The sequence below is a fragment of the Rattus norvegicus genome, chromosome 6, assembly GCF_036323735.1.
Source record: "Rattus norvegicus strain BN/NHsdMcwi chromosome 6, GRCr8, whole genome shotgun sequence".
NCBI lineage: Eukaryota > Metazoa > Chordata > Mammalia > Rodentia > Muridae > Rattus > Rattus norvegicus.
The window spans coordinates 37,448,143-37,581,423 of record NC_086024.1 but is presented as its reverse complement, the minus strand read 5'-3'; the positions used below and the strand labels follow the sequence as shown (position 1 = coordinate 37,581,423).

At 43.3% G+C, this 133,281-nt stretch overlaps 4 protein-coding genes and 1 long non-coding RNA gene across 8 annotated transcripts in view; 1 reads left to right on the top strand and 4 right to left on the bottom strand.

Annotated features, from left to right (window-relative positions):
- Positions 1-21,196: 21,196 nt before the first annotated feature.
- Ttc32 (tetratricopeptide repeat domain 32) lies at positions 21,197-27,796 on the bottom strand. The gene is made up of 3 exons (NM_001398690.1): positions 27,580-27,796; positions 22,777-22,943; positions 21,197-21,991 (listed from the first exon to the last, which is right to left on the bottom strand). Exons 1-3 carry the CDS (start codon positions 27,717-27,719, stop codon positions 21,852-21,854), a joined length of 447 nt encoding a protein of 148 aa, NP_001385619.1. The 5' UTR covers positions 27,720-27,796; the 3' UTR covers positions 21,197-21,851.
- Positions 27,797-31,032: 3,236 nt separating this feature from the next.
- Wdr35 (WD repeat domain 35) lies at positions 31,033-90,867 on the bottom strand. Of its 4 annotated transcripts, XM_006239885.5 has the most exons (28): positions 90,726-90,867; positions 89,938-90,055; positions 87,546-87,617; positions 86,274-86,366; positions 84,033-84,161; positions 82,177-82,310; positions 79,110-79,275; positions 78,836-78,981; positions 77,963-78,088; positions 74,245-74,430; positions 70,741-70,773; positions 70,290-70,350; positions 55,640-55,784; positions 54,488-54,557; positions 53,510-53,563; positions 52,076-52,185; positions 51,275-51,485; positions 46,613-46,693; positions 42,148-42,284; positions 41,623-41,826; positions 40,049-40,195; positions 38,946-39,078; positions 37,160-37,270; positions 36,115-36,279; positions 35,081-35,221; positions 34,380-34,536; positions 32,214-32,454; positions 31,033-31,920 (listed from the first exon to the last, which is right to left on the bottom strand). In XM_006239885.5, exons 1-28 carry the CDS (start codon positions 90,747-90,749, stop codon positions 31,770-31,772), a joined length of 3,546 nt encoding a protein of 1,181 aa, XP_006239947.1. In that variant the 5' UTR covers positions 90,750-90,867; the 3' UTR covers positions 31,033-31,769. The 4 variants fall into 4 exon arrangements, with proteins under 4 accessions (XP_006239947.1, XP_038968693.1, XP_063118417.1 ...); XM_039112765.2 differs by lacking the exon at positions 86,274-86,366; NM_001099340.1 differs by lacking the exon at positions 70,741-70,773 and having other exon boundaries at positions 31,193-31,920; positions 90,726-90,853.
- LOC120103509 (uncharacterized) lies at positions 90,836-91,309 on the top strand. The gene is made up of 2 exons (XR_005505794.2): positions 90,836-90,973; positions 91,045-91,309. It is a non-coding gene; the product is annotated as an uncharacterized LOC120103509 (long non-coding RNA).
- A 2,338-nt stretch (positions 91,310-93,647) lies between these two features.
- Positions 93,648-113,695, bottom strand: Matn3 (matrilin 3). Its single transcript, NM_001395570.1, has 8 exons — positions 113,418-113,695; positions 108,538-109,104; positions 105,581-105,706; positions 102,546-102,671; positions 100,689-100,814; positions 98,466-98,591; positions 96,328-96,438; positions 93,648-94,611 (listed from the first exon to the last, which is right to left on the bottom strand). Exons 1-8 carry the CDS (start codon positions 113,623-113,625, stop codon positions 94,556-94,558), a joined length of 1,446 nt encoding a protein of 481 aa, NP_001382499.1. The 5' UTR covers positions 113,626-113,695; the 3' UTR covers positions 93,648-94,555.
- An 11,490-nt stretch (positions 113,696-125,185) lies between these two features.
- Positions 125,186-133,281, bottom strand: part of Laptm4a (lysosomal protein transmembrane 4 alpha) — a 17,736-nt gene continuing 9,640 nt past the window's right edge. Inside the window, exons 2-7 of the mRNA NM_199384.3 lie at positions 131,669-131,789; positions 128,906-128,982; positions 128,697-128,819; positions 127,481-127,576; positions 126,978-127,076; positions 125,186-125,776 (exon numbers count right to left, since the gene is read on the bottom strand). Coding sequence (NP_955416.1) covers positions 125,702-125,776; positions 126,978-127,076; positions 127,481-127,576; positions 128,697-128,819; positions 128,906-128,982; positions 131,669-131,789 — 591 coding nt within the window. The 3' untranslated portion in view covers positions 125,186-125,701. The remainder of the gene's footprint in view (positions 125,777-126,977; positions 127,077-127,480; positions 127,577-128,696; positions 128,820-128,905; positions 128,983-131,668; positions 131,790-133,281) is intronic.

Here is a 133,281-nt window from a genome sequence, read left to right as displayed (position 1 = left end):
GCCAGAAGAGCCTGATGGGGCATTTCAGATAAATTGCTTTTTCTCCTCCTTGCAGAGTACATCCAGCGAAGCTGTATACAGTATTAAAGGAAATAAGGGGAGGTTTACTATTAATGTTGGAGCATCACATCAAGAGATGGGATCAAACTCCTGTTCTCTCATAAACAGGATTGTAAAAGCCCTGTAGGAGTTATTCTCCAACATCTCTGGCCAGGAGCGGGTACCTTCCCACCCAGCTGCCAGGCACACAAGCAGTGTCTCCACAACCTAGAAGAAGGAAAAGGGAAAGAGAGCCACCAGGACCTGGGTGACCACAGAACCCACACACCGTTTGAAACAAGTTCAACATCTAGCCCACCTGAAGTCCCAGAATGCCCTAGGGTTGGGTCTTCTTTACTCCACAAAGACCAGGAAGTGCCCAAGTGACCTTTGATGAGGGCTTAGTATACACTCGTCACAGATGAGGAGTCTATGGCAGGAATTTTCACGGGGTGTAAGAGGCAGATAGAAGTTGAGCCCATTTCCTCTTCCACCTCTGATGGTTTTACCTCTCATTGACCACAAAGATGACACACACACACACACATGCACTTACTCTCTGCAGACACATGTACACATGTACACACACACACACACACACACACAGAGGGGGAGGAGTCTGCCTGCATGGCAACCCCTTGCGTACCCTGGCAGCTGGTTGCCCACAGCCCCAGCTTCCAGAAGAAACATTACCCCCTGTGTTTTTCCAGAAGGGAGCATAAGGGCATGGCTTGCAATATAAACAATAGAAGGGATGGATCCCACACTCAGATCTTCCTGTTTCGATGTAACCACAGTGCTGTGACCCTTCATTACTCTCTCATATTATATGACCACTCTTGTCATATAATATATGAACTATGCATAAACAGCTCTGGGTTATGATGTGTTTCTAAAACTAAGAGGACTTCAGCCATAACACTGACATTTTGTTTCTGGAAATGAATGCCTGGGGACAGCGAAAACAGCGTCCGTCAATTTATGAATCGTATTTCCGTGCATACTTCAATTCCCAGCGCTTGTGGTGAAACAGGATGAGGATTTGTTTCTGGTGGTGCTGTTGTCCCTGAACCGGTGGGCCTGACCGCTTCAACCGAAGCTTCATAGCAGGAAGCCAGGCTCTCCAAATAAGGTCCTTAAGAACAGCCTGAGTAGCTATTGCCTCAAGGAGCAACAGGCGTGAGAGAGCCACCACAAGACAGATGTACCCATTACTCTTAGGAAACAGGCATCCTGTCCCTGCCCATCCTGGCAAGAAGGTCACCTTGGAGACCCTGAGCCAAGGACACTCAGGCTTCTCGAGTGGCTAGCATAGGTCTCATTCTGAACCTTGCCTGTCCCAGACTCCTTGCTGACTGAGGTGCGATTCTCCAGCAAGCTGGAGGCTCAGCCAGTCTGTTGATAGGTGAGGAGAGGAGTTTTAGGGCTGGTAGTTTAAGAGACACAGATGGAAACTCTGCATTTCAAAGGGCAGGTAGAGAGAGCACCCTGAGGTGATGGTGGAATTTCAGATACCTGGGCCAGCACTGGCAGGAAGAATAGCAGGTGTGGAGACCTCCCACCAGCCATGAACAAAGCCAAGAGAAGTCTTGAAGCTTTCGAAGTGAGAAGTCCACGCATAGCTCCAATGAAAAGAGAAAGGCTGGTTGTGGTATATCCCACTGCTGTTAGAGCAGCTTTCCTCCACCTGGAGCTGCTCCAGGATACCCTATCCAGCCTACTCAAACTTCACGTCCTCTAGGAAGCACCACAGGGTTACCATAGCAGACTTCCTCCACTATCCACTGCGCAGTCTCTGCTGCTCCTACCTGGCCAGGTTGGCTGGGGGCCACTTGGACAGAGGCACAGCCTCATGATTCAGTCGAGTGCCAGAGGGACACTGGAAGCAGAACCAGGCATTCCTCTGTGAGTTTCACCCAGGCTCAGGCATTTCAGGACCTGCAGAGAGACCTCCTGGACCTCATGGGGACAGGCTATGGAGAGGGACAGCCCAACCAGTCTACCCTATGCCCAATCCACCCTTTACCCATTTCACAGCCAAACAGGCCTCCGTACAGGATTGGTGTGGGAGCTCCAGATGCCAGCCCTGGATAAAGTCCAGGCATCTTGTTTAGATGACAACCCTGCCCAAGTCCCTCTGGAGCCCCCTTAGCAGCCCTCCACAACTTAAGGTCACAGGTCATGGCTCATTAGAACCAGACGTGAGCCCTGCCCTGGGCCAACTCTTTCTGGGCACCGTCACTTCCAGCCAGCACTGCTCCCAGGAGGCCAACTGGGCCGTGCAGCCAGCACCATCCATCCCTGGGGGCAACCTGTCTGGTCAGAGAGGCTGAAAGGAAGCCAATCGGAGCCAGCAGTCACCCTTTTACAAGGCCAGTGTGGAGCCGTGTGGAGCCAGGGAAGAGACTGGGAACTGGCCAGGGCTCCCTGAGAGGAGCAGTGGGAGCCTGGCCTAGACTCTGCTGGTTTGGAGGCAGGGTAGGCCTTACAGAGGGCCCTCACCTAGAAAGAAGCCTGACCTAGTCTGTGCCTCTCGTCCAGTCCAGACACAGGACTCCAGGGCCCTAGCCCTCGTTTGGAGAATCAGTTGAGATGCCTAACAGATTACTTAGGAGATAAACGTTCACACTACAAAACTCTTCCTCCTTCAACGAAAGGTTGGCACTAATAAACTCCTTTGGAACAGGTACGTGCCCTGTGGGAGAGTCACAGGGGATCTTCCCTACGGTCATGACTCCTGGGTATTAGTTGCTCACCCTTCGTGGTAAAACGGTTTAATCGGTTTAATCGGCTTGACTACCGGCTGGTAGAATTCAGATTTCTGAAAGAGTGGATTCTGTTTGAATCGGATGCAGGGTAGGGCAGAGAGTATAGTACGAGGCTCAGAAGAAGGGGAAATAAAGAGGAATTGTTCAGCCAGAGGGCCAAATAAGGAGACCAAGAAGAACTGGCTGATCACATCTGAGGTCCAGAAGGGAGGGAGGACCTCAGAACTGGCCACTGGCCTTGCTCGCCAGACTGACACATAGAGAGCCATTAGCCAAGTGCACTAGACAGCACAGACTGCAGTCTCAGCCTGGGACCTAGAAGGCTTCTTTCGAGGTGTCTCCAGATGCTTCCCTCTGACCCAGCCTCTCTGGCTGCTGGTGGCCCAGATCCCTCTCTGGGATCACCTATCAGGCTTAGTCTTCACTAGGCATCCCCTGGGATTAAGCTGTCTGTAAATGTCCCATGGGATAGGGACACCTGCCACTAGGTCAGGGGCCTGCACTGAGCAATATGATTTCCTCTTCCCTTTATATGAAATGATTTTTGTTTCTAAATAAGATTTCATTTGGGGGACGGGGTCAGAACTCAATACATATGAACCGAGAAGGAGGTGGTTCTGCCTTCTGCGAAGGGTGCTACGCCAGATGAATTGAGCACAACAGATCTCAGCCCCGACCAGATGAGCCGCTTTTAAAATAGCAGTCACGGAGGTAGTTTTCTTCAGGAAAGAGCACACCAAACGGCCGTCCACTGCCAAACAGTCAGCCCTGAAAGCAGCCATACAAGTAGTGGTATATGGACCAAGCAGATTGTATTTAGAAATATATATTTATAAGCATATATGTTAAACATACACTGTTTATGTTACAATGTATACGTTACTACATTGAGGGGAAAGGCCATGAATTTGAATGAAGAGAGTTAGGGGCAGAGGAGATACCTCAGGGCTTGGAGGGAGGGAAGGGGAAAGAGAAATGTTGTGATTATATTATAATTTCAAAAACAAAACAAATATATCACTCCCATATCATCCCAACCTACCGGTAGATGGTTGGAATGGGGTGTAGCGGGTAAGGGCTCTTTTGTACTTGCCTCCCTATGCACTGGCAGATCTAGAGGCCAGACCCATATAGGGTCAGGCAGCTCATTTTTCCAAAGGTGTCGGACATATCAAGATCTCAGAGCCTCAGAGATTTACATAACGAGTAAGATCGTGGTTACTGGCCCTCTGGTTCCTAGGGGGGCTGAGCCTGGGCATTTCGGGACACAAGAAAGTGGTAAGCCTTGAGGATGTCCATGGAAAAATATACTATTGAAAGTTCAAGTTATAAGCATCAGCAGCACAGTAACCCATTAAGGCGGACGCACTGCCTTCAGAGCACACACCTGTCCCAGGCCCTGCCTATGTGTCTCTTAGACGGGACTAAAAGGCCCACTCATGGTGTGATGATGACACCTAGTGGTCATATGGCAAATGGCATGCCTAAAGCAACAGGCAGGTCTATGAAACAGCAGCCTTCTTCACTCATGTGTCCACAGCTATGCTAGATGCTAAGTACCACATCCTGTGCTCTCTCCAGACCCTAGGAAGACAGCAAGGTCTCCTCCCTTTAGAGATCTCCAGTCACATGCACAGCTATTTCAAGAGCACATCTTGCAGGGCTGGAGAGATGACCCAGCAAAGGACCCAGACTCAATACCCAGCACCCACATGGTGACTCACAGCGGTCTGAAACTCCTGTTCTGAAGGAATCTGAACCCTCTTCTGGTCTTTGTGGACACTGCTAGGGTTTAGTGCCCAAACATACAGGAAAGCAAATCACCTATACACAGAAGTCATTTTTAAAACCTACACACACCGCTTGTGTGAGAGAGTGCAACTGGCTAATCCTGCAACAAGCTTTCTTCCTCTTGGATTCACATACTTCATGCCTCCAGACTCCTCCAGAAGGGAAGGAACAAGAACTTGGTGCCCAGCAGAGCCTTAGCCTAGGGCTTGAACTCAGAACCCTAAAACAAACATTACCCTAGCCTGGATTCATGCTCCCCAGCCCTGAATTACAGGAGGGGAAAAAATGGTGTTGTCTTTCCCAGGGAAACATAACACGAGTCTATTAAGGGTAACAAAATCAGTCAAAGAAATAATTCCACCCAATATTGACTTGGTGACTCAGTGAGTTTATTAGGGAATGGGTGGGGGTTACATCCAAGTGCATGGTGACTCACAGACCGAGGTATCACCAAAAGGTCCACCTGACTATGAGTGACAGACCCAGAAGAGCAGCATTTCTGGAACCTCCTGCCCAACTTGAAGGCAGTTCCACCGAAGAGAGTCTCCTCTGCCAGCAACTGTTAGGGCTTATGGGATAGGTAGGAATTGGAGCAGGCGTGCTTGTGAATTTTGTAACTTTTTGAATTATTGAATCTGGTCAGTTTCCTTGGCTTCTTGGGCTGCTCCTAGAAGCTCCTGTCCACTGTACCCTTCTTCCCATACAGCTACCTAGAAAACACTGGAACCACCCAGAGAAGATAGGGAGGCTCACATCTGCTCTCTCCTCCCTGAGCCTGAAACTCAGGTACAGGGAACTGGGAGCTATGCAGGCCAGGAGTACTCAGCCGGAGGGAGAGTTTCCAGGAAGTGCAAAGATATGTTTGTTAGGGAGAGTCATCCACAATGGGTAGGTGTCAGGCGAGTGCTAATCCTGGGGCCTGGGAAACATCTTACAGGTCCTTCCTGGGTGATGCCTCCTGTCTGGCACAGGAGCTCTGACCCTTCCAAGGCCAGCCTCACTGAGTGGCTGGAAACCTTCTTCAGCCATCAGCATTTTGATGAGCCCGGAGGGGTTTTGCAGGCAGTAACTGCAGATAAGATGAAACTGAAGCCTAGAGAGTTTGGGGGAAAACTGCCCAAACCACAGATCTTAAAAGCGACGGGAGCCAGTGACATTAAGTTTAATATGATTTTATTTGATCCGATGTATCCAAAATATTATCATTTCAACACATAATCAATATAAAAATGTTAGCAATGGTTAGCATTCTTCTTTTTGAACAGAACCTTCACAATCTGGTATTTATTTAACACTTGCAGCGTGTCGCCATTTGAACATGACGCTTTCATCAGAGATACTTGATTGAGATCGCACAATCCCTGCAGCTGCCAATGCGCAAACTTTAAATGTGAGTCTGTTGTTCCCAACACACTTCAGCGATTTCTAGTAACCGAATCACAAGTGTGCGTGTGGCCCCTACCTGCATGCATGTCCATGTACACAGGATGTGTGCATGGAGAGGCATGTTTTGTATGTGTGTATGAAGCACACGTCAGTCCTCCATTACACTGCACCTTGTCTTTTAATACACTCACCCACTGATCCTGGAACTCACCCATACGGAGGCGCTGGTTGGTCGGGGAGCTTGGGAGACCTGCCTGGCTCTACACCAGGTGAGGTAGGTTCTAATATGCCCCAAGAAACAGGCTTCCAAAGCCCAAGCAATGACCAAGGCAATGCAAAATCCCAGGGGCAGGGGGGGAGGGCAAAAGAAAAAGGAAACAGAGCCATCTTCAGAACTGAGAACTTTTGGGAGCCAGCACTTTCCTCTTTGACTTGTGTTCCACACAGCAGCAGAGACCTCTGTTCCGCCATCTTTGCCTCCCAGGATTGACTCTCAAGCCTTAACAGATGGACACAGAGCAGCAGGCTGCATCACACTTACGCAGGAGGCGTGCTACAAGAAGAATCAGAGTCGCTGGCTTTTCTTCCCTGAGTGCCTTGGCTAAATAAGCATCTAAGGGCACAGTGAGGGAGCCTACAAGCTCCTTCAGTTGCCAAGAGGCTTAGGGAGCCACAGTATTAAGGTTGATGTCTGAGCAGTGGCAGCACCAGGGGGAGGGAGTACAGGTACTGAGGGGGCGGGGAGAACTAAGGTAGAAAGACAAGACTGGGTGTTGCCAGGGAGTCAGTGCTGCAGCAGCAGGAGCCATGCTGGAGCGCAGCATGGCTGAGGCAGAAAGACAGGAGGTCTGAGGACGTAAGGAACTCCTGGGGGCTATTGTACCCAACCCAGGTGAGATGACATGTGAGCTGCATGGCTTCGAATCCCACTGCTCTACTCCACTCTGCTCCTGTCCCTGCCTCCTGACAGCAAAGTCCCATCAAGCCAGGAGGACTTCCATCAAACCCTATTTTTTGGCTCTTGGTAAATCTTCCCTGGGGAGGTCGCGCTACCCTACCTGTCTACTAGGATGCCAAACTGCTTTCCCTCAGTGTCTGGGTTCACGGGTCCTGGAGAAGAATCTCCACTGCTGGACTGTGCTCGGTCCCCACCTCGTTGGCACTCAAGAGTGAATTCCTCAAAGAGTGCTCCATGAGGATGAACACCATCCTGGATAGAGCATACATAACCACAGCCAGAAGGCTGGGTCTCTGGGACGGAAATTCTTGCATATGTTCTCTAAAGATTGGCCAGATATGATGTTTACACAGAGAACGTCCATCCATGCTTATTATCCACGAACCAGGCCTTCCTAGAAGCAAGGTTTGACTAGAATGGCCCAGGGAGGTAGGGAAGATATTTAAGGTGACACACCTCACAGCCACTCTCTGCCAGGTCATTCACTCCTGTTTCCTTGGGCCCTGAAACTCATGGTGTCAAAGCCAGTGACCAGCCTGTCTCAGGGGAATCTAAGTCCCAATACCAAGGCACAGTTTCTGTCCCAGCTGATGTAAGCAGCCTGGTACGGACTCTGATGGACTTGGTCTTAAGTCCCCTGCTGTGAAGGTGACCTGAAGCAGGGGCTAAAATACCCCCTCTAAGCCTGTGGGGTAAATGAGGGGGAAAAGGACAAAAACTCACGCGCGCACGCGCGCGCGCCCCCCCCCACACACACACACCTGTAGTAATTATTCATACATGTTAACAAGTATCCATGCACGAAGCCTGTCATGATTCCTGAAGGCTGCAAGCCTGAGCCATGAAGACAGAACACTCCTTGGCTACCTGTGGTCCAACTGTCCTGGAACGGGCTCCTGAGGGTCAGAAGCCTCTTGTGGCTAAACATCCTTGAAAGTACAATATATCAGTAAGGCACCACGGCATTCTCTTACACATTAACACTAAGGACAGGTTTGCATCCTCGGAAGACCCAACACCATTATAGTAATTGGGGTCTTAGTACCTTTCCCCTTAGGCAGGAAATCATGGAAAGAAATAACCTTAAAGGGAGATCAAATCCATCGAAATTTGGGACAGAAAGGAGGGAGGCCTTACCCCTTATATATTCCACCTACCTCCAGTATTGATAAGAACTCTCTACAAGCAGAGCCCAGTAGGTTATGGCTGGCCTTGGGGAAGCCCACTCAGTCTCTCTTTAGAATGCTTGTTTGCCTAAATTAACTCCTGTTCAAACTGTAGGTCTCCTTCCTTTGAGAAAACAAGAGTTAAGAGGTGTCCCCTCCCCCACCTGGCAACACTAAAAGCAACCCTGAGTGCTGACCAGATGACACCCTGTCCTTCCTGCCAAGAGCCTTCAGCAGCTCTCTGGGGATCAGCTGTGTCTCGCCTGGCCCAGTCTGTTCTCTCACTCAAGACCTAGCACGCAGAGCTGGGTGAGCTCTGAAGCCTCTTTGGCCAAAAATGCCTGGCCTTTACCCATTGAACGTGTCTAGTGTCTGGCTATGCTAATATCCAGGCGTTTTATGAACATTTAACACGTCTGATTAGCCTTCTAGAAGTCCTGGAAGAACTTCTAGATTTGTGCAGATGCCCTTAGTCTCCTCATCTCTACAATGCCTCTGCCCTGGGCTCGCCTTGAACTCAAGCCAGGGAGATGTTTTTCTAAATCTTCCAGCCTGGGTTCCAAGGGCAATGGGGGTTATGTGCTCACAAACCCTAAGTCCAGGTCCTTAATAGGAGCTCTGGAGCAAGCCTGTTGCTGGAGCTCCCCACTACCTGGAAACTCATTTTCCCCCCTGGACAAAAATACCAGAAGATCCTAACTGTAGTCTCAGCTAGCCATCTCCCTGATCACAATGGTAGCCTTTATGAAATCCATCCATGATGAAGTTCTTATAAGCCACCCCATGAAGATACAAAAGCTCCCACGTGTAATAAACACATCTAGTCAAGCACATAACCACTCACATTTTCTTATCAGCAGAGTTCTGCTTCACAGCCCTGGGCCTTCCCCAGTTTGGAAAACTCTATCCAGCTCCACACAGGTCCTTGAGCTCTACTGGCACAGAATTGGTTTAGTAAAATGAAGTGATTGACTCAGGGACACTGTGTAACTATTTAAGGTCCTAACTGACCTACTAGCAAGAAAGAAACATTGGCCACACTGTAATTCCACCTGGAGTCATTAAGTAGAGAAGACAGCCTGGAGGCCCCATCCCCAGAGGATAGACTCAAGCCTAATGGAATTTTCTCAGGCCTTGGGGTATCAACAGGACCTGAGGGGACCAGTCCTACTCTGAGAGGACCATAACATCCCTAAAGGGAATCATCAGAGCCCTGAGAAGAGGAGCTCACACCACAGAGAATCTTCTATAATCGAAGAACCAGCACAGCCCTGAGAGCTTCAGCCCAGCCTCAGAAGAGATCAGAAGAGGCCAGAGCAGAACAGAGCAGCCCTAAGGGTGCCAGTCCAGTCCTGTGGGCTGTGAGGGAACTCTGCTCTTTGTGAGCTCTTAGCCTCATTCCGTAGTTTGATTCTCTCAGGCCTGCCAACCTTCTTGGGAACACAGTTCTGCCCTGCTTCATATTGCTTGTAAAGCTTCCCCATGACTGTTTTCCAGTGACATCCATCTTAACTCCCGGGGTCAGTGTTTATCTCAACTCTGCGAGCCCATAGAACACCATATGACTTAAGAGAGCTAATAGCTTAAATGTAGTCTCTCGTTTGGAGCCCTTGTTGGCCAAGTCTTGAAGCAAGCCTTGAAGGAGGTTGTAAGAATGTTCCCCTGGAGCCCAGTTACCAAGCTGGCCTCCGTTCCTGATCATGCTGTAATGGACGGAGCCCTCAGCTCAGCCCACACTCTTTTCCTGGCCCATGCAATGTCTCAGAAGAGCCATGTTTCTCCCTGTAAAAACGGGTGGTCCATCTCGTTAACCCAGCTGAACATCAGGTATTGGCTAGCTGTAAGGGAGTGGGGGGCCTACTTGCTTTGGGAGTGAGGAACCCTGGCTGCCCAGATCTCTACTGAGCCCTAAAAGCTTCAAGATGCTGGATTCTCCCTTACCGAGGACCCAGCTCAGTATCTGGTTTTGGGGAAAAAAATATAATATTGTCAAGCAGGATGCTGAACCGTTTACATGCAAAGAGGTGGTCAGTAAGAGGTCTGATGAGACAAGGTTTGCATGTCATTTATCTGAAAGTTGTACAGAGCCTTTAGCTAGTAGCTCTTACTCTCTCTGCGGAAATAATGGGAGAAGGGTATCCTCACAGTTCAACCCTTCCACTCTCCCCTTGTGCTCCTGGAGGCTTCCTGCTTCCTCACTGCACCTCTTAACCTGGGTGGTGGTACCATCTCACCAACTTCACACTGTGGCCATGCCTGCATCGCCCCATCTCTCCCCCACCCCTGTCCCAGAGCTCTGAAGCTCTGTTTTTGAACAAGTAGCCCCATCTCTCTAAGATTCACTCTCCTATCCAGTCCTTCTTCCTGAGAAGCCAAGCGTCCTCTCTAGATCTGCCTGTCAACGTGCTTCAAAAGCCCTCAGAACCCAGCACTGCTGTGCCTAGCAGACTGCACAGACAGACACCCTGTTCTCTAAGCCTGTGACCTAAGCCTGCCCGTGTTCAGTTCATTTCCCTGTAGTGCACCTTCCTTTTGCCTTGAGTTAATTCTGAGTTTTTGAACCTGACCTCTAAATTTATCCCAAGGCAGAAGTAGCAAGAGTTGGCTCCGCCCATGGCTGACTTGCTTAGCTTCCTGTTTTCTTCCCTCTTGAAGGTGTGAAATGGAGTAGAACAAAGTGGGCATGTGCTCCTGTTGGTGACCAGTACTCCACAGTAAAATTGAATGTGACAGCAGCTGGCCAGGGCGCAGCCAGCCCCAGGGCCCCTCCACTGCCAGGCTGCAGAGGCAGCAGTCTACCCAGGTGCCAGCCGCCCATCAGAGACTCAGCCTGGACCCATGAAGCCAATGTGGCTCCTGGCAGGAACTCTTGTCGCCTGTGTGGCCAAAGGAGAAGAGTAAGACTGGCTCTGGAATAAAAAGGTGATGGGCCAACCACAACAAGCTGGCCGGCCACCTTTGAAGGAATTACAGCGGGAGGGAGAAGGGGAGGAGGAAAGAATCGAAGGAAGGAAGGAAGGAAGGAAGGAAGGAAGGAAGGAAGGAAGGAAGGAAGGGAGGGAGGGAGGGAGGGAGGGAGGGAGGGAGGGAGGGAGGGAGGAAACCTGACTGTCTCCTAACGTTAACTACAACCTAAGCAAACTGATCGAATGTCTTCCCAAAATGGAAACAGCATTGGTCTCGTAAGGCTGTTACACAGCGTCAATGAGAACACATAGAAAGTTCTGGGCATCTTCTTACTGGATGGTTCTCTAGTCTCCACTCTTGCTCCCCACCCCTACTCCTCATTTCAGGTTTTATACCAAATTACCATACTTATAAATCAGATCGTAAAAGGCTTTTTAGTACGGGGAAATACAGTCTACATGCCTCACCTCCCAACGTTCTTTATGCCAGCATCCCTCCCTGTAGCCTTCAGCTTGGAACATGGACCCCACAACTCAGCGCTGCCCTGAGGGCCCTGTGCCTGCCTTCAGAGCTTGATTTCAGTGCCTGTGGTCTTTCCCCCAAGTTAGATTCTGAAATGTCCCCACGTGTTTGGTCCTCAGCTAGGGGGCGCTATCTTAGGAGGTTCTAGGGACCTCGGGTGGTGTGTCCTAGCTCAAGGAAGTGAGTCACTAGGGATGGGTCCTTGAGTACCTCATCCTTGGCACTTCCTTTCCAGCTCTGCTTCCTGTCTCCCTGTGACATGAACATCTGTCCCCTCCATGCGCTCCTGCTACCAAGAAATTCAGCCCAGGCGTGTGGAGCCAACCAAGGACGGACTGGACCCCCTGAACTGTAAGCCAGAAGAAACCTTCGCTCCCTCTAGTTGTCTCTGTTGAATAATTTGGTCGAAGTAATGGGGGGAAAAAATGCCAGCATATCTGCCATGAGCCGTTTCCCTGGAGAACGGACCCGATAGAAGAACTGGATCACAGGCTGGACTAATGTCAAGATTCATGGGACTGGTGTAAACAGAGAAGCTTCACTAAATGGAAGCCATTATTACTAAAGGGTCCAGTCCATTCCTCAGTCTGCATAGGTTAACCAACTGCATAACCTTTAACCAGGAACTTCCTCTCTGATCTGTCTACCTGCACAATAAAGAAGCTCGATTCCTTCAGCTGCCTCCAGCTCCAGCGTCCCGAGACTCCCGATGGAAACTGCGCACCCATTAAGCAATTCAAAAAGAATGAGGTCTGGCAATCAGAAGGCCAGCAGACAGCCGGGGAAGGACGAACTCCTGGGCAGGGACAGGCTGCTCCCCAGCCTGAGACTGCTGTGCCGAGGAATTGAGGCTGAAGGAACACAGCGATTTATGAGAGCTCGTGGGTAGGAAGCCGAGGAGGCTATACATTAGTCATGTCTGAGATTCCTCCTCAGTGATAATGTGGGCCCAGGAGCCAGCATGGCCACTGCCCAGATGAAAGACCTATTGATCCAGAAAAAGCAAGTGAGCCAGCCTTGCTTTGGTTTAAGAGCAAAATAAAAATGTGACCTTTTTTTCCAGGGAGGAAACCCACCAAAAGAAAAAAGTAAAAAAAAAAAAAAAAAAAAAAAAAAAAACTGTGGAGACAGAGTTCTGGATCAAGTCAGGCTGGTGGGACAAGATAACAAAATTACATGGTAAGGATGACTTGGGACTCAAGAGTGGGCGCACACCACCCCGCAAGACTCAACCTAAGACCCAGGGAAAAGAGCCCTCTTCCCGCTCCCTTCCCCTCCTCCCCAGCGCCCACGTGCTTGTTCAGAATGGGGGAGGGGATAAGAAGCTCACCCGTGATCCTAGGACATCTATCCCAGGTGCTTAGAAGAGAGTCAGCACCCAGCCACAACCAACTGTTCTCCGGACCTCCTCTGGGAGAGAGAAATACCCTACAGCAGAATGAAAAGGCATAATCAGATGCTAATTAGACGCTAATTGATTTCATGGTTCTCACACTTGAGCACAGATGAATTTCCTTGGAGCTTGTTTTCCTCGATGGACCTCACATGCAAGGAAATCACATTCGGCTGCTTTGAGGCGGGGTCTAGATCTTCATCGCTCCAAAGGTCCAGGATGCTGTTGGGACTGCTGGTCTGGACACCAGGCACCGAGCAGCAGGGCTGCAGAGCAGAACTCCTAGCCTTTTGTCACCTATCAGAACAGCCTGCTGGATCAAGTATATCCAATGCAAATTATAGTAACCTACAACCTGTTGAGACTCTGCATTCCCTGCGCTTTCCTCCTTGCTGCCTTCGACCCTCCCTACCCTTCCTCCCTTCATCCTCAACATCTTCAGAGGCCCACACATGCTAAACACAGACTCTACCACTATGCTCCCCCTCCAGCTCCAAGAATCTGCTTTTCTATTTACTTGTTTATTTATTTATTTACATCCCAAACATTGACCCTCCCTCTCTCCCGGTTCCCTCTCACAAAGTCTCCCCCATCCTCCTCCCCTTCCCATCTGAGAGGATGGGGAACCACCCTGGGTATCCCCCCCCTGCACCTTGAGTATCCCCCTCCCCTGGTGCTTCAAGACTCTGCAGGATTATGCATATCCCCTCTCACATTTCTAGCAAGGCCCGGGTGATGGCCAGGCCACTCTGGATGGACACATCCAGTACAGTCAGTAGCTGAAGAACTCTAGTTAGACCATTAGTGCCCTGGGAACTGAAAAAATGAAGAGGGAGCTGATAGAAAAAGGCTTAATGATAGTGGCTGGGCTGATTCTTGAAGGATAAGCAAGATTTAAGTAAAAGAGAAAGAGGGTATTCTTTGGAGAGAACATTGAAAAAAAAAAACCAGGAAGTGGGGTTGAGAAGACCAAGAGCAGAGAAGTGGCCACTGGTAACTGACACACGCTGAAGAGACAGACCGAAGTTGGGGCACCACACGCAGGCACCCCTCACTTCAAGAGGCTGGTCCAGTTCCAAGGAGTCTACTGGCAGCCGGTTTTTGTGATGGAAATAATTGTTATTCTGTGAGCCCCAGACTGACAGCTCCCAATCCTGCCTGTCAGCCAACTTGGATATTTTTTCACCTGGCTTGCTAGTAATGGTTTGTTTCTGGCAGTCTGAAGTGACTCTCGCTTTTCCAATGTCAAGTCAAGGGGCCCTCAGCGCTCCAAGAGTGGAGTGTCTCAAAACCACACAAGGTGGTTATGAGTTTCCCAGCGAGCAGCCAGAGAAAACTAGCATGTTTTGTTCAATGCTTAGTCATACGTTCCTCAGTCAAGGTCACGATCAAAGAAAGAGACAAGGCCTCTTTCTCTCCTCCCCTATCTTGGAAGTATTTTGTTTATAAGATCGCTCCAACAAAAGGCACACCTTTTCTTCAACAGAGCTATGTCTGTGGGTACAAGAACACAAAAGCACACTTGTGCCCAATCCTTGTCCCTTGAAAACTGGACTCATACTTAGATGCAGTCATATTTCCCCGACATTTGCGGTAACAAAGTACCACTACCTTGTATACTCTGAAAACTTGGAGATTAGAAATACAAAGCCCAAGAGTAGGCTGGGCTCTGATTCTTCCAAACCTTCCGGGAAAGGAACCTCCTTGCCTCTTTCAGTTTCTGTCAGGCCCCGACATCCCGTAGCTTGTAGAACATAGCGCACCGAAGTCTCACAGGTGTCCTTTCTTGTGTCTTTGTCCAAATGCCTTTTTTATTCTAAAGATACCGGTCATAAGGGGTGATTTACATCAGCCATTGGCTAAAGGACTCATTTTCTCCATCTATATTGTCTAACTAATCAGATGTGTACTGTCTGCATTTGCAAATACGGCCACATACAAGGAATCTGTGGATAAGATCCATCCTATCTTTCACAATACAACAACTCAACCCATCACAGACACATGTTGTAAAGTTGTACTCTGCTAAAATTAACTGTCGCCGAGGGCTTTCTTTTTCTAAATTAAATGCAAGAGTCAGTTGCTTGAAGTAAAATGAAAACTTCACTATAGATTGGGCCCAACCCCCAAGATCACTGACAAGGAGCTAAACACTGCTCCACTCCCCCATCCCTAGTAGCCAGTGATGAACCTATAAATCTAAACAGCAGGTGCAGATTATGAAAACTGGCTTTTTAATCCACTCCACACAGTTGAAACCCACGGCAGTTCTCGGTGCTATGGATGTAGCCGTTAAAAAAGGCACAGGTCACAGCCCACATAATTCACCTGCCAGTGAGGCAAGGCTCGGCAGCACAGGCTTCTGTGACATCTGCTTCTTGTCCAGTGGTGAAACCATCACACATGGAGGGTCCCGCTCTACAGCTGTGTGGCCACAACTTTGGGTGAGGGCAAAGCAGGCCACTTGTACCGTGCAGGCAGGGGTTGAATTTTGGCACGCAGGGGTAGCAGCTGAAATGAATACTGCTGAGACGTGGGTTTATGAAGGTTAGCAGGGTGGAAGTCAGGTCTGAAAACCCACAGCAGGATTCCATCAGCCATGGAGCAGGACTCAGGCCCCAGTTTGGGCCAACAGAAGAGTGTGCCTTGTCAACACTGTAATCCTCCAAAGAGCTTTTCCACCAAGTGGAGATGTACCGAGGAGAATCTGTACAGAAACACTCTCAGTGCTAACCAGCCAAAATTGCCTAGAAAGAATAGCCACTGAGATGCTGCCAGAACCAAAGGCTACTCTTGTTTTTGAGAGAAGGTCTTGTGTAGTCCAGGCTAGCCTTGAACTCACTATGTACCCAAGGATGACCTTAAACTCCCAGTCCATCTCCTCAATGCTGGGGTCACAGATGTGCCTCAGCCTACTAGAACTAAAGACATTTGCAGAAGATGCATTCAGCAGGAATGCAGGTTCTTTGAAGCCTTGGTTTCAGGTTATACTGATTAGAAGTCGTTGTCTCAAGAAGGGCCTGTATGACATCTTAGTTTTCATATACAACTCCTGCAGGGTCCGATTATTATTATCCTGCACTGACTTCCTAACAAAATAGTGGCAATCATCTTAAGGTGGTTTGTAGTCATCAATGACAGTGTTCTCAACCTTCCTAACGCTGTGACCCTTTAATACACTTCCTCAGGTTGTGGTGACCCCGAACCATAAAATCATTTTTGTTGCTACTTCCTAACTGTAGTTTTGCTAGTTATGAATTGTAATGTAAATATCTGATCTGCAATGACCCTGTGCATTGGAGCCCCAAAGGGGTCACAACCTGAAAACTTAGAGGTTTCTCTATGTAAACATGACCGTGATACTAAAATAATTCAAGCTGTTGAGTGATATGTATGATATAATTCTTCGATTGCAGATGTGTGAGAGAGACCATGTATCTGTTCGAAGGAAATGATCCCAAAAGACAGGAACTGAACGGTAGCTACTATAGGAAAGGGAGAATGGGAGCCGTGGGGGAGCCTTTGTATTTTGCAGACATCCCCCTGCAGTTGAGGTAACTTTTCTAGGTGTCTTAGGTGAAGGGCTTCCCAGTACACTGCTTCAGCCAGGGCAAGCAAACGTCTGCACACATGACAACAGGAAAGGAGACACTTCGGGTCCCTCTTCCCCTTGTCCCCACTAGAAATTACAGGAGTGCATCATGAGAAGTTCTAGCTAGGATGTTAACTTTTTAATAGCACTGTCAAACATTAGAAACCTTAGTCACCGTTAATATGACTCCTATACGTCCAAGTGAAATCCTGACATCTAGGAAAGAACCCTGAGGTGCTGAGAGGAAGGGTTTGCAGGCAATGCGGAGAGAATACAGGGGAAACTCACATTGCCCACATGAAAAACTGGTTGGTGCTCCGGTGGGCAATAAAACTAGAACTTTGGGGGTTATCTTGCCTACCAGACAATTCATTTGCATGTCCTCTGGACAAAACCAGACAAGTTCATGTAACCTTAGCCTGCATCTCAAGCAACAGAATGCAACAGTCCTTGGGTGGGTCTCTTAGACTGGGCCGCCTATGATGCTGAAATAGCACACACTCGTCTGCTTCACTCTTTCTAAGTGTTGGATGCCTTTTCTTAGCATAAGACACAAATTTACATATTGGCAGCTGTGGCTTTCAAGTTTCCAAGTGGAGTTTGCTCTTAATATTAATCTGCTTTTCACCATCTCCTGTGTCTGTTTTCAATCAGGGGTAAAAATGTCCCACAAGCAAGTCTAACATTGCAATAATGCTCTGTTATAAAAAGAAAAACTTCATGTTTTGTGGACACTCACCTTGATAGGCCCTAAACATTTACAAGCAATTTTTTTAAGTGGGACCAAAAAAATTTACATATCTACTTTGAATTGATGCCAGTTCAGGAACAAAAACTGATTGATACTGAGCTTACAGATGGACTTGAGACGTCTCTGGCTGTCTTGGCCTAGGTTTTCTTCTCCGTGAAAACAAGATGGTCTTAGCCCCTTGGCTGTATGTGAACGCACACATCACTGACACAGGCTACACCACACAACTGTTCTCTTGCATTCTCCCAGGCCCTATCCTGTGGTCCTTCACTTATAAGTCTCCATCATTCGCCTTTGCCCTTCATTCTGTGTTTTTAACTCTCCTGTCAGTTTCAAAAGCGTGAGCTGTTTTTCAATCTTACTAAGGAGAATCTTACATAGAAAAAGATAAATAAACAACTGTATTTATCATCTTCCTTTCCTCTTCACTGTGGGAAGAGTCTTTTGAAGCCCCCTAACCCTGGCTGGGAAATGTGGCAAACCTCTCTCCTCTCTCTGCTCTGCTATTTCAAACTGGAATGCCATTCCCCTTAATTGGACACATTGGCACATTTTTTAAGGAATATAGAAAACACTAAAATCTAAACTTATATAGATGTTAAGATTGTCCAAGGTCCACACATTAGCAGTTCAAAGTGCTATTCCCTGCGTTCTCCTATCACACACCTCGATGATTTGATTTTATTATTTTATGCGTGTAGGTGTCTTGCCTGTGTGTATGTCTGGGCTCTACATGCATGAAGTGTCAGAAGAGGCTAGAAGATGGCATTGGATCCCCTAGAACTGAAGTTATAGATGATTATGAGCCACCATGTGGATGCTAGGTATTAAAGCAGGGTCCTCAGGAAAAGCAGCCAGTGCTCATAATGTCTAAGATATCTCTCCAGCACCAACAATTAATCTTTCAAAACAATCATCTGTTAGCTCAAACTTCCCAAGTGTATCTAATATTATTGTTCCAGGCAAATATAAGCCATTTCCTTGAGACAAGTTTCTAGCCAGAGACTGTTATAAAGACTTGAACCATGTGGTGCCTTTAGAGAGAGATCAAGGAGAGGCAGCACCTTTGATCTGTCTTATGTACGTGCTATTTTTGAAGCACACACATGACCATGAAGCACACCTCTCCCTGCCCCAAAGCCTGAAAATAGCTTTTTAAAAAAATAGTGCAGAAACTCTGAATATAATCAAAACCACCTAATTATACACTTCAAATGGACTGGCTGAGTATATAAATTACATGTCAATAAAGCTGTTTCATAATGCTTCAGGAAAAAAAGGTAAACATTGATTCTAGAAGTCTATATGCAAACTGATTGTTTACATTATTATAAACACTTGTTTCCACTGATTTATTTTTCTACTTGTGAAAGTGAGTGAAGGGGATGTATTCAGAGTTCTGCAGAGTGAGTTCCGGGATGGCCACAGTTAGAAAGAAAGGAAGGAAGGAAGGAGGGAAGGAAGGAAGGAAGGAGGGAAGGAAAGAAGGAAGGAAGGAGAGAAGGAAGGAAGGAAGGGGGAAGGAAGGAAGGAAGGAAGGAAGGGGGGAAGGAAGGAAGGAAGGAAGGAAGGAGGGAAGGAAGGGAGGGAAGGAAGGAAGGAAGGGGGGAAGGAAGGAAGGAAGGGAGGAAGGAAGGAAGGAAGGAAAGAGGGAAGGAAGGGAGGGAAGGAAGGAAGGAAGGAAGGAAGGAAGGAAGGAAGGAGAGAAGGAAGGAAGGAAGGAAGGAAGGGGGGAAGGAAGGAAGGGAGGAAGCAAGGAGAGAAGGAAGGAAGGAAGAAAGAAAGAAGGAAGGAAAGAAAGAAAGGAAGGTATAGAGGTGTAGAAACCCTAGGACAAATTAAAAGTAACAGAAACTTTTTTTTCCTTGTTAACAGTTTTCATTTAGAAGTATTTTGGTTGACAAACTAAAGTCCTTAAGTAAAAGAAAGATTTGACTATGTGAAACTTCAAGTTTATGTCTTAAGGAGGCTTTGAATCTTAGAGCAGTACTAACTCTAAATAGTGAGCGGGTCTCCTCCCCCATCAATGGCAGGGATAAAATATATCATGCCCACTGAGAGTTACAACCTCCAAAAATGGTATGCCGCTCACCAGGGTAGGGTAGGGACGCCAGCAAATTCAGAGAACCCAGAAAAAGAACAATCGGATCGTGCCTGGGAGCTGACGGGAAATCTAACTTGCTCGGTCACTGTGGTCTGCTGCTGTCAAGTCAGTCTGTGGACTTCATTCAGTTCCAGACTTGGAAGAGAAAAAGAGCTCCATGTTACTCAAGCAGTATGAAGAATAATCTTCCAAACTCGAAAGTAATCTAAATCCACTTATTCCACTTCACAATCCTTTGTGAAACAATTTGTGTAATAAACTGCACGTCCTCTCTGTTTTTGCAGAGGGGGATGCTGGATAACAGAGTTCGGGCACTTGGCTAGTGTCGTCTACATGTGGGGAATGGGAATAGCCGTATGCAGATAAACAGCATTTAAATACCCAAGGTATCACTCGGCCAATGAGAAATGGACCTCGATGTGCAAAGTGTAGGTTGGAAGAAGATAAAATTTGGTGCTAGTTAGCTATAACCAGTAAAAGACAAAGGCGACTGTAAGTGGAGTCGGGGTTGAACGTAAGCATCGGAGATTTTGTTTTTCTGAGAAATTAAGGAACTTTTGAGTAATAAAATCTAGCAAAGCAAATGAAAACTTTTTAACAAGTTTTCTTTTTCATACTATATCTGATTCCAGTCGTGAGTAAAACAGAGAGACCATGAGCCAAGAGAAAATAAAATTGTTTAAGTATTACTTGATTCTCTGGGTGGAATGGTGTTTAGCTCTCCCAAGGTCAAGACAGCTTGCTTTCTTTTTACAAAAGGCTGTATAAAAAGGAAACTTTCTGTTTTCATGCAACATTATAAATCCTTTTAACGCTCTTCCCAGCAGAGATAAATCATATTGGAAAATGTGAGTGATTATGAAAATAGAGCGACTTTTCATTTCTGGCACCAAACGAAATTTCCTATCCACTCACCTGCAGCACGAATTCTCCACGAATTTTGCCAGGTATTTACAAATTACAAACAGGGCAATTACTTTTCTCTGCTTCATGAGATCACTTTAAAAAACCAAAACAAAAAAGACAGGCAGACAGGCAGACAGATAGACAGACAGAAAAGGAAGAAAGGAAAGGAAAGAAAAGAAAGAAAGAAATTAGTTAAGGGTGGTGACGGTAACGCATCAGAAGCCACATAGTTCTGTTGTCTTTGGATACCAGGCAAACGCGCTGTGTCTCTCTCCAGTGGGGGTGATTTCTACCCAGAACAGCGTTCCCATGGCAGCAATAAACCAGTTTGGAAGACCTAAAGATGAGGGGTCTGTATCTTAGAATGCCAAACCACGACAATAAAAACTTAAAACTGTAGATGGGACGCCCTGGCTTTGACTTGCTTCCCCAGAGTTATTCCCAGCTCATGAGAGCCCTGCTGTTCACTGGCAGAACTCAAAACAGACTTGTTAAGCTTTCCATTAACACGCTTTTGTCGGTGCATCTACACTGCATCAATTCATAACAACTGAGAGCAGCATTCGGCTTACACTAAGTATCTGGGAAACACTGATGGTGTCGATCATTAGAGTGGCCATCCAGAGACAAGAAATTATATTCAATACTTAAAACTCAGCCCTTTAATGATTTTTAGAAAAAAAAATCAAATGTAGGATGAATTCTTTCCAACTGCTCTCCCATAGGATGGGCGCTTATGTTTAAGCCCAAGGGTCCGGTCTCTCAGCCCATTACTGTATGTAAAGTAAGCGAGTTCTCTGCGTGCAGTGCGGAGAGAATGAGCAGGAGATGACCCCAGAGGGAAAGAATACTGAGACATGAGAACGTGATGCAATTATCCGAAGTCACAGGGGAAATGTGAACGTGGACTGGATATGGAGCATGTTACGGTGTTATTTTTATTAGGTGTCACAGCAGCGAGTGGCGGTGGACGAGAGCGTCTTTAGGAAGCCGCAGGCGGAACTGTTTGTGGAGTCAAGCATGACGTCAGTATCTCATCTTCAAGTTGGTCAACAACAACAAAAAAAACTTCGTCTGGCTTTTGTTTTCTTTTGTTGGGCTTTGTTTGAGGGTCTCTATAGCCTAGGCTTGGAGCAATCACAGCGATCCTCCTGCCTCAGACTTTAGAGTGGAAAGTTTCGGTTTTAAGTATAAAGATGCAGCAAATGTGGTCATTTAAGTAGGTAAAGGGCTTATGGCTTGACTGTACTTACCAGCAACTTTTCTACGGGTGGGGAAAAAAACACAAAGTCGGGAATAGAAATATATAGGGTAAAAATAAAACCTTTACTGAAAATAGTCCATATTGATTTAAATACTTTGCTATATAGTATACATTTATACATCGGTATTATTTATTTACTCTATCAAACACAATCTTCCCTGAAATTAATAAGCACATCATTTTACTTTCACTTCTAAAATTCAGTCTCTTACATATAATTAAAACAGTCCCATGCCTATCTCAGAGCCATTCAAATGCAGGCTTAAGGATCTCGAGTTAAAAATCTCAATAAGCTGTAAAGGTTTCAGTAACTTTTCTGCGCATTTCGTCTTTGCTTTTCTTCTTTGTCTAAAATGGTCTGTTTTAAGCTCAAAACAGCATCTTGAAATGCAGGATTTCGGTCTAATGCCTTCTTGAAATCTTCCACTGCTTCGTCAAAATACCCTGTAGCAGAGAATCCCAGAGACAGGGAGAGAAAGGAAGAGGAAACGTTGAGGGTTTCTCTAACTGCACAGTGGGGTCTGAATACACGGCTTCATCTATGAGCTCTGCAAAGGAAGCTGCCTCTCCGGGATCTAAGATGGCCTATCGCCGTAACGTGTGCCCTGACGGAGTAAGTGGATCTGAATCACTGACGGACAACAGTGGTGCTCGGCCGCATTAGCTCTCATCCAACATGCATGAGGCCCTGCGCTCAATCTCCGACAAAACAAAAACTAAAACAAATGAAATTACTGATGGGTTTTTTTAATCAGATCTTCAGGCGGGCAGTATATAAATCATCACCAAAATTCAACAAAATTATATCATTTCGTTTACATAGCTGCAGTAAAACTGAAAAAGGGGCTTTTATTTTCATTTTAAATGAGAAACAGTATCCACAGTCTCTTTAATCCAAGCGTCTAAAAATGTCACTTCCGGCTACCTCCTGCCTTTTCAACCAGAAAGTGTCACTGGCGCCCATCAGCATTCCCTCGTTTGTGAGGCTGGGACTGCGCAGGTGCAGGGTCACCCTTGCCCCTGCGTCCAGGTCCCATTCCCACTGCAGTGCTCGCTGTGGTCTGAAAGGCCTAGCAAGTGCCTGAAAACACTCAGGAACGCTCCCTTGTTCCTCAGCTGTAAACCTAAATGTCACTTAATTGTCAAACTTGATTCCCTCACAGCAGCTGATCGCTCTAAAGCAAAACAAAAAACAGAAAAGTGAAGAAAAAAAAACCAAACCACCTTACCCAGCCTGTAGCGTATCAAGCCTCTGTTATAATAGGGGACTTCAAAGTTGGGCAGGATTTCTATGGCAGATGTGTAGTCGTCCATGGCTTCATAAAAATCAACGCTGAAGTACTTGGTTTGCCCCCTGTTGTTATATGCGGTGGCCAAATCCTCCGGGCTACATTTGCTTTAAACAAAAAGTTCACATTAAAAGCACATTGTTAAACCCCCCTCACTTCCACTTCCATGCTCTTTGGGGCACCATCAAACTCCGTAGCCACAACACGCTGTGTGGAAGCTGAAACGCCAAGCTGAAGAAACGGTGCGTGTGGAAACAGAAATCAAGTTCTGTGAACGCCAACCGGCGTCTTTCATGGGGCTACAACACAGCGCGTGTTTTAAGGTACATGGAATGTTATTAGCGTCCTCAAAGCCTTGCTCGTTGCCAGCATGTTTTGCTGAATATTAAAATGATTGTTGACTGTTTTCAGAGCCGACTCTGAAGGGAAGAAATGCATGCGGAGCAAGGAAAGCCCTCCCAGGTCCCAGTGTGCTACACAAGTGTCACAGACGCTAATTTACTCTGAAACGTAGGTGGTCTTCAAACAATAAGATCTGAAGTCATTTCCCACTGGTAAAGAAACACTGGTTAAGCAGTGGTTAACCGTAGGTATAATATTCCACGGTTCTGCCCTTCCTGGGAGAGTCTGACACCCAGCAGCCAGGAGCCACCATCAGGTCAAAGCCTCCCCCTCCCTACCTATGGCAAATTATCTTCACTGCTCCGAGCCAGGGGTATTACCATCTTCCTTCTTCTCTCCCCTTTTTCCCCAAAGTCAAACAGAGTAACTACATACTCAGCCTCTCTTTTGCTATGCCCCACAGTACAAAGAAAATATTGGTAATGGCGGTAATTTATTTTTTTAAAAGAACTGTATTATTGTATGTGTGTGTGAGCACAGATGCCACGGCGGGTGGATGGAGTTCAGTTAAACTCTGAGTCAGTTCTGTCTTCACTATTACATGGGCTCCAGGAATCGAACCCACTTGCCAGGTTGGTGCAGCAAGTGCCTGCAACTGCTAAGCCATGTCCCTGGCCCATCCGCTGTTTTTCTTGATATATTAATCCTTGAGAACTCAGGCAAGGACCATGACCACAGTAGCACACGGAGGCCCCTGCAGTTTATTTTGGGGGAGGGGCATTTATTTGATTGTTCCGGTTTTTGGGGCAGGGTCTCACTATGTAACATTGGCTGGCCTAGAACTCACGGTGGTAGGCAGGCTGGCCTCTGCCTCCCGAGTGCTGGGATCAAAGCGTGTACCAACACACCCACATGGTCCTGCAGTGTAGACTCCACAGTGGTAGGGAGGAACTGTTGTAACTTAGAAATGTTGTTTTGTCAGCTCTGAGAAAGCTGGACAAAGGATACTTCTGATGGCCACCAACACCACTGTTAAAGGTTTATGACCAGGAGGCTTTAACTGGCTGTAACCAGGTGAATGCTACCCTAGACTGAAGAAAACACCACCTCGGGACTCCACAAAACTTTCATTATTCATTTGAGGTTTCAAAGCTTTGTTATAAATTCTTATCCTCGGATAATCTAGAAATTTAGATTTCATTAAGACAAATTCTAAAATAATACTTTCCATAAAGGCAGACATTTTGTTTGCAATCTTAAAGACACGAGCAAGAGCTAGAGAGATGGCTCAACAGTTAAGCACACTTGTTGCTCTTCCAGAGGGCCCAGGTGCAATTCCTAGCATCCACACTGAGGTTCACAACTCCAGTTTCAGAGAGTTTAAGGCCCTCTCCTGACCTCTATGGGCATGGCATGCATCTGGTCCACAGATAAACGTGTGTGTAAACACCCATATATATTTAGAGTAAATCTTTTTTAAAACAGACTCATACTTACCATTGACTTTCATTGTTACAGTACTACTATTTTTAAACATAATATTTCTTCCTTGAAATTTTATTAATTTATGTGTGTGAGGTGCTCCCACGTGCATGTAGATGGCAGAGAACAGCTCTAGAGAATGGTTTTCTCCTTCAGCTTTAAATGCATCCCAGGGATTGAGCTGAGGTCCTCGGTTTGTCTGGCAAACATCTTTACCCATTGGGCCCCTTGAAAGCAGTCAGTACTATTCAGAATTATTAAAGGACCCAATATGTAAAACAAAAAAATTAAACTTCCAAAGATACGTATAAGGAGAAAGTGGAACTGGTAGATTTCATGTTTTGACTGCTATGGAAACTGAAAACCCATTTTACAGATGAGAAACTGGCCAGAGAAAGGTTCGAGGGATACAGTGATGCTGAGACTAGAACGTGAACGTGCCGAGCTTTCAGCGGAGGAGGCAAGCCTTCTAGCCATAAAGAGCAGAGACTGCCTTGCTGTGGTGGACACGGTTCTTGGGCTGACGCGTGCAAATGAGCAAGAATAAGAAGCTCAGGTAGCAGCCGCATACCCGTTGCTGCTGACTGTTTCCGGAACTTCCCAAAGAAGCCTTAACTGAGAATAGAAATGAAATCTCCTGTGTTTTCGAGCCTTTTTATCAGGAGTGGTGGGGGATACGAGGGGGGGTAACTTCATTCTACCATATATGCAGAATTTTCTATTAGCAAATGTCAGCGGAGTGCTCAGCCACAAATAGGGCGCCTACATCAAGACCCTCAAGGCTCAGAAAATGGGAAGAACCTGGGGTTGGCACAGAAACGAGAGACAGTGCCTTCTAGGCATTTCGGGGGCACTGCACTCATAAAGTCACGGCTGTGGTTGGCTGCACAAGACCCTTACAAGATCAAGTCAGTCCACACTCGAGCATGGGGTGCGGCTCTTGCCCCAGAGGAGCTTCTGAGGAAGGGAGAGAGGGTTAGCTTTCTTAAGGGTATGGCCCTGGTTGGTCAACCAATCTCCTGGATGGCCACACATCTGTGAATAAATGGGGCAGCACAAAATGGGACTTGGTAACTTTTAAAAAAGAGGGGGAAGGGAAGGGGGGTAGAGCTGAAGGAATTAAGGTGATTAGTGAGGATGAGGATTATCAAAGTGCACTGTATGAGATTTTCTAAGAATTAATAAAAACGCTATATTAGTAAAGAGAAATTTCTGCTGTCACAATAACATAGTACAAAAGTGAGAAAGCAATTATGCCTTTCTGGCTTAATTCTATTTAAGTCTTGCAAACAAATAAGAATGCAGTCTTCAGTAGTAGATCTCATGCAAAGACAAGTTTGCATTCTAGTATAAAGATCTTCCAGGACTAGTACTGTAATCTCAGCATGTGGGAGGCAGAGGCAGGTGGCTCTCTCAATTCAAGGCCAGCCCGGTGTGTAGAGGGAATTTCAGGACAGCTGGGGCTGCACACACACACACACACATACACACACACACACACACACACACTAAAAAAAGAATTGTCCAAACAGTTTCTCTGTGTTCACTCCACACATTCCATAAACCCAACAATGGCAAAGCTTGCAGTAACTAATGCTACACATCCAGGCATCAGCACAGAAGATGAGGCTGCGAACATCACGAAGAGTAAAAGAAGACTTCAATTGATTACAGCGGAAATGTGAACCTGCAGACAGAAAAGTTCTCACATTTGAGTTGGATCGAGTCCCCAGGATTAACGACCAGTTCACAACTAATACAGAAACACTGGGACAAACAATACAGAGGGATTGGGAGTTAAGTTCCCTGATAAGTAGATGGGACAGGAGAGGAGCCAGGACTAGAAAATAAAGATAGTGAATCTGGTCTGCTTCTTCCTTACCCGGCTGACCTGAAACAACAATCTGGCAGCCTACAAAGGCTTTTTTCTACTTTTCTTCCACCAATATCTCCCACCCCCAACCCTGGCTGATGGATCTGCTGTGCTACTACACAAGTTCAAAGCTGGATCAGGACATGCTTAGGGCAAAGTTGAGGACTTATATTAGGCACCTTGTGTTCAAACTGACCAACCCTCAGTCCCTTAAACCTCAGGGGAATGGATTTGAGGGTTCCTGAAATCCTTCGCTTTGCGGATGATTTTTTTTCTGTGTGCCCTCTCCTTTTCTCATCCCTTGTAAACCTTTCCTCATTAGCTGATTCTGTCTGTCGTTAGGTTAGCTGTCTTTTCACTCATTAGAGGTACTTAGTTGTCGCACCCCCTCCCTTCCCCACCCCACTGCCTACCTAGCTTGAGATTACTGCCTTTTAATTCCTTAACTGTCAGAAAACAACCCAATCAAGGCTCCTAGATGTCCAAATTTTAGTAGACTAAGTATCGGACATTTGGTTCGACAAACAACCCCGTTTTCTCAAGACTTAAAGCGGAGTGGGAATAAAGAGGGGTCAGATGTGCACATAGTGATAAACAGCTCGAACCCAAACATCCAAATAACAAAGAGCTTTATTGGGCAGTAAAAGTTTCATCGCTGGCTGGACACTCTACAGAAAGGAATCTTGTGGTGTTATAGCGATGTCATAGTAACAATCCTTAGCTTCGGGGAGTGTGCTGTGACATTTTTGTGAACACTAACGGGGCGGCTGGGTGCAGTGACCCTGCTTTAAGGGGGTGCTGAACCGGAACCTTCGCGTCCCGTACGCAAACGTGTCGCTGTGGTCCCGAGGACGGCGGCGCAGCCCCGCCACCTTCCCAGCCCAGGGAAGCGGCTTCCAGCCGCCTGGGCCTTTGGGGAGACCAAGGTGTCCCCCTTCCCGAAGGAGCTGGTGCAGTCAGCAGCGCCGCCCCAGGACTCCGCAGTTCGCGCGTCCACTCGGGGACCACCCACGCGCCTGGGGCCACCCGGCTCTCGCGATAGTTACCTCCTGTGACTCGCGCACTGGCCAATGAATGCGGAGTACAGCTCCCGGGCCTCGGTAAAATCGCCCCTGGCGAAGCGAGCCTGCGCCATCGCCAGGGCGGCTGGGCTCTCTCCCCGCTCTCGGCCCCGCGGCACAGCCATGACCGCCTCACCCGGGTGGAAGCGGAAACCACAGCTACCGCTCACGGGACTTCATTGGCTAAAGGAAGCGTGCCACCACAGAATGAGGACGTTTGTCCTGTTTGAGGACCCGTAATATCGCGAGATAACTGGTAGCGCCTGGCGAAGTTCGCGGGAAATTAAGAGAATTTAAATCTGTGTGATATGTATATACATATATAAATTAGATTAGATAGGTGTCAGTTTCTTTCGTTTTAGAAAGGGTCGTTTGTCTTTAAGAAAGCACATAAGATAAAGTGCACATATACTGATTCTGGTTGAAAAAGCCAGGTTTCAAAAATAAAGAGCAGAACGTAATTATCTAAGTAGAGCACTTTACAATGCATTAAAAATGAGTGCTATGGTTTGAATGTCGTAGCCCCCGCCTCAAGCTCATGAGTGGGAATCTTAATGCAACAGTGTGCTGATGTGGAGCCCAGTATATGTGGGCTCCACTCTCAAGAACGGACTAGTGTCAGTCATTTCAAAGGCAAAGAGACTACCGTGTCTTTGTATGCCTTTTGCCATGCTATGGTAAGGGAAGACAGCCCAGCCCCCAAAACTGAACCGAATCAATTTATTTAGAAATGACCCAGACTACTGTTAGTGCCATGACACACAATAAATGTTATACGGCATTTGGTAGAATTGACTTATAGAAATAAAGGTCAGAGAAGAAAAGTACTTGGAAAGTGATTGTGATCTTTAACATAGAACTTCCTCCTGAAAGAATATTAAGTCTATGGTGTGAGGAACACAGTTTTCAAAACTGGGATTAATATACTGAGCAAAGCTTCTGTCCTCAGCACCTTGCAGCCTAGCAAGAAGACAAAGTCTTTTTAAGTCAGGTAATGGTCAGTATGGAGGAGAAGAACATGTTATTCTGTAAAGGACGGGTGGGGAAGTAAATAGAAACAGAACCCACTAATGCTGAACTGTGAGGAAATAGAAAACCCTAAAAAACCTCTAAGATACTATTAGTAAAGACGCTGCTTTTGTATATGAGTGCTTTATCTGTATGTACACGTGCATGACAGAAGAGGGCATCAGATGTCATTATAGAGGGTTGTGAGCCACCGTGTGGTAGATGGGAATTGAACTCAGGACCTCTGGAAGATCAGCCAGTGTTCTCAACTGCAGAGTCATCTCTCCAGCCCTAACACTGACAAAGAAAAGCCCTAGATCTGATGGCTACATCAATGACTACAAACATTTACGGGAAAATCAACACCAGTCCTTAAACTCTTTCTAAAATTTAACCAGCAAAGAACACTTTAACATTCTTTTGTAAAGCCAATCCTGCCGATACACCAATGTTTGACAGTATCCATTATGACTGACATCAATGCAAAACTTGACATTTTGGTTGTGAGCCTAGCCTTTAAAATGGCTGCACCACCTTGATCAGCCTGCACCAACAGAAAATGTAACAAGAGACCACCATATCAATATCAGCATATTAAAAGAATTATGCACTGTAACCAAATGAGAATTACTCCTGAAATGCAAGGACAACTCAATTCTTGAAAATTAACCAGTGTAACATACCACATTAGTGAAATAAGAAGGGGGAAAGGAAACTGTGTGGTCTTCTCAATTCACATATAAATGCATTTGAAAAAATTAAAGCCTTTTATTAGTGAGAGCATGTGTGCTTTCTTGCCCTTACATTCATATGGCCCATCTTTCTCACCCTTTTAACTTCTACTTTTTTAGTGCGTGTCTATGGGTGTAGGTGTTCACATGTGTATGCACACGCTCGTGAGTATCAGACCAGAGGTTGGTAAATATTGTTATTGAGACAGGGTCTCATGCTGAACCCATGCTTGCTAACAATCCTGCTAGTCCAGCTAACCAGCTTGCCCAGGTCATCCCAGGATCCCCATGTGAGATCCCATCTGTAGCTCTCAACTGCTGGGTGACAGGCAGGTTACTGACGCCTGTCTTGATGTGGGTGTTGAGAACCCACATCCCAGTGCTCATTCCTGCATGGCAAGCACCTTACCTGCTCAGCCACCTTCCCAGGGCCAGATTTCTCTAAATTTTACGAACCAGAAATTTAATCTGTGCCATATAAGAAAGTACTTAAATAAGCCTTAGTCTTCTGATGTGTTTTTAGTTAGAGAACTATCTTAAGAGCAACCAGTTCTTGTGAAACACTTGTTTGTAATTTACACATTTCTTCAGTTTCACCTGTTGTCTGAACTTCAACTAAAATAGAAATGAACTCTGTTTTTTAAAGATTAAGACTACTTTTACATTCTCATCTATGTTTTAACATTTCTGAACATTAATACTATAAACATCTAACTTTTATAGTTAAAATAATTTCTAACATTGAGAAAGGGGCGGGAGAGATGGCTTATAGGTTAAGCACTGGCTATTCGTCCAGAGGTCCTGAGTTCAATTCCCAGCAACCACATGGTGCCTCACAGCCATCTGTAGTGAGATTGGCTGTGTAGGCGTACATGCAGGCAGAATGCTATATACATAATAAATAAATAATTTAATGGGAAAATAATTGTAGACAACAGAGGGCACCATAATATTGCTGTTATCACTTTAGGTACCCAAAATAAGTCTAGAGCTATGTCAACAGAGTTAGTTCTCTGTTACTTTGAAACAAGGTTTTCCTTGTTTCTGAATGTGAATTTTCTGTAGTCTCTGAGGGGACAATTCTCACAATCCTCTGCCTACAAAGGACTGTTGGGTTTTGGGTTTTTCTACCATATGAGATATATTCATTCATTCTCTCTCTCTCTCTCTCTCTCTCTCTCTCTCTCTCTCTCTCTCTCTCTCTCTCCCTCTCTCCCCCTCTCCCTCTCTCCCCCTCTCCCTCACTCCCCCTCCCCCTCCTACCTCCCCCTCCCCCTCTCTCTTTCTCTGTGTGTGTGTGTGTGTGTGTGTGTGTGTGTACGCGCGCGAGTGCATGCATCTGTGTGTTTCTGTCTCCCACCAAAATGTCTAAAGACAATGCAAATGCCACATTTCTATACATTATAGAGGAAGGAAACATGGGATAAACGTCATTTTTTTCCTTCAGAATTTAATCGTTTTCATGTTTATTTAAAATAATATCTAAGAAAAGCCTATGATCTGAGCTCTGGGAATCTTAAAATACAGTTAGCGAACTAGAATGAGCTGTCTGTGATGGATGAGAGAGGTCGGCAGGGCTTGGGCAGGTGCACTGCTTACCAGCGCGCTGTGCCTGCTGAAGCCACATTTAGGCCACCAGCGTACTCTGAGCCATGGCATAGCTGGGGATAAGTCTGATGATAAGTAACAACAGCATTACTTAAAATCAGTTAATTCATGTTTATTATAAGCAAAGGGGGCCAAGTGCTTCCTCTTGAATGAGGATATTCTTTAAAACTTCAAATAATAAAAAGTCTTTAAATACCATGTCCTCAATTACGAAAATAAAATATAAAATTTAATCCTTAAGTAGAAATAGAGCTCATGTCATGCGCTAGTTGCTTCACCTCCCTGAAATACAAGCTATATGAACTCTCTGCTTCAAGTCTGCCCCCACCCCGACCCTCCTCCACTCCCGTCTACCTCCCCAGGGTTCTCTAAGTAGTACTCTAAGAACTAAGTGAGTTCTCTAACCTTAACAAGAGAGAACTATTTCTGGTTGAGAGTATTTCTGTGGTAACTTACACAAACTATAATTTATATAAATAGAAAATGGACAGACAGGAACTACAAAAAATATAAGTTCACATCTGTAAGACTTATGTGAAAATAATCAAGTTATTTCATAGTTGCACCGTGATGTATGAACTATCTGTTTCCGATACTGACAGTGGACCCAGGACGTTGTGCATGCTTGGAAAGCACTCTACCACTGAGCACAATCCAGCCCCCCTTTTATTTTTATTCCTTCGTGATATATATTTTATACAAAAATACAACTAGCAGATGATGAAGCTGATTTTCATAGGAAACCTAAGGAAATTAAGCACTATGGTATATTCAGGTGCAGAAAGGATATATGCTCTGTGTACTTTACAGTTGAGACCCTTCTTTCCTTTATTCTACCGAACTGTGGCACAGAGGGCAAAAGTTATAGTTACTGATTTCCTGAGCAAGAACATAGTGCTTGCACACTTTGCACACCCAGAACTGGTACTCAATGATCGGGCTTCCAGTGGCAATACATGTTGGCAGTTTGCCTTCCCCACTGTAAAAATAAGAGAGAAAACAATTAGACTTTAAAATATGTGATTAGTCTAACTGTCTACTATACTTTAAATACTGAAGAATGAAAATTTCCAAGACAAATCTCAAAAAAAAAAATACTTTCATCTCGAAATTTTAATAAAAACTTTTCTTTGAATGAAAATATAGCTTTACTACACCCTTGTAGGATAATAAATTCAGTTTTAATATTAACATAAACTCCTCAAAAATTTAGTGCTTCATTCTATCAAAGCTTCTAATCAGCTAAATGGCATCTAGTTACGATGCACCTACCCTTCAAGAAGGCTGTTCAACTCAGACTTCCTGTTGTCTTTTGGCGTGTGTTTGGTGAAAATTTCCAGAGCCAGGTCTTCATATTGCTGCTTCTGTTCAGCACTGAGCGTCTCTAAAGACTCCAGTTTAATAAAAGCTTTTGAACAGGTCCCGAAAGCTCTGCTTGCACAAGCACAGAGAGCTAACAGAGAGTAGATCTCAACTGAGGGGATGATGTCTTCATAGTCTCTCAGGTGAAGAGCTAGAAAAGATGGGGCACTTATGTAGCATGAGGTTCTCTGTGCTCTGTGTCCACTGAGGGACAGGACAAGTGAGTACAAATGAGCTTCCCACTCCCAGCCCAGACCATTAATTTTGACAGCTGCCATGTCCTGTCTGTAATCCTTCTGCACCAGAGATAGCATCTTTTCCTTAATGAACTGCAGAGCTAGCATCAGATTTGTCTTTTGAAAATCCATCGGACAGTATAATTTAACAGAACAAATGGAACAACACATCTGTTGCATCTTCTCGGTAGACTTCCACCAGTTAGTTCTGAGGTCAGTGTTGACAAGAAGTTGAATGGAATAATTTTATTTTAAAATTAAAAGACATTCAGTTATAATAAACAAGACTCTCTAGTTGTACCTTTGGAGCATAGCAGTTTCACAGGCAATAGGTGCAAGGTAAATACTATTTCTTATTTTATACTAAGATACTGAAAGAGTAAATATATGGACCTCTTCACCCAATGGGGAGAATCTCAGAAGTGTGTTTTCTTTTAACCTAAGTCTAGAAGTGGCACGTGACTGTGTGAAATATTTAAGCTCCAATATGCCACATTAAATTAAATAATTCATTATAAAATAAGAAATCAAAATTATTTTCTTTATAAAACTGATAGCTATTGGAAAACCTTTTTACAGTCCTATTACCAAGTACAATAAAAGTAAGAATAAGCTCCAAAAGAAACAGTCGGGACAGACCAGAAGTGAACTAAAGCTCTTTATGGAAAACACACACACACACACTCACACACATTCACACACACACACATTCACACACACACATTCACACACACACACACACACACACACACACACACACACACACACCAAAAAAAAAAACCCCAACAGATACAGCAATTTTAAAAAGTTGATATTCTAGATGGGAAAATTCATTATTGACGTATTAGTGATCCCATCTTGGTAAATTAATGTAGTTCTAATCAAAAGTCCAATGAGACCTCATTGAAATTCCCTCATCCTCAAAAAGATTATGAGCTCATCTGGCTGGACAAATACAAAAGGATAGGATACCTAAAAGTCATATTAGAAAGAGGACAGTGGAAAACTTAAATATGAAATAAAACGTGCGTGGGGACTGGAGACGTAACTCAGAGGTTTAGAAACATTTGAAGCCTGTTCCAGAGATCCTGTGCTTGGTTCCTAGCACCCATTGTAAATGTTCATAACCACCGGTACCTGTGGCTTCGGAGCATCTGACACACTCTTCTGGTGTCTGTTGATACTTACACTCAAGTGCCATACACTCACACAGACACATTAGTAATAAAAACAGACTGTAAGTAAGAAAAGGACAGTACTGGCACAGAAATTCAGGAACAGAAGATAATAGCCTAGGAGGAATTAATACATCTGCATGAAGCATGGTAGTCATCAGGCCTCTAATTTACAGCATTTGGCAGTCAGAGACAGAAGGCTGCAACTTGGAGGCCAGCCTAGGATACATAATGAAACACTGTCTCCTCTCCCCTCCCCTCCCCTCCCCTCCCCTCCCCTCTCCTCTCCTCCCTGCCTATCCTCCTCCCCTCCTCCTCTCCTCTCCTCTCCTCTCCTCTTCTTCCCTTCCTTCCCTTCCCTTTCCTCTCCTCACCCCTGTCTAACCTTTGAGTGCTTGGCTTTGACTAGGAAGCATATAAAATCAAATAACAAATATAAGCTGTTTATTATCTACAGTATCTGGCATTCTGTCAACTACCATGTATTATGTTTTTTTAAAAAGTGGGGGAAAACTTCAAAATAAACTATATTCCTAATCGTGACACACATAGGTAAAAGCATAGGGGAGATATTAAAATTAATACAAAGACAAATGAAGAAGCTAGCTCTTCCTAGTCACTGGGCCATTTTCAGATGTCCTGCAAACATTCCATGACATGCCTACCTGTCTTCAGCGCGGTGTCGACGTATCCCTCGTAGAGCTGCCGCTGAGCGAGTATAAAGAAATGGTAGGCCTCTGCTCCTCTCCAAGCATTATCAGTGAACCGACTAGTTGTAGAGAGAACCTCCTCTTCTAGCAAGCCAGCCAAAGCAGAAGTGGCCTGGGAGAAAAGCCAGTGCACTCTGTCAGCCCACACACACACAGCCTCACCACACGAAGCCTAACAGTGCTAACACTAGGAAGGTTAGGTCTGACTGAGACAGCCACACAGCTGCACAGTTTACCATCACTCCTGTCCACGCAGAGTTAAGTTTTCCACGATAGCTCAGTTTTCTAAATTGGTAAGATCAAAGTTTAAAATAGAACTGATTAAACTTTAAGTCAATGTGAAATTTACAGTAAAACAGATATATATTCTAAGAAAGTTTTTTAAATTCTCTGATTAAGAATGGAGAACTTACTAGGCAAATAAACACTATAATAAAAAAATAAAGCATCCAAGAAACTGGCCTTAAAGAAATACAGTTCTCCATATTTCTAAACAAAGTTCTAACTCTGCATACTCATCTGAATGAGGCACTGCTATGTGTTAAGCCCCCTAAAAGAAATAAATGCAGGCCTACAAATAAGAGAGCTTCTCCAGGAAGACAGTTATGATGGCCTGGCATTGTCTGCTACTACAGCTGTGTGTGAGTCCTAGTCACCTCTGAGTTCTTGCCTTTAACTTTCCCGCGCTGGGCGTTTTTCATCTGCTCATGATACTGCTCAATGAGCAGGGCTGACAGCACGTACAGCTTCTTCACACGCAAAGGCTTCGTCCTCTTCTTCGCCTCTTCATCTGCAATCTTTAAACATTTCAAACAGTTGGCAAGATACTTCTTGATGTATATTTGGACAAATAAAATCATTTCCAAAATTAACTGAAATTTGATTCTTTAAAGGAGGAGGGAGAGGGATAGAATGTAATATAAATGTAATTATGTTTCAGATTTTAAAAGCCATGGATGGTCTTTTCTTCAGAATGTAGTCACTTGAACAGAAACTAGCAGTCTTAAAAGTAACATCTATTGAAAAAAATAACTAAATCATACTGGAGAAAGTAGTCTGTCCTTTAGAAGTTGGAATTTAAGTGATTTTGAGGAAATTTATTTTATTAAGTCAAACAAGAAAAGAGAACAGAGTATAAAAATTATGTGTATTAATACTGTATTATGGACATTAAAGGAGTATATTGTTTTAAAATGTGTGCATTTTACAAGGATTTAATTCCAGTTAAAAGCATTTGTTCTTCACAGCCCCCAGAAATTGTGAAACTCTTGGTTAGCTTCTAAACCAAACTCAAAATTGTTTAGGAAGTAGCAAGCTTCTGGCATCCATAACCCCCTTGTTCACAGACGGCAGCAATGCACAAAGCTGCAGTGAGAAGGGCTTTGCTGTGACAGACACTTGTTTACCAAAAACCAGAATGCTTTTTAAAAGCTGTAGAAGAAGACAGAAAACTAATGTTGTAGTTCTAATTTCGTCACGAATTTCTCTGGTTTGGTAGTGATTATGTGCATAAAAATATACCCAAATGGCTCTTCTCACTGGATAGAAGTTCACGGAGATGTATAGACTTCGGGTCTACTGAATTTTGGCTTGTGATGTTTATTTTATTTGCAAGTTTTTTAACGATAAGGCTGTAAGTTAAAAAGGTGATGACTAGAGCAAGGCCCACCTTCAGCAGACCCTGCATTACCTTATACATCAGTTTAGCGGCATCGAAAAAGTAGCTGGCTTTCCTATAGAGTTCAATGGCATCGAGCGTCTTGTTCTTCTCCAGCAGATGTGACGCGTAGCGAGCTAACAGAGACCCGATTTCCTTCATGCTGTGACTTTTAGCCAGTTCAACAGCCTTGTTCCACTAGGGGACAATATACCATTCAGCCACTGAATATTTAGAAGACTTACATTCTAAGATCCCCACAATGCAGCCTGAGTGTGATAAATGATGACGCTGCTTCAGATACAGCAAAGCCATCGCTGTTCCAAGTGTCTGTGAGATCAGAGCAGTCAACCAATTCACAGGCAAGCATTTCAAAATGACTGGATCATCTAATAGGCATTTCTTGGATAAGTACATTTAAAAATGAAAGTCTCAAGATTTATAATCACATTAATCTTACAGTTCTCTTGCTGCATATATTGTAAGCTAGAAAAAGAATCCGTGTTTTTTAGTTTTTATCATAAAACAAAACAACTCCCTTTAAGAAAATACCCATCAGATATAACATTATAAATTATCTTTATAAGATCTCTTAAAACACTTCAAAGAAAATGTGTACAAGAATATACTGATACCAACAGTTTCTGTAATAATCCTGCACTTTGATTTTAGTTAAATTTCAGGGTTTTTTTAAATATTAAATACATGTTTTCTATAAAAGAGAAAGGAAATAGATTTGCCAAAGTAAATATTGATCAAGTAACTCAATTCTTTCCTCAGGCAATGAATGACCATTAACCTGGTCCTTTCTGAGAAACAAAACCTAACCCTAATAAAATGCAGAAAATTATGAAATTACTTCCAGATAAAAACTTGAACATGCAGGTCTGTTCCGTGTTCCCTGTTGGCTAAGCTGTGAGAGCTGCCACTGCTTGTGGTAGCATAAGAGGTTAAGTGCCAAGGCCAGCCTTTCCGTCCTCCACTTACAATAGCTTTGAGTGGCTCTTTCCCCTCCCAGCCCGGCACTGGAGAGCACTGTACGAGGGCATGGTGCGGCCAGCAGCCGTCCGCTGCTCACCTGATTCAGGTGTACGCAGGTGTCCACCGCTGCCTTTGGCTGGTTACACTTCAGGAACGCGCTGACTGCTTGCTCACACATTCCAACTCTCACAAACATCTGGGCTATTTCCTGTAAGCACCAAACACGGTCAGCAGATTTCACAGACCCAGGACATCACTTAGATTTTAACTTACTAAAACTCCACAGGGACACCTGATAACTACATCGGTACTTAGAGTGATTCTTCTTTCCTCCAGGAGGCTACAGGTCAGGATGGGCAGGCATCACAGTGTCCACAGTGGCTCAGGCCCTGAAGACACTGCCCTATCTTCTTTCTTCAGATTAGCAGCCTGAGGCGAGGAGCTTTGCTGTAATTTCAAAACCTGCCTGTGCTACACAGTGAGACTGTCTTAGAAAAGAAAAAACAGGGAAAAACGAAACCATGAATTCTGATGGATAGTATTAAAGAAAGTGATGGTGATGATGACGATGATGATGTGTACCAAAGAGTTGTTATATTCACGCTCCCAATCTTATTAAGAAATACCCCAGGACTTGGATGAGTGAGGCTCAATTGGTAGACTGTTTCCTGGCAAGCACAGAGCCCTGAGTTTGGTTCCCAGCTCTGTGTAAACTAGCAATATGGTACATTCCCAGCACCCGAGACAGAAGCACTAAAAGTTCAAGGTCACCCACGTCGAATAGTGAGTTCAAGGCAGCCTGGGATACAAAACAAATCTAGGAAATGCCTCATGGTCCATGTCTCTAACCACAAACAACAAACAGATGGATGGATGGATGGATGGATGGATGGATGGATGGATGGATGGATGGATGGATGGATGGGCGGACAGGCGGGCGGGCAGACAGACAGTCAGACAGAGAGATGCATGCTGGGGTGGGGGACAGTTTAATGGTCAAGTAGCAGGTTTGAATCCTAGCAAGGCAAAAGTCAAGAAGGAAACCAGAAACACTGCCTTCATCAGTTTCAGAAGCTAAACCCAAAACAGCTTCCTCAGAGGTAGCTGAGGCCCAGGCAACTCCCACGCCAACCTTACTGCCATCTTTTTGTCTCTTGAAACGTTACTAATTGGAGTTTTCTCTCCCTCAAAAATACTGGGAGTGGGTGTGCTAGTGAAATGGCTCAGTGGTTAGATTCTCAATGGTTAAGTGGCTGCTCTGATTCCCAACATCCTCAGAGGCTCACAACCACCTTTACCTCCAGCCTCAGGGGATCCGCCCTCTTCTGGCCTCTGAGAACACTGCATGCATGTGGGACACAGACATCACGTGCAGGCAAAACACCCACACATGTATCAAATAAATAAATAATAAATAATAAATAAATAAATTTGGGTATATAAATACATATTTTGTGCCCAACAACATTTTTAAAAGTAACGCCTATACTTTTCTTATAAAGTAATATGTTCTAATTAAAAAATAAAATTTATGAAGCACAAAAAATAGAATTCTTCAAAATTTGTGACCTATAAAAATCCCCTCTTAATACTCTGGCACTGTTCTGCAGCCTCTGTGTCTGTCCCTGAAACTTTAATAACCGAAGGCCTACACAAGGACATGCTCTGGCGAGGCACTGAGCACCCCAGTGACTTCTCCCTGCAGCTCAGGCGTCCTCTAACACTGGCAGACTGATTTCAAAAGACAAGCATCACCTCATGTCTAAGAAATGATGAGATTAGAGATTAACGTCCAGTTTTTGTTGCTGCAAAGGATATTTCCTGACTAAAGATAATATTTTATAAATAACCCAACACCAAAAACTAAAATTTGGAATACTTACTGGAAGTAACTTGTGGTTTTCTGGAAGTGAATTGGCAAGATTCTCTAACCCCTCGTAATCTTCTAGCATATAATAGCATTCGGCTAGGCGCTCCTGGTTCCTGCCTTTCACATAATATTGTACAGCATTCATCCTGTGGGTGAAAATAAACCCTCACAATCAGTATGTGAGTCTCCAGGTAAACAAGAACTTCCATAAAAATATCCTTTCATAAGGGTGTATTTGTGTTCCTTTATCATGTTGAGTTATACAATACTTTAACACATACAATGTTTTAAGATCTGAGGAAAATGGGGTATATTCTGCCTGTAATATTCTTTGAATGCTCTCACATAAACAGTAGCATAGAAGTACTTGTATTGCTGACATAAATAAGCATATTGATCCCAGTGAGAACTTAACAATAAAACAATGCTTTCTGAAAACAATCTATAACAAGACAATATAAAATAATTTACTATGGTCAGAGCTAAATCATAGATAACTGTACAGAGAATCTCTTGTGTACTGTGTGGGAGCATCCCCTCTCAATAAAACACTGTAGGCCTGTTAGCAAAAGGCAGGAAATAGAAGGTGGGAGTTCTGGCAGAGAGAGAGGAACTCTGGGAAATAAGTGTGAGAACATTCACACCAGACTCCAAGTAGACAGATTATGAAACTGAAGAGAGGTAATCAGCCATGTGGCAGACACAGAGTAGAATAAACAGGCTATGTAAGTTATAAGCAGACAGAAAACAAGCCCTCATTTAAGGCCATAAGCATTATTAATAAGCAATAAGCTTCTGAATCATTATTCGGGAACTGGGGCACAGGTGGAATAGCTCATGGCTACATATCACATCCTAGGTGTGATCTCAAAAGCAGCAGAACGCTTTCTCAAGCTAGCTACACGATTCACGTGTGCAGATGGCAGACTTATACTGTGCTCATCCCTCAGGTCAAGGATGTCCTACATCCAGAGAGCAAGTGCATTACAGAAACATTTGAATTTTAGGATGTAGAAGGGCCTTCGCTCTGACAGCACTATTTCCTGGAGAAGCACTCTGGGTAGCAATAACTCTAAGCATGCAAGAATGCATCAGGCACCCAGGTAGCTCACACACCACTTCTGTCGATCAGCAAAGTAGTCTCCAATGGCATTGTGGGCTTGTTCCAGGAGACTGTCGTCTGCGTCACCAGATCCAGTTTTCAGGAGTTGCAGTACTCTGAACCAGTCCCCCAATTTCAGCCTCAGACCAATAGCAAGGTCTCTACCAAAAGAAAAAAAAGTATTCGTTCATCATTGATCCACTCTATAAAACTTGTCAGTTGCCTGCTCTGTGCTAGACACAGTTCTGGGTGCTTTGAGTATGTCTAAGCACTCTGGAAACAGCCTGCCCAATAAGAGGAAGCTGGGGCAGGGCAGAAGTTACAGGCTGAAGGTGTGTCCTCTCAGAATGTCATGTTGAAACTTAATCCCTATTGTGGTAGCATCAAGACGTGGTGCACTTGGGGAAGTGATTAGGTCCCAATTGTGAGATGAATAACAGCTTAATGAGAAGGGCGCCAGAGAAAACTGCCGTCCTTCTGTCCTTCTGCCCGTGAAAATTCAAGGCACCATCCTGGAAGCACAGATGGGCTCCTACTGGACATCAAATCTGCTGGACCCTCAGCCTTGGGCTTCCTAGTCTCCAGAACTGTGAGAAACCACCTCTGTCCTTTATAAATTACCCAGACTGAGGCACTTTTGTCACAGCAATAAAACAAAACAAAACAACAACAAACAAATAAGAAACACCAGAGTAAAAAGCTGTTTCTGAGCTGGTAGGCAGTGGTGCATGCCTTTAATACCAGCACTCGGGAGACAGAGGCAGGCAAATGTGAGTTTGAGGCTAGCCTGGTCTACAGAGCATGTTCCAGGACAAGCAGGGCAACACAGAGAAACTTTGTCTCAAGAAACAAACAACAAAAAAAGCTGATTCAAGTCTTCTTTTCCTAGATTTCCTACTTGTTAAAGAAACTAATTATCTGCTGAATAATTAATTCTCTTTTGATTTTATCTCTCTTGATTTTTATTTTATGATTCCTGAGAGACGAAAGTTAAATAATGGTCTTAGTAACTAAAATCCAAATTATGGCTATACAATAACTAATAAAAGCCTCCAGTCTCCACAGACCTAGCAACCTTTCTCTTTACCAAATGAACAAAATCTCAGTCACCATGTATGGATTAACACATAAAGAAGAACAGTGGGCCATGCTCAGCACCAGCCTGAAAGCCTGGCATGGCTGCTGCGTCTGTGACCCGGCACTGGACAGCCAGCCAGCCCCTGGGCACGTGCTGGCCAGCAAGTCCAGCCAAAACTCCAAACTCCAGTGCAATGAGAGACCATGTCTCACGAAGGTGGAAACACCCACCACTGACCTCTGACCTCCACAATCATGCACATGTGCAAACACACACACACACACACACACACACACACACACACACACACACTTTAAAATAATAAATAAAATAAAAGCAGAGAAGAAAACTGCTCCCAATTTATAAAATATAAATTAATGAGGCATGGGAAATGCCCAGGTTGTAATCCAAAATGAAAATTACTTTCTAAAAGAAATTAGTCTACTTTAGAGTCTCCATGGTGAACACATGAACTGAAAATGCTCAGGGGTGGCTGCTGTTATCAGTTACCTTCTGTCCATGTCTAGATACATTCTTTCGGCCTCTTCGAACCTGCCAAAGTAGGCAATAACTTCAGCCTGCTTCATGGACTCACTCTGCAGGTTGCCCAGGCGCTTCACAAATTTGATGCCTTGATAATCCTTACAGCGTACAAATGCTTGCTGCGCGGTGTACAAGTCCAGCTTCTGCAGGGCAGCTTCAGCCAACAGGCGCCTTCGTTGTATAAAGAACACAGAGAAACCATTACATATGACTAATAACAAGTCTTGTACAGGATTCAATCAACACAGCATGGTAAAACATATTCTGGTGGATTCTGGTGAAAATGACTATTTTAGCACATGCAAATGCTTTTTCATGTAACATGCTTACACTGAGCATGACATATGAAAAGCAGGTTTCTATAGTTTAAGAAGAAAAGCAAAAGGAGACACCAGTTGCAATTAGGATGCTAATGTGTGAACAAAGAGTGACAGAGTTGGGACTTTGAAAGCATACACCTGACCTGGGGGATGATGGGGTTCTTTAAAATACCAAAGTCGAGGATGTGGATTGTCCTCTATGAATTGAGACGCATCTTCAATTCCAACTTTCTCGATCAACGCTCGGCTATCTCGAAGGGACCGGATCTCAAAATTCATTATGTAATCCTTGCTAGGGTGCTCTGGGTTCTGAAAGTGAAGGTGAGATAGGGAATTCAGAAGGATGTCTTCACTGTCTATACAGATAAAATAAAATAAAACAAACTACTCTATCACACTGTGATTAGAATGAAGAAAAAGAAATTCCCACATTTGGGTCTGAAGAGTTATTTGGAAAACACAGAGATGGAGTCTCCCATGAGCAATCAGGCTTCCTACACAGAGGTGCTGACGACAGCAGAAAGGGTCCCTCGGGTTTCTCTCAACTCCACTTCCCCCAGGTGTAATTCTTTTCTTCACACTCCTACCCTGCCTTCACTAGAGCACAAAACCCACATTCAGCCACTTCTCCTCCCTCGTCCTTCCATCCACTCTTACCACAGGAGATGGTGCTGTGGCTTCAGGGCTACGGAGCAAGAGAGATGAGAGAAAGGAGAGTGTCATCACCTCTTCCTACCCTAACTCAGCATGCTCACCAAAACAACAAAACTCAAGGTCCATCTCCAGGGAGAGCCACAGGGCCAAAGAAAAGAAACAAGTAGGCACAGTAATTCACCAGTGTCCACACAGCCATGCAATGAAGGAAAGGAGCACTCATGACAATTAGATCCCCTGTGAAGAGCAGTAACAGGTGAGTCCTAAAGTGCAAACAGAGCAAACCAGCTCCTCCTTACACCTAACTAAGCACTGTGACAACGTCTGAAATCCTTAGGAGACTCTGGAGGACCAAGCAGGAATTAGCGAGGAAGGAGTATGAGGTTTGGGTTCAAACACACCACTGTAACGTTATTGCTCCCCATGTGACAGAGCCTCCTCATCTACAGAGGACGTGTGCACAAGGCCACAGGCCAACCCAACACCTCAGGTAAAGGTGAATGCTAATTTCAGTTTGACTTGTGTTTCTTCTTTAGTCACCAACAACTTCTCATGGTCTTCTTTGAACATAAATGCTTAAAGGAGCCCACATTGCCCATGATGCCCCAAAGAGAAGTGGAACCTCCCATCTTTTTTCATTTAGTAAGTTCTGCGTGTAGTCAGCCAAGTAGGTAACACAGAGTTCAACTCTCCACCTCAAGTTTAACCCTTCTCAGCCCAAGGCACCGATCGATACCAGGTACTCCTTTCTCTAATACTTGATCCATACAAACCTGCCCAGTGTGTGACGATCTCAGAGCACATCTAACCAAGGTAAATTATAGTTTCTAAAATACATCATCCAAGTCAATATGATAATCAGCTACAAAACCAATGGCACGACGTTCTGGAACTTAATGCAATAAACAACCAACAGTGACTTTTGAAAAGTGTTCAGCCTTTTACACTTCCATACATAAGTACTATTGCAAGTAAAGGAGAGCCAGGTCTCTCAGTGCTGCAGCCCTGCTACCTCCGCTGCCCTCCTGTGAGTGGCAAAGCCCAGCCGACTGAAAGATTCTTATGAACTGCTCAGAAAAAATAGAGCAAAGTTATCAATAATTTTGTAATTATTTATGCATAACATTAAACAGCTTAAAATTAGAGTAAGAAAACAAAATAACATGTTCTAAATCTTGACATTAAATGAATTAGATAGAACTACCAAAAAAGGAAAGAAAGGTGAAGAAACCTAGGGATGTCAGTCTAGACTGGAAAGCCTATTAACTGTTAAATGCAGTTTAGCACGGGACGCCTGGGCCAGGAAGATGGTTCGGGGGATGAAGGTGCTGCTGACCATCCCTGGAACGTGGGCAGTTAAAGGAGAGAACTGACTCCCGAAAGTTGTCCTTGGATCTTCACGTGTGCACTGCAACACACGCCAACTGGCACACATGCACATACACATGAATATGTGTAATTAAAAAATTATTAGTGAAAATGGAGGATAAAAATGCTAACAATTCTTCCTCACCTGAAAGCATGGACTGGTCCTATTCCAGTTATCTATTGCCATGTAATACACCCCCTATAGCATGCTGTCATAAAATACATTTTTATTATGTTCAAAAAAAAATAAAGTTTCCTTTGGTGACTGCTAGTTAATTTAATATACATACGTGTACTCTTGGGCTTAGTTATAATATTCTGTTCATATCATTTTAATCTTTTCAGGTTTAAATTTTTTCAGACTGATCACAGGACTTCATCTGACCTAACTCTTTTTTTTTCCATCTTTATTAAATTGAGTATTTCTTATTTACATTTCGATTGTTATTCCCCTTCCCAGTTTCCGGGCCAACATCCTCCTAGCCCCTCCCCCTCCCCTAATATCTGGGTGTTCCCCTCCCCATCCTCCCCCAATTACCCAGGCTGCCTGGTGCCACATCTCATGAGTTTTCAGGGACGTCTGATAACAGCAGGTACCCTTCTCTGTCTCACACTTATTATCCCTCTCCTTTTCTTTCCTTGTGAATTTTTTCCTTGGCCACAGGCAATTTCCTTACAAGAATGCCTTACTAGGCCTCAGTTAATTACTCAACAGGGAGCCCCTGCATAGTTACAAAATTCTTGCTCTGTGCTCCTGTCTCTGATACTCTGTCCCTAGAATTTTAGCTATGTTTTCTCATCCAAGATACTTATTAATGTAGAGGATTTCCCAGCTCTTTCCAGGCTCCCCTCATTCCCGTACAGTGACAGCAGTAAGTGGAGGGAACCATAAGTTAAGTCCGTTGCTTTGTTTGCTCACAAGATTTATTGCCCTTTATTGGCTGATAGTCTCTTGGGAATCTTTTTATTTCTTTTATCCAGTTCTGGGAATTCTTTTTGTATTTATTCCCCAAAAGAATACTCTGAGCACTATTTGTATACCTTGCTTCCAAAGTTAAGTTCTCGACAGTAAAATTTTGTTTCGTAGAATATTGTTCATGGAGCGAAGCCTGGTCCTTATTATTAGATTAGCATCTACAGACTCAATTGTACTATTTGACTATAAAATGAATATTTTGCTAATTTTATAAATGTTTGATTTCTACTTTTAGTTATCATATGTAAAACATAAAAGACAATTATGTAACATATATGGTATATCTCCTGACAGTGATTTAACATATGATAAATCGTGGAGCTGAAAAGCATAAGAAACATATAAGAAAGTAAGGTTTTAATTATTGGGATGTATAGATGTAAAGCCTTTAAAAACTTAATTTAAATACTTTCAATTTCAATAAATTAGCCAATAATATAATTTATATACCATAACATTAAGAATATGCAGTCTAAAGTTGGAATAATGGAAACTCAATTTACTATTAAAAAAAAATTATTAGTGAAAATGGAGGATAAAAATGCTAACAATTCTTCCTAACCCTGGAAATGCTACTGTTTGTCTTTTTAAGATTACCTAAGAGTCTAGAATTCCTTGTTTTCAGAATCTTTTCTTTTCAGATTGTTGATTAAAATTAAAGTTAAGACGGAAAAGCGTTTTGTACAATGGTGCTGATATGATTACGTGATTTCTGCTCACTCTTCCCACCCGAGTCTGTCTTCACACTTCCCAGTGACAGCTGGGAGGACAGATTCTACGATGTTCAGGCAATATTGATTGAAATTGCTGGCCGGTAGAATTTCTACTAGTTTTTGAAACTTTGTTTTCATTTTTTTCTATATTGATTTAATTCTACATAGCAACCACACTTTTTTTCAATTAGACATAAATACACTGGCTGAAAGTCACTGATACAGCACACCCCTGCTAGATGATGAGGACTCCAGAAGCTGACTCTGTCAAAGCATGACATCAGCCACTTTAATGGAGTCTACCCACCTCTGACTCTGTTTATAAAAGGGCATTGGAAAAACATACCTTCTAAAAAGGTCCCAACACCTAAGACTTGAACCGAGCAAACAGCACATTTAAAAAGATGCTTTTCTTGCATATGCAAGGATAACAGGGAAGGGCTACTCTCTGATGTTCCTGTGTGCGGGTGAAAGACAAGAAACAGGCTCACTGTTTCACAGACCATGTACCTAAACACGGGAATGATCTCTCTCTTTACCTTGCAGAACTATGGATACCTTGCTATCCATACAGAAAAGCCCACCAGTCAAATGTGGCAATCCTCAGGTGCAACACCCTATAACTCCATTCTAGTATTTGCTGACAGCTTTTAAGCTCCACCCTTCTCCCTGCGTCCGCCCCACATGCAGCAGACTGATTAGAAAGCCCAGGTGCTTTCAAAGACCTTATGGGAACCCAGACTTCCACAGACCATCAGCCCCGACCCCAGAAGCCACGCACAGTAAGCAATGAGTAAGGCTGGACCTGCGGCCTTAATTACCAGTTCACCCTGTAGTCTACTCCCAGCTGGGCCACCGTGCTGCCTGTCACACAGGCGGCTCAGTCGAGGGCTGCAGCAGAAATGGAGGGTGTGGTTGTTAGTTACCTTAAGTATCTCATCCAAGAGCACAGATTTAATTTCCAAATCCTCAAAGTTGCAAATATAGCCAGAGGTCTGAATGGGTTCCTTTAAAGACATAAAAAAAAGGGGGTTATGACTCATCATACAAAACATGCCCCCTCAAGGAGTCCTCATTTTAAACAACATTGTCAAGACTTGCAATCAGACAAAAGACCCAGAATGTCACTAATGCCATATGCCCATCACCTAAATAATTACCACACTGCCACACATGCCACTCATCTCTGCTGGAGTCATATTTCAACTCTACACTTTCATACAGCTCTTGCCTGACCACATTATGATATGCATTGTATTTGGATTCGATTAGGACATCTACCACACAAATCCCACAGCTACTGAAGTCTGCCCCCTATGTACCTGACATGCTGCCTACATAAGACTTTATTTGCTAACATATAAATACATGTATGTTACACGTATGTCTCTTATTCTACAGATGGTTGCAAAAAAAACTATGTAGGACCTGCATATTATAATTATATATTATAATTATAAAGTAGCTGCCCTACATCCTTAGCAAAAAAAAAAAAAAAAAAGAAAGAAAGAAAAAGATGTTCTATAAGCCAAAATAAGTACTCTGCCAACTACTTCGTACCTCCAAGAATGGTACAGAAGAAAAAGGAATAATAGTGTCTAAAAATGGAAATCATCAAATTTTCATTATTTATAAGTATGCATAATTATACTATGCTATTATAAAATTGTGATAAAAGAAAGACACCAAAATGGTGAAAATAAAAAGTAAAAATTCAATATGCCTAAGATTGAGGCTCATTATGACACACAGTAGACATGTCTAATTGGATTTTAAGTATTTTTTTCTTTGAAAAATCACAAGTTGTCAGTTAAAAATCAAATTATATGAGAAAAGTTTATATAAGATCTTTTAATTATCTTTAAAAATGTGATTGTATTGCATAAGGCAGATAATACATTTTTACGGGTAACAAACACACATAAACAGCCAGGCCTGGCAGTTCACCCTGTAATCCCAGCACACGGCAGATGGAAGCAGGAAATTACAAATTAGAGGCGAGCCTTTGTTATATAGCATGGCCCTGTCTTGGAAAAACAAGCCACATAGATGCATACACGGAATCACAACAAAATTTAATGAAAAGAATATGTATCGAGATGTTTCTCATAGAGTCTTTTGTGTGTTTTAATTAATTTGAAACTATCGAATAAACCAAATATATTTGTATAAACATGTTTATCATAAAAATCATTTTAATTAAATACTATAACAAAGAAAAATGGTTAAAAGATGAAGTCACAAAAGATAACCTGTGGATTAAAAAATATACCACCATCCTGAAAAAAAAAGTTCAAAAATGTGAATCGTTCCTTTTAATTTTGTAATTCTTCGCTGCGGGATACCTTAGGGTCTCTGTTCTATGTAACAGAACTGATAACTATGCAAAAAGCATATAATTTGGATTATAAGATTACTGCTTTAATAAAAGAGTCTTTAAATGATGGGGAAACAGAGAAGGGAGAGTGGGAAAGGAGAAGGAAGAGCAGAGTGAAGAATTTCAAAGTGGTTTATAAACGCTGGTCTACAAGTGATGTGCAAATGGTGTTGGGTCATTCGTCCTCCTGGAAACTCTGCATCTGCTTGAATTACAATGGTCTCTTTTCTGTGGCTGTAATAATCATTGTGAGCAAAGCGACCGAGGGAAGGAAGCTTGCACCTCTGACTCACAGTCCACCACTGAGGGAGGTCAGAGCAGGAACTCAACAGCAGCTTAAAGCAGAAGCCATGGAGTAACGCTGCTCACTGGCTCACTCAGCCGGAGTTCTTTAAAGTAAATGTTTCTGTATACGCATGTTCTAGCTTCATGTACACCTGCGCTTGAGAAGAGAGCACCAGATCCATCCCACTACAGATGGTCGTGAGCCACATGTGGTTGCTGGAATTGAACCCAAGACCTCTGGAAGAGTAGACCTTAACCTGTGAGCCATCTCTCCAGCCCTCAGCCAGCATTCTTAATAGAGCCCTGAATCAACTCCCCAGGGAATTGTGCCAGTCAGAGTGGGCTGGCCCACCTATATGGATTAACAATTAACATGATACCCCACAGATACGGTCACAGGGCAATGTGATCTGGACAATCCTTCCATTGAGATTCTCATCATGGGTAATGCTAGACTGTGTCAAGTTGACAGAGCTAACTAGGCCAATTTATATCAACTAACACTGTTTTTCAAAATACAGCAGTAATTCATCCATACCTCAACTAAACACAGTGTGTCATATTAATAAGCTACAAAGCAGGGTACACGCAATAAGCAGTATGCAAGGTCTATATTTTTATCAAAAACAGGCATCCAAGCCTTGGTACACTATGCTGTATCAAGACACCCCGGGGTCTCTCTCACTCAGCACTCAGAGGCCTCACAGCTGTGTAACACCGCAGGCTTCCTGAAGTGTCCTGACTGAGCTCATCATCAGCACACAGTGACTCACTGAGGCTTGAACATGCCTAATTAATTAGATTGAGAGATTATGTTACCAAATTTTACCCTCACTTCATAAATTAGACAAGAGGCTTAAGAGGTTTTGAAAACGAATCTGCCAGCTCCAGGGATCACTGATAACACAAGCAACTGTGGAATGGTAAAGCTAGCCCCTCCCTCTCTCACAACAGGGAAACGGAGATCGTTTATCTATCCTCTCACGAAAAAAAAACCTATCCAGCTCCCAACTGTCAGACCACAGCTCATCTCCCGAGTGCTAATGTGGAGGAAGAGGGTACTGTGTAGCTGTGTCCAGGCACCCTCACAGCCTCTGAGCAGCTGGAGGAAGGACCCGCAGAGCAGCTGAGCTAGCATGGAGCACAGAGGGCTGCAGCCTCGGGAAAACAGAGAACAGAGCAGCACAGTGTATAGATTCCTCACCATGCTCAAGTCATTTTCAAAGTTGATCTAGCTCTAAATGTAACAGAAATTGAGTTATTCGTCAAGCTAGAAAACAAACTCAAGTAAAGAAAATAATGATTTTTTTAAATAAAGGCTAGTCTGTTAGAACTACTTAACAGTCTCCTCCAGACAAAGGTTTAAAGGTTTGACTTGGTGCTAAATTGACACTGCACACCCTGCACAAGCGTAGTAAGAGCCCACTCGCTGGGCATCTAACAACTGGCTAACAAGGAGGAGGGCGAAGAACAGAAGGACTCTAGCATTCGGAAACCATTCTTCCATTTCAAGGTTACCCTGTGGACACCTGTCAAATATCCACACTTGTTTTGTGGCAAGGGACAAAATGCCCTTAGGTCCTTGCAAGAAGCCAGGCAAAGGTAGTAGTCCAGGATGTCTTGTCTTTGAACCACTTCTCGGGGTCTAAGAATGACAAAAACATGAGGCTCCTAAATGCCTTAACAGAGCCTCTAAGAGTAACTGACGATGATGTCATTACCAAAGAGCCAACGGACCTCCAAAGAGAAAAGACAGAAACGCCCGGTGTTTTAGAGGAGCAACAGCTCAACACTAAACCAATGGCTGCAGAAAACCTCTGACAGCTCGAAGCCCTGAGTATGCAATTTCTTCCGAAGAACAAACAAATCAATATGGATAAGTGAGACATTAGCTCATCTCCTGTGATTTACACTAGTGAGGGAAACAGAATATTCTACATTGAAAATCATCAGTGATCAAAATTGTTTCTAAAAATTATCTTTTTGATTGAGTTACATATTAATTTATTTTATACTGCCTAAGCACATGATAATAAGCATTGGTTCAGAGAGGACTGAGGGACAGAAGAATCCAAAACAGAAAAGCTAACGGGTGCAGTTCCCTCTAGAGAAACCTGTGCCATGCTCCTTGGGATGTCTTTCTTTCTCAGTACATCTCTTGCTCTCTTAACTCTCATACTTAAGCTCTTTATTAAAAATGTGTTATTAAAATGTTTTAATAAAAACAACCAACTCTTTCAAAAACATCAGCTGATGCAGCTATAAATAGAAAAGACCTGAAAATTAATGAGAAAATATAATGGACAGAAGAAAAGGCAGTCACAGTGTGTGTGAGGGGACCTGAGAACAGAAAGGTGCAGACGGGTGAGTGGGCTGCAGAATAACAAAGGTGAGGTAAGTGTCTCTAGACACACAAGCATGGAGAATGAAGAGACAAGGCCATTTCAAAAACACAGCAAATAAACCTGGTGACTTTCTTGACTTTTCCTTGAATTTTGATAAGAGAAAAAGAAACCAGGGCTATTGAATGATTGTCACAGTTCCGTGTTGGTGGCCTCAGTTTCGGTTTCAGTTAAGGTCTGAACCGTGGTCCTCGATAGCCCAGGCTGGCCTCAAAGAGCATGGTTCTCCTCTTCAGACTCTCCTATACGAGGATTACAAGCGTATGTCTCCCTGCCCAGCTGAGTCCATCTTTTAACAGACTAAGTAAATGCCTAGGAAGTGCTTTTTAGAGAAAGCAAAGATATTTTAGAGGGATTATTCCCACTTTGAACAAAATATTTTTAAACCCTACAGCAATTTTTAAATGTATTTTCACAGATGTATGCCGCAATGCTGATACATTTCTCAAAGGAAAAGGGAGGAATATCCGGATTTTGAGTTTGGTTCATTATTTATACTGTCAACATGTATTCCTTGGCCGTACCTCAGGATCCAAGTTTCTGAAGACATACATTCTTGTCTTCTCCATCATTGCAAACAAATCGGGATTGTCCTTGGCCCATTTCATATCCCAGACATCTTTGCGCTCCAGTTTTAGCAACTCGCCAACAACTTGCTGCCCTGTACTGTCTGTCACCCGAGTGTCCAAGTCAAAGAATGTCAAGACTCCCGCGATGTCAATGATGGCAAGGCGACTAGAAGTCATGGGAGGGAGGGGAGGTTGTAAGATACATTCAGTGATCATGAAGTCAAACTGCCTACAGCCCTTCTTCAGGACCCTTTATCAAAAACCTGGAATATGGTGGAAATCACTTTAAAACTCTTTAAAGGAATTTAACTTCAGAAGACAGAAACTATTCTTCATTTTGCTACTTTATAAGAAAAATGTATCCAAAAGCAGACAGTATCAAAATATAAAATAGTTAATGTTAAGTTTCAAGAATAAAAATTTTAAAAAGGGCTGGAGAGATGGCTCAGCGGTTAGAGCACTGACTGCTCTTCCAGAGGTCCTGAGTTCAATTCCCAGCAACCACATGGTGGCTCACAACCATCTGTAAAGAGATCCAATGCCTTCTTCTGGTGTGTCTGAAGACAGCGACAGTGCACTTATATATAATAAATAAATAAATCTTTAAAAAAATTTTTTTAAATTTTAAAAAGTGCCAGGATTTCCATTTAAACAAAAACTTTTAACTGTACTCAACAAGTTCACCCGTCAGCACACTACCACACAAATCTAGCCATCCCAACGTAAAGTCTAATGCCCAGGAGAAGTCTTTGGTACCTGGAGTTGCAGTTCAGAGATAACTGGCAGGCTCGGCAATCCAGAGAATACTTTTGAATCAAAGCAACATTGGGAAAGCTGTACCTCTGGATGACGCCAGATTCACGGCCCTATGGAAATGACCTTTGGTTACTATAGCATATTGACCATGAGTATCAAGCTCTCAATGCAGGCCTCTTTATGCCCATGTTTTTAAAACCAGAGTGACAGTAACCTAGCAAGTGCCCAATTCTGCTGTTTGACTCCTAACTTGAGTCTTTTAACAACAGCTGTAGGCAGTCTAATTTTTCCTCATAGAATATTCAAGAAGGAGGTCAGGACAAAGACTTTGTAATACACTGACTCTTACTGTCAAAAAAGAAACATCTAAGGCTGCTTATCATTTAGGTTAATATTCAGGGTAGACTAAAGGCTACAAAGTAGCTGCTCATTTATATCCCACAGATATGAAATGGAAGGTCACCGTATGGAACAGCTGATCCTGGAGTCTAGCCCTCCTCCTACAGCTTTGACCTAGAGCATCAGCCTCTGGCAAGAAGAAAGGTCACCTAGAAGCAGCAACACTTGAGTGTTATTTAAAACTTGTCACAGGATATATATCCATTTCCTGGGCAGGCCTGACTGCACGGATCACAGCAAATGCAGCAGTGAAGTGGGGCCATGACTAGCTTTCAACTCTCCTGCCTTGAGCCATGGGCAGCACTGGGTAAGAGAGGAAGGCCTACATAGCTCATCTTTACCTCCCCTCTTTAGCCAAAGAGCAAGGATTCCTCGGTATGATGCTCAAGCAGGATCTATCAGAAAAGTGGGGAAGCCATAGGATACAAGGTCCTTAAAGAGTGGTTCACCAAGTGAGCTGACGGCTAGAGAACTCAGCGGGGACAGGGAAGCCTCGGCTGGAGCAACTCAAACTCACTGCTGACTCAGTTACTTCTGAAGTTCGTGTTTTCAAATGTCAGCGCTCAAGAAAGAACAGTATACCATTGCTTCTGTTTTTAGATTTTAGCAAACTACTGCCATAAATTCCTCAACTCTACTAGCTGGAGAATACATCACTTCATCCTAAGGTTTATGAATGTAGTTCAGCCGAGCCAGTATAGGTTCCTGGGCTACACACAGGAGCAAAAATCCTCTAAGGTCAATGCTTCCCATACAGCCTCTGCATCGACCAACTGTGTAGGGCTTTCGACCCAGGGTCAACTCCACATGTGTCCCTTCTCAGCTGACCACTGCCCTGCTGATTTTATAAGTAGTTAACATTTTGCAAATGACTAATAAGATGTGCACGAACCTCAGAACTTCCTCATTTCTTCTATCAGATTTAGAGAAACACAAGACACCCACAAGATGGCAGTCTACATCAAAAATGCTTGCTTACCCTTGCTCTGTAACCCAAACAATAACAATTCATAAAATGAGTTTATTTCAACTTACCACAATCAATGTCTTATCAGATGCAGTTATGGCACAAATTGGATCCCTCGTACCCTAAAATTAATCAATCATTTTATGTAATATTTATTGAAAAACAAAGGTGGTCCAAAACCCACATGCAATTTATTAAAATCTAATAATAATACATTTGTCAATGTAACAATTTTATTTACTGAGTACCTACTATGTGTCAGTCACTGAAGTAAGTACTATGCTACTTCAATGAAATCTTGATCCCTAGGGGACTACTTAAAAACCAACTTGCAAAGACTATGGAGCAAGCATCTAATTGTAGATAGTCTTTTAAAAGAGATACAAGTGGGTTAAACAAGCACGTAGGCAGAAGTAGATGGGAAAACACCTAAACGTAGCTCTTACAGCTGGGAACAGGGAGGTGAGCATAGGCCACCAGAAGGGTAAAATGGGAGAGCCCTGCAACCACCTGGGTCTAAGTAAGGGCATTGTGTTTAGCAAAAAGAGCCAGTCACCATAGCTAGTGTGTATGTATATGTATATACACTGTCTGACAAACCAATCAGCCAGAAGTCAGACTGCTCTCTCTGGAGAACTGCCAGGACTGACTGTTCTCTCAGCTGGGGAACATGAGAAAAGGAAAGAGCATGGAGAAAGGTCCTATAAGTGATAAAATTGTCAACAGTTCAGTCAACACCACTCACAGGTAAGCGTGGCCCACGATAGCTCAAACTCAGCCCAAAAGTCACAAAGTCATAAACTCAGTTAAAGCGTTCTTAATCAGGGCTGCAAAGACGGCTCAGTGGGTAAAGAGCTTGCTGCACAAGCCACAGGACCTGAGTTTGGGTCCCTAGCCACCATAGAAAAAGCAGATGTGATAGTGTTTAAGGAACTGTTAAAATGATGCCCTATTTACTAGAACCAAATTCTTGTTCAAGTCTGTAATAAAATTACAATGTTTCCTTATCTGCAGACACTAACACTGACGGAAATCAAACCACCTACTTGAATGGCTTTACTATAATCAAACACCCCATCCACAGATCCAGAAGGAACATCGTCAACATGATAAATTCTGTTAATAAAAGAAAAAACAGAAGCTTGAAGAAAGAGGGGATTATATTACTTCATAATCTCTACAGCTATGGATTGAATGACTACAGTAAGCATTCTTTTCTACCAGGAAAACCCTGATTTTTTTTTTAAAAGAGTTCTTGATACAGCTGAATCTCATAAAAGCAGAAATTATCCACCAAATATTTAAAGTTATAAAAGTCATCTGTTCACCAAAATCATGCCCCATTATGACCAACCAAGTTACATATTCCCAATAAAGTCCATTAAGCTGTCGGATTTTTGCCTGACTGTTGGTCAAAAGTAACTGTTTGCCTATTAGTTTGCTTGCTTGCTTGCGTGCTTGCAAGAGTCTCTATGTAGCCTGGGTATATCACGAACTCAGAATCCTCCTGCCTCATCCTCCTGTCCGCTGCAACTTCAGGCTTGTGAAGTCATAACTTTATACAGAACTTCCTGTTGTTCACTTAACACAGTTACATAACTACATGTCGAAGCTTCCTTCAGGAGTCCCTCTGTCTTGTCTGAGTGGCAGAGCCCTCTTTATCCCCACTTAGCAGAAACTACTCCAACTCACACTTCCAGAAGCCAGGGCCTTGGAAAGAAGCCACGTGACCAGTTTACCCGGACCTAAAGCCCTCCTCCATACCCGTGTGTAAGGACCTGCATCTCCCCTGGTGACTGATGCTAGGATCACCCCCTAGAAAGACTCCTGTACCACTAGCCTATGGGAGTGAGGCTTCAGTTAGATGCTCGCTTCTTAAGTGAACGACGGCAGTATCAGTGTACCGCTAATATGGGGAGTGGGTCACACAGTCATTTCCTAACCAAATCCCCACAGACGTCCAGCCTTCATCAATATGGAGGTTTTGTTTTGTCTTGTTCTGTTTTGTTTACATCATGCCAACTTTCTTTTATTTTGGTAAATTTAAAAAGATTCAATTAAAGATATTCAAGTTAAATAAAAGTATTTCTGTCAATCAAGGCAATGTATATTTCTCAAGAATGGTGATAGATAATTAACTACATCTGAATTCAATGTGGTATGGTTGTGTTATTAAAAAGGTGTATCAAAAAACATACCTTTCTCTTCCTTCTTTTCGAGACCGTGTGATCTGATTAATTTCCAACGCTGTGAGCTTCTTTGCCACACGATATTGCCAGGTATAAAGCGCTTCCTTTGAAGCTGCTATCACATGGGTCTTGGTCATTGCAACAAACAGTGGCACTGTTAGAAAGAGCAGGAAGGCAGTAAGCTGCCGCACACGGAAAGAACAGGAAGGCAGTAAGCTGGCACACACGGAAAGAACAGGAAGGCAGTAAGCTGGCGCACACGGAAAGAACAGGAAGGCAGTAAGCTGGCGCACATGGAAAGAGCAGGAAGGCAGTAAGCTGGTGCACACGGAAAGAACAGGAAGGCAGTAAGCTGGTGCACACGGAAAGAGCAGGAAGGCAGTAAGCTGGCGCACACACGGAAAGTGCTTCACAGAACTTCAGCACCACTGAGCCCAACTCCTCTTCACCTTAGAAATAATAAAGCCAGTCTTGAAATACGCACGCTCGCTCAAATCAGACAAGAATCTAAAGTCATTATGATCATACAAAAGATACTAAGTAAAATGGACCTGCAATGTCAATGGATCTGCGCTAAAACCTCAGGACTTTTTACAGAGTACTTTGGAGTACGGGGTCAGTGGAAGAGCATTGGCTCAGCAGGTGAGAAGCCACGGACTCAGCACCACAGAAAGGAGGAGGAGCAACCTTGTCAATAATTTATTATTTTATGTGCACTGATTTTTTTTCCTGAGTGTATGTCTGTGTGAGAAGTGTCAGATCCTCTGGAGTTACAACTACATAATTGCTGGGAATTGAACCCAAGTCCTCTGAAAGAGCAGCCAGTGCACTTAACCATTAAGCCATCTCTCCAGCCCCAGAAATAAATCTTTGTGAGCCAGGGTTAGGCAACAGTTGGTGCCTTAGGCATGACACCAAAAATATTCATAAATCATAAAGGAATTAGTGGTTATAAACATACATATGAGAATGTCCAAAAATAATTAACAAAAAAACTTTTAATAAGGCAAAGAATCTAAGTAAATGTTTCTCCAATAAGATACACAAATAACCATGAAAAGATAACCAACATCATTAACCACCAAAAGCTGAAAATCTAAACTACAACTGGCGTATCACATGACCCTCACTAGGACAGCTAGAATTTTAGAAAGTAAGACAAGAATTGGTAAAGGTATAGAGAAAAACTGAAAATGTAAAATACTCTTAAAAAAAACATTCCAAAATTTCCCAAAATGTTGACTGTAGATTACACATTCCCTAGCAACTATGCTCCTAGGTATATGTCTAAGAGAAGCAAACACGCACACAAATTTACACTCGGGTACAAAACAGAGTTCCACATCATGGCCAACACAGAAACAACTCAGATGGCCACCGGCTGATGAAGCCGATCTCTTTCTCCCCTCCCCAGTACCAATTACATCTCAGTCTAAACTTTTATCCTTTTTTCTTGATCTCATTTGTCTTGTATTTCCACTTCACTTAGTTAAAAAGAAAAAAATTCTGCTGGGTTTCATGCTTCTAGGCAGACGTTTAACTGACCGCCTATCGTGCATGCTTTTGTGAAGTAGAGAGTTTCATAACTCCAACTGTGGAGACTAAGCAGTGAAACAATCACGTTAAGATCATAGAATACTAAGCAAGATAAAATTAATTATGCACTTTCAAACAAACTATATAAAAGGCAAGCAGTCCTCCGTAAGGGCACCGCTCCGTTTTCTGAGCTCATGAATAGCTGAACACTGTGAACTGTTTCTGTTTATACACAAAGCCATGAGGCCAGGGTCAGTCAGAGCAGTGGCTTATGGAGCTCTTGTCACTGTCCTAGCCAGGGGCAAATTCTGGCAGCAGGACGCTTAGAAACTGAAGAGTAGAAACTGCCTCTGGCAGCGTGGTGTTAACTGAGTAGACTGACAGCTCAGGAACTCAAATTCGAGGATTTTTATATACTAAATATTTCAATAGAGTTGAGTCGGATTTTTTTCAATTCAGATTTTCAAGGTTTTTCTATTCAAAACAAATCATATACTATTAATGACCTCTAGAGGGCGCACAAAGTCCTCATTGCCTTGCACAAAATCAAAGCCTAGCGAACAGCAGCCAAACCTCCAGTGGGCGCTAAAGCCAGCCAGGCTGTCTTCTCGCTGACTTTTTACTAAATCTAATAAATATTCAGTAAATTCACCATGAATATTTCAATTCTGGTAATTATGTTCTTATTGATTTGACTTCACAAACCTTTACTGCTTCCTGGTAAAATATAAAATTTCCAAAGCATATAAAAGCATTTTCCCAACCAGTGTTTAATTACAATTATGAGTTACAGTCATGTTCTTTTATTCTTTTTTCCACACAATTTATTCTGATCACACTTTCCACTCCCCTATGATCTTTACTCTTAATACTTTATGAATACAAGAATTGATTACTATCCTGATTAATTCAAAATTAAAATGTTACTGGTTCAAAAGTCAAGTCAGGCTTCTGCATTCCAATTGCAAACACTTCCTAATTATGATGTTAACAACTGTGTTTCTCTCTCTGAACCTCAGTTTACCTCTCAATTGAAAATAACAATATCAGCCCTCTAGCGCTGTTGTAAAGATTAAACGAGAAAATAAAGGATAGCACAGTACCTAGAACAGAGTAAATGGTTAATAATTTTAAATGCATGCAAGCACTCTTCTAAACACGTTATGTGTATTAACTTGCAACCACTGTATAAGGCCGACAGTGCTATCATTAGTTAGCAGATTAAAAAAAGCACCCAGGTATGGAGCAGGTATAACTTGTTATACAGCTAGACAGTGGGCAAGTAGGACTTAAACTCAGGTACTCTACCACTCTGGAATCTGTGCCCTGAGTCACTGAAGCAGAATGCTCCTCAATAAACATTAGGATCCATTAGGCATGGTAGTTATTGTTTTTATTTTCGTTTTCTACATGAATTATTATACTGTAACTAAGCACTCCAGTCATTAATCAGAATAAATGTAAAAATATCAGAAAATATTTTCAATTAATATAGTAGCACTCTCAATAAATTCACAAGGGAACATAATGCGATCTGTAAAACTTCTGACGGGTTTTTATTAAAAGACTGAAGTCCAAATAAATTTACAAGAAAAAAAAGGTGAGGTTTCCTGCCACAGTTTAATAGGAGTACGCTATTAGCAAAGGCAACACACGGTTTGACCACAGGGCATGGAAGAAACCACTGGTGATGACCAGGAAGCCTTGCTCCTGCAAGCTTTCACAGGACTAGAAGGTGCTGTATACTGTCTAGTTGCTGCTGAGGGAAAGTCGTCATCCGCCTCACCCAGCTGTGAACCCTGTGAGCTACGCTAATGACTGGCACGGCGACATATACCCATGATGCAATAGTGACACAAATGTTAGGAGGTTAAAAAACTGCTGTCTGATTCGACCGCATGCCTGATCCACAGCGGAAGCACATGCCTGGCACTGAAGATCTGGTTAGGAAGTGTGCAAGCCTAGGGACAGGCCTAATGCTATTAACCTGCTAAATGGACATAATAACAAATGGCTCTCTAAATCCATAGCCATAGAGCACTTATCTTCATACGCATAACAGTTCTCCATCATCAGTTTCTCTGTGCAGTGAACAGAAACTCACAACGAATCAAAATACAAAGAATAAGTGTCCACAAAGGGGCACCAATATCATCCCCAACCCCAACCATAAATGCAACATCAATATAACCTCAGCCCCAAACTCAGGGACCATCAGAGAAGGAGGCAGAAAGATGGTAAAAGCAAGAGGTCAGAAAAGGACCAAAGTACAACAGTGTCTTCAGGCCCATTGCACGCATGACCTTACAAGTAGCTGTGCTTACCTGCATAAGACCTACTCAAGGCCAAGCCAATCAATACTCTAGTGTGGACGGGGAGGGGCTCAGGACCCTGCATTCCTAAGTAAGGAACTACTGATGGTTGATGGCTTCTGTAGGAAGGAGAGTCAGGTGTCTTCGTACAGTAGGTCAACTACTCTAAAGTGGACACCTTCACACCCATGGGTATACAGACAGCACAAGTGGGACTTCATGAGTTATTAAAACAAAGCAAAACAGAAGGATAAAGTTAGGAGGAAGTGAGAACTAGAAGTTATTAGGGCAAGGTGGGAAACTAAATATGATCAAAATATTAAATTCTCAGTTAATTAAAATATATTGAAAGTGAAAATCAACTTTGTTAAAGATTTACTTCTTTTTATGTGTATGGGTGTTTTGCCTGCATGTATGTCTGTCACCATTTACAAGATTGGTGCCCCTGGAGACCAAAAGGGGGCACCAGATCCCCTGGAACTGGAATTACAGATAGTTATGAACTGTCGTGTAGGCGATGGAATTAAACCCAAGCTCCCTAGAAGAGCATCCTGGGTTCTTAACTGCTGAGCCATCTCTCCAGCCCCAAAGATCAAGTTTTAGGAGACAGAACTCCAAGTTTAGCAGAAGGTCAGCCTCCATAAATTAAAGCAGAGCAACATCAAGGAAGACCTCCAACTTCAACTGCAGACTTCAACGTTCATAAAACATGTGTGTGCCAACACACATGAACATGCATATACACAGGCACACACAACATTTATATCCACATGCAATGAATTTCAAACTATGCAGAAAGATTACTGGGGAGAAAATGTAAGAAACTACGCTTCCCTCAAATGAGCCTTAACACTAATAGGCAGTCATTAATAGCCAAGTCAGGATGTAAAATAATTTAAAACAATTTAGGAATTCACGTTTAGGAAAAACCTGCTTGTAATATTTTAATGCTGAGGGCTGGATAAATTCCTGCATCCATAATGGTTCCCCACTTTGCTACTTATTCACTTCTTAGCCCTTTAAAGAGCTGTAAATTGGCATGTTGTCATCAGATCAGCCTTCTCTGGAACACGTGGAACCCATCATTAGAAACCCACCAAAATGACCACTGCACAGGCAGGCTGGTCTTCGGGTCGCTCTGTGCCTTGGTCCCTCTCTCAATGCAATCCTCTCCTTAAATGCCACCAGAGGAAATCTGTGGAGGAACTTCCTTTGTTCTCATTTTTTGAAACAGGGTTTCTCTGTGTAGTCCTGGCTGTCCTGTAACTCAACTGTAGACCAGGCTGGTCTTGAACTCAGAGAGTTCTACCTGCCTCCGCCTCCCAAGTGCTGGGATTAAAGGTGTGCCCCACCACTGCCTGGCACATTCAGTTATTTCTTATAAGACATCCTTACACACCCACATCCATTTATCCCAGACACCAGCACAATACCTGGGGCACATAGCACCCAGCTCAGAAGCAGTTAAGTGCTGCTCAACTGATTGACCAAATCTTATTTATTTATACATCCCATGAGGAAAATCGTGATCTCTTTATCTCCCCTAGGGACTGTTATAGAGTCTGAAATAGTATATTTTTGGTTTGCGAAAGAATCACTTTCAATTTAGATGACATAAATACTGTCCATGCACTCAAGAAATATTTGTCAGACCCAAGCACACTGTTAGGGATTGGGGGTATGAAAGTTAGACAGACAGATCTTTAAGAAGTCAGACAATCCCAGTCAGGAAAGTAGCAGTCAGAAGGCAGAGTGAGAAGCACTTGGGAAGAAGTATACTAAAGTGATCAGGGAGCTGGTGAGGCTGCTCAGTGGTTAAGCACATAGGTTGCGCTTCCTTAGTTCAGTTCCCAACCAGCCACATGGTGGCTCACAACCGATAAAGGATGTGATGTCCTGGCTCCACAGAAGAGCACCTAAAGAGAGCACGGCGTGCTCCTGCCAACCCTGCTCTGTGTAAGCTTCTGTGGGGTTTTACAGAAACTGTCGAGAAGAAAGATGAAGAGCAAAACCAAAATCGGACAATCTACATTAGTGTCTGTCAGACACATTGCTACTGTTTCAGTTTTCCAAGGCTTGAAAGGGGAATTATCTGGGATATATATATATGAAACACAATGTTGAGTCTGCATCTGTCTGCTGTGGGCCAATGGATGAATTGTTGGTTAAAATTTCATCCAGTGAAACTGTAAGTCAGAAAGTTTTAAGACTCAAAAATACAAAGAGATTATTTTCTCAGGTCCTTATCGTTTTATGAAGAAGGATTTACATTTAATTTTATTTTTAAAAACAATCTACCTGGCATGAAAATTACTTTGAGTTTAACCACATGTTATAACCAATGATCCTACATTAAAACTTTGGATATTGAGAGAAAAAAATGTAACAATCTAAAGATTGGCACACCTTAAAGACATAATACTTTGGTTCAGGGAAATGGCTCAGTAGGTAAGGACTCTTGCTATCAAACTTAAAAAACTGAGTTCGAGGAGGGCAGGGCTGAGTTGGATCCCATATAGTAGTTGGAAAAAAATGACTCCTGAAAGTTGTCCTCTGACCTCTACATGTACCCATGCACACACGGGTACACACACACACACACAAACACACACACACACACACACACACACACAATAATGTAATACTTCTAACAATAACAAATATATTCGACCCGCGGATCCCGGCCCGCAGCAGCTCTCTGCCCCCAGACCCTGTGAGAGAGAGACCCAACCGCCTGGTCAGGTGGGCACTCCTGAGACTGCAGAGCGGAAGAGACCACCAACACTGCTCACCCCTGCCCACATCCCTGGCCCAAGAGGAAACTGTATAAGGCCTCTGGGCTCCCGTGGGGGAGGGCCCAGGAGTGGCAGGACCCCTGTGCCTGAGACACCACCAGAACCAGAAGGAAACAGACCGGATAAACAGTTCTCTGCACCCAAATCCCGTGGGAGGGAGAGCTGAACCTTCAGAGAGACAGACAAGCCTGGGAAACCAGAAGAGACTGCTCTCTGCACACACATCTCGGACGCCAGAGGAAAAAGCCAAAGACCATCTGGAACCCTGGTGAACTGAAGCTCCCGGAAACGGCGGCACAGGTCTTCCTGGTTGCTGCCGCTGCAGAGAGCCCGTGGGTAGCACCCCACAAGCGAACTTGAGCCTTGGGACCACAGGTAAGACCAACTTTTCTGCTGCAAGAAAGCTGCCTAGTGAACTCAAGACACATGCCCACAGGAACAGCTGAAGACCTGTAGAGAGGAAAAACCACACGCCGGAAAGCAGAACACTCTGTCCCCATAACTGACTGAAAGAGAGGAAAACAGGTCTACAGCACTCCTGACACACAGGCTTATAGGACAGTCTAGCCACTGTCAGAAATAGCAGAACAAAGTAACACTAGAGATAATCTGATGGCGAGAGGCAAGCGCAGGAACCCAAGCAACAGAAACCAAGACTACGTGGCACCATCGGAGCCCAATTCTCCCATCAAAACAAACATGGAATATCCAAACACACCAGAAAAGCAAGATCTAGTTCCAAAATCATTTTTGATCATGACGCTGGAGGACTTCAAGAAAGACGTGAAGAACTCCCTTAGAGAACAAGTAGAAGCCTACAGAGAGGAATCGCAAAAATGCCTGAAAGAATCGCAAAAATCCCTGAAAGAATTCCAGGAAAACATAAATAAACAAGTAGAAGCCAATAGAGAGGAGACACAAAAATCCCTGAAAGAATTCCAGGAAAACACAATCAAACAGTTGAAGGAATTAAAAATGGAAATAGAAGCAATCAAGAAAGAACACATGGAAACAACCCTGGATATAGAAAACCAAAAGAAGAGACAAGGAGCTGTAGATACGAGCTTCACCAACAGAATACAAGAGATGGAAGAGAGAATCTCAGGAGCAGAAGATTCCATAGAAATCATTGACTCAACTGTCAAAGATAATGTAAAGCGGAAAAAGCTACTGGTCCAAAACATACAGGAAATCCAGGACTCAATGAGAAGATCAAACCTAAGGATAATAGGTATAGAAGAGAGTGAAGACTCCCACCTCAAAGGACCAGTAAATATCTTCAACAAAATCATAGAAGAAAACTTCCCTAACCTAAAAAAAGAGATACCCATAGACATACAAGAAGCCTACAGAACTCCAAATAGATTGGACCAGAAAAGAAACACCTCCCGTCACATAATTGTCAAAACACCAAACGCACAAAATAAAGAAAGAATATTAAAAGCAGTAAGGGAAAAAGGTCAAGTAACATATAAAGGGAGACCTATCAGAATCACACCAGACTTCTCGCCAGAAACTATGAAGGCCAGAAGATCCTGGACTGATGTTATACAGACCCTAAGAGAACACAAATGCCAGCCCAGGTTACTGTATCCAGCAAAACTCTCAATTAACATTGATGGAGAAACCAAGATATTCCATGACAAAACCAAATTTACACAATATCTTTCCACAAATCCAGCACTACAAAGGATAATAAATGGTAAAGCCCAACATAAGGAGGCAAGCTATACCCTAGAAGAAGCAAGAAACTAATCGTCTTGGCAACAAAACAAAGGGAATGAAAGCACACAAACATAACCTCACATCCAAATATGAATATAACGGGAAGCAATAATCACTATTCCTTAATATCTCTCAATATCAATGGCCTCAACTCCCCAATAAAAAGACATAGATTAACAAACTGGATACACAACGAGGACCCTGCATTCTGCTGCCTACAGGAAACACACCTCAGAGACAAAGACAGACACTACCTCAGAGTGAAAGGCTGGAAAACAACTTTCCAAGCAAATGGTCAGAAGAAGCAAGCTGGAGTAGCCATTCTAATATCAAATAAAATTAATTTCCAACTAAAAGTCATCAAAAAAGATAAGGAAGGACACTTCATATTCATCAAAGGAAAAATCCACCAAGATGAACTCTCAATCCTAAATATCTATGCCCCAAATACAAGGGCACCTACATACGTAAAAGAAACCTTACTAAAGCTCAAAGCACACATTGCACCTCACACAATAATAGTGGGAGATTTCAACACACCACTCTCATCAATGGACAGATCATGGAAACAGAAATTAAACAGTGATGTCGACAGACTAAGAGAAGTCATGAGCCAAATGGACTTAACGGATATTTATAGAACATTCTATCCTAAAGCAAAAGGATATACCTTCTTCTCAGCTCCTCATGGTACTTTCTCCAAAATTGACCATACAATTGGTCAAAAAAAGGGCCTCAACAGGTACAGAAAGATAGAAATAATCCCATGCGTGCTATCGGACCACCACGGCCTAAAACTGGTCTTCAATAACAATAAGGGAAGAATGCCCACATATACGTGGAAATTGAACAATGCTCTACTCAATGATAACCTGGTCAAGGAAGAAATAAAGAAAGAAATTAAAAACTTTTTAGAATTTAATGAAAATGAAGATACAACATACCCAAACTTATGGGACACAATGAAAGCTGTGCTAAGAGGAAAACTCATAGCGCTGAGTGCCTGCAGAAAGAAACAGGAAAGAGCATATGTCAGCAGCTTGACAGCACACCTAAAAGCTCTAGAACAAAAAGAAGCAAATACACCCAGGAGGAGTAGAAGGCAGGAAATAATCAAACTCAGAGCTGAAATCAACCAAGTAGAAACAAAAAGGACCATAGAAAGAATCAACAGAACCAAAAGTTGGTTCTTTGAGAAAATCAACAAGATAGATAAACCCTTAGCCAGACTAACGAGAGGACACAGAGAGTGCGTCCAAATTAACAAAATCAGAAATGAAAAGGGAGACATAACTACAGATTCAGAGGAAATTCAAAAAATCATCAGATCTTACTATAAAAACCTATATTCAACAAAACTTGAAAATCTTCAGGAAATGGACAATTTCCTAGACAGATACCAGGTATCGAAGTTAAATCAGGAACAGATAAACCAGTTAAACAACCCCATAACGCCTAAGGAAATAGAAGCAGTCATTAAAGGTCTCCCAACCAAAAAGAGCCCAGGTCCAGACGGGTTTAGTGCAGAATTCTATCAAACCTTCATAGAAGACCTCATACCAATATTATCCAAACTATTCCACAAAATTGAAACAGATGGAGCACTACCAAATTCCTTCTACGAAGCCACAATTACTCTTATACCTAAACCACACAAAGACACAACAAAGAAAGAGAACTTCAGACCAATTTCCCTTATGAATATCGACGCAAAAATACTCAATAAAATTCTGGCAAACCGAATTCAAGAGCACATCAAAACAATCATCCACCATGATCAAGTAGGCTTCATCCCAGGCATGCAAGGATGGTTTAATATACGGAAAACCATCAACGTGATCCATTATATAAACAAACTGAAAGAACAGAACCACATGATCATTTCATTAGATGCTGAGAAAGCATTTGACAAAATTCAACACCCCTTCATGATAAAAGTCCTGGAAAGAATAGGAATTCAAGGCCCATACCTAAACATAGTAAAAGCCATATACAGCAAACCAGTTGCTAACATTAAACTAAATGGAGAGAAACTTGAAGCAATCCCACTAAAATCAGGGACTAGACAAGGCTGCCCACTCTCTCCCTACTTATTCAATATAGTTCTTGAAGTTCTAGCCAGAGCAATCAGACAACAAAAGGAGATCAAGGGGATACAGATCGGAAAAGAAGAGGTCAAAATATCACTATTTGCAGATGACATGATAGTATATTTAAGTGATCCCAAAAGTTCCACCAGAGAACTACTAAAGCTGATAAACAACTTCAGCAAAGTGGCTGGGTATAAAATTAACTCAAATAAATCAGTTGCCTTCCTCTATACAAAAGAGAAACAAGCCGAGAAAGAAATTAGGGAAACGACACCCTTCATAATAGACCCAAATAATATAAAGTACCTCGGTGTGACTTTAACCAAGCAAGTAAAAGATCTGTACAATAAGAACTTCAAGACACTGAGGAAAGAAATTGAAGAAGACCTCAGAAGATGGAAAGATCTCCCATGCTCATGGATTGGCAGGATTAATTTAGTAAAAATGGCCATTTTACCAAAAGCAATCTACAGATTCAATGCAATCCCCATCAAAATACCAATCCAATTCTTCAAAGAGTTAGACAGAACAATTTGCAAATTCATCTGGAATAACAAAAAACCCAGGATAGCTAAAGCTATCCTCAACAATAAAAGGACTTCAGGGGGAATCACTATCCCTGAACTCAAGCAGTATTACAGAGCAATAGTGATAAAAACTGCATGGTATTGGTACAGAGACAGACAGATAGACCAATGGAATAGAATTGAAGACCCAGAAATGAACCCACACACCTATGGTCACTTGATTTTTGACAAAGGAGCCAAAACCATCCAATGGAAAAAAGATAGCATTTTCAGCAAATGGTGCTGGTTCAACTGGAGGGCAACATGTAGAAGAATGCAGATCGATCCATGCTTATCACCCTGTACAAAGCTTAAGTCCAAGTGGATCAAGGACCTCCACATCAAACCAGACACACTCAAACTAATAGAAGAAAAACTAGGGAAGCATCTGGAACACATGGGCACTGGAAAAAATTTCCTGAACAAAACACCAATGGCTTATGCTCTAAGATCAAGAATCGACAAATGGGATCTCATAAAACTGCAAAGCTTCTGTAAGGCAAAGGACACTGTGGTTAGGACAAAACGGCAACCAACAGATTGGGAAAAGATCTTTACCAATCCTACAACAGATAGAGGCCTTATATCCAAAATATACAAAGAACTCAAGAAGTTAGACCGCAGGGAAACAAATAACCCTATTAAAAAATGGGGTTCAGAGCTAAACAAAGAATTCACAGCTGAGGAATGCCGAATGGCTGAGAAACACCTAAAGAAATGTTCAACATCTTTAGTCATAAGGGAAATGCAAATCAAAACAACCCTGAGATTTCACCTCACACCAGTGAGAATGGCTAAGATCAAAAACTCAGGTGACAGCAGATGCTGGCGAGGATGTGGAGAAAGAGGAACACTCCTCCATTGTTGGTGGGATTGCAGACTGGTAAAACCATTCTGGAAATCAGTCTGGAGGTTCCTCAGAAAATTGGACATTGAACTGCCTGAGGATCCAGCTATACCTCTCTTGGGCATATACCCAAAAGATGCCTCAACATATAAAAGAGACACGTGCTCCACTATGTTCATCGCAGCCTTATTTATAATAGCCAGAAAATGGAAAGAACCCAGATGCCCTTCAACAGAGGAATGGATACAGAAAATGTGGTACATCTACACAATGGAATATTACTCAGCTATCAAAAACAACGAGTTTATGAAATTCGTAGGCAAATGGTTGGAACTGGAAAATATCATCCTGAGTGAGCTAACCCAATCACAGAAAGACATACATGGTATGCACTCATTGATAAGTGGCTATTAGCCCAAATGCTTGAATTACCCTAGATCCCTAGAACAAACGAAACTCAAGACGGATGATCAAAATGTGAATGCTTCACTCCTTCTTTAAATGAGGAAAAAGAATACCCTTGGCTGGGAAGGGAGAGGCAAAGATTAAAACAGAGACTGAAGGAACACCCATTCAGAGCTTGCCCCACAGGTGGCCCATACATATACAGCCACCCAATTGGACAAGATGGATGAAGCAAAGAAGTGCAGACCGACAGGAGCCGGATGTAGATCGCTCCTGAGAGACACAGCCAGAATACAGCAAATACAGAGGCGAATGCCAGCAGCAAACCACTGAACTGAGAATAGGTCCCCCGTTGAAGGAATCAGAGAAAGAACTGGAAGAGCTTGAAGGGGCTCGAGACCCCAAAAGTACAACAATGTCAAGCAACCAGAGCTTCCAGGGACTAAGCCACTACCTAAATACTATACATGGACTGACCCTGGACTCTGACCCCATAGGTAGCAATGAATATCCTAGTAAGAGCACCAGTGGAAGGGGAAGCCCTGGGTCCTGCTAAGACTGAACCCCCAGTGAACTAGACTATGGGGGAGGGCGGCAATGGGGGGAGGGTTGGGAGGGGGACACCCATAAGGAAGGGGAGGGGGGAGGGGGATGTTTGCCCGGAAACCGGGAAAGGGAATAACACTTGAAATGTATATAAGAAATACTCAAGTTAATAAAAAAAAAAAACAAATATATTCACATGACACATCTATAATAATTATAAGCTATGTATTTTATTGACAGGGAACTTAACATATATATGCTTATTGTGTAGCTATACATATAAATATGCACACATGTATATAGACATACGTATGCAACAATGCATATAGAAAAGAGGTTAATATTTCATTCTATCCCAGTGAGTTACTTAAACCTAAACACGAAGCCAATACATCTTTCACATTCACTTGTTTTAACCAAAGACCTCAGCAAAATGCATTTAAGAGGCATACCATTTTGTTTTTCAAATTATCTTATTTTATGTGTATAAATGTTTTGCCTGAATGAATATATGTATGCCACATGCATGCCTGGTATCCAGGAAAAGTCAGAAGAAGTTGCTGAGTTCCCTATAACTGGAGTTACAAACCATTGTGAGCAACCAGGTAAGTACTGGGAATCGAACCAGGGTCCTCTCCAAGAGCAACAAATGCTCTTAGCCATTTAGATATCTCTCCATTCCCACTAGCATGATTTTAAGATCAATGTCTAATCTAATAATAAAAACGCAGTTTATTAGAGTCAAAAATACAATGGATTTTCAATTGTTTTGGATTGAATTATTCTGTCACCATTTCTAATATATGCCAGTACATTCTATAAGAGAAACATTAATTCTGGAAGCTGCAATGGCAGAAAATACTTTAATGGTCTTAACCAAGTCTCTTAGAGTAAGACTTAAACTACCCAGAGAGTTACCTTCATCTCTATTAGGTAGAGGGAAGGGAGCAACTAGATAACAAATGTCCTCGGAAAACACAAGTGGGGAATTTTTTTAACACTTTCCCTATTAATAGATTGGTTTCATTAGCTCTAGGAAAAGCACGCCTGCTTTATAAGCAGCTGAAGTGGTTTTATGGTGGAGAAGTATTTACAAGCAGTTTATTAATAATAAAAGTGGTTTAAGAGCAAAATTCTTCCTACACCCTGTTTATTGCATACTAATCCTGCAGTGCATGCCAATTTCTATACAGTTCGGGAGACAAGTGGTAGCAATGTGGCAATTATGGAATTGCTGTGGATTTTAGACACACAGCCTCCCTTACAGGTTATTGTTTTAACCAGGATGCTTTCAGAGTGAAAGAGAGCATTGACAAGTCTTTCATAAAAACAGGTATCAAAACAAAACAAAACAAAACAAAAACAAAAACAGGTATCAACTGGTACTACTCGAGACAACCAGAAGATATTTAGAAAATATCATTCTAATGAATACCACTAGTAGAGGTGGAAAAATATGTGATCCAGGCACATATCTGTGTGTGGGTGTGCACACTCATGCACGCTCATACAGAGGCCAAAGAAGAATGGTGGGTATCTCCTATCATTACCCGCTTTACTGAGACAGGCCTTTCACTGAGCCTTAAGCTCAGCTAGGCCGTCTGACCAGAGAGTTCCTGAGATCCACACATCTCGAACCCACAATGTTGGGGTTACAGGCATGCATGGTCATGCCCAGATTTTGTGTGGGTAGTCATGGACTTGAACTCAGGGCTTCTTGATTTAACAGCAAACATTCCGACCCAATGGGTCATATCTCCAGCCCTTTGGGATTTTTTTCTTAGTTAGTGTTACAAACAAAACCCCATGAGAAAGGAAATAAATAACATTTTCTTACCAAGATCAATGTATTTAGGGTCCAAGGGTGTGCCAATAGAATTGCAAAGAACAAGCACAAACTGTAACCAGATAAAAGAAAAAAAGCATATCAGAATTCTTGTAAGAATATCAGAGCTCTTGCTTGTGAACAATACAGGACGTGTGCGTCACATATCATGCTTATCTTTCCCAAGCATCAGTAACCTGCAAATAACTGATAAAACTTCAGTACAAAGAAAAGCAGGCCAAAGGAAAGATCATCTACAGCACCGACATCACAAGCCATGAGTTGCAATGGAGGCCGATTTCTCACATAGCAAACACGGTGGTTTTAGGAGAGCACAAGGCGAGTGGTCCAGCTGCTTCTCCCATCATTTACTCTTCTAAAGTCCCGATGCTCTAGCACCGTCACACACCCTCACTTCCCCATCTATCCAGCCACGCAGAAGCAAGCCAAAGTAATTGGTTACCGTTGCACCAAACGTCTCCATTTCATTCTCCTCCTTTGAAGCAGTATATGGACAGTATGAGAAATTCAGAAAGGCGCAATTAATTCAAGAACAGTGGCTTATATCCAAACAATCACGAGTGATTTTAGGAAAAACACAATGTACACTTTATGTTATGCTGTTCTAAGTTGGAAATTTCACCTTAACTATTAGTTGTTGAATCATGTACTAACGATACTGTTTTACTTAAATGTTTTCCTAACAAGCTCAATAATTTCATATTAATTCTGTGTGTTGTTTACATATTTTCCTAACAATGTCTCAAACACTGTTTAACTATAAAAGTAATCGTAGCGATAACAGACTAAATTCTTTCCATCTACTACTTAAAATAGGTTTGTCTGTTGCCTTAGCATAACACAAAAATGTGCTTTAACATTCCTGCTTAACAATCATGTCAGTTTATAAGTTTCCAGAATCAAATACTGCACAGGATTTCTTAGGAAAACTGGCACTCTCCCCACTTCCTACTCGGCAATGCAGTGATTCTCAAGGCGTCTAAGACTTTGACCCTTTAACACAGTTCCTCATGCTGTAGTGAGGTGGTTGTGGTAACCCTCAACCAAACAACTATTTTCAGTGCTACTTCAGAACTGAAATGTTGCTACCATTATGAATTGTAATTTAAGTATCTGATATGCAGGGTATCTGACATTCAACCCCTGTGAAAGGGTTGTGTTACCCCCAAGGGGTAGGGACCCACAGGTTGAGAGCCACCGCTCTAATGCTTGTTACTTATGTCCCAACTCTAAGCAGCATGCTTTTTGTTTACTGAATGATGGTTGAGTCTTCCTTTTGGTGTTTTTTGAGACAAGATTTTATTTTGTAACTCATGCTGGCCTTGAACCCGGGCAATCTGCTGCAGCTGCCACAGCCTCCTAAAGTAGAATTACAGGCAGGAGCCACAGTACACAGCTTCTAGGTAGCATGTTCCCAGTGCTTCCTCTTGCTTTGTTCAGTCTACTATGGTACTCAGTGCTTTCCCACTGTGAATCAAAGGTGCTTGGCTCTCTCCATCCACTTTCCCAGTGCCCTGTCCCACACTTCAGTGACCACTTCTTTCTGCTTTGAACATAACTTTGGTAGGAGCTTCTGAAGTGTGAAGCCTCAGTGATTACATCACTTTGAAGACACAAAGACTCTCAGTGATCCCTGACTTCTGTTTTAGGAAGACTGTTAACATAAGCAGGTTTTAGGGTTATGGTTCGGGATTTTTCCCTGGCCTCTCATCCTATGTCTTTATTACTAACGTGAACCTCCAACTATGCCCAGTTAAGCATATCTTCCTCAGGGAGTCCAGCATGAGGCAATGGGCTGACTAGATGCACCTGCTTTCTCCTGGAGCCTGTCCTCTCACTGGAGTCTCAGATACGCCTCTAAGTGGGCAGCTGATCCTCTTTACCATGGGGACTGGGGCTTCTGGGCTCTCTCCTCTCTCTTAGTTTATTCCTATTTGGTGGCTTTTACCCTGAAATAACTCCTTAAAATAGGTACGTTTGGAAGGAAAAATGTTGTTGACCTTGCACATATAAAAAAAGTCAGAATTCCACTCTCACATTAGTAGTTTGCTTACAATGAGAAATCCTAGACAGGAAGTATCTTCCCTCAGAATTTTGAGGGCAATTCTCCAAGCTTTTGCTGATGACTAGTTGAATGCCACCCTAAGGTCTCATCTTGTAAAATCTGCTTTCTCTTGAAAAGCAGGGCTGGGGTGGGGGGCACCGTGGGTTTGTGGGTTTGTTTTGTTGAGTTGTATCAGTCTGATCCCCAGTGTTCTGAAAATGTACAATGACATTCCTTGATGTGGAAATGGTTTTAGTCACTGAGCGAGGTTTCTTCTCATGGAAAACCTCAAGGGAATTTTGCTTTTTTTGTTCTCCCTCCCTCTCCTCCATATCTGGAGTATGTATATGTATGTGTGCTCACACATGGGGTGTATATTTGTGCACATGCATGAGGAGGACAGAGGTTGACCTCCTCATTATGGCACACTTTACTACCAAAGCACGATCTCTTGCTGAGCCCAAGACTGGCTGATTTGGCTGCTCTGGCTGGCCAATTTGCCCCAGGAACTTCCTCTCTGAGCTCCCCAATGTGGGGAGTACAGGTGTGATGTATCATGAGAGCACACATGCACTTTAAATAAATAAATGTAAAAGGATTTTTCTATAATTCTAGTTTTGGTTCTTAGGTTTAATGTTTTTATTATTCATTTTTGAGATGATTATAATGACATCATTTCTCCCTCCCCTCCAAACCGTCCCATATACCCCCTCCTTGCTTGCTTTCAAATTTCTAGCCTCTATTTTCCTCAGTCCTTATGTTACATACATTTGGGGAGTCACATACACAAAGATTTGTGTATATACATATATTTATTTTACATGTATGATGTTTTGTCTACATGTATATCTGAGCTTCACATACGTACAGTGCCCATAGAACCCACAGGAGGGTACTAGATCCCCTAAAAATGTAGTTATAGGCCGTCGTTAGACACCATGTAGGTGTTGAGAGTCAAGGCAGGTCCTCTGGAACAGCAGCCAGTGCTCTGAACCTCTGAGCCTTTTCTCCAGCCCTTATTTTTAGTCTTACTTGGTGACCAAGCTTCGGTCTTGGCAGATGGCAACAAGACTGGGTCTCTGTCTAGAGGGACACCTGGGTACTTGCTTGTTCCTATGTCTCTTCTGTGGTTTCTGTATGTTTTCTTGCCTGCATCACATCTGGTACTCCCAAACTGTCTTTCCTCGACCAAGCATGCCACCCTCTTCTGCTCCAGCATTCTGTAACAGTTGCCTCTAGCCACAGTCCATGAACGCCCTTCTTAGGCCTGCTGATGTGATCCCCCTGGCTCACTTGCTCTCCAAGCTCCACATGCTGTTGTCCTTACCTCTCTTTCCCCTATGGGCCTGTGACTGAAAATACTTGTACTGCTGCTTTAGTTTGTTCCAGGAAAACAAAGCCAAGTGGGGCTGTTCAAACAACCACCTTTAACAAAATCTCTGTTCAAAACCCAGCTCATCTTCTTTTCAAATACATACTTTTGCAATTTCTCAAATTGTTAGCATGCTTTTTTAAAAAAATTATTTGGGTAATATTTTTTATTTTGTGCTATGAGATTAATTTTTAAGGCACTATATCTCAAAATGAAAATAAATTTATCCAAGTCAAAAGCTACCAAAACTCATGTAACTCCATCAGTATTTCTGCTAGAAGTCAGATAACCATTTTTCCACCTGTGACATATCTCAGAGGCAAACAGTTTCGGTATGGAAGCAGTTAGCATGAATTGCCAATGTCTGGCTGGTAGGAAAAGAGAATCGGAAAGAGGTTCTGACAGACGTCCAGGAGAGCCAGTGTTCTACCCTCTGCAGTGCCCATGCTTGAGAAGGCTGGTAACTAGAGCCCCAGCTCTGCCCACTGCTAACAACACATCAGTAACTTAAGATACCAAAGGGTCCTTACCTGAGGGTGATTTTCATCAGCTTTTGTGGCCAAAATGCAGAAATCGCCACACGTGGTGATAGAAATGAGACTCTTCACATATTTAACATATTTCTCATTGTTTTTTGTGTCCCAGAAAACAACACAGTACTCTGGACGATCGGGTCTGGTGTATGCATAAACCACAGTGTTGGAACAATAGCCCCACTAGGGATGGAGAAAGGGGAGGAACAGAAAGGGGAGGAACAGAAGTGGGGAGGAAAGAAGGAAGATAGACTATTTAGCTTGGGAAAGAAAAATCACATTATTTTTATTTTCGAAATAGTCTAACAGTTGCTGTTATCAAGGCTAAAAAAAATAGATCCTACAGAAAAATTTCTAAAAGTCACAATAAAACACATTTTTAAAAGCATGTTCTACAAAAATAAACTTAGCTTGTCTAACTTTCGTTATTTGTAAAGGTTAAGTTCCAGGGGTAAAAATTTTCAGTAGTTAATCCCTGCTTTGGGGATGGTCCAGAAAGATCAACTTCTATTAAGGGCAAATTCTGGATCTCCAAGACAAAATTCAAAATAGATACTTTGTCTTTTTCCTGTTCATGGTTTTTTTTTTTCAGAATATTTTTATCTTTCTACATTTCATCCAAAACAAAATACAGAAGTCTCTCTCTCTCTCTCTCTCTCTCTCTCTCTCTCTCTCTCTCTCTCACACACACACACACACACACACACACACACACACACACACACAACTTGCTGAGGAATAATCATGTTCAGGTCTTTTGGCTACAACTGCTCACTGAACATCTACATCACAGAGTCCATTGGGAACAGAGCATATACACTCTCAGTCTCCCTCTGTCTAGTGTGCCAGGACACTCATGGAGTCTTAATCATCTGTACTCACAGCCAGCACTATACTTATGCTATCACTAAAAGGTCAGTCGTGTTCATGTCCAGCTCTCATACCACTTACTAACATCAACTTTGGCTTTCAAAGACTTCAGTTTACAAAAACAACGTTATAAAGATACAATTTTCCCAAACATCCTTCCTCCGTTTCCCTGTCATTGGCATCATACATGACTAGGACACATTTGTCACAACTAAGAACTAGACTGCACACTCGTCAGTAGCTTTGCCCTAACGTCCTCTGAGATCCTAGAATCTCCCGGTGGCTACGTTACCTTCTGTCATATCTCCCTGGGCTCCTTTGGGCTCTCACGGTTTCTCAGTCTCATGGTTTCTCAGCAGAGGACAGAATTTTAAGTCAGGGTCCTTCAGTTTGGATCTGTGTGGTCTTTTTCCTGTGCTTACATATTACTGGTGTGTAGAGAGACCACCACTGAACTGTCATGACATGTCCCCTCATGTCATATAAAGATCTATGACCTCCACGTGACATCATGGAGGCGGTTAACCCTCCTTCGCTTAGCCAGAGTGCAGTTTGCTAGCTTTGCCACTGAAAAGCCCCCTTCTTTTTCTCTTTCCAAGCTAGAAGGATGGGAGACTCCTCCTTCTAGAGAGGCAGTATGTAACTTAGAATACCTCTGTAAGAAAAATCTGCTTCTTTTCTTCCATTTATTTTTTTACTCAAATAACATATACATCCCTATCAACTCAGAAGCTCTCCTTTCATAACAAGCTATAAATGAAAGCTACATTGTTCCTTTTTATTTATCACACACACAGATCACAGTCCAATTCTGGCTACTGTAAGCTATAGCGGGCTATCTATCATGTCATCCTTTTACATCAGAACACTTCCTGGTTGCCTAGCACTATAAGATGCTCCATGCATATCTTACATTTTCTCTACCCTAGTTCTAGAACCAGTCATTCCTCCAAGGCGTTTTGACCTTTAAACATTAAATACATAAGAGCAGGCCCTCTTCCCCCTCTGCTCTCCTGCTCTGCTATGCTGAGCTGTGTCTGTTGTGTGTGCTGTGTGTGCCATATGCACTGTGTGTGCTATGTGCTGTGTGTGCTGTTGTGCTGTATGTGCTGTGTGTGCTGTGTGTTCCATGTGTGCTGTGTGCTGTGTTCTGTGTGTGCTGTGTGTGCTCTGTGTGCTGTGTGTGCTGTGTATTCCATGTGTGCTGTGTGCTGTGTGCCGTGTGTGCTGTGTGTGCTGTTGTGCTGTGTGTGCTGTGTGTGCTGTGTGTTCCGTGTGTGCTGTGTGTTCCATGTGTGCTGTGTGCTGTGTTCCGTGTGTGCTGTGTGTGCTATGTGTGCTGTGTGTGCTGTGTGTGCTGTGTATTCCATGTGTGCTGTGTGCTGTGTGCCGTGTGTGCTGTGTGTGCTGTTGTGCTGTGTGTGCTGTGTGTGCTGTGTGTTCCGTGTGTGCTGTGTGTTCCATGTGTGCTGTGTGCTGTGTTCCGTGTGTGCTATGTGTGCTATGTGTGCTGTGTGTGCTGTGTGTGCTGTGTGTGCTGTGTGTGCTGTGTGAGCTGTGTGCTGTGTGTGCTGTTGTGCTGTGTGTGCTGTGTGTGCTGTGTGTGCTGTGTGTGCTATTGTGCTGTGTGTTCTGTGTTTGCTGTTGTGCTGTGTGTGCTGTGTGTGCCGTGTGTTCTGTGTGTGCTGTTGTGCTGTGTGTGCTGTTGTGCTGTGTGTGCTGTGTGTGCTGTGTGTGTGTGTGCTGTGTGTTCTGTGTGTGCTGTGTGTGCTGTGTGTGCTGTGTGAGCTGTGTGCTGTGTGTGCTGTGTGTGTGTGTGCTGTGTGTTCTGTGTGTGCTGTGTTCTGTGTGTGCTGTTGTGCTGTGTGTTCCGTGTGTGCTGTGTGTGCTGTGTGTGCTGTGTGTGCTCTGTGTGCTCTGTGTGCTGTGTTCTGTGTGTGCTGTGTGCGCCGTGTGTGCCGTGTGCCGTGTGTGCCGTGCACCTCATGCATGCGCTCTGCCTCTGAGCCACAGTCTCAGCGCCTCTGACCGTCTGAGGCTCCACAGCCCCTCACTACATGTCACAGGTCACCCTCAAACTCACAACCCCTCTGCCTCATCTCCCAACAGACAGTAATATGAGCATGAGCTACTACGCCGATTGCATAGCAATTTTCATAAAAATTACCCCAAGCTTGTTTTAGATCATGTATTGTTTATCTCATTTTCCTCTTCGGAGCCACTCTGCCCTTCTCCACCCTTCCCCATCCCTTGGGAGGAAGGGGTGATTTCTGTGAGCCCTGTCCTGTGGACTGCTCTGCTATGTGGTTCTGTTGGGGTTTGTCCATGAGAAGGTACAAGGAAGAGGAAGAAAAGGGATGTTTATTCCCTGATCCCCCCGCCTGGCAGCCATGGCCTGTGCCCATGGGTTCCAGGAAAGTATTCCCCTGCCTTGCTCTCTGAGCCCAGGGCTGCTGATGGCATCTGGGATCTGCTAACCCTGCCTTGTTCTGTGAGCCCAGGGCTACTGATGGCATCTGGGATCTGCTAACCCTGCCTTGCTCTCTGAACCCAGGGCTGCTAATGGCATCTGGGATCTGCTAAGCCCTGGTGCCTGCTTTACCTCCTTTGCTCTTCCTTTCATCTCAGCCACACCCTGGAATGAGGCCTTCTGTTACTCCTGTGAGTGTGCCATCTGTTTCCAGAGAGGTCTGGACTCTTAACGTCATTTTAACCGATTCAAGTAAAAGCTGCTACTTTTAAGAGCTTCATACACATCTACTAGTTTCTTGCTTAAAAAGCTACAACAGGTTTAGTTTAAAAAAAAAACAAAAAAACCACACTGTTTTATAACTGCTCTTAATACCTTATAATCAGGTCGGATATTTGCAAAATATATAAAGGAGTCAACAGCTAGAGCAATCTTCAGTCCGCCTCCTTCCCAGGACAGAGAGCACATCTGCTTTCCTGGAACTTTCAGGGTGCCTAGATGCTGTGGGGAAATGTAAATTACTATAATGAACATATAAGGTTTGAATGTGCCAATACTACTCCAGAAAATTCTAAAAATTAAATTTATTAATAGTACCACTGAGAAGGACAATGTTTATTTATGAGAATAGTGCTTACATACTAGTATCTACCATTTGTGACTCATTGAAATAGGTTTTCTACAAATAAATAATCATGCCAAATATGGCAGTGAACACCCTTCAGAGGCAGGTGGATTTCTGTGTGAGACCAACCTGGTCTACACCCGAGTTCCAGGACAGCTAGGGCTACATAGTAAGACCCTGTCTCAAAGGGAAAACAAATAGATCACTTCACAATAAATTATAACTGAGAAATTTAGGACAGGCAGATATCTGTTTAATATCCAAAGACATTTAAAGAATCATCTTAAAACCCAGAAATATGAACATAAAGTAAAAACATTATATAAAATACTAATCAAGTTAGTGATTTAAAGGAGACATTTATTTGGGTCATAGAGAAAATATCCTAAGTAGCTATTTCCCAGCAGTTTCCTATGTCAAATGTTTAGATTTCTAAACTCACAGATTATAAAGTGGTGACTATAATAGAAACTTTAAAAACACTCTTTAGGCACATGCTTAATATCTGAGACTGCTGCACAAATGTCCCTCAGAGAAAGTGTGGCAAGCCGGACTTCCTGCTCATTTCCCTGCTCACAGCCTAGCCTGCTCTCAGTGGGGAGACAGGTCCTGAGTGTGTTTACCTCGCCAAACGGTGTGTAAAACTGCACGATGTTGACGTCCTTGTCCTGGGTGACTACTTTCTGGGAGCCTGCCACAGCTAACACACTGCCAATGTGGTTCCACTGGATGCCGACCACATACATGCCCGTGTCGATCAGCACCGGGTCTGGTCGAGAGGGAGAGAACCAATGTGGCAGCTGAGTCACAACTTAACCTAGAGAACTTGACAGTCTGAAAAATAATTTTTAAAATACTTTTAAACTTCTCCAACTTAAAAAACAAAAAATTCCTTACTTTGGTCATTCTCATGTCTCATTATTTGGCATCTCCCGTTGTCAAAACAAATTGCCAGGCATGGGCAATCGGGCTCCACGTAGCCTTCGGTGCCATGGTACCAATGGATCCCAGCAATACTGATCGCTCCGGTGACGTTCACCAAGCAGTTCAGTTTCATTTTCATCTAGGTACAAGTGGTTAGCTGAGGTTTAATAAGTGCATTCTAAAATGGTCAATTTAATCTGCACAAGTATTGAAGGAAGATCAATATGAACAGACTTGAAATCTTCCCAGAGACGAAATCTTCAGGACTTACTGGTTATAGAACCCAGATAAATTACTTCTCTGACTTTCGTCTTTCCCCGAGTATAAAATAAGGACAAAAACACAGAGAGATAAGTCAGGTGAGGTAAGCTTGTTATCCCAGCACTCCAGACAGGAAGATTTCAAGTTTGAGGTAAGCTTGGGCTACATAGCATGTACAAGGTCAGTCTCAAGAATATAGGAGACCTAATCTCAAAATATAAATTAAAAAAAAAATCCTACACTCACGCTCAGAGTTTTTAATGAGACTCAAATGACAGTAGGAGATCATGCATTCAAGGCCAGCCTTGCTATTCATAGCCTGGGCTATGGAGTGAGATCATGTCTCAAGAAAAAGAAAGAAAGGTAAGACAGGGGTGAGGAGAGGGAAGGGAAGGGAAGGAAGGGAAGAAGAGGAGAGGACAGGAGAGGGGAGGGGAAAGGGGAGGGGAGAGGGGAGGGGAAGAAGGGAGGGACGATGGGGAAGGGAAAAGGTAGGGGAGGGGAAGGGAAAGGGGGAGAGGAGAGGGGAAGGAAGGGGAAGAGAGGAGAGAAGAGGGGAGGGGAGGAGAGGAGAAGAGAGGGGAGGGGAGGAGAGGAGAAGAGAGGAGAAGAGAGGAGAAGAGAGGAGAAGAGAGGAGAGGAGAGGGGAGGGGAGGGGAGGAGAGGAGAGGAGAGGAGAGGAGAGGAGAGGAGAGGAGAGGAGAGGAGAGGAGAGAAGAAAAGAGGAGAGGAGAGGAGAAAAGAGGAGAGGAGAGGAGAGGAGAGGAGAGGAGAGGAGAGGAGAGGAGAGGAGAGGAGAGGAGAGGAGAGGAGAGGAGAGGAGAGGAGAGGAGAGGAGAGGACAGTTTTACAGGGAGTTTTACCAGGGAGTGAAATTCTTCTTACAAACAAGTCTGACCTACCAATAGATAAGAAATCTATCATGGCTCCACTTCTCAAAGCCAGAACTTTCTCCAGATCATTCTGCCCAAACTGACTGCTTCCTTTCCAGCTGTGGTGATAAAATACAAAAGCAATTTGATGGGAAGGGGCACATGTTAGCTCATAGGTCAAGGGTGCTGCAGTCCAGCACGGCAGGAAGGTAAAAGCAACAGGAACTCTAAGCCCTTCCAGTCAGGAAGCAGCCAGAGGTGTGTGTGTGTGTGTGTGTGTGTGTGTGTGTGTGTGTGTGTGTGTGTGTGTGTGTGTGTGTGTGATGGACACTAGCCCAGGGAACGGTCTTCACTCAATCAATCAGAGACACTCTTGGGGCTAACCTAATCTCTACACTCCTTCTCAGGAGTGCCCTGAAGTTTGTCTCCTAGGTGATAGCTGACCAGGTTGACAAGCAACACTAACCACCATACCTGCTCGATTTGACTGAATTTTCTCCCTCATATATTAAATCGGTTACGATTCTTTTCACAAACAAGCTCCAGTTGCTACAAAAACTATCTTGGGTACCCTGCATAAAATCTCTGATCCAGGCACCTGCAGACTTAAAAAGAAACGTACACAGCCTATGACCCTTCTCATTACCCTTCAGCTTCAATGCTCTGTCATCTTGTCTCCAGCAACGGGAAATCAGGACTAAAGCTGCACTCTGCTACATTAATTCGCCCTAAAGGAACTAAACCTGGGCTAGTAGAAACGCTTGCCTGGCAGTCAAGGAGCTTTCCATTAGACCCAGTGCCTGCAAGACTGAGCATGGTGCAGGTGCTCCTTCAAACCCTAGAACTCTGGGGGTGGAGACAGGAGAAGCCAAAATTCAGATGTGCAGCAACTTCCAGCCTGGTCTACATAAGACCCTGTCTCAAAACAACAACTAGCCCCCACCCCTGCTTTGGTTTATTGCTGTAAAGAGACACCATGACCAAAGCAATTGTTTTTCTTTTGGTTTTTCAAGTCAGGGTTTCTCTATGTAGCCATGGCTGTCCTGGAACTAGCTCTATAGACCAGGCTGGCCTTGAATTCAGATATCTGCCTGCCTGTGCCTTGTGTGTGCCTGTGCCTATACCTGTGCGCCTCTCTGTGTCTCTCTCTCTCTCTCTCTCTCTCTCTCTCTCTCTCTCTCTCTCTCTCTCTCCCTCTGTCTGCTGTCTCTGCTGCCTCTCCACCTCTCCACCTCTCCACCTCTCTGCCTCTCTCTCCGCCTCTGCCTTTACCTCCTGAGTGCTGGGATTAAAGGTATGCACCGCCAATGCCCAACTCCAAGGCAATTCTTATTTAAAAAAAAAAAAAAAAGGATTTGATTGGAAGCTTTTTATAGCTTTAAAGGTTTAGCCAATGATCAATCATCATGGAAGGAAGCAAACAGGCATGGCACTGGAGCAGTAGCTGAGAGCTTTAAATCCTGATCCCAGGCATCAGAGAAAGAGAGAAGAGAGACTGAAACAGAGACAGAGACAGAGACATAGACAGAGACTAGGCCTCATATGGGTTTTTGAAATCTCAAAGCCCACCCCCAGTAACATACCTCCTCCAACAAGGCCACACCTCCTAATCCTTCCCAAACAGCACCACCAATGGGAGCATTCAACTAGATAAGTCATGGGAGCCATTCCCATTCAAAGCATCACACCACACACCCCCAAAAAAACTAAGATTTGTCTTTTAACTTTTAAAACTGTTTAGATGATTAGAAAATTAAAACTGAATTGAAGACCAATTCTATAAATTATTGTCACTATCATAATGAAGGCAAACATATATAAATGACATCTAAAATAATCATCGAAAATTATGCATACAATATACAAACACAGAAAGTTCTAATACAATAATGAATATATACACTTACTATAAAATTTCCTTGATTATCATAAATGTGTATTTCTCCATTTGCCATTCCAAAAAGTAGGATCTTACTATCTGCAGACCAGGTCACATGGCACAGCTGAATTCCCTTCAGGTCTTTACCCCAAATCCGATTCCCTGAAACAAAGCAGGGCTATTTATTACGAGCTCAGAGCCGTGGTCCTCCAACAACTGCTTTTGAACACTGATTCCCTAATGCGCTCTCACACTTCTCACAGTATGCATGCAGTCCCTCCACTAACTTGGTCAATATTTGTTAGCGTTCATATAAGCTCTATCACACTGAGGCCTTCCAGCAGCGGCTGTTTCACACTGCCTCCTGTCCCTTCCACACTCAAGGTGGGGAGGGCCTCACTCCCAGTCAGGTGAGTGAGTCATCTACTCTAGAGAAAACACAGCTCTCTCAAAAGCAGCTCTTCGTCCGCTCGCACCCTCCAACATCCAGAGCATAAGGAACCCAGGCTGGGCCCTCTGCAGTGGGGAAGGCAGCCCCCGAGGAGCTCCTGTATGAGCCGGCCTCCATCCAGGCCTGTGATCAGCCCCTTCCACAAAGCTCACCCTCGAGATTATCCCCATTTCTCTTCTTAAACTCTTCTCTCCAAGCCCGGCTCATGCATGTTTAGATAGACATCAGACCCCTAAGCACCTTGAATACAAACAAACAAAGCAAACCCCCTCCCTGCGGCTGGCACTGCCCTATTTCTACAGTCCCTCCCAGCCACATTTTTTACTTAATTACAGGTGTAGCAGGTCTCCCTTCCTTAAGGTCCCCTCAGTTCTCCAGTCTGCCTGCTGCCACACAGCTCCCCTAAAACGTCCTGTGTGAGGCTGGGACAGCCTGATGCTGAGGCCAACTGACAACGGGCCTCCTCCTACTCTTTTCCTGTCTTTTTGGGCCATGCTCTCCTTCTTGATACTCTTTTCTCCCACGAGGTTTAGGGAGTTCTTTGTCTCCAAGACTTTTACTTTCAGTGTCTTTTCTGAAATGCTTTTTTCTCCTCCAAAGCTATTCCTTAGCCCTGAGACACCTGTGGTTAATGCCTCAGTACATGCATCTCCTCCTCTAGGGAGTCCTCCCTGATCTCTCCCCATCTGCCTTCCACTGTTTCTACATGTTCCTGTATGTTCCCTGTTATAGCGCTCATGTCATTACCATTGGCTGCCGATCAGTGACGACCTATGACCCAGGGTCACTTCTGACACAGGTCAAGAAGGTTCCCACTGTTGAGCCATGAGCGCCTAAGCTACAGCTGCTGCTTTCAAGGCTCTCTGCTACATCAGGTAATACAATGAACACACCACTGAATCTATGACAGAGACTTCAAACCGTTTCTGTCAGGCTGAGATGCAGACTCACAGCAGGCGCAGCCTCACTGGAGACTATAATTTGAAAGAAGGGGTATTTTAGGCTATAAAATATGACAACGGCATGTTCTGCTCAACTAGAAATACAGATTTTTCTAATTTTATACTTTTGAAACTAAAATCTATATTTCTATACAATATGATGCAATACAACATGAAATTGTATATTTCTATACAAATAATCAATATGAAGATCAATTATACAAAAGCCATATTTAAAATGATACTGAGAAATTAATTCAGCTGTTTTCAGTACCACTGTAGGGAAGTGAAACAGTAGACTTGTCTTGAAAATACTTCCAGGTCAGAGGTAAAACCAGAAGGTGGTTCCTAATGTCATCAAATCATATGGCAGTCACATAACAGATGTTTTTTCCTTAGCATCAATTTTTCAATCAGAATGATAATTAACTTAAATCTTGAAAGGAACTGGGCAAATCCCGGTCTCTGGCCAATGTCCAGTGAATGCATTACCGTCTACCGAGCCGACAATCACAGCTCCGTCTTCGTACACAATGCAGATCTTCTGCCCATCAGCGTTCCAGCTCATGCTTCGAACCACCGACTTATTGCGATTGTTGATCATCTCCTCGTACCAAGAACCTGTGTTCACAAGTTAAAAACCAGTCAAAACCTTCACCTTCATCAGGCCAGGAGTCGGTGACCCACACCTTTAATCCCTGCACTCAGGAGGCAGAGGCAGGCAAATCTCTGAGTTCAAGGCCAGCCTGGGCACAGATTAAGTTCCAGGACAGCTAGGGTTATACAGAGAAACCCTGTCTTGAAAAAGGAAAAAAAGGAAAAAACAAACCTTTCACATTTATCAGCCAGTGCTTAAAGACTGATAATATTTTCTGGGCACTGTCATGCACAGCACCAATCCTAGCACTTGGAAGACTGAGGCAGGAGGATCATAAGTTTGTGGCCAGGCTGGGCTACATATTCCAAGACCCTGTCAAGGAAGGAAGGAAGAAGGAAGGAAGGAAGGAAGGAAGGAGAGAGGAGGGGGAATGTAGGGAAATGTTGCTAACTTCTGAAAACACACTCTTGGATAAATTATTGTAAAGTGTTCTATAACCTAAAACATTTAACTTCAAAGCCTTCAAATCACCACAAACAGGCTTGACACTGTATTATCTGTAATTGCTTCAAGATTATCTTAGAACATATGACAATATCCCTCTCTTATTTTATATTTCTCTCTTCTTGTCAATTAATGAAATGAAATTGTGTTTGCTTTTTCAGGCTGGAAACAGATGATTCTTCTAAAAGTTCAACTTTTCCTACTGGGTGATCTATTCAGACAGTGAGGAAAAAGAACAATAACAGCTTTACATGTGTGCATAAGCTCCTGTGATGATTAACTATTACATTAATTATGATTAGAAATACAAGCATATTATTAGATAAAAGAACCTGATTTTGGAATTTTTAAAGATGACTTCAGAGAGATAACTCAGCAGGGAAGGGTGCTTGCCCCCGAGGCTGAGGACCAGTGCTCCATCCCTGGAACTCACATGACAGGAGAGAAATGACTTTCAAACATTGTCCTTGACCTCTGCACATGCACTGTGACATGTTAGGCACACACAGTACACATGCAGAGGCACACAAACACCTCTGGCTTCACAGCCATCTCTACTCACCCGCACATGCTCCCACCAGATGGCACACACGTACACATAATTAAAAGTAAATCTTTAAAAAACAATTTGTTAACTAGGGTGTCCAGAATCTTTTTACAAGTGTACATTTGTAACTACGCCTTTCCAAACCTTAAGAAAATAGGTGCTCTGAGTTGTTTTACCAATAATAGAGATGCATCTCAGTTAATCTTTCTCTTCCTCTCCCCTCCCCAACCCTTCCCTTCTCCAACTCTCTCAGAGACAAGAGGCACAAGCTGTGAGTCATTCAGCAGACATGAGATAAATTGAATCCACAACAGCAAAGGAAGCTAAGAGGTCCAATACAGGAAATACTATAAAGGAAGTCTTGCCTTTGATTTCCTCATAAATATTTTTATCTAATATTAACTCCAGCTGACCACACAGGAATTGTTTCTTATTGGAAATCTGGGGGGGGGGATTATTTTATATGGAAACTATTCTACGTGTCTCAGTTCATTGTAGCAATGTCTACAGTTACCTAACTCACTTTCCTAACGTGGGGTAACAGATCAAAGAGCAGGATGGAGCCCTCTTGCTGGCCACAGGTCTTTCGCAGAGATGCTATTTCCCCATCCAAATACTGTGCTCAGACTCTGGACTGTGCAAGATCAAAGCAGCTCTCCTCAGCCAGAGAGATGGCTCAGGGGTCAAAGGTGCTTGCTGTCAAGCCTGACAACCTTAGTCTAAGCCTAGGGTCTCACATGATGAAGAGAACCAAGTCCTGCAAATCGACCTCTGGCCCCCACATGTGTGGCGAATACATATATACACAAACGATAAATGTTTTAAAATTTTAGCATGGCTCTCACAGGCTAGAGAGATGATTCAGTAAATAAAAGGACTTGTCTGCTCTTGCAATGGACCAGAGTTCAGGTCTCAGCACCCCCACAAGACCATTCACAGTTATACAGAGAGAGAGGCAGAGACAGAGACACAGAGACACAGGCAGAGACACAGAGACAGACACACAGAGACAGACACACAGAGACAGACACACAGAGACAGACACACAGAGACAGATCGTTTTTAAGCAGCTGTCCTAATATACCTTTATACAGCATCCAGACAATAATAAGCCCATTTTGATCACTGGTAGTCAACTTCTGATACTGTTCATTCCATGTTACAACTTGAACAGCACCTAGAACATTCAAAAAAATCAGAAACTCTAAGTTGACTATAATTTGTTTCAGAGTTGTATCTTTGTGTAAATCAGCACAGGATGTTAAAATCAATATAGTTTGTACAGTCAGTCTCAAATGTTAAAACTTAAATATGAATATAAAAACTTAATGGGATGCTATTACTAATGTTACTAATTGTCTGCAACAATGCAAAATACTGTCATATATACCTCTGTCTCCCACCTTCAAAGGCCCTCTCACAAGCAGCCAATAACAGTGCCATGGAGCTGATGTGGAGCAGATCAAAGGAGGACTTCACACATCCTTGGGGTATTCCATTTGCTCTCCATCGGTATGTCCCATAATTTATTTTCTCCTTCCCTCCCATGCCAGTTTCCCACGCCGTTCCACACTCTCGAGTACATCTTAAGCCTCTAGGTTCTAGGAATGACTAATTTCATTTTCTTCTCCCTAAATACTTTAGTGTGTATTCCCTAATGATAGTCTCTTTATAATCCATACTCCAAATCAGAAATTAACACTGAAGAAATATCATCTAATACAGTCCATTCAAATACCATCAACTGTCAAGAAGTGTCCTAAACAGACCCTTGTTTTTCTCACTCTAGGACCCCACCTAAGCTCCTTCAGTTCTGTCCTTTTAGTATCCTTTAACTTGGACTCACAGACCAGATCCTTTAAGAGGGTAATATATTTATTTAAAAATAAAAAAAACAAATTTTTTATAGATAACAAAATTTTATAATGTACAAATTAATAGCCAGGATTTTTTCAGATTTATCAGAGATGATATTTAATTTCTGCAAAAGTGTTGGATAATATCCCCACTATCATATTGGGCATACAAATTATAGCTCAATAAAAATGATTACATTCAATGCTATTGTTATTTAAATAACAGTATTTAACATATTTGTTTGATATTTCTACACTAAGTAGATGATGACCTAAACGTCTAAATGGAATTAAAAAGCTATACGAAGCCAAGTGGTGATGGTAGCATATGCCTTTATATCCAGCACTTGGGAGGTGGAGGCATGGGGATGTCTCTGAGCTTGAGGCCAGCCTGATCTACAAAGCCAATTCCAGGATAGTCAGGGCTACACAAAGAAACCCTGTCTGGGAAAACAACAAACAAACAAACAAACAAACAAACAAAATGTTAAATGACTCACCGCTATGGCCTTCAAGATTCTGGTTCATGGAAAGGTTACTAGGAGCGGCTAGACCCCTCAGTTTTGAGTCATCTAAAACAATCAAAAAGAAGCCTGTGATTAAATATATAAAGGTAAAAGATTACAAGATTCTGATATATTCATGAGAAGGGTGTGTGTCTGTGAGATGCTATAAGACTTTTTAAGCTCTTTCTCCTGCCCTGACTTCCTCCTGATACAACTGTGAGCAATAGTACACAGCTATCTTGCAAGACATTGTTCTATCAAAATGAAGCAAAGAGCAACATTAGCTCAATGTATTAAATATTCAATCACCATTACATAATATTCTCCCAAAAGATCGTAAGTAGAAATGTATAGGACATAAATTAAGATCTATAAAACTTATAAGGGATTAAATAGTGGAGATTTTAGAATCTAGTTTTTACTGTTTCCCAGAATGTCATGGTCATGCATGCATTCAGTCATCCTTTCATCCATCCATCAAAAACCAGTGATATGTACACCGTGTCTAGGCACTATGGGAGATTCTGGCTATAAAATAAGCAAAACAGCCCTTTCCCCTTTCAGAAAGCTTGCATTCCATGGGAGGGAGAGGGTCAGACAATACATACATACAAATCCCTTTTAAAACATTAAAACTTTGTAATGACAAATACCATAAGCAGGTATTATAATTTGGGAAAGTGGAGGCAAAATCAGAAACAGTAAGAAAACTGGTTAATTTAGAGTAAGGTGGGCACCAGGGAAGCTTTCTAAAGAAATAATATCTTAGCTGAGACACAACATGTATGGCAAAGAGATGCAGGGAGCGGGCAGTCTCCCAGGAGAGCAAACAGCAACTGTAAAGGCTCTACACCTTTCAGGAACCAAGAGAGGGCCTTGCAGGCAACAGAGGGAAGTGACCACACATGGAGCTGCAGTGACAGCCACAAGGAAAGTCAAGACACCTTTGAAGGAAATTACTAGAATTTTACAGTTTATAATCACCTAGAAAATGTGTTAGACATAAAACAGAGCACTTAAAAACATTTATTTTAAATATACAAATGTTATGATAATCTTGGGGATTTGTGAAGATGGGGACTATAAAACTCAATCCTTAAGAAATCTACCCTCTCAGATACTATGAGTGGGCGAAAAGATGGCTCTGTAGTTAAGAACATTGGCTGCTCTTCCAGAGACCCAGGCTCAATTCCCAGCACCAACATGGCAACTCAGAACTGTCTGTAGCTCCAGTTCCAGGAAATCTGAAACCTTCACACAGACATATATGCAGGCAAAACACCAATGCTCATAAAACAGACAGAAAGCATTTTTTAAAAGACACTGTAAAAAGAATATTTATTCTCAAAGCAGAGAAAAATTCAAGTGTTCTCTAAACACTATTTATAGACAATATAAATACACAGTCTAACACTGCACTGATTAAGAAAGAATAAATGTTAACCCTGGTGTAGTGGAACATACCTTTAATGCCAGCACTCAGGAAGCAGAGGCAAACAGATCTCTGAGTTCTAGGCCAGCCTGAGTGAGTTCCAGAACAGTCAGGGCTACACAGAGAAACCTTATCTTGAAAATCGCCCCTACACACAGTTCTCAAATGTGTGTGTGTGTGTGTGTGTGTGTGTGTGTGTGTGTGTGTGTGTGTGTAAGGAGAGAGAGAGAGAGAGAGAGAGAGAGAGAGAGAGAGAGAGACTTTTTAAAAGATCAAGTGGAAATAAAATCTAGCTGGCGTGAGAACAAAATTCTGACAAAACTGATCTTACAAAAAAAACACTTTACCAGTAACCACTGGATCTAACAGGCTTGATAAAAGAATGTACCATTAAATAAAGCATCTCCTGTAGAGAGGGCACAGTCAGCAAAGTACTTGCTGTACAAGTGTGAAGACATGACCTCAGATCCCCAGAACTCATACATAGCACTGGTTTTGGAGCATGCACTTGTAATCTCAGAGACAAGACAGGAGGCAGAGACAAGATAGGTCCCTGGAAGTTTCTAGGCCAATGAACTGGCCTACATGGCAACTTCTCAGGCTAATGGGAGGAGACCCTTGTCTCAGAAACAGTGGCAGTAGGGGCTTGATAGATGGGTCTGTGGTTAAGAACACATCCTGTTCTTGAAGAGAACCAGTGGTCAGCTCTCAGCACCTACAAACTATCTGTAACTAGTTGCAAAGGGAAGGATCCAACACCCTCTTCAGGCTTCCACAGGTTCTACATGCATGTGATACAAAAATACATTCAGGCAAAACACACATACACATACAAACAAATCCCTTTTAAAACATTAAAACTTTGTAATGACAAATACCATAAGCAGGTCTCACTGTACACCAGCCACTTTTTCCTACCAATTTTCTACATCCTCACTGGTGATGATCACTTACCTGTCTGTGTCTCTAATCTCAAAACTTTCAGTAATCCGTCCTCACCGCCACATGCTATGAACCCTTGGTCCTTGTTCCAGGATATACATTTCAGCTTCACATTATTGGGAACAGCGATCTGTAACAGGAATCACAGTGATGCTAGCTTTTCACAAAGGAGTTGAAAGATCACCACAGAAAAATTAGCTATTATGAAAACGGCTGTGGTCCCCTTAAATGTTCCAAGCTCTAGCATTCTGTAAAGAAGTGCACATGGGGTTGGGGATTTGACTCAGTGGCAGAGCACTTGCCTAGGAAGCGCAAGGCCCTGGGTTCGGTCCCCAGCTCCGAAAAAAAGAACCAAAAAAAAAGTGCACATAAAGGAAGATGATTGCCAAGGAAGCCATGGGGGGGTGGGGGAAATCACCTCATGGATTCTTTAAAGGAGGGAACTAAGACATAAATGCGTATCGCTGCTCTCACTTCCTTTCCCACACCACACTTATTTTTTCCTCTCTTAGGGGAGCCTGTGATAATCTATCATCTGGATCAACAAGTAGCAGAGGAAAAGACCCAGCAGCGTTCAGTGATCACTGTTTATCACTAAAAAGAAACTTGGCGTGACTGGAATGTGGAAGAATCCTGAGAAAAAACTGCTGGATCGGCCAAGAACTACCCGCTGGAGGAGGTAGGTGACGGAAAGACGGAAAGGGGGCTGGGACAGCCGCCCGCAGTCCTGGGAGAATGCAGGTACCGCCAGGATACAGGAATGGAGGCGGGCGCGATGGCGGTCCCCAAGAGAAACTCACTTTCTTGCTCAGGTAGAAGAACATCGTGGGAACTCGGAGAAGATGACCGGCAGCGGCCAAGGCCCGCTATACATAACGCGTTCTACACCTCCATTTGCGAGCACCGGTGTCTCGGAGAAGCTCCCGTCGCCTGGCAACCAGCGCCGCCCAGTCGCATCCGGGGCGCTTAGAGGACTTCCGGTGTGGCCTCCGGCCTGGTGCTGGTTGTCGTGCGCCTGCGCGGGCGATGGGGTTGCTGTGTAGTTGATGTAAGTTGAGGTCGATTGGCTCTTCACTGCCACTGGGCCTGTATCTCGACTTCGAGCCTTTCTGCTTTCAGGTTAGCGACCTGCCATCCTTGTCACCCCCAGCGCTCTCCCTTCATCCCCGCCGCTGTGCTACAACACCACGCTACCAGCATGCATCAGGTGTCAGTATGAGCTAAAGTATGAAGCCCCTTCCAAAAAAAAAAAAAAAAAAAACGGTCTCAAGAATTCTGTGTTTTCCCTCTAATCGCTCCACCCGACCCAGGCTTGAAAGGAAAAGTCGCTTGTTGCATTTGGTAGGCTGGCACCATCGGACAAATAAAAACGCAGTGCAGATGTGCCTTTTGAGGACTGCATTCTTTAAAGGAACTACAGAACTCTATGAAGCAATTTAGGAGTCGGCACGATCATTTTGCGTTTGAATGTCTTCTTAGGGTTCCTATGGCTGTGACAAAACACTAGGACCTAAAAGCAAGTTGAGAAGGAAAGGGTTTATTTGGCTTACACCTCCATATTGGTGTTTATTATCTAAGAAAGTCAGGACAGGAACTCAAACAGGGCAATAACCTGGAGGCCGGAGCTGATGCAGAAGCCATAGGGGAGAGCTGCTTACTGGCTTGCTCTCAATGGCTTGCTCAGCCTGCCTTCTTATAGGACCCAGGACCACCTGCCTAGGCACCACCCACAATGGGCTGAGCCCTCCTCAACAATAACTAGTTTTTTAAATGTCTTACAACATTTTTCTCAAGGATCCCTCTAGTTTGTGTATCAAGTTGACATAGGACTAGCCAGCCCAGAATCCTTAAAACACCTTAAGAATTATGTCAAGAGTCCTTATAAAAGGAGTATGTGTGACCTTTGGGTCATGAAAGCTACAACTGCCTTGTGGCATACCCTCCCATTTAAAATTATTTGAGGTGTTAGGCCATTTCTGTCCTGAGAGCAATTTTTCCATATTTCTCTTAATTTTTATACATCTTCCATCATCACGTGTACACATACATGGAAGCACACGTGCAGACCAGAGCTCCACATCATGTACCATCTTCTCGAACTCGGCCAGCTCATTTTCTGAGGCAGGATCTCTGAGTAACATTGGAACTTACAGTGTGGGCAAGACTGCCCAGCCAGTGAACTCCAGCATCACTTGATCCCACCCTCAACCCTGGGGTTACGGGAGCAGCACAGCTAACCAGGCTTCTAGGGGTCCTGGGGGTCCACACTGGCCCTCATGTTTACAGCAAGCCCTTCACCCACTGAGCCATTTCCCCATGCCCCCATTGTCCTTTTTGGGGTATCCTAATGTTAACAGAGTTCCCACATCTAGAAGTTCAGGTAGAGCCACTCCTGTGGAGTCATTTGGTCTCACCCTTGTTTATTATTCATGGCTTTCCTTTTTAACATAATCTGCAGCCATCAATATTGGCTTGTATATTCTAGCACGTGCTTCAGACAGAAGTGTTCATTTCCCCACTGCAGACTCTCCCTACTGCAAGCTCACAACCTTTGAATCCTTTGACTTCAAGCTATTGTCTCACCACATCTAGAAGTTAATAGTCCAGGGTGTTTTTTATTTCAGTATGGAGGTTCCCCAAAAAACGAACGACAACAACTAAAACCTAAAGGCAGTTCTACCATATTATCCAACCCTGTCACTATCCGTACATACCCAAAGAATCCGAAGAACATACAATAGAGATGTGTGTAACACAGCACCATTTACAATAGCCAAGGGGCACAGTCCAGTCCATAAATGAATAAAAAATCGGCATGTGGGACTGGAGAGATGGCTCAGCGGTTAAAAGCACTGACTGCTCTTCCAGAGGTCCTGAGTTCAATTCCCAGAACCACATGGTGGCTCACAATGGTCTGCAACTACAATTCCAGAGGATCTGACACCCTCACACAGACATACATGCAGGCAAAACACCAAAACACATGAAATACAAATAAATAATTTTTAGAAGGTGGCATGTATACACACTGGATTATTATTCAGCCATCAAGAAGAAACAGAAGATAATATCCAGATGGAGCTGAAATTCATGCTCAGTGAAATAAATCAGACAAGTAACATGTTTTCTCTCATTTGCAGAACTGAGGAGCACAAAGGTAGGTGAGGTTTAGAGGAGAGGAAGAGAAGGGCAGAAGGCAAAACCAGGAGTTGAAACAGGAAGTAGAGGTAGACATGATCAAAGTTATATGAACATTATACATATCTCTCCAAATGTCGCAGAGAGGGACTGGCAAGTCGGCTCAGCAGGCAAAGGCATCGGCCTCCAAGCCCGATGACCAAGCTGGATCACTGGAGCACAGACGGTGGAGGGAAAGAACCACCTCCAACAAACCGTCCTCACACATCCATATGTGCTGTAGCACACATGCACCCATACAGCCCTAAACACACACGTGCACAAACACTCATGCTCAGGCACACACGCACATCTGTAATTACGTTTTACCCCCCACTGGTTTTATTTAGGAACTTCCTTTCCATTTACCTGGAACTGACCAAGATTTTAAGCCTCAACAGCGTGAGATTAAATTACTGAAAGAGTATCACCATTTAGTTCATTCAGTTTTCCAACTGTTACATATCCAAAAGTTATTAATTCCGTTCAGCATAATATGCTTAATAGAAAAAATAACAAGACTCATCAATACATTAGCCATGGCATTAATGTAGAAAGATAGGAACTTTTATTATGTTAAAAACAATACAAACATACACAGATCAAGTAGCACAAAATTTAAAGAATTGTTCCATTCCAAAAGTTCTCAGCTGCACTTAAAAAATACATGTATTCATTATATTTTGAGTGAAAAAATTAGTCTTATTACAGACATTCTTTAAAAGATAATATTATACCTTGTTGCTTGTACTAATTTTATAATTATGTAATTTCACCAATTACATTACATGCTAAAACAAAATGATAGAATTCAAATTTTTTTTCCATTGGCAAAAATCTTAGCACCATAAGTTCATAGCCAGTACTCTTTAGTTGTTTGTTTCTATGTCGTTGATGAATTAAAAGTATCACGTAACATCCACTTAGTCTGTGTAAATTATTTTTAGGTACATGTGTTATAATTCCTTGATTGTAGCTTTAATAATATTCCAACAAAAGAATTTAAACAATTCTAAATTCTCTGTTTAATTATTTTATCTTCGTATGTGTGAATTTTTCATAAAATTTGCACTCTTGATAATAAGGCTGGTTCATATTATAAAAGAGAAAATAGACCTAAAGTTTTATGAATAAGATTATCTCACTAATATAAACAATTAAAACTTAGATGGCTCAATGAGTAGATAAGAAAACATTAAACTTTTCACTTTTCATCTTATTAATGATTTCACAGTCATAACTATGAGACATTAAAGCTTGCTTTTCAGTAAGGGTCTGCACATTTATCTCCTTAGGAAATGATACTAGTTCTCCAGAAAACCCTTATATTGACCAAATAATGTCAAGCATTTATAATGGCAAATTATTAGCAGGAGCATCAGATAATGTATACAAGAGAATGAGAATCGTGCGTGTCAAGCACTCCACCTTCCAGGCGAGAATTTTGCACAGTTTAACGATGTAGTTGTCCATATTCAGTTACTTGCAACTTCTTCAAAATGTTGTCAAGTGGCTAGATGTTAAGGCCAAAGTGATTCCATCTCACACATTGAAAAACAAAAGTGCACCCTCAAAAGCTTCAACACAAAAGAAAACTGTATCCCACTATAAGTGAACAAAACTATTTTCTCATCCAAAGCCTACTCAAAATTCAAAAATTAATCATGAAATTACACTCCTGCAGAGGTCTTTCCTTTTTCTTTTTTCTTTTCTTTTTCCCTCATCAAAAATTTAATTGGAACAACATCTCTCCATAGGGAGCAATGCTTATGAAGTCTTGATTAAAGGAATTATAGAACTCTCCCTTGGTTTGACCCCTCTGGAGATTTTAGTTTTGGAGGAAATAGACTTCAGTAGGTGAAGGAAGAAAGTATTTCTTCCTCATGTGGTGAGAAGGGCTGTACTACACAGGAAAAGCGAATGCCAGCTAACCCCATGCTGGGCATGTGAAAGTTCTGGAAGCAGATTCCTTCAGGCTGCCTGCACCCGCCTTCAAAGTCTGAACACTCCTAGGTCACACTGGCCCCAGCCTGAATTCCATTCCTCTGAGGTATATAGGAACAGAGTTGTTAACCTGAGCTATGCTGAGGCAAAGCCTTTGTCCACAGCTAGTTCTCCGAACGCTGACTTTGAACCTATCTGAGAGTGTCATGCTCCATTTTGAAGCCCTTTCTTGATATCTTGGCTTGATAAATTGTATAACCATGTGTCGTCTGAGGTACAACATCCCATAGACCTGCTGATTTTTTTTAATTCTGGACATAGGAAGATTTTTGAGCTGAGAGTTACTCTTAAATGGGTTGGAAAAATGGCTCAGCAGTTAAGAGTACTGGCTGCTCTTCCAGAAGAGTCTGGTTCAATGCCCAGCACTCATATGGTGGCTCACAACTTACTCTAACTCGAGTTCCAGGAGATCTGGTACCCTCATGCAGATGTACACGCAGGCAAGACACCAATGCACATGAAATAAAATTTAAATTTAAAAAGAAAAAGAAAAATGCTCTAAGGAATGATAGTTTAATTGCTCTGTTATGCAAGAGCTCGGTTGGGCACATAAATTGACACTAAAAAGCACTAGGGAAAGAAATATATAGATTTTACATTTAAACGTTGTGTGAGTAAAAATGGTCTATCATGCCATTGAGAAAGAACTCTGAATTCTTTTCAAATGCATCGCCTTGCTGAACGTCCAGCAAGGAATGAGATTCTTGCTAGTAGAATATCCTGAAATGTTTGCCCCAGTTGTAGTATCTAGGTTGACTTCTAGAAGCCACGGCCATGGCATTTTGTTTATTGCTGTTCAATTAGTATATCAATCAGAAATTGAAACTTACAAATAAATTTTTAAGAGACAACAGGGTCTGGGTTGTAGCATAGTTGGTGGAGTGCCTGCTTAGTCAGCATGAAGCCCTCGGTTTCATCCCCAGGACCTCATAAAACCCAGCATGGGTGCACACACCCGTAATCCCAGCCATAGAGAGAGGGAGATAGGTGGACCAGAAGTTCCAGGTCATTCTCATCTGCTTAGCAAGTTTGAGGCTAGCCTTGACTACATGAGACCCTATCTCAAAAAACAAAAGAAGAGGAGGAAGGGAAGGGGGAGGCAAAGGAGAAAGGGGGAGGGAGGGAGAAGGGGAGGGGGGTGAAGGAGAAAGGGGAGGGAGGAAGATAGGAGGGGGTGAGTTGAGGAATGAAAGGAGGAAGAAAACCCTCTGGAAAGGATATGTTTAGTGTTCAGCTTCTGGAGATGGGAGCTGACCTTCTCCTGGAATGCCAGTGTGGCCCCACAGCTGCAGGCATCTTCTATAGAAATGAGGCTTCGGACTTCTTCAATGTCTGAAGACAACGACAATACACAAGATGTTACAGCTACAAGGGATTACAGCAAAGTTGGGGGCTGGGGTGTAAAACTCCCGCCCAGCATAAGAGGCAAAAACAAAGGAATGACAGCAAACCATGAAATCTACAATTCACTTCAACATTGCCACTTATGAAAATACATTCTTTTCAGGAGGTAAAAAACACATAAAGCAAATAGGAAATAATGCTAATTAATGTTGATTTTCCAGAAAACTTGATTAGGAAACACTGGGGAAATGTTTTTGTCAAAACTGGGTGGCAGTTATTTGAGAGCCCATTGTCTTTCTCTGTGCTTTTGTCATTGACAGAAACCAGCTACTACATAAAACTTTTAAAGGTGGCCTCTATAGGGCAGGGGTTCTCAAACTGTGGTTTCTGACCCCTTGGGGATCAGATAATTACATCACAATTCATAACAGTAATAAAGTTACAATCATGACATAGCGATGAAATAATTTTATAGTTGGGGGGTCACCACAACATAAGGAACTATATTAAAGGGTCTCAGCATTAGGAAAGTTGGAAGCCACTGGTGTAGGCACAAGCCACAGACAAAGAGAAGACAGTGACAGTTCTTCCTATGCTCCTGGTGATTTCCTACAAATGATTGTTATTCTATTGAATGATTTGAATCAAGAAGTATAACTTTTACCCTTACATACTTTGAAGCTAAAAATTCAGAACTATATTGATAGCTAATCTAGATAACCCACTATGTGTATATATGTATGTGCATGTGTGTATATGTGTCTATGTGTGTCTGTGTGTATGTGTGTACATGTATGTGCATGTGTGTATATGTCTGTGTATGTATTTGTGTACGTATGTGTATGTATGTGTGTATATGTATGTATATGTGTATTTGTGTGTGTATTTGTTTGTGTATGTATGTATGTCTGTGTGTGTGTCTGTGTGTGTGTGTGTGTGTGTGTGTGTGTGTACCCATGCATACACAGTCATCGGTTATCTTCTTATGTTGCTGTCACTTTATATTTTGAGAGAGATGCTCTGACTAAACCTGGAGCTCACTGATTGGCCATCAAGCTCACAGAAATTTATCTCAGTCTCCCAGCCCAGGGATTGCAGACATGCTCCTCCACACTCCTGACTCTGTAGTGGGTGCTGGGGATCTGAATCCTCCTCACTTTACCTACAGCCATCCTCCCAGGCCCTGTTCAGTTTTTGAAGCAGAGTGACCAAGCTAGCCTTAAACTACTGATCCTGGCTAGACACTGGTGACCAAACATTAGCCACTTGCCGACCATCTCTGTACAGAGTGTAAAACAGGTAACTAGTCCTGTGCTCTTGCTTAATAAACACTAAGCCATGTGCTCAATCGGATATTCTTATTAAAACACCCCTTAGGAAGTTATAGAGCAGGGGTATAACAAAAAAGAATGTTGAGAGAGAGAAAGGGAGAGAGAGCCATTCACAATAATATTAATAAAGGAATAAAACACTTAGGAATATTTTAAGTATATAACTTGTACACTGAAAATTACAAAACATCATTGGAAAAATTAAAGAAGACTTAAACAAATGGGAAAGCACCCACCCAATAGTATTGGGTACACTGAAGACTGTTAAAGTGGCAGTACTCCCTAAATTGATCTAAGCCCCAATAGCCATTTTGTGGGAAACTGACATGTCCCAGGGGGGAGTGGAAAACATCAGTCACTGTCCCATGAGTTCAGAACTTTAGAAGGGAAGGGTGAAAATATCCCAGAGAGGACAGTGGTAACTGTTGCCACAGAACTGTACCTTTGAAAACAGGAAAAAAATAGATTGAATGCTATGCATATCTTATCATAATAGCAAAAATAAACCAGACTTAGAGACATTAATTAGAAATAAAAAATGAGAGAAGAGAATCAGATCAAATTACAGAAAGCAGACCATGTAGCAGAGCAAGACAATAACTCAATATAAATTTTAAAAAAAAAGCAGCTTCCTCCTAGATTTTCCCATTGGAAAAAAAATCTGCTTAAAGGGTCAGTTGTCACCTGAACATGTCTTCTTGTCATCATTCAAGGTATAGCCAGGGAAACAGTCACAGTGGTAGGACACTGCTCCATCGCTCACACAGATGTGCTGGCAGCCATGAGTCCCCAGAGCACACTTGTCTCGGACTGACCCACACCATGCAGGAAAGAAAATATTTACCCATTAGTTCAATAGAACACTAAACACACATGTCTGGAATACCAAGCTTTGCTGGACCCAGCCAGCACTGAGAACGAAGCCTTCAGTAGTCACCCAGAGCCCTGGGTTCCAGGGCAAAGTGTGGCTTCCTTTCCTGGTCTGTTGCCTGATTGGTTCTTCCCCCATGGTGTTCCTGCAGCTGTCTGAGGGAACTTCCCATGGTACTGAGGCTTGGCAGTACAGAGCTTACCACAGGCACTTTTGAAAGTGCCAATCACCACGAATAATCGATTAGGAAGTCTGTGGTGGTTAACCTTGATAGCCATCTTGACAGAACCTAGACAATCACCTAGGTCACTATATTGTTGATGACACCATTCCAGGCACTGGGCTTCAGAACTGAATTGAAAAGAATGCTCACTGAGCACCGGTACTTGTCTCTGCTTCCTGACTATGTTTCTAATGAGAACAGCTGCCTCAGTTTCCCACTGCTCTGACTCCCTTGTTATTATGGACTCTAACCCTCCAACTGTGAACAGAATAAAGCCTTCCTTCCTTCCTTCCTTCCTTCCTTCCTTCCTTCCTTCTTTTGGTGAGGCATTTTGTAACAGAGTAACATCACTGTGTGTGGAACTAAGTTCGGTGTGGCTACACACACACACACACACACACACACACACACACACACACACACACACACACACGGACTATATTGCTCAAAAGCCAATCACTGATAATTATAATGGGGGACAGAAAGCATTGATGACACTCATGCTCTCTCTCTCTCTCTCTCTCTCTCTCTCTCTCTCTCTCTCTCTCTCTTTCTCAGAGAAAGAAATAATAGTAAGATTAATGGCGATATATTCAATTAAATAGTAGAGTAATTTTATCCCATAAATAGCATTCAGAGATGTAGACAGTCTGCCCAAGCAAACAGAGGAGAGCACCCCACCAGTCCTATGTCCGAATGGCCTAGGACAAGTGAAAAAAAACCTTAGTGAATTCAGAAAGGCTCTTGGGAGACCCAGACTGTCCTTAGAAGAGGGGAAGTGCTGAACACGTTCAAGGTCTTTCAGTGATCACCGGTCTGCTGCCTCAGTCTCTGGACTGGCTGGGGTTAGAAGCATGATCTCATTCCTTAACGAGGGAGAAAGCCAGGCTTGGTGGTACATGCCTGCAACCCCAGCACTTGCAGTTACTGCATGCTGAGGCTAACTGAAACACAGCGAGTTCCTAGCCAGCCTAGGCTGCAGGAGACTCTGTCTCCAAAAAAAAAAAAAAAAAAAAAGGATCCAATAATGTGCCATTTCCCCCATTTCCCTCCATTTATCTTGACACGATCCCACCATGTCTAGTTCCCCAAGGAAGAAGAGAGGATGGAGAGAACCCGAAGATGCTGGCATGCCAAACCAAGCAGCACCCGAGAGCAAGGAACGCCTGTCCAAAGGGAAAGCGTCCATGTGTATAAATGCCGCCCTGTTCTGCCAGTGAGCTTAAATCAAATTAATGAGGATTAATGGTCTTGGCAGGGGCTCATTAACCAAGTCACAAGGCTCTGAGTCACTGAAGACTGATCAGCTAGGAACGGTCAAGAATGTGCCGCTTCCAACACCCTGGAAGGTCTGTGTGGGTCTAAGTGAAGCCTTCACAAAGTCTCCTTTGCTGAGGAGCCCAGCTTGAAGATCAACACTACAGAAAAGGCCCCAGGCCAAGTTTTAACTGGAGACAGATCCGTTCAACCTATCACACCAAATGGTTACTACACAGCTGACTTCCTCTATGTGCCTATAAAGTCCCCAGTATTCACAGCTATAAAAATTTTCCTGGATAGGGACCTCCACAGATAGTCAGCTCTTCTCATGGTCCCCATTCCTTACCTATTTCCCAGTAATTTTCTGAAGTGATCTATGTATGTAAAAGCCAGTGAGCTCACTAAGCAGGGAGTGCCTTCGACGAGTAAGCTGGACCAATGTCTGAGCCTGAATCTTTAAGTCCCCCCCTCCCACCTCCACACCAAATCAGCAGGTTGATTTCACCACCGTGGAAAAAGTCAGGTAGGAGAGGATTTGTTGAATGGACTTTACCTGAACATGTCTTCTTATCTGCATTCAGAGTGTAGCCTTCAAAGCATTCACAGTGATGGGACCCGGCTCCGTCATTCACACAGATGTGCTGGCAACCGTGTGTACCCAAGGCGCATTTGTCCTGAGCTGACAGACGAAGGTCCGAGAGTGAAAATTTAAAATTAGAAGTCAAAGAGTCTTTTATTACCCGTAGATAGAAACATGCTCAGGAGCAGAAATAGATGAGGGGAAACTGGCCGGAGGCTAGACAGAGCTGTCAGCATTATTTGCTCTAACTAGAAGTTAGCAGACTTAATAAAATCCTTCACACATGGTAATTATTCGTGGCCGTTATACTTGGTTCTTCTTTCCAGATCATCACTGTTGAGTTTTTTATAACCTAAGCATCTCATAAATACTTAATGCATTCCTCTTAGGTTTACAGCACTTATTACAACCCAGAAATAAACCAGCTAATTATGCAGCTAACTACACTAGATCCAGGGAAACAAGGGAATTAGATCTCAGAGAATTTCTATTTTAACACTCTTACATTTCATAAATGAGGTACAAGAGCCCCAAGGAGACCAACTAATTTAGGGAGCACCTGAGACCCAACTCTTTCTTCAATGCACTTCCCTGTGAGAGACAGAAGAGTAGAGGAGAGCTAGGTAGGCAGATGAGTAGATCTATATACATACATATGTATGTACATGCATATATACATGCATGCATACATACATGCATACATATGTACATTCATACATACATATGTACATGCATACATACAGATATACAGTAGAGGTGTATGTTTGGGGTTGTTTTGAGACAAGGTCTTACTATGTGGCCAAGACTGGCATGAAGTCCTCCTCAGCCGTGAATGCTGGGATTACAGGCATGTATCACCACACCCAGAAAGAAGGGGAAAGATTTGAACTGACATATTTTAAACTATTTGGGTGAGGGAAGATTGAGATTGAGTCTCATCTATAGCCCAGGACGACCTAGAATTTATAGTGACCCTCCTGCCTCTGCCTCCCAAGTGCCTAAGAATAGACCAGGCGTGCTGCCACTTCATGTGGTACTGTTAGTGAGTTTGTCTCTAGTGATGGTATCACTGATCTCTTGTTACATGGCCAAGGTGTCCACCAGGTTCCCCACTACAAAGTTACTTTTTGTATTTTCTCTCTCTCTCTCTCTCTCTCTCTCTCTCTCTCTCTCTCTCTCTCTCTCTTTCTCTCTCTCTCTCTCCTTTCCTCCCTCCCCTGTGTGTGTGTGTGTCTGTGTGTCTGTGTGTCTGTGTCTGTGTCTGTGTCTGTGTCTGTGTTGTCTTAGGTTTCTGAGTCCAAGTTTCCTATTGCCCATGCTGGCCTTGAGCTCCTGATTTAGCTGGGATAACTTTGAGTTTATGATCTGCCTCCCTCCACGCGCCATCACTGCTTGCCTTTGTGAGCAATAAGTATTTTGTAGGATGTTATTTGATGCTAACTTACTACCCTGTCTGTAGGAAATAGAAACGAGCCACACCTTTACACACACAGTAGGTGCACATCCCTGTTTCTGATTTTCAAACAGAACTTAGACGCAGGAAATCCAGCTGGGCAGAGGTGGTACATGCCTTGAATTCCAGCACTTGGGAGGCAGAGGCAGGCAGATCTCTGAGTTCCTGGCTACCCTGGTCTACAGAGAGAGTTCCAGGACAACCAGGGCTACACACAAAACAAACAAAAACAAGAAAAAAGCAAACAAAGACAAAAAAAGAAAGAAACAGAAAATCCTAGGGTGGCAAAAGTAGAAAATGGACCCCAAATTCCCAGGTGTAGGCTTCTCTTCAACCGGGGGTAGGTTGGCAGTTGAACGAGTACACAGCCCACTCACCTGCACATGTTTTCCTGTCTGCATTCAATGTGTACCCTTCATAGCACTCGCAGTGGTAAGAACCATTTCTGTCGTTGACACAGATCTGTTCACATCCATGAGTGTTGAGGGCACACTTATCAATGGCTGTCAAAAGATGAGCATAGCACATGAGATGAACACAAGGAGGTAAACAAATTCACACCAGTCACATCCTCCCTCTCCCTCTCTCTCTCTCTCTCTCTCTCTCTCTCTCTCTCTCTCTCTCTCTCTCTCTCTCTCCCCCTCCCTCCCTCCCTCCCACCCTCTCTCTCTCATACACACACACACACACACACACAGACAGACAGACAGACAGACAGACAGACAGGAAAGGGTACTGATGGAATTTAGATCCTACTTTCTGGTCTTATTCTTTCACCAACAGACCCACTGATATAAAAAGGAACCAAACTGAAGCCATTTTGAATAGAACGTCCATCTTGAATAGGGGTCAATAAAGCAAGACTTCCGTGGGTAGCCGGCTTCCTGCTAGGCAAGTTGCCCCACCACAGCTGAATAACCCAACCAATGGGAACAGAATAAGTGAACCACGAAGACACATTCCTAAGGAAGTCCCCTACCCCTAAATCCTGATTGGTGGGATAACTTGGCATAGATGTTTGTAGATTTCAGGCTTAAAAAGTCTGTAACATTCTGGCTCCAGGTGGCAGTTCAGCTCCTGAATCTGTACTACGGCCCCAATCGATCATTAGCAGCTAGAGTACAATAACTTTTGTCATCTGGTTAAATACTTACTAAGACGACCATTTGAGGATGCAGTCAACGCCCGAGTCTGTGCTGCTGTCACTGACAGTCAGTTATTTCTGATCATTGCAAATAAAGATCTTGCTTTGCTGGACTCTGGCGACTGCTTGGGTGGTTTTGGATTTTTGGATCCTAACATTGATATATATGTCTCTTCCCTTCTTGACATCTCAGCCTCCTTATCTTAAAATTAGCAGTTTGACCTAAATGACCCGATTTCTCCCTCACAAAAACTCTCCTAGGATTAAAGAGAAAAAAATCTAAAAAGAAAAAAAATCTAATCTCTACTCTTTGTTGACTCTGTGTGGTGTTTAAATACCAGTGAACAGAGTATTTCCCTCCGTATATCTATGAGTGTGTATGGACATACAAATAAACTGGAATGCTCATATCTAATGAAATAAAGTCCAGGAAAATATCAAATATTCGAAAAGGATGGAGAGTTCGGGATCCTGGAGCTGGAGCGTTTGCTCACTGGTTAAGAACACTGGCTGTGCTTCCAAAGGACCCAAGTTGATTCCCAGCATCCACATGGCAGCTCATACTGACTGTAACTCCAGTACCAGTGGATCCAGGGCCCTCTTCTGGTTCCTGCAGACACTGCAGGAACATGATGTGTGTGCATATGTGTGGGTGGGTACCACTTATATAAACTTATGAACTAACATATATTTTAAAAATAAAGAGCTTTGTAGCCCTTCCTTCTTACCTCCCCTTTTATTAATGTTTTCCTTTAAGAACAATAACAAAGGTGTCTGGAGAGATGGCCGGGTGGTGAAGAACACTGACTGCTCTTCCAGAGGTCCTGAGTTTAATTCTCAGCAACCACATGGTGGCTCACAACCATCTGTAATGTGATCTGGGGCCCTCTTCTAGCGTGTCTGAAGACAGCTACAGTGTATTCATACACATAAAATAAATAAATAACCTTTTTAAAATAATTAAAAAAAAACAGTAACAAAGAAAGCACACTAGTAAGGCCCTTAAGTCAACATAGCACAGAGGTCCTTGCACATCTGTGTTTTCAGCTACACTACTCACAGAAGACAGGAAATGGAACCAGCCTCAGTGTCCACCAGCAAATGAATGAATAAGGAAATGAATGAATGAAGAAAATGGGATACAGACACACAACAGCATCTTATGGAAATGTAAAGAAAACTGAAACCATGATTATTTTTTTCAGGAAAATGGATGCAACTAGAAATCACTATTTGAATCAAGAGAGAAAAAAACAGACTCATAAAGATGCTGCATGTTTTGTCTCATATGAGAACATAGATTTAAAAGTGGATATGTGTGTGTTGCTTGTATATGTGTGTTCGTACATCACAGAGCCAGAAAGGAGTTCCTAAAAGAAAAGGAAAAGACTGTAAGGGGGTGAGAAATAGAGGATAATACAAGTCACGGGAAGCAGACGGGTGTCAAAGGGGAGAAGGGGGTGTGGACCAACTAAGGCAGAAGAGGACCCAGAGGAAGGCAGCAGGGAGAGAAAATGAGAACAAAGACAATGACACGTGCATACGAAGATGCCATGATAAGACCTATTTATATACTAACCTAAAATAATGATTTTAAGAAGAGGCCGAAGAGACAGCTCAGTGTTTATGGGGACACACCACCTTTGCAGGGCATCTGATTTCTGTTCCTAGCACATGCAGTGATTTAGCACATGTAACTCCACCTGAAGGGCAACCTCTGACACCTCTAGGCTCCTCAGACACCTGCACTCATGTGCACAGCCCCACACACAGACGTGTGCATGTAGTTTAAATTTATTTTTATTTTATTTTATTGTTTTTTCAAGACAGGGTCTCTCTGTAGCCTGGCTGCCCCAGAACTCCCTCTGTTGACCAGACTAGCCTCGAACTCACAGATATCTACCTGCCTCTGCCCCTGCCTCCTGCCTCCTGCTTCCTGCCCCCTGCCTCCTGCCCCCTGATCCCTGCACCCTGCCCCTGCGTGCTAGAGTCAAAGATGTGCTCCAACGCTACTCGGCTCTAATTTTTTTTTTTTTTAGGAATAGTATCAAGGTCTATGCTAAGCTACCCTGCGTGGGTTCTCACTTTCTTCTCATGGTCTCTATCAAGGCTGCTAAACTGGGGCAAACCAGCTAGAAGGCACCCAGGGAAATGAGGTCAGAGCCTAAGAGAAAACTCACCCCTGGAGAAGCCTAAGGGAAACCCTACTCCTGGAGAAGAGGCATCAAATAACTCCCACTCAACCGCGGTCCCCTGAGGAAGCCTCACCTGAACACGTTTTCCCATCAGCGTTCAAGGTATACCCTTGGCTACATTCGCAGTGATGCCTGCCATCACCATCGCTGACGCACACGTGCTGACACTGGTGTGTGCCAAGCATGCACTGGTCCAGAGCTGGGCAAAGAAAAGCACAGTAGTGACATCGATGCCCAAGAGCCATTTTAGACATTTCCTCTAGTTCCAAAACACTGCCCTCCAGATTTCTTTCTGATGCCATCTTGACTTCACTATTTTTTCTAAAAGTTTATTAGATATTTGACTTGAGATGCTGCAAATTTAGAACTGTAGATCTTGCTGTACCATCTCTCAAAGGGTAATTCTGAGTTTGGAGCTGCTAGAATCAAACATTTCCATGGGTCAGGCAGCATGATGTTTTATTTGGTTGAATTGTGTATCCAGAAAAACCGTATTCTTGCCTCTCGACCCTAGGAGTCAAGGAGAATAATACTGTACTGTCGAGAGTTCTGTGAGCTAGTGGGCCCGCTGTAACTGAAACTGGTGGCAACAGGTCCACATTCTGTGCCTGAAGGGAATTGGAAGACAAGCATGCCTAGCTGCTGTGGGACCTGACTCACACTTGGACGAGTGAGCCATGCTTGGGCGTGCAAATTGTGTGAGGCCATCCGCTAACATCCTCCTAGTGCATTGCCCAGCATGAGTCTAAAGCCCAGTTATCTCCTTGGGTTCTCAGTAGCTTCAGAGATGATGGATCGGAACCGTAAATACAAAGAGCTAAAAAGAAAAGCGTGAGATGATGTCAGCCAGATCATGTCTCCATCCTTTTGCTCCAGGACACATTTATATTTCATTGGAATGCCCCCCTCCCACACCCAGTGACGTGTTTTAAAAGACGAATCAATGAATTTAGTCATTTCGACAAAATTGAGGCCTGTTAGAGGAGGCTAGCGCTCCCGCGGCAGGTAACCCAGCCTCCAGTGCCTTTGGCAATAGGACAAGGCTAATATTTTCCCAAGGAGTGCCTTTTTGTGGAGTGATCTTTCCAGCCGTTGACTACAACAAGCTGCCCCTCAGTCGTTTCTTTTTCCAGAGAAGACATTCCTCCCCGCCCCCAGAACAAGTAGGTCTTTTGTAAGAGGGGGAAAAGATCGCCACTCACCACTATTTCTTTACGGCTTCTGAGCCCACCCCCAGCTGCTAACTTTAAGACCTAACTTAGCCACAGACCAGAGTCCTGTCGGAACAGCTCTCACCCACAGCTTGAGGGGATTTTCTGGGAAAAAGAAAGAAAGCCACTTTCTTTCCAGAACCTAATGAATGCCAAGTAGATGCCATCATAGCCAATGGTGTTTGTGAAGGCCTAGTGTCCCGGGACACGGAAGACAGGGAGATTCTGGCCAGGTCAGGCAGAGATGAGGCCAAGGCTTCATCTCCCATTTCCTGACCAATCGATGATTCTGGGCTCCACATTAGTTTAGATAGAAAGTCCCATTGACATTCACAACTGCAGTTCCTGGCTCACTGGCATGCCTCTCCACCAACTCCATAGGTACCAGAGGCTGGGAGGAGCTACCCTTACTTTGTATGTGGTGGTCAATATGAATAGACACAGAATGCGTGTGGCAGGAACCATCTAGGCTTTTAGGGATTCAACAATTCTACAGAGGCTTTCAAACTTCTTTAAAAAAATGACTTCCACAAACCATAATTCTATTTTTTTTTAAGTTTTTTTTTTTTTGGTTCTTTTTTTCGGAGCTGGGGACCGAACCCAGGGCCTTGCGCTTCCTAGGTAAGTGCTCTACCACTGAGCTAAATCCCCAGCCCCTTTTTTAAAGTTTTTATAGCTTTCTTTTTGCTTTTTCTTTTTTATGGCAAGGTCTCATGTAGCCAAGGCTGGCCTTGAATTCAGGATGTAGCTGGGGCCGGCCTTGAACTTCTCTCAAGTATTACTACCACTCCCAGATCGCATCCTGATTGGGGGGTGGGGGGGGAGTGTTCCAACACTGAATAGATCCATATTGTTGCATCTGATTAATTCATGGAAGAAAAAAACTCTAATAAAATTAGCATGTTCCTATTCAAACACCTTCCGAAAGAAAAGATTAGAAGATTAACAGGATGATTTGTTTTTTAATTTGTTTCTTGTGTCTCTTAAGTGAATCAGAAACCCCAACTCTTCTGGTCTCTGATCCAATTATCCCACAGAAGAATAATCAGGGAAGGAGTTGAATCTGAAAATGGGTGTTATTAATTAAATGCACATGGCCAGAGGCATTGGGACAGAGCCCCGTGATCCTCGCAGGGCAGATGCCGCTCCAGCTTCTGCAGGGGAACAGTGAGGTGCTGTTAAGTCTGAAGATGTAAAGTAAAGCTAAAAGAAACATTTGGAGGAGAGGGGAGGACTGTTAATGGTGGAGAAGGGGGAGGGACAGGGGACATGTTTTGGGTTTAGGTGTTTGGGGTTTGGGTTTTATTTCTGACCCCATTGGGGAGCGGCAGGATTGTTGATTCTGGTTATTTCCAGAACTTACTATGTCTAACGCAAACATGAAGGTTTTATGAGCAAACCAAGTTACATATAGTACAGCCTTGTACTTCTAAACCAACACTATGTGTTTAGCTTGGTGGTTTAGAAAAAAGCACCAGAAAAGCATTGCATGTGTATCATTCTTCCAGAAAATTTCTACCCTCACCCCCCCAAAAATGAATAAACTTCTTCTTTCAGGGGGCTGGAACATTGCCTCATGAGCACATACTTCTCTTGCAGAAGGCCCAACTTTGGTTCTCAGTGCCCATCTGGGGTGGCTCCACGACTGGATACAACTCCAGCTGCATTGAGGATTTAAGGTCACTGACCTCATCCAGTACCCACACTCATGTGCACATATATACATAATCAAAGATAAATCTTTAAAAAAAGTTTCCAGTCACACAAAATATGAACTATAACTTCCTTGCTAGTTGGAAGCTAAGACTTGCCAGCTTACCACAAAAGGTTTCCTGGAATCTAGCCGAGAGCTTCTCAATGACCCCATAGGTCTCCACATAGAAGACGTGATCTTCCAGGGGCTTGCTAGCCATCATCTTGAGGGACTCCATATCTGCCCGGTCCACACCCACAGCGTACAGCTCAATGCCAGATGCCCGGGCTCGGGCAGCCACCTCATTCACCTGGTCCTGGGGCCTCCCATCTGTCACGATAATAGCTACCTTTGGGATGTTAGATGTGGGCCCCCGAGCTCCAGCCTCCACGGTGAAGGCTTCTTCCATTGCTGTCTGGATAGCTAGCCCTGACATGGTGCCGGTTGACAAGGGTGTGATCCGTGCCACAGCCTGTTTCAGGGCCTGCTTATTTGAATAGGTGTTGAGCTGGAACTCTATCTTCACGGTGCTGGCATAGTTCACCACAGCCACCCTCGTGTCTGTGGCCCCGATGTCCAGAGTGTCAATGATGCGGGAGACAAAGGTCTTCACCTTGGTGAATTCCAGAGGCCGGACGCTACGAGAACTGTCGATGATAAAGACCAAGTCCAAAGGCCTGCTCTTGCAAACACCTGCAAAGAAGGGTAGAGAGAACACAAGAGGCTAATCATGATCAGAAATGTGACAGTCCTCACTCCCAGAGAATTTTGGGATTCTGGGAACCCAGACCCAGGAGCATCCCCTGATCCCAGCGGTAACATTGCCTGCTTCCTTCCTGGAGGTCATCCTACCTCTGCTGTTAAACACACCCAGGCTTTAAGCCTTCCCAACATTTTGCTTGAAGACTTATCCCACCATTTAAAGATCTGTTCCCAAGAGTCTTTGCAAGTTCTGGTACTGAAGGGACCCCAGGCCTACCTTGGCACTTGGCTGAGATAATGGGGTCACCTAACATACTTCATCTAACACGCATGTACTACATGTCAGTCTTTGGGAGCATATCTTGTTTTAAGGAGCAGAGTCCATGACCTGGTACCTCTCCTAATTCCCTCTGACCTCTCCCGGCCACTTCTCTTTGCCTTTTTTCCCTTGTCACTTGTCTACATCTCTGTCACAATAGCAGAAAAGAGGAATCATCAGCTTCAAAGCTCTCTTCTTTCTACATAAAGGCATCTTGCGTCTCCACATGCTCATAGCCATTTATTCTCTCTCTCTCTCCCTCTCTTTCTCTTCCTCTCTCTCTCTTCCTCTCTCTCTTGCTCTCTCTCTCCCTCTCCCTCTCTCTCTCTCCTCTCTTGCTCTCTCTCCGTCTCTCCCTCTTCCTCTCTCCTTCTCTCCTTCTCTCTCTCCCTCTCCCTCTCTCTCTCTTGCTCTCTCTCTCTCCCTCTCCCTCTCTCTCTTGCTCTCTCTCTCTCTCCCTCTCCCTCTCTCTCTCTCTCACACACACTCTCGCTCTCGCTCTTGCTCTCTCTGTCTTTACTGCCTCCTCCAACCTGATTTGCACAGCCCTCTCTCAACCAACCGGACTGAGTTCACTGTCAGCACTAGGTACCAGTTACCACATCTCTTTTTTTCAAGCCATTCTCTGCTTTCACACAGGAATGCAAGTACACACACACACACACACACACACACACACACACACACACACACACACACACACCATAGCCCTAGGTAAAAGTGGGATCCTTGGGAGGTGTCTGTCAGGACTCCTTCTTTCCTAGTAAACTGACAGACTGATGCTATTGGCCCCGGTCGGTAGGTAGATCCAAAACAAATTCTTAGCCGAGAACGGTTGCACTGGCTGTAGGAGTACTTAGGAGGCTACAGAGGAGGGAAACAAGTTTAGGATATAGAGTGAAGTACTCTCAGAAAAACAAGTGAACGCATTTCTGAGAGGAAAGGCTTTGTCAGGGACAAGGATTATTTCCCTCCGTCATTGCTTGGTGTTATTTGCTGTTGATGTTTCATTCTGAGGGCTTGAATGGAGCCCAGAATCTTGTGTCCCCTAGGCAAGTATTCTACCACGGAGGTACATCCCAGCCCTTCAGTTATTTATCCATACATAGGTCTATCTATGAGCTTGATTTTTATTTCTTCTGAGACAGGACCTCCTGTAGCCCAGGTTAGCCTCTAACTCACATATGTAGCCAAGGATGTCCTTGAGCTCACTGTCCTCCTATCTCTACTTCCCAAGGTTAAAGGCATGTGCCGCCACACACAGCCTTCAAATTTTGTTTTCAAAAAGCAGAGATTTAATTTCTTTTACCTTGTCTGCTGGATGGACTGCATTAATACAGTACCACCTTCCTCTGAAAGGCACTGTAGGGATCCCAGCATGCTGACACAGGATCCTAAAACTAGGCAATTATTCGCACTTAGTAGAGGTTTAGGAGAAGCAAACCCTGAAAAGCAGTAGTGTAAGCCTGGCCTCCATGACTCCTGTCTCCAAACCCCAAGGCTTTTCCAGTACCCAGCAGTGGCTCCCACTGAGGCAAAGTTTTCCACCACAAAAAAAAAAAAAAAAAAAAAAAAACAACATTATTTCATGTGCCCAGCCAACGTTCGTGTGTTGATTTTGAGCCACCACCCAGAAGATGCCGTATATGTCATGTATTTGGTTAAGTCAAGAGGAATTACAAATCACTTTTGAAAACGACTCCACAATTTCCTTCAAGATTTCCAGGGATCAAGAGCGAGGAAAAGGACTGGTGTAGAAAAGCTTACCTGGGGGGTTGGGGATTTGGCTCAGTGGTAGAGCGCTTGCCTAGGAAGCGCAAGGTCCTTTTCGATCCCCAGCCCCGAAAAAAAAAAGGAAAAAAAAAAAAAGAAAAGCTTACCTGGACATAGGTCTGTGCATTTTAGCATGGTTGGAGTGGAAAGAAAAAGCATCACGGTGTAAGCGTTGTAACTCAGCGCTTACGCTAACCCCCAAGTGAGGTCCCTACCCACCCGACATGCCTGATTCTATCCTTCTCTGTTTGGTTTTCCCAATACATCCTCTATTTGGGGGAGGAAGCTCTGAGATGGGATAGGCAGAATAATTCCTGCCCCCGCCTTGCACCAATGCTGCTGAACTAGCGAAAGACTGCAGCTGTGAACGGAGGGCTTTTGACGGGGAAGTTGGCCTAGATTTTTTTCAGATGGATTCAAGAGAATGACCAAGGCCCCTAAAAGTGGAAGAGGTAAGCAGAAGAACGGTCCAAGTGAGCAAGATGTGAGATGGGCTCAAACTGGTGTTGCTCCTTCTGAAGAGAGAAGACAAGGTGGAGTCAAGGACCACAGTAGCACCTAAGAAACCTAAAAGGCTGGCAGTACTTCTCTCTGGTGCCTCCCTCCCAAAAGGGCAGCGATGAAGCCCTGCCAACACCTTGATAGCAGCCCAGCAAGAATAGCATCAGCCTCCAATCGACAGAGCCGTAAGATAATACTCTACATAGATTTAAGCCACCAAATTCCGTCATCATTTGTTTTACAAGGAATAGAAAAGCAATACAGGAATCTCGGCCGGGGTGGCGAGAATCCATTCCATGACCATGCAAGCTCTTTCCTCATCCCTACTCCCTCTGCAAAGGTGCACACTCTTCTCTAATCTCAGTCCCAAGATCAGCAGTTTGCTTCTCAGGAGAAAGTGGGCTTGTGGGCCTAACGCCAGCAGTTAACTTAACCTGCATGGGTCCCGCTTGCTCCCATCTAGGTGCCAATGCTCTTGTCATTTTAAATCTTGGGTTTCAATCAAATCAGGTATGATGGAGAGTTTCCTGAGCTGATTCTCGGCATGGCCCGCAGATCCCAGGAGGAGACAGACCATGCAAATCAGCCAGACAGCATCGCTGGCCAGATGAGCCTGGTCACCTCAAATATGATTTGCTATAGCCGCTCTCAAACCAAGACCAGACAGACTGGAGCTGGATCTAAGGGTAAGGAAGAGACAACCTCCTGTAAGTAGTACAGAAAGTTTGGCAAGCTGTACAGTGGCTGGAGCCCTTGCTTGACTCTGGGGGTTCCGAGTTTCACTCAGGGGATCTGATGCTGACTTTCTGGGTTCTTTCACTATGTTAAGCCTTGGTGGGCGGGGGAGTGGGGTCCCTGTATGTCTCATGAGGGGTCATGACAGGGGCTTATCAGCTTCTCTAGGCTCTGTAGATTTGTTCTGCTCAAGCAGCCAGGGGGGAGTTGTTCATCAAAGATCAGACCTACCTGATTCTTTGGGTATCGACAGAGTATAGTTTGGAGTGTAGGGGCCCCGTCTGCATAAGCAGAGTATCAGGTCTGGGGCAGAACAGAGTAAAGCATGATATAGGTATAGAACAGGACCCTCCCTGGGAACCTAAATGACATCTTGGTTTGCCTTCCTAGTCTGTCTTCCAGATCGTGGATCTCCTCTAGACCCTTTCTTATTAGGAGAAAAAGGCACACATGGTAAATGCGAAATAGACCTCCTGTAAGTAGTACAGAAAGTTTGGCAAGCTGTACAGTGGCTGGAGCCCTTGCTTGACTCTGGGGGTTCCGAGTTTCACTCAGGGGATCTGATGCTGACTTTCTGGGTTCTTTCACTATGTTCTTTCACTGTAACCTCAGTGCCAGGAAAAGTTTGTTCTCCTTAACCAAAAGATCAAGGTAAGATAAAGCTGGGAGCCCCCATTCCCTGGCTGGCACTCCTATAAGTGTGTGACGCCCCCTCCCCAAATTACAAGTTCCGGATACCAGATGCTATCATGTCATGCTCATGACCTTACACCCTGGCCCTACTCCCTTCTCTGCGCTGTCCGCCCCTCAGTTTCTGAGCAGGACTGCAGGGAAAAGGATGCTTCTCCAGCACCCTGCCTGCCTGAGACTGGGATAAAGCCATGCTGCGTTCCTGGGCCCCGGCCCCTCTTCCCTCCTCCAGCCAGAGCTGAGGCACATTCTCTGGCGGAGAAGTCCCCCACCCGCCCCACTGTACCTGAGCCACGGACCCCGGAATATGGCGCGCGGGTGGAAGTAGCCCGAGCAGAGAAATGCCCAGGGCTGCCCCCGGGGACTCTTGTCCCCAGTCGGCGGACACTCGCGCGGGTCAAACGTCCAGGAGCAGCCGGGGGCGGCAGGAGTAACAGCGGCCAGAGCAGCAGCAGAAGTCCCGGGAGGTTGCGTAAGAGGGCTGAGAACAACATGATGGGCTTGACGACCTGCCGGGGTCTGTGAGCCACGAGGTGACTAGAGTACTAAGGGTCGGTCGCGGGCGTGGGATCGCACGTCCGCGACCAATTTAAAGGTCCCGCTTCTGAGGCTCCGCCCCACCCCGCCCACTGGAAGGCCATGCCACCAGAGACCAGGAGCCGCCAAAGGCCAACAAGAAGCCCTGTCTGTGCATTCCAGTGGCAGGAGCGGAATGTCTGGGACTAGGCGGCCAGCGGCACGGTGGTCACTGCCCGCCTAGTCCGGTGGGCTCGGCTGGGTGCCTCCTGGACGATTGCCTTCTTGTAAAACCAGGCTGGGGTAGGGGGACTCCTGCTCTACCTTCTCATGCGGCCCAGATCTGTGCCAACCCCACCCCCACCCCCGGGTTTTACTTGACAAACCTGGAGTTCTGTACCCACTCACTCAGCTGCAGGTAAGCTGAGCATAAGAGCATCACACAACACACCTTTCATGACCAAGAAAACTTGCTGTTAATTTTTTTTTTAAGGATAGGCCTCACAGATTCTAGCGTCATGAATAGGATGCTTTCAGCCCAGTTTTAAATATTCATAAACATTTAAACTTATAGTACCAGGAATAGTAAATCAAACATACGCTTCCCCCAGAGAGCCTCCGATTTGCTGGAAGAACATCCACTTCCTCTCTGGAAGAATGACCAACGGGCAGCAGCACAAGGCTGGAAACTGCTCAGGGGTCCTGTGAGAAGATGCTCGGATAGTGTACCGTTAAGGGGAAGTGATGGGTTAGAAAGGTGGCCTGAGTGGAGTGGGTAGGAAGACTTCTGACAGCGGGGAGGAGAGCTGAGCTGGATTTTCAACCACAGAAATGAGCATCAATGAGCATCAATGAGTCTCAAGAAACTGGTCTCTCTGCCCTGACTGTTGCCTTTCTACCATCCACCCACGTGGTCGTCCTACAATCATGTCTCCTACAGATTATAGCACAGTTAAGAGGCAGAAGTAACCTGGCGCCTCTTTGTGTGAGTGGATACACAGAAGATGGTATCTGCATGCCTTAGTTAGGGTTACCATGACTGCGATGAAACACCATGACCAAAGTAGTGTTGGGGAGAAAGGTTTGGGTTTTTTGTTTGTTTGTTTTTGTTTTTTTGTTTCCACGTGGAAAGGTTTAATGAGAGAAGAAGAGTAGAAGAGGAAAGCAGTAGAAGCTGGCCATGAGCTCATGGAGAGAAGGGGGGAGGGGAATGGGGAGAGAGGGGACAAAGGGGAAGAAGGGAAGAGGGCAAGAGCAAGAGGCAAGAGTGAAACGGGTTTATTTGGCTTGCGTTTCCACATTGCTGTTCATCATTAAAGGAAGTCAGGACAGAAATGAAATAAGGCAGGAACCTGAAGACATGAGCTGATGCAGAAGCCAAGGAGGAGTGCTGCTCGTTGGCTTGCTTAGGTTGCTTTTTTATAGAACCAGGACCAGCAGCCCAGGAGTGGCTCCATTCACAATGGGTTGGGCTCTCTCACATCAATCACTAGTTAAGGGGTTGGGGATTTAGCTCAGCAGTAGAGCGCTTGCCTAGCAAATGCAAGGTCCTGGGTTCGGTCCCCAGCTCCAAAAAAAAAAAAAAAAAAAGATAGAAAAAATCAATCACTAGTTAAGAAAATGTCCTATATGCTTGCCTACAGCCCGATCTTATAGAGGCATTTTCTCAATCGACATTCTCTCCTCTGATGACTCTGATGATAATTTTGTCAGGTTGACAAAATTAGCCAGCACACTGCATAAATGAATGCTAGTAAGCCTTCAAAACAAAATGCTAATACAGGTTGCAACGTGGATGAACCTCAAGGACACGTTGCAAGGTGAAATACGCCATTCACAAGGAGACATGTTTGGAATGATACCGTTTGTAAAGAGTATCTAAAGTAGTCGAAACCTGTTTGAACGGAAACAGTAGAGGGGTGGCTCCTGGGAAACAGGGAAGATAAGCAGTTGGAGATGCTTAGTGGGTATAAGCTTTCAATTCTGCAAAATGAGGTTGTGAAATCTGATCCCACAGAAACATGAGCTCACTGCTATAGTTAGAATGTGCACCCTTCAAGAGTTGTGAACTGGGGTTGGGGATTTAGCTCAGTGGTAGAGCGCTTGCCTAGGAAGCGCAAGGCCCTGGGTTCAGTCCCCAGCTCTGAAAAAAAGAACCAAAAAAAAAAAAGAGTTGTGAACTTAGTCCTCAAGGTCCTGTATTGATAGTATTTAAGGGTAGAGTATTTGGGGAATAATTATGCCTAAAAGAAGTCCCAGGGAGTGGGGAGAGGGCTCTAGAGAGATAGCTCAGCGGTTAAGAGCACTTACTGCTCTTTCAGAGGTTCTGAGTTCAATTCCCAGCAACCACATGGTGGCTTACAACCATCTGTAGTGGAATCCGATGCCCTCTTGTGTGTCTGAAGACAGCGACAGTGTACTCACATACATAAAGCAAATAAATAAATCTTTAAAAAATAATTTAAAAAAAAAGTCATGAGGGGACATTGCCACAATGGCATCAGTGGCTTTTTAAGAAGTGTTGTTCTGGAGAGATGGTTCTGGTGGGTGAAGTTCTTGCCACACAAGTATGAGCACCTGAGTTCTGAACCCAGAATTCACGTAGAGCTGGGCGTAATTGTACACAACTGTAATCTCAGCACTTCTACAGTGGGGCATATCCACAGACAACAAAGAGAGCCTGTCTCAAACAAGGCTAATGGTCAACTACACTACAAGTTGTCTTTTGACCTCTATACACATGATGTAACAAACCCATGCCTTAGTTACATACATGAACACACACACACACACACACACACACACACACACACAGGGAAAAAGAGGAAGTGTCTGGAGATGTAGCTCAGTAAAGTGTTTGTCTAGTATGCATGAAGCCCTGGGATTGATCTCCACCACTATATAAACCATGCAGACCTGATGAATCCAGGCATACATGGAGGCAGGAAAATTCGAAATTTAAATATCATCCTCTACTACATAACAAGTTCAAATCCAGCGGGATGTCTCACAGGGGGGTAGGGGACAGCAGATGAAGAGATGCTACGGCTTGCTGCCCCTCGACATGTGATGAGTTCTTGAGCACCAAGAACACAAGGACAAAGTTTGAACTGTTCACTGCCCAACTCCCAGAAAGCAAGCCTTGGCACATGAAGGCTCTTGGTCAAAGATAAGTCTAGATGCCAGAAGACGGCAGCTCCTGGAACAGGGCTGCTTGGCCTTACTGTGGCAGGGTGGTCATCAGGCGTGATAGAGTGTTTGTAGAAGAAACAGCCGGGCTCTGCTTTTTTCAGAGGAAAGGCTTTGCTCTGTTCCGTCTCACGGACTGACAACAGACTGCTCTGTGTTGGACATCAGTGCCACAGTAGCCTTCCTTGACCTTCTTCAGCAAGGTGTTAGTTCCTCAGCCACCACCAGGCTCCCACAGGGGTAAAGCAACACCAAGACAAGGATCTGATTTATAGTTGCCTGTGAGCAACTGTAAAGGAAAAGAATTACAACTGTAAAGGATAAATTCTGGGTAGTTTTTTTAAGGTATTTCATTTTTAATGTGCCTGTATTGACTTTGTTGTTGTTGTTATTTTTGCTTCTTTTAGAAGTTTTTTGGGTGACAGGGCCTGTGTGGCTCTACCTAGCCCAGAACTAGCTATGTAGATCAGGCTGGTTTTGAACTCACAGAAATGGACCTGGCTTTGCCTCCCAAGTGCTGAGACAAAAGGCACGTGCCACCATGCCTGGATAAGATTTGTTTGTTTTATCTTTAGTCATAAGGGAAATGCAAATCAAAACAACTCTGAGATTTCACCTCACACCAGTGAGAATGGCTAAGATCAAAAACTCAGGTAACAGCAGATGCTGGCGAGGATGTGGAGAAAGAGGAACACTCCTCCATTGTTGGTGGGATTGCAGACTGGTAAAACCATTCTGGAAATCAGTCTGGAGGTTCCTCAGAAAATTGGACATTGAACTGCCTGAGGATCCAGCTATACCTCTCTTGGGCATATACCCAAAAGATGCCTCAACATATAAAAGAGACACGTGCTCCACTATGTTCATCGCAGCCTTATTTATAATAGCCAGAAAATGGAAAGAACCCAGATGCCCTTCAACAGAGGAATGATACAGAAAATGTGGTACATCTACACAATGGAATATTACTCAGCTATCAAAAACAACGAGTTTATGAAATTCGTAGGCAAATGGTTGGAACTGGAAAATATCATCCTGAGTGAGCTAACCCAATCACAGAAAGACATACATGGTATGCACTCATTGATAAGTGGCTATTAGCCCAAATGCTTGAATTACCCTAGATCCCTAGAACAAACGAAACTCAAGACGGATGATCAAAATGTGAATGCTTCACTCCTTCTTTAAATGAGGAAAAAGAATACCCTTGGCAGGGAAGGGAGAGGCAAAGATTAAAACAGAGACTGAAGGAACACCCATTCAGAGCCTGCCCCACATGTGGCCCATACATATACAGCCACCCAATTAGACAAGATGGATGAAGCAAAGAAGTGCAGACCGACAGGAGCCGGATGTAGATCGCTCCTGAGAGACACAGCCAGAATACAGCAAATACAGAGGCGAATGCCAGCAGCAAACCACTGAACTGAGAATAGGTCCCCCGTTGAAGGAATCAGAGAAAGAACTGGAAGAGCTTGAAGGGGCTCGAGACCCCATATGTACAACAATGCCAAGCAACCAGAGCTTCCAGGGACTAAGCCACTACCTAAAGACTATACATGGACTGACCCTGGACTCTGACCCCATAGGTAGCAATGAATATCCTAGTAAGAGCACCAGTGGAAGGGGAAGCCCTGGGTCCTGCTAAGACTGAACCCCCAGTGAACTAGACTGTGGGGGGGAGGGCGGCAATGGGGGGAGGGTTGGGAGGGGAACACCCATAAGGAAGGGGAGGGGGGAGGGGGATGTTTGCCCGGATACCAGGAAAGGGAATAACACTCGAAATGTATATAAGAAATACTCAAGTTAATAAAAAAAAAGATTTGTTTGTTTTTATTTTATTGTATATGAGTGCTGTGTATCTATGGGGGGGTGTGCACGTGTGCACACATGCTCACACACATGCACACCACATGAGTGTCTGGTAAGAGAGCACAGATTCGTCTAAACTGAAGTTACAGATGGTTGTGAGCCTCCACCTAGATGCTGAGAGCTGAACTCTAGTCCTCTGCAAGAGAAGTGTGCACTCTGAACTATCTCTCCAGCCCACTCCCTACTTCCCTGATTTATACTGTATCAAGTATATTAGATCGTATCTACAGGTAGACTTCATCTACTACTCCTCTAAGACTAATTCTTAAATATGTAAATTACACTTGGAACTCTCCTTTGGAACTCTCTTCTTCTTCTTCATTTTTAAAGTATTTAAAACTAAAAAAATTTTTATTTTTACTGAAAATGTTCACCTTCTACTAATTCTCAAAATATAACCACAGTTAAGTACCCACCCTTTTATTTAAAATTTTTACCTCAGAGTTGAAATGGGTGAAATGAAGCAACAGTAAACAACAGAATGACTTTCTTTTGAACAGCACCAGAAAAACTACACCACATTAGCAAAGGCATTACAGGAGAGAAGCCTTTAGACCCAACGGTTGTAGGGTCCCACGACGTGAGTGACAGCATAAGGGGACACGGTAACAACGTTGTCACTGGTTAAAGTGGATGCAACTGGAGAAGGAATTTGGTATGATAAATTGGCTTTGGGAGATAAGTCAGGACCCTCCCTGTCTGTGGACTTTTGTTGTTGTTGTTGTTGTTACTTTTTTACATTTACACTTAATTCTGTTGATATCAAAACCATGATTAGGCTTATTTAGGTTTTTGTGCTGGTAGAGTACAAGGGACACACGAAAAGGGACCTTTCGTTTGGAACTCTCTTTTTTTTTTTTTTTTTTCTTTTCTTTTTTTTTCGGAGCTGGGGACCGAACCCAGGGCCTTGCGCTTGCTAGGCAAGCGCTCTACCACTGAGCTAAATCCCCAACCCCTGGAACTCTCTTCTTAAAGAACACAAAAGGGCTTTCCTCAACACATCCAAGAGTGAGCTTTACATCTTCCTCCTTCCTTTCATTCCACTATCCCTGTGGCCACACAGACATGATCCAACCTTGACATCTCTGGCCCCTCTGGTACTAAATAAATCAAAAAAATCTTCTAGCCACATCTCCTGCATAGTCCAACTCCCAAGAATGATCTCCAATCACCCCATGGCAAGCATATCTTTATTTTTCCAGCCAGACAGGATGCCTGAAGGAGGGATCAGGGAGAACAGAAAACACACTTAAAGAAATAATAGCTAAAGAATTTCCGTACATGATGAAACCCCACAGATCTGAAGCCCTCAATGAACTCTACGCACAGCAAAAATTAAAACCACAAAGCCAACCTTAAGGAACATCATAGACAAATTGATCAAAATCAGTGCTACAAAATATTTGAATTCCTCGGCAGGGTGGGGGTGGGGGAATATTCTATACAGAGTAGAACAAAAGTCAGTAAATTTCTCTTTAGAAACAATGTATGTAGGAAGACAATGAGGTGGCATCTTTTATACCCTGCAAAAATAGCTTTAGAAAGCAAAGGTAGAATAAAGACACAGCAAGACATATAAAAGCCAAAAAAAAAAAAATAATAATAAAAAAATCATCATCAGAATCACCTGTAAAAACATGTCAAAGGAAGTTTCTCCAGCAAAGAAAAATACTACCAGATGGGAAAGGAATGCATAGTGCTGCAAAAGTTAAATTAAACGGATACCTACATCTTCATGGTTAATCTTCTCTTTAAATGACAACTATTTAACCAAAAATAAGAAGCACATAAGGTCAAAGGAGGGAGGAGTCTGTGATGATACTTTGTAGTCTGAGTTACTCACTAAAGCCATAGGAACCATTGATGACCCAGCCGTGAATATAAACAAGGTGTCTGAGGCTGCCAACACCAACCAAGACCAAAACCTCTTTCTAATAGACAAGAAACAAAGTCACTCTTTCTTTGGTTTCCAGGTCAAATACTTTTCTTCTCCCTCTTGGCCATTCCCCAATTGTGGCTTGCTCTCTCACACACCTCCAAATAATATTTGCAGAGTGAATTGTAAGCAGCCAGCCCTCCTGTCCGTCACCTTCATTGATTCTCAGAACAACTAAGAGAAGTACATAAGTCAGGATTTACGTCTTCCTGGCTTTACAGGGGAACAGAAGCCTGTCATCCTAAACACACTTCACAGGGTCAGACAGGATAACCCAGTGAAGACAGGAACTGATATTAGTCCTCTGACCCCACACCCCGTGCTCCCACACATTCTGCTCCTCCCTCTATACCCAAGCTGCATCCCTCGTGTGCTTAGAATCCCATGGAATTTGGTGACACTCATCTTGAGTCTAAGTTAATTTCCCAAAGCCTAATTCACAACATTGCTAGAGAACAGACCAACCTCAGGGAACAAAAGAGCAGGTTTGCCTTTAGAGGTCACCTAAGACCATCCTGCAAATCAGATATTTACATTATGGTTCATAACAGTGCAAGAGTATGGCTATAAGGTAGCAATGAAAATAATTTTGTGGCTATAGGTCACTACAGCATGAGGAACTGTGGTAAAGAGTCACGGCATTAGGAAGGATGAGAACCACTGTTTTAAAGCAAAAGGGTGGAAATGGCCTTGCAAGGGCACGTTGAAACAATGACTCAGGACAAAGTATGTGCTATGACGACTGTGAACATGTGAGTCACAAATGGGGAAACACATGTCTGACTATCAGTGGTTTTATAGTTCAAGAGCATTAAATATCAGTTTAGTTTCTGTGCAGGTTCATTTCCAATGTATTCTGAAAATTATCAGCAGAGATAATTGGGCTTATTTTTTTTATTTTTTTTTATGTATATGAGTACACTGTAGCTGTCTTCAGACACAGCAGAAGAGGGCCCCTGATCTCATTATAGATGGTTGTGAGCCACCATGTGGTTGCTGGGGATCAAACTCAGGACCTCTGGAAGAGCAGTCAGTGCTCTTAACCACTGAGCCATCTCTCCAGCCCCCCCCCCCCCCCCCGACACAATTGTTTTTATTTAGTAATCATCTGCTCCCCCCAACCCTCAGCTTTGACTATGGTAAATGTCCTTGGCAGAAACTTAAGACTTCTACATATGCAAATTGTTTGCTACTAGGGACCCAAGGCAAAGAGTTGGGTGTCAGGTGCTAAAAGGGGAGAAAGCAGGTGGGTCAATTTAACAAAACACATAACACAGACGGTAACACCCAGTTTACAGTTTACCTAACTCACTGGAAATGGCTCCGAACACCACCCACTTTACAGAATTTAACCTTACCTGCTAAAATAGCTACTGTTTGATAATTCATCTAAAAACACCACAGTGTGTATTCGCCAGGTCTGCCTTTGTGCAGAGCGCTTTACACCCTGTATTCCTCTTTGGGAGTTGTTGTGTGTAAAGCTCATAGAGGATAAGAAGTCTGCCCAGGCTCGGACAGGAAGTCAGTGGCAGAATGGAGATTTAAAATTATATTAAAATCAGTTCTCTTCACAGCCAAGCTGACAGTAGCTGCTGGTTTCTGGCTACTGACAAGGCACTATACACAAGCTATGTCTTCTCTCCTGCTCTCTCTTGTTGCTGAAATGGGACCTCAAGTAGCCCAAGCTGACTCCTGCTCCGTGTGTGAGGCTGACCTTGAACTTCTGATCCTCCTGCTTCCACCTCCAAACTGCAGGCTTGTAGCACTATTCTGTCTTTATGTGGTGCTGGGGACCAAACCCAGGGCATTACACATAGTAGGTAAGCGCTGCACATAGTAGGTAAGCACTGCACCAAGTAAGCTACATCCCCAGACCTTTTCTTGTTTGTTGCCATTGGTATTTACAACTGAGAGGTTTTTATGACTGTCACTCAAGATGGTGAAACGGATTTGAAGCAACATGGAAAAACCAGTTCATGGCTCTCACCTGTTTAGGATGCCCTAGGAATTTCCTGGTCTACTGAGAGTCATAGTGATAGGTGCAGTCAGCCCAAAACCTCCCTGAGTTTCCCATCCTCCCCTCAGGTTATTTTTCCGAACACCGTAAACATGCTCCTGCAGGCCACCTGTCTGTGCATCCTCTCACATCTTCAGGTCACGTACACCATTTTCTAAGTGACGCCTTTTTTTTTTTTTTTTTTTTGAAATGGTACTTAGAACTGTATGCCCCATTTCCAGCTTTCTTCCAAAGCTCTATCACTATGTCTCCTCCCACCCCGCCAAGATTTTAATTTTTCTTTTCTTCCGCACCTGAGCAGTATTTATGCTCGGATTTAAAATTTTGCACGAGGTTACTCAAGTATGAACTAAGGAGCTCACTAGATAACTCCTAGAGCTACCCATCCACTACTCCAAGGATCCTTAGGTTGTTTGAGGAAGAAGTGTTCCACCCAAAACATGGATGGGCCCTTCTGTAGAGCCTACAGCCACATTTATAGTGGCAAGAGAAAACTGAGGTGACGCAAGAAGGCAGAGATAACTAAACAGAACAGAGACAAAGCTTAGGCTAAAAGAGCCAAGGTTTGTAGTTTTACTGTAGTTTACAGTTCACTCTGACACCAGCCTTGTGTGCCCATTTAACTCTACACTCCTCACTGCTCGAGCTCAATGCCCATTAGTGACTATGGCCCTCTCCCTACAGCTCTTGAAACCATGAATTCACCCCTGGGTTCTACAGGTCTGCTGATCTTAGGGGTCCCAGCGGGTGGGATTATGCAAATGTCTTCCTGGGACTGGCTTTTCTAGCTGTTGCTAGAACCCTTCTTGTTTAAAAGGTGAATTCTGGTAAAATTCTTTTCCCATCCATCTGCATTTTTTTTTAACCCACACACTGATTTTCTAGGAAGTGTTCTGACCAGGAGGGCTTGCTTCTCTGGGACCCGGTTTTCAATTGCTTTTTTATTAATAGCAGGAAGTAGGATTATTGACTATTTCTGATGTTTTGGGGCTCTCATCTTTTTTATAGCAGCTACAGCATGTTAAATGCCACAAATATTCAGTGTGTCCAGACACTTGGTGTAATCTTTGCACTAACACAGGGAAAGAATCCAACAAGTATTTAAATATTGCCAAGCATGGACTTCAGCATAGAATTAGAAACAGTAACAAGGACTTTGTCATCCGTGTGGGTCACATCCCACCTCCTACGTACGCCACTGCCATCCACCATCCATAAGCCAACCTGGCTGCATACTTACATGTACCCCAGGTGATCCTGACCACTGAATTAGAGAAATGAGTCACCGTACCCAACTTCACATTTCAAATAATCTTAAATTCAGTCCCAGTAACCAGAATAATTAAGACCATTTAAACCAAAAGACATGTAGAGGTCTGAGACTCTGAGGAACCCAGGTGCAGTGATATGTCAGAAATCCCAGTAGTTGGGTAGTTTAGGCCAGTCTGGACAACATAGTGAAACTTAAAAATCAACCTCAAATGAGCTGAGGGGAAAAGTCACTTAAGTGCTGGCCAGTGAGTACCACGTCACAGAGCAACAGATCCTCATAGCTTTGCAGTGTTGCTGGTGTGGAACCTGTCATACAGCAGTTATGCATGGTACAAAACTTAACAACCGCTAGCTCTGTATTTACTGCTCTCATAGTGCACTCCTCATTAGAAAGCTGCACTGGCAGCAGCCACGTCACCCAAGTATCAGTGGCTAATCCTGGCTGTAGAAGTTGAGCTCAGCCTGAGCTACAAGAGAGATTGAAATCCCCCAACCAAGGTGCAGTTACATGCAGACTTCGTGTAGCAGCACTGTGGTGCTGCACCCATGCAACCTTGTTGGGTTTTCTTCGTTAGGCCCTTTTCTTTATGATCAAAGTCTGGGCACGCTTTGCCCAATACTCAGGCTTACTCACTTTCACCCAGTCCATGCCTACTGCATGGCTGCTTACAAATACAATTGACTTTTTCCTTCTTTCCCATATTCTTCCTCTGGGCAGCTCACGATTTACAGCCTGCCTGTAATATTTTTCTCTCAAACTCTAATAAAATGGCACTATTCCAGGATTCCAAAACCCCCCTGAAATCATACTACACTTCCAGTGCACCAGCCATCTAAGTGTCTAAAAATGAATCCTGGCTTCATTACCCTCAAATCAATCCTTGGAGGCTAAAGGCAGGACACAATAAAGCAACTAACAAATCAGCATGTACAAACACCCGAGAGCCTACCGAGGGATTCTAAGGGACTTTACCTGGCATCTTAATGTTCTGTCCTGGCTTCTCCTTGAAACGCTAGGCTGTACTCCTGCTCCTGTACAGTGGAATCATGTCCTCTTCCTCTGTGTGAGGGGCTCCCGCCTCATGTCTCCCCAACTCCTCTCTTGTTTATTCCTCCATCACCCCTCTATGCAGAAACCAGTAACAGACTTTAATCACATAAGAAATAACAAGTAAAATTTCTGAAATGAGGAAACTACCCAGCATCCAAACACATCCCTGTCACGGGGACAGGATCACAAACACTAGGTACATTTAAGGACAATGGTAAAATTTAAGAGCTTTATTAAAGCATTTTATCACAAAGATGAAAACATACAAATGAGAAGCATGCAACCGTCATCTTCCAGGTCAAGTCAAAATGCTCTTTCTCTCTCCTGTTTCACAGAGCTGGAGACTGCGGATCTTCGACCAACTCACTCTCTGGAAACTATTCAGGGCATCAGACATCCAAAACATAAACCATTATACAAAGAAAGTGCAAAGTTAAAAAAGAAAACATAGAGACCCTTCCCCTCCCTACCCTCAGTTAAAGGCTAACAATGGCACTTTGCTCTTGCTTAACCTAGATTGTCTTCAAAAGTTTCTACAATGTGATTCTTAACAAAATTTTTAATAATGTCCAAAAGCTCCTTAGTGTTTGAAAATAAATGCTCAGACAAGACAGTGCACTTTACATCAAACGAGTCTGAGAGCCCTGCATTGCAGCTTTCTGTAAAATAAACAAGACAAGAAGCTGGTATAGGCTTTATTGACAAGGTAGAACGTCCTCAGGCAGGCAGGTAAGGAGGTGGTGGCTCTTTCTCAGGAATCTTCACAGCCATTTCATAGGTTGGCAAAACGTACTGAAGAGAGAAAAGAATCATGTCAGACAATGTCACTTTAAATTCATTTCTAAAATAATCAGCTTTCAGACTCTATGCCCTAACTTGGGAGCACACAACCCGAAGAAAGATGAAGTTAGATCAACAGTTACTGAGACAACAGACAACTGAGCAGCTTCAACTCAGTGACACCCTAACTCAAGATCAAGATCGCCACAACTGTATGGCTAGGTGGGTGGGAGGACGGACGGACGGACGGACGGACGGATGGGACAGATAGACAGATGGACGGACAGACAGATGGACGGACAGACAGATGGATGGATGGATGGGACAGATAGACAGATGGACGGACAGACAGACGGACGGATGGACGGACGGACGGATGGATGGATGGACGGATGGATGGGAATGGGTAGACAGATGGGAATGGATGAATAGATGAGTGTGATGGATAGAAGACAATTAGAATTCTTCCTCTGAACTAACCTGGAAGATAAACTAACACACTAACCCACATATATTTAAAAAATATAAAGGGTTTCTCTCTTGACAGTCAATCAATAAAGTTCCAGTGCTAATATTTCAAGAACTGAGGATCTAGGGGGAAAGGCCCCACTAACTGCTCTAGAGAAAGCTGCCAGTGTCTGTAGTTTCATAATAATTTGTACTGAAAGGACAATGACCTCCTATCCTGCTCTTTGGGATAATAGAAAGCCTTTTTAAAGCTCACTCTAGCCTAAGGTCCTATCCTCCAAGTGACAGGCTGGCTCATGGGCCATGTTTACTCTATATGCTGAAAATCTGCGAAGATAGCAAAGCAGCAAACAGGGTTCTAAGAGAAGGGCTCGGCACTCAGATGCCATCACAATCATCTCCCCAAGGCCCAGGCTTTGGATCTTACAAGTGGGCACGCGCGCACACACACACACACCCATTAGCCCTCATCCCTTAGAATTCTCACAAGCCAATTATTGATATTCCTAGCTTGTATCTGTCCAGAAACACTTGTGGGGACCACAGTCAATCTGGGCAAACAGTGCAGAGAGCTCTAGACCTGTGTGCACAAGATTCCTGGAAAATGCTAAATCTTATACATTTGTGGGTTCAAGCTATTCAAATTCCAAACCACAGTTATAGCAACGACTGGAAAGTCAAGCCCCACATTCACTTCTGGAGGCAGCAGTAGGAGTGACAGTTTGGTGAGTGAACAGCAGCTAACCTGTGGAGGTGCTTCAAAGGCAGGATACACGGCAATCTCTGGCACATTTCTATTGTTGATGTATTTGTAGCAGTTCCAAACACAATTGATTAGGTAAGCCTGAAAGGAGAAACAGTTCAGCAGGTTGCTCTGGGAACAGAGGACCATCATCTCTTCTGCACTGTCTGTACAAAAGGAACCTAGTCAAGCCAGGCTCACTCCTGACTGGCTCTCATTTAAACATCACAAGTTTCTCACAGAGACTCTAGCTGGAGATTCAGGTCTGCTAATCAACAGGCTGTGAGGAAATCCTGCGCTCAAATGTTAGGAATTTTAATGGATTTCCCTATAAACCATGAGCCACTTTTGAAAACACAAAGGGGACCCACCCCTTAAATGCAGTGACACCGACACTACAAATCCTCCATCAACTATGTGTATGTGTATGGATACAGACACAAGACTGGAAAAAGGTTGACTGAGCAGTTTCACCAGGCCCCAAGAGTGAATTGGAAACTCCTTACCTTAAAAATGATGAATACCACAAAGAACACAAGTACAATGAACAGAAGGCAGCTGGAGTCCAATGCCAGGAGGTCATCTTTGTAGGGGAAATCAGGCTGTTAAAACACAAAAGCACTGACAATTACACCACAGCCTTCTGCTTCTGAAAATCTAGGGAGCATTTTAAGAACACAACAAAGGGCAACAGTCAAGAGTGAAAGGCTACTGCAAATTCACACAAAGAATGCAGCACATCCAAGACCCTTATCATCAACAGACTAATCACTCCCGTCTGCTTGTTTAATAGCTGAGATAACTAGAAGGTCTGAATAGAGCTAATATTCATTTTGCTGGCTAGTATTTTTCATCTTTGTGCTTTTGACAAAATATAACCACTTGTACAGCACCCCAACCCTGTCCTGGTTCAGAAAGTCAGGAGGAATTGAGATTGCTCAAGTCTCTAGGAGCACAGTCTTCCACAAAGAAAAGTAACTTTTCTAGGAGTCAAATGTTGATCTCAACTCTTCATTAGATGATAGTTAAAAAGAACACATGCCACTGTCTACAAGCCAGGTAGAAGGACATAATTTACTGCTCACAGACTCACTGTGCTGGAAAAGATCGGCTGCACTCATCTGACTCTGGACAAGTCAGGAGAAAGGCATTAGAAGGGAAGGGAGTGTTTAAAACTGGCCAGCAGAAGAAATACCTTCTAATGGAAAGAACACCAATCAAACAGAGGGGAAAAAACCACCAGAGTCTGTAAGAGAGCAAGTTTTCCTAAACAGCTAACATTTCCTACACAGGGCTAGAATACAGTAGGCACCCCAACAACATGGTAGGACTAGAACAGAGTGGGCACAGACATAGGGCTAGGGTACAGTGGGCACAGACACAGGACTAGCCTATACCTGTATACAGCAGGTATACAGATACAGGCTAGCATTCTGTTAAAGATCAAACACCAATCCCTTAGGAATCTCAAATACAGTCGAATATTTTATTAAAACACAATTAACTCAACTATCTCTTCTACACTATCTTTACGGACTTAGTACTCTGCTGTCCAAATGGTATGGTACAACAATCATTTATTTCTATCTTACAGGTCTTAACATAGGTGTGATTTTAAGATACTGTACAAAGCAAAGAGTTAAAAATAGTACCAAGGCTACCTTTAGATTTCAATTAAAATGTTTTACTTAAGTGGAAATGTTAAATAGCAAACACTCTTACCAACTGATCCAGATATTCTTTGATTCTTGGCAAGTAAGTGAGAGAACTGATGGCTACCAGACAACTGAGAACGAAGTCAAAAAGTCGGTAGCAGAAGAAAGGAATCAGCCAGCCCACTTGATACTGTAGAAGGAGAGTAACATCAGTATATGTACAAAATCACTACTTGCTACAGGTCAAATGGAGAGAGGAAAACATGGCAGACTTACAGAAATGGCTCCATAAACCAGCATTGAACTGATTATAAACATAAGAACAGAGACGGCAAAAAGAACGCAGGCATTATCTAAGAAAACAAAACAGAAATCTAATTAAGCAACATATGCAATGAAAGAAACTAAATTCTTGACAAAATGACGCTTTAAAATGTTTCTGTGTAAATTAACTGTAATTGTTTTCAAAATTGGACCTCGTTAGATCTAAGACCAAGAAAAGCACCTAAGCCTGACAGTAAGAAATTCTGAGAAGGGGCTGGGGATTTAGCTCAGTGGTAGAGCGCTTACCTAGGAAGCGCAAGGCCCTGGGTTCGGCCCCCAGCTCCGAAAAAAAGAACCAAAAAAAAAAAAAAAAAAAAAAAAAAAAAAAAATTCTGAGAAGCTTACGCATGCCTTTCCGTGTCCAACAACTCACTGACTCTGTGAGGACGGAACCAGAGCCATGCAAACACAGGAAACAGGCCCCTGGGCCTCTACATGTCTATGTGCAAAGAGACAAATCTAACAGGCAAGTTGCAACACATACAGACCCAATCAAAAACTAGGAAAGAATTCACACAAGTTGGGTTTTGTGAGATGAGGGCTTAACTGGTAAGAGAAGTTGCTGTTTGCTTAGGACAGATGAAATACACATAGAAAACCACAAATACAGATTTGATAAAGATTACAACCTGAAACTCACAGTTCTCCATTAATCCCACCCTGGTCTCACACCTTTAACCCATGGCTTCCTTCAGTTTGCCCTCTCTGCCCAACACACAGCTATTCTTCTAACTTCTCCTCAGTGTATCAACCCATGTTCACCATTCTCTTCAGAACCCACCCAAATAATCCCAAACAGTATTAGTCCATACTTGACTGGGTGAGTATCTTCACAACCTACAGTTGATCCTGTGATCCCGACAGACATTAATAAACTAAAAGGAGATGGGGATGTGGGCAGCTGGCTCAGCTTACGGCTCTTGCAGAGCACGGTTCCCCATACCCATGTCAGGCTGCTCACTACTGCCTTAACTCCTGTTGCAGAAAAGTGCACGCCTCTGGCTTCCAGGCTCCTGCACTCACACCACATAATCCTATACATACATATAACTGAAAATTTAAATAAGGGCACCAAAAATGTAGATATCAGATATTTATACAAATAATCATATCACTGAGCATTATAAACACAACCAGTATTTAACATTAGTTATTGTATCATATCAGAGTATCTCCATTGTTAAGGATTATGATATAAAGTAAGACCCTCTCTCAAAAAATGGAGGAAGGTACTAATAAGACTCTAAAATTTGGTTTATTATTATTTGGGAAGGAGGAGGTTCAAATAAAAAGAAACTATTCATGAAAAATATGCCAAAAGGCTATTCCTTGTCACTCCCCTCAGAGTCAACATCACGAGGATACATTTAAAAAGGATCAGAAAACTTTTCACTACAAACAACAACAAAACACATTATAAATGCCCATCAGTTGTTTTCATTATATTCTGTATTATAGCCACAGAATTCTTTCTGGCTCCTGAAAAATTAAGTTATCCATAAAGACAAAAAATTATTTAACAAAAAGAAAGGCAGAAAGGAAAGAAAGAAAACAAAGCAAAAGAAAGAAAAAAGAAAGACACAAATCAGGGCTGGAGAGAGAGTAGCAGTTAAGGTCATGGTTGTTGCAGAGAAACCAGGGTTGGTTCCAGGCACCCTCAGGCGACAGACAAACTGCAGTTCACATTGCCCTCCCTCTTCGGCCTCAGTAGGCACTGCACACACATATACATATATACAGTGCACACATACATACATTCAGGCAAAGCACTCACACATAAAACAAAATAATCTTTAAAAAGGAAGACACAAATCTTCATCCTTGGATCACAGGTAGCCACAAATATAAAGAAGTTCAAAACTTCATATTAAAAGCTAGTAAAATCTAAAATCCTGGGAATTAAGATCTATAGTACTATAAACACACTTGTGACCTGGGAACACTTTTCTAAACTGAAAATTTAAAACTAAGCATGTAAAAATTGTATTCCAAACTGAGACATAATTTCCTGTTTAACTATTAAATTTATGATATAATTATAATAATATAAACTCAACTGGAATCATTTTATACCTGCATTTTAAAGAGAAAACTGGTAATAAAAAATAATTGCTTTCAGGGAATAAATCAGTTTTTTTTGTTCTTTTTTTTTTTTTTTTTTTTTTCGGAGCTGGGGACCGAACCCAGGGCCTTGCGCTTCCTAGGCAAGCGCTGTAAATCAGTTTAAAATGACAATTTCTATGAATGTTCTAGGGTTACTCCATTTTTAATAGTAGCGATAAGTCTCTTTCTTTCCACATAAACAAGTATTTTATACTCTACTATAAGAATCCACCTGATCTACACACCAATTTCTGACCCTGGCTACACATCATACAAGGCTCTTGAAAGTCTCGAACCATTTTCCCTGTCTGGTCTGTAGCGTCAAAGCATAAAGACAGCCTACTGTCAACTGTCCACTACACGTCTTGTCTAGCAATGCTCTACTGCAGCTCTTGCTGACCTCCTCTGGGGACAGTCATCGCAACACTTTACAGTCTCAACAAACGGTTTAAGTAACAGCTAACTTGGTACCCTACTATGCAAAGTACTTAACCATTTGAAGAATAACTCAAGCTCAATTCTGTCAAGTGTCCTCTAACATTCACATATAGACAACAAATGGCTTTATCAATAAAAATTTGGCAGTGATTATCTTTTAAAGTAAAAACTTACCAGCCATTCTCTCAGATGAATAGTAATTACCAATGACTTCATACTGAATGTTGACAGCTGGCATGGAATTTGGATGAGTCACCTCCACAGTCAGCAAAATTGCCATCAATAGGTTGACCACCTGAGAAAGAAAACTTTACATTAACTCCTACCAGAGAACAATCTTCACAGACTCTCGGGATGTTGTTATATTTAATATTATTTCACTTGCAGTAACAAGGTTATGAAATAGAGGAGACACTGAGATAAAACATGTATTATCACTGTGAGAACAGTTGAAAAGTCATAGCATGTACAAAGATGCCTAGCCCTGTGCTAATGCCAACAAACCAGAATGAAATGCGCAGAAAATAAAATCGGGAACTCATTCCAGTCTGTTTGTGTTCAGAGGCACACACATATTTCCTCACACACCCATCAGACACCTGTCAGTTCACTTCCCACATGCAGATGCCTGCCACTCCTTCAAAGCACCCCCATTCGCTTTGCTCAAGTTTAAAAGTCCCTTCCCTCTCCCTGCATTGGTCTTAATTCTACCTTTTGAGTCAATGTACTCATCTAATACCCAAAAGTAGCTTCCAAACACTGTAGTGACATTCAGGTCCTCAAATCTGTTCACCTCCTCCTTGCTGTGGAAGTTCAAACATTTGACACTCCCAATGTTCTATCAACAATAACTGAAACTACTCTTTCCTGTCCACCCTAAATGAAGGATAAATGATAACAACCAAGAAAGGTATTTTCTTATAGCAGGCCAAGACTCCAAATACTCAGTAGAGAAACAGGCCACATTTTATTTTCAAATTAGGCGTGTTATCTTGTAGTGGGAAATTAAGTTTGAAATCCATTCAGCAAACTCTTGCAGAGTAAATTATCATCCTAGTAAAAAAGCCTTGCATGGCACAGAAAAATATTCATGCTAAGAAAAACATGCAAAACCAACTACTAAACGAAGGAAATGAAGTACCAAAACTACTTGGGGAGAGGGTTGTTAAATATATACTATACATATAAATATATATTTATATATATTTACACATGTGTATATGTAGTTTATACATAGTCCACAGATCTAAAATATTTTTATAACATATGAGTTTTTAAAAAGCCATTTTTTTCTTCTATAGAAACATCATTGAGTTTTCCACTGTCCTTGCCTAGTATTATTAGTAACATTTCTAAGTTCATTTCACTGTGGGTCAGTACTTTGAATATAACTAACTGTTCTAAAAAAAAAAAGTACTCATGATCCTAAGCACCTACCCCTGAGCACATATATAAATTTCTGCTACTAGACTCCCTGTTGAATTTTTCAAGAAATTAAAACTGTAACTCTATAGTTTAAAGTCTTTAAGATATTCTACTATAGACAAACTATTCCAAAATATTTATGACTCTTTCCTACTGTATTCAGGAAAGGAAGTTGAAACTAAGGCTTGTAAACCTAGTGCCAAGGCCAGGTAGAACACAGCATGTGTCAACAACAGAGGCAAAGACCTATTGCTTGAGAAAGACTTTAAAAGCCTTCTGTACACATCATATTAAATAAGCAGTAAGAAAACAATGGAGACTCTCTTATTTGATAGAAAGGAACAAGTTCAAGTCCAGGGAAA

What these genes read in the sequence shown, in the direction of transcription:
- Wdr35 (XM_006239885.5), bottom strand. Translation starts at nt 90,749, where the DNA reads ATGTTCTTCTACCTGAGCAAGAAA. An exon ending in ATAATCAAGGAAATTTTATA is followed by an intron (nt 79,276 to 82,176) that starts GTAAGTGTATAT and finishes ACTTGTACCTAG; the next exon opens with ATGAAAATGAAACTGAACTG. An exon ending in ATATCCGACCTGATTATAAG is followed by an intron (nt 74,431 to 77,962) that starts GTATTAAGAGCA and finishes CTCCATCCCTAG; the next exon opens with TGGGGCTATTGTTCCAACAC.
- Ttc32 (NM_001398690.1), bottom strand. Translation starts at nt 27,719, where the DNA reads ATGGCTGTGCCGCGGGGCCGAGAGCGGGGAGAGAGCCCAGCCGCCCTG. An exon ending in CAGTGCGCGAGTCACAGGAG is followed by an intron (nt 22,944 to 27,579) that starts GTAACTATCGCG and finishes TTTTGTTTAAAG; the next exon opens with CAAATGTAGCCCGGAGGATT. An exon ending in CTTGATACGCTACAGGCTGG is followed by an intron (nt 21,992 to 22,776) that starts GTAAGGTGGTTT and finishes TCTCTGCTACAG; the next exon opens with GGTATTTTGACGAAGCAGTG.
- Matn3 (NM_001395570.1), bottom strand. Translation starts at nt 113,625, where the DNA reads ATGTTGTTCTCAGCCCTCTTACGCAACCTCCCGGGACTTCTGCTGCTG. An exon ending in ATTCCAGGAAACCTTTTGTG is followed by an intron (nt 105,707 to 108,537) that starts GTAAGCTGGCAA and finishes TTCTTTGCCCAG; the next exon opens with CTCTGGACCAGTGCATGCTT. An exon ending in AGATAAGAAGACATGTTCAG is followed by an intron (nt 98,592 to 100,688) that starts GTAAAGTCCATT and finishes GGTGTGGGTCAG; the next exon opens with TCCGAGACAAGTGTGCTCTG.